The 144179-nt window shown below is 42.4% G+C and overlaps 2 protein-coding genes and 2 long non-coding RNA genes across 5 annotated transcripts in view; 2 read left to right on the plus strand and 2 right to left on the minus strand.

Annotated features, from left to right (window-relative positions):
• Positions 1 to 37501: 37501 nt before the first annotated feature.
• LOC117518358 lies at positions 37502 to 53438 on the minus strand. The gene is made up of 3 exons (XR_004562960.1): positions 52918 to 53438; positions 52826 to 52834; positions 37502 to 37513 (listed from the first exon to the last, which is right to left on the minus strand). It is a non-coding gene; the product is annotated as an uncharacterized LOC117518358 (long non-coding RNA).
• Positions 53439 to 55319: 1881 nt separating this feature from the next.
• On the plus strand, positions 55320 to 90084 carry fxr1 (fragile X mental retardation, autosomal homolog 1). 2 transcript variants are annotated; one of them, XM_034179467.1, is made up of 18 exons: positions 55320 to 55455; positions 63075 to 63127; positions 63459 to 63552; positions 63633 to 63704; positions 63882 to 64030; positions 64615 to 64708; positions 67152 to 67268; positions 67587 to 67757; positions 68749 to 68827; positions 69275 to 69384; positions 70500 to 70586; positions 76965 to 77187; positions 82123 to 82216; positions 82336 to 82448; positions 83103 to 83312; positions 83553 to 83630; positions 87634 to 87716; positions 88597 to 90084. In XM_034179467.1, exons 1-18 carry the CDS (start codon positions 55387 to 55389, stop codon positions 88762 to 88764), a joined length of 2064 nt encoding a protein of 687 aa, XP_034035358.1. In that variant the 5' UTR covers positions 55320 to 55386; the 3' UTR covers positions 88765 to 90084. The 2 variants fall into 2 exon arrangements, with proteins under 2 accessions (XP_034035358.1, XP_034035359.1); XM_034179468.1 differs by lacking the exon at positions 83553 to 83630 and having other exon boundaries at positions 55321 to 55455.
• A 331-nt stretch (positions 90085 to 90415) lies between these two features.
• Positions 90416 to 95819, minus strand: dnajc19 (DnaJ (Hsp40) homolog, subfamily C, member 19). The gene is made up of 6 exons (XM_034179469.1): positions 95714 to 95819; positions 93132 to 93183; positions 92764 to 92837; positions 92517 to 92596; positions 90952 to 91022; positions 90416 to 90514 (listed from the first exon to the last, which is right to left on the minus strand). Exons 1-6 carry the CDS (start codon positions 95714 to 95716, stop codon positions 90444 to 90446), a joined length of 351 nt encoding a protein of 116 aa, XP_034035360.1. The 5' UTR covers positions 95717 to 95819; the 3' UTR covers positions 90416 to 90443.
• Positions 95820 to 137255: 41436 nt separating this feature from the next.
• LOC117519471 overlaps positions 137256 to 144179 on the plus strand; it is a 20399-nt gene continuing 13475 nt past the window's right edge. Inside the window, exon 1 of the long non-coding RNA XR_004563294.1 lies at positions 137256 to 137394. This is a non-coding gene — a long non-coding RNA (uncharacterized LOC117519471). The remainder of the gene's footprint in view (positions 137395 to 144179) is intronic.

Raw genomic sequence — 144179 nt, forward strand, 5'->3', positions numbered from 1 at the left:
CTAAAAGTTCCCTGAAAAGCCTTCAGTTAATTCAAAATGCTGCAGCTAGAGTACTGACGGGGACTAGAAGGAGAGAGCATATCTCACCCATATTGGCCTCTCTTCATTGGCTTCCTGTTAATTCTAGAATAGAATTTAAAATTCTTCTTCTTACTTATAAGGTTTTGAATAATCAGGTCCCTTCTTATCTTAGGGACCTCATAGTACCATATCACCCCAATAGAGTGCTTCGCTCTCAGACTGCAGGCTTACTTGTAGTTCCTAGGGTTTGTAAGAGTAGAATGGGAGGCAGAGCCTTCAGCTTTCAGGCTCCTCTCCTGTGGAACCAGCTCCCAATTCGGATCAGGGAGACAGACACCCTCTCTACTTTTAAGATTAGGCTTAAAACTTTCCTTTTTGCTAAAGCTTATAGTTAGGGCTGGATCAGGTGACCCTGAACCATCCCTTAGTTATGCTGCTATAGACTTAGACTGCTGGGGGGTTCCCATGATGCACTGAGTGTTCCTTTCTCTTTTTGCTCTGTATGCACCACTCTGCATTTAATCATTAGTGATTGATCTCTGCTCCCCTCCACAGCATGTCTTTTTCCTGGTTCTCTCCCTCAGCCCCAACCAGTCCCAGCAGAAGACTGCCCCTCCCTAAGCCTGGTTCTGCTGGAGGTTTCTTCCTGTTAAAAGGGAGTTTTTCCTTCCCACTGTCGCTAAGTGCTTGCTCACAGGGGGTCGTTTTGACCTTTGGGGTTTTTACGTAATTATTGTATGGCCTTGCCTTACAATATAAAGCGCCTTGGGGCAACTGTTTGTTGTGATTTGGCGCTATATAAATAAAATTGAATTGAATTGAATTGAATCTGTGTGGATCAGTGGCGGTCATATGGTTTAGCAGCACGGCATTCTTTACAAATGACCTGTGTTTTTTTTAAAAACAGCCTAAGTATCTACAAACGCCTTATTTAAATGTTCTAGGTGCGTCAAAAATTTCCAGCCACTCGTGGACCTCCATGTTTGTTGTGGTAGAAATGTGCTTTCAGGCTTCCGTCCATGTTCAAAACAAAATGCGAAGCAGGGATGGTGCATTCAGTGTGCCTCGGAAAAAATCGATGCAAGCACGCAGTGAGCGATGCGATCACGATTTCACCTGTCAGCTAAATCGATGCACACTGAATGAATCAATACACTCACATCACGCACGTTTGTATCCAAATACCGATTTGTATCGATTAATCTCCACATGCCTAGTGTCCATACATTGTGTAATTTATCTTCTTTGAAAACATACGTTTATGTTCTTGTTGATTTTAAGCATTTCACTCTCCTGTTATAAGACAGTGATTGAAGCGCAGTGGTAAAGTTTCCATCGGTTCATCATAGCTTTTGTAAATTGCAGGTTTGAATCCCGTGAGTGGGATTTATTTTTTATTTAACCAGAGTTATTTAACCACAGGGTTCTGTATCGGGTCCCCTTTTATTTATTATTTATATCAACCCAGTGATTTTCACTAATTATACACCAATATCTCATCTATCAGTGTCCGGTTATTGTAGTAATTATTTATATACCCGACTGAACATAATAAGACATAATTAGAGCTCGCTGCTTCATTCATGTCATTTCATGACTGTACGACTGTGACCATGGGTCATATACAGAGACACAGAGGGATCATATTTGTATTGTCCGCTCGATAAGAGGGATTAAATACAGAGGTGTCAAATCCCGCTTCAGAAAGTAAAAGTCCAGCCACATATTTGTTCCATCTTCCTAATAAACCAGCTGATTGTAATTAGTTCAGCTCTTCAGGCAGGTGGATGAGCTATTTATTGAGATCACCTGTTTTAGGTGCACAGGTAGAAGCAACACATGGGAGGGTTTTTTACTTTCTGAAGCCAGATTTGACACCTCTGAATCTTAAATATTGGACACCGTGGTATTATTTTTTTATGGTGTGTAGTTTTTATTTTTGTTCAGCAGCTGCGTGATGTGGTTCCACACGTTCCAGCTGGTTTTTATTTTTATTTTTTTTTATCTCCATATAAGCGACGCGATGTGGTTCCACATGTTCCAGCTGTTTGTTTTTTTTTTAATCTTCACATAAGCGGCGTGATATGGTTTCACATGTTCCAGCTGTTTGTTTGTTTTTTTATCTCCATATAAGCGGCGCGATGTGGTTTCACATGTTCCAGCTGTTTGGTTTTTTTTAATCTCCATATAAGCGACAATGTGGTTCCACATGTTCCAGCTGTTTTTTTTTTTTAATCTTCTCATAAGCGATGCGATGTGGTTCCACATGTTCCAGCTGTTTGTTTTTTTTAATCTTAACATAAATGGGGAGATGTGGTTCCACATGTTCCAGTTTTTATCTCCATATAAGTGGCGCATTGTGTTTCCACATGTTCCAGCTGTTTTGTTTTTTTGTTTTTTTTTATCTTTACATAAGCAGCACGATGTGTTTCCACATGTTCCAGCTGCTCGCACTGTGTTCGTGCATGCACATAAGCGTGCACGAAACTTTCACAGCGGGATCGTTCACGCATGCCTGACCATGTGTCCCTCCCGATGTCGGCTCTATGATTTCGGGGTTCGCTTATTCAGGCTGTTTCGCCGTGATTCACCCTGATTCCTACTTATTGGTGCTATGTGTGAAGGGGCCCTTAGGTCTGTCAGATAGGAAGGCGCTAGTCCAAGAAGGATTTTGTATGTTAATAACAAAACCTTAAAATCTGACCTTGCGGGGAGAGAAAGCCAGTGCAGCCAAATGAACAAATTTCTAGAAAAGTTGGTAAAAATATTGCGTGAGGTCTTGAATGGGTGCCATGACACTGTGAAGCAGATCCACAAGAACAGGAAGAGACTTTTTTTGAACTGCAAACTTCATTCTTCTTATTAGCAACAGTTTTAGCAAAGTTTTGTGGATTTTATGTGGCGTAAAAGCCAGTTTGAAGGTGGAAGTAGGAAATTGCAAGGTCTTTTCAACAACTACTTCTATCCAACAATCACTACAAAGGGCTTCTCAACAAACCGTGTATTTTGGGTCTTGTTGGGGTATTGCACTCCAAGTGCCCCCTACTTAAAAACGTGTTTGTGTATGCCGAACATGCTGCAGGCATCAAACGGTTAAATCTGTCAAGCCAACATTGTGTCTTCAGGGTGATTTGTTCATTCCTTACACTTAATAAGTATATTTGTAAACTCTTATAATATATCATTTAGAAGCATGTGACATCACAATGTGCCATAGTAATTTAAACTTCAGCCTTCTAAACGCAAGAAATCCCATCATGCCGGAGGGCCCATTTTCACAGTACAGAAATATTCTTTACTGTTCGAACCATAAGCACTCTTTTTGACATAATTGCTGCCCTGAGAGTGCGTGAAATGGAGAATGAAGCTCATTTATTAGAGTCTTTGCTTCCCCCGAGGGGCCGTTTTCCTCGCAGGGAGTAGTCATTAGAAAACACGCACACAGCGGGAAGCCGAAGACAAAAAGCAAACAAGTCCGCACATCGCTAAGACTGTTCCGAGTCATTCCGCTCACCCTAATGGCGTAATGTTGTGCTTACTTTCTGTATGGCTGTGGTGTTTTCCTTTAACTTCAATTCACAAGAGCCGCACAGCGTTCTGCATTGTTTACATTCAACGTACAGTCCTGGACTGCTTTTTTTGTTTGTTTTTTTGTTTTTTAATTATCAGCAATGCACAAAGCTTTCGAAATTATTTCTGTCGTACTGTTTTGACAGTGCTATTGTCAGGAGGTGAACCCTCCCTCTGTCTTTCCCAGCAGCCAGGCACTTTTTAATTTCACACAAAGTCAGGATGTCACCTTCGAGTGTTCAATTCAGGACCAATTTACTTCCCCCCCAACCTAATGAGTTTTAGTTTGGATTTTTTTTTTTTTTTTTTGTGCACCACTCATTATTGAATCAGAGCAGTGAGTTCAGGTTGGTGAGAGAGCCATCAGCACATCCTTCAGCTCGCGTGGATAAAAAGGATGAAATGTTCTCCAAGTGTTCAAGGCTGCAGAGAGAGTGAGGAGGAATCTGTTGATTTGCTAATGGAGCAGAGGTGGCACACAACACAAAAACCATCCTCTGACTTCTTTTTCCTTTTTTTTTACACCTGCTCTACATCTCTCCCTCCTTCCCCATTTTGCCTTTTTCCCCTCCTCTTCTTTTTTTGTCCGTACATCGATAAATATTCTTTTCGCTGCTCATGACTGATATTTCACGAGCCCTCGGGGGGCTTTGAATTGTTGCATCTGTAGCTCCCACGAAGACGCGGAGGGCAGGCGCTTTGTGCACAAAATGTCCTCCCTTCAACACAATTACACCCAGATACAAAACACTACAGGAACACACGTGCATATTCCCACATGCACACCAATACGGAACACGTATAGATGTTCTCACAAAGCTTGAAAATTCCATTGCTCTTCTCCACACTCCCCCCCCCCCCCCCCACACACACACACACACACACACAACACCAAAATATAGAATTGGGTTAATTTAGTAAATACAGGGTCAAAGCTGCCACAACAGCAAGAGCTGAGCACAGGCGAAGTGTGTGAATGTGTGCACGGGCATGCACGTGCATGTGTGTTTGCAGAAACGCTGACTGTGTGAAGCAGAGTCCCGGCACCAGCAGCGACGGCGCGGCGGCAGGAGCAGCAGCAGCAGCAGCAGCAGCCACTCTCTCCAGAGATAGTGCTTCTTTCTCATTTGCTCTGGCCCTATTTTAATAATAGCTGTGCATAAGTAATTTATAAAAGGCCAGGCAGGCACACGGGCACGGGTGGGGGAAATTAAACTCATTTTATCTGCGAGCAGGTGGATTCCTATTTATCATTAACATGCATAGAATTTGCACAATGTTATATCTTGCTGCTGCCACTGATGGAACGTCACCCAAATAATGTTGGAGGAGGGTCTGTCTCCTTTTTTTTTTTCTTATGCTGGAGTGAAATTCGTAGATAAAAGTACTAGCATTTCCACACACATCCCCACCCCCCTCCATTTTTCTTGCAATTTTCTGCAAACGGAAACTAATTCTGGGAAGCTTCTTATTACAGTGCAGGGTCATTTACTTTGCATTAAAAGGGGGACAGGAGCAACATTCGGATTTCTACCAGATTTCCAGGAGATGCTTCAACATTCGCTCTTATATCATTAGTAACGACCCTCCTCCTTACTTAGCACAAGCCCTTTCCCTCTTTTAACTGGTATTAAACATTTCTACTCATTTTAAACTCCATAATAAATTAGAATATATTTACCTTTATGGTTTAGATCATATCAAAATATTGGAATATAAATACAGAATTTCCAACAAGCTGTTGAGGTTTCTAAATGCTGGATACTCATATTTTTAAAGTATATACTATGGTACTTAACATCAGGATTATTAGTATTATTATTATTATTATTAGACAAGAATTACTCATTTGAATTTGTTTTATGTTATTAATAATTTCATATTTAAACCATTTATACTCCAAGGAAATTCTCAAAAAATTGTATTCAGTACAATACTATATCTATCTAGATAGATAGATAGATAGATAGATAGATAGATAGATAGATAGATAGATAATTAGTAATAGTTGTTATTAAGCATTTTATCAATTTCACTAGCGCGTGCTTAGCCTACGCTCATGTGTCATACATCACACTGACAAAGTGAGGAACCTTGGGGTAATTTTTGATCCTACATTGTCCTTTGACCTCCACATTAGAAATATTACGAGGACTGCGAAATATAGCAAAGATTCATCCCATCCTGTCTTTGGCTGATGCTGAGACCCTGATCCATGCATTTATCTCCTCTAGATTGGACTACTGCAATGTTCTATTTTCTGGTTTACCGCAGTCCAGCATTAGGGCTCTCCAATTGGTTCAAAATGGTGCTGCCAGACTTTTGACACGAAGCAGAAAGTTTGACCACATTACACCCATTTTGGCATCTGTTCACTGGCTTCCTGTCACTGTGAGATCAGATTTTAAGGTTCTGCTACCAGCCTATAAAATTGTTCACTGACTGGCACCTCCCTACTTAGCTGACCTACTTAAACCTTACGTACCGGCCCAGGCTTTGCATTCTCAGGCTGCAGGTCTACTTTGTGTCCCTAGGGTGAATAAAAAGTCTGCAGGTCACAGAGCTTTCTCTTATCGTGCCTCTGTTCTGTGGAATGATCTCCCTGCATCAATAAAACAGACAGATTCTGTAGACACTTTCAAGTCCAGACTTAAGATGCACTCATTTTCCCTTTCATATGGCTAGCATACTGGCATAGTATGTTGCTGTCCTTTTTACTCTTTAAATTCATTTTATTAGGAAACGGAGCGGGCCGCGGCCTCAACTTTATCTAAATTCTGGGTCTTTTAGTGAAGCTTCGGGCTAGTGGTCAGCGATCACCTTAGTATTTCTTCTGTTTTTCTTGTTGTTTAATGCTGACAAATTATACTGTATTTCTTGTCTTTCTGATGCCTGATTCTGTTTTTTCTCTCTGTTTGAGGTGCGGCTTCATCCAGAGATGGGTGTGGTGTCTGGTTGTGAAACCCTCCTGTCCTGTGCACCGGCAAAATTTCCTGTATATTCATTTTGTGAATTGTTTTGTAATTTATATCTGTAGCGTGGCCCAAGCAGAGGGTCACCCCTTTGAGTCTGGTCTGCTTGAGGTTTCTTCCTCAGAGGGAGTTTTTCCTTACCACTGTCGCCTATGTGCTTGCTCTTTGCTCTTTGGCAACTTTGTTGTGATTTGGAACTATATAAAATGAAATAAATTGAAATTGAAAATTGTACACAGGAGGTGTGGCTTTAGGTTTGTGTGGTGGTGGTATTTGGTTTTATGTTTATGTTAGGATAATGAGTTGGGCTGCCAGTATGTAGATCTGAGTTTGAATCTTGGTCACACCACCTGTCTGTGCCCTTGGACAAAACACTTCAACTGTATTCTCAGTCCACCCAGCTGTAAAAGGGGACCAGTCTTTGCTGGGGAAGTAACCCATCCTGTAGATTGGGAGATGTAGACTCAATGTGCACTTCACTTCACAAAAACACAGCATCACTTCACACGGAAAAATGGTGTACTGTTTTGTTTTCAGCTTCAGTCACCAAAACAGTCGTGAAAAGTGCTGTTTTTTTCAGTTCCCCATGGAGAAGGGAAGACGAGGCAAATGGGAGCGGTCGTGTCAGTAAGTGTTAGCCTAGACACTTTGACAGAGTAGCTGCTTTCTCTCGCCTGCACAACCACCTCAACATGTTCGCACTCCGGGTCATAAACAAACTGCAACACATGTTCACTTTTCACTGCAACGTCAATTTTTCTGTGCATTTTCACTTTATTTGCTGTGTAATTTAGCCCAAAAACTGAAAGTGGCATGTTTCTGATGGGGACAGACGAGGGCTGTCTCCGGATGTAGGATTATTGTGTCATATGTGTCATATTTTAACCCTTTAGCACCTGCCCTCAAACAAGACTGCGCTGCCCAATTCAGGACTAAAATTGTGTGTACAGTACACACACAGACAGAAATATGCATCCACTTTATAAAGTGCACTGTTCTCCTTTAACATATGCAAAAGCCTAATTTCCACACACCCATCTCTTTCCACAAGTGGACATAGAACCTCAATGTAAAATGTCTTAATGTGTGAAAGCTGAACCTGCATCCACAGGGAACTCATGGAAAACACGAGTTCTTTAAAAAAACAGCACACAACAAGTGCAGTGTCGCTGAATGTGAACTTGATACAGTCATAGGAAATGTGGAGGGAAGGAAATCTGTTTTATATGTGGGTCTTGGTTCTGTAATAATCAAATGAGAAGCCACTGAAAAATAATAGCCGTCATAAACCAAGTGGCCGTGCGAGAAAGAGGCTTGTTGGGAAAGCCTCCAAGAGGTCCACAATAACTGTGAAGGAGGCTTCTGTGGCTGAGAGTGGAGAAACTGTGCAGAATGCTGATTTTGTCTGTTGCATTAACTGTTGATGTAAATGAAGTCCAGGGCATATTCAGTGACTCAGAAATGATCTTGTATGATTCTGTGACTTATGTAAAGAAAAGTGGCTGTAAAAGTGCTGATTTCTCGGCCTAGTCTCACGTTTTTTTATTTTGCATGTGTTAATGACTATGGTCCACCTGTTTTGCATGGAAACATTTGTTCTTAACAAAACAAGTACAACATAACCCATTAACTCTTTAAATATGCCCAACATTTACAATTAATTATTATTTATTCGGTCTACGAGGAGGCAACAGCGTCTCGGCTGCTGAAACAGCAGTCTGTCAAGAGCAGCATGTATCACTCAGGTTTCAAGCATGCAATACACGGACGCAATCAAAACCCACAGAATTACTCTTTGATCTTGATAAATATCATTGCATTTGTTAGTCACCTATTTGCAATGTTCACATCCCACAATTTTGTGCACTCAGGTGGACACACACCATACTGCATGCATGAAGGAAATCATGCTAAATAAGCAATATGCACTATTTTGCACCTTGGAAAGGTGTAATTCTAAGTAAATTGGCATGCACGTTTTGTAGGAGCTACGGTGTTTATACACGTCTTTACACATGCAAACTGAACCGAGCTTTCAGCAAATCAGGCCCTTTGTGCCAAATGAGTGATTACCTACGGAGAGTAAGATGAGATGTATCGCTTGTATTGTGAGGGAACATTAGCTATGAAATTTTGACCATATTGTACAATGTCAATGTTGGAGTAGTAAAAGTTGTCATTGGAGTAGTTGTGTTTGCTACTGGAGGACCTTTGTTGATATTTGAGCAGTTGTCATATTGGGAGTAGTTGCTGTTGTTACTGTGCATGATTCAGCACACAGGACCTAGTGTCAGAATCTTCCATGATGCACACCCAAATGTCCTCAGATCACTTAATGTTACAAACTGAATTGAACCTGGCTGCTTTGTGTGCAGTCTAACTGATAAAAACAAGTGCTTCATGTCTGTCTGGGACAAACCGAGGCGCCTGATGGAATGTTCTGTTATTGTTTATCACAATGACACAAACAAGTTCATCACAAAGTTTTGATATGACACATGCTGCTTGAACAAACAACGCAATCACATCACCCATTTACCACACCGATGCACCACTATTGTAGTCAATCACATAGTTCCACTGATACACAATGGCAGGGAAAAGACCGCCCACCTGAGGGCAGGTTGATTGCAGGAATAAAAACAGCTGAGCCTTTGATTGTAGTGGTACATGTGACGTTTTGCTTCTGGAAGACCCCAGCGCTGTCTTAGTTGACTCTTTTCACAGTGTAGACATCTACTAATACAATCTCTGTTTTTTGAAGTCCGTCTCCTGTCAGTTACTGAGTTTGTTCACCACATAAAACTACCAGGTGGTGTTCAGGCAGACAGAAAAACCCCAACATTACTGTGCATGTTCCAGCACACAGGACCTAGTATTTGCCTGGGTGGCTGCCATCCAGGACCTGGGGCGGTTTTGTGGTGTGGTGGGTATGGCGACACATTGACCTAAAGTGTTTGGAAACTATCTTAAAATATCTTGACTTTTGTTTCCTTTGTAACTCAAAATCCAAAAAGTCCCAGGAGAAACCAGAACCCAAACTTCTGGTCTCACTAGGTGTTCTGTCTCTGCTGCATTCACACCCACGCTGTGTTGCAGAACATCCAATGCTGTACGTGCGGAGGGGATCATGGGAGATGTGTCTGCGGGCAGGATTAGACTCGGTGTGACCAGTCATTCACACCAGTGTTTACCACGATGAGGAGTGAGATGATGATGTGTGTCTCTGTCTCCTTTTCTCTCCCCTGACAAATAACAGCATGGCAGCTCCTGACAGTCAGCCAAGCAGGCAGGCAGTCAGCCATTGTTTTCTAATGTGTTTCACTCTGCCAGCGCTGATCCTTGCTAAGGTACTTACCATGCCATTGTTGTCTAAGTATGCTATTTTCTGGCTGGGCACCTCCACTATAGAATACGAGGCTTTTTCCTTTCTGTCTCCCCCCCTCAAAGAAGAGGTTTGTTACAGTCACCATCATGCTAATCCCGGTGTGTGATATGTATACATGTCAACACAGAAGAAGAGGGAGAGAGAGGAGAGTCTTAAAGGACCTAAACCAACAGAGAACACAGACAGACAAGTCCCATTCAGTCTCCTACTGTCCTCCGTGACATCAAATTATTGTTTATCAAAGCACACTGAACCGTACAATAACGTAATAACGTATCGACGAATGGCGTTGTGAATGTCTATCGACCTTTCAGCTGCTGCAGTGGTTTATTATTAATATAAGCTCAGACTTCATTGTCATGTAGTGTTAATGTCATATTTAAAACTTGTAGAACGCTTGATGCCGCGATAATAATTACCCCTGCCAGCCAACAGAGGGCAACAGACCCTTATGGCATTTTAAGGACAGAATGGAACAAACAAAATGACATCTGGCCTTTTTATGTATATCAGAGCTGTGTGAGGTCATAAGGCAAAAAATATTACACATAAACAGAGTTAGCTGAAAGGTTGTGTTTTTTTTCCACTCTACGGTTTGTGATGTCATAAACCAAGAATGTTCAGAGTAAAAGTGCTCCCAATTCTGACTTTCTTACCACCATCTGTGTGATATAAGGGATCTTTTTCACCATTAGAGCTTCATGATGCCATAAGGCAGTGCTTCCCAGACTTTTTCTGCAGGATTGTTATTTTTATTTAAACTTTGTGCGTTTAAAACCACTTTTACAATTATTAAAAGTGATATGCATCATGTATGTTCATTTAAAAAATATATATGTTTATTTGTCACAAACTTGAACATGTTCTGCTAACAGTACTCAAGCATGATTACCATCAGCTTTGCACCTTTCAGAGTGGCCTTTTATTGTGGGCAGTCTAAGGCACACCTGTGCACTAATCATGGTGTCTACTCAGCATCTTGATATGGCACACCTGTGAGGTGGGATGGATTATCTCAGCAAAGGAGAAGTGCTCACTATCACAGATTTAGACTGGTTTGTGAACAATATTTGAGGGAAATGGTGATATTGTGTATGTGGAAAAAGTTTTAGATCTTTGAGTTCATCTCATACAAAACGGGAGCAAAACCAAAAGTGTTGCGTTTATATTTTTGTTGAGTGTATATAATATTTTATCAAAATATAATTAAATAATTTTAACTGTACCAGTTGCAATACTTCCTGTGCCATCTAAGGGAAGACACCTCCAGTTCCAAAACTCCACCTAATCCACAACTGTGTAACTTCAAATGGCAAAAAAATATTCATAATAGCAGTCATTCGGATATTTGTTTTTTTTTTGCAGTCACAGCTTTGTGATATCATAAGGCACGAATTTTAACAATAAAAGGAGTAGTTTCAGAGTATACTCACCATTAGGGTTTTGTGATATCATAAGGCAAGAATTTTAGCAATAAAACGAGTAATTTCAGCATATACTCACCATTAGGGCTTTGTGATAACATAAGGCAAGAATTTTAACAATAAAAGGAGTAATTTCAGAGTATACTCACCATTAGGGCTTTGTGATATCATAAGGCAAGAATTTTAGCACTAAAAGGAATAATTTTAGAGTATACTCACCATTGGGGCTTTGTGATATCATAAGGTAAGAATTTTAGCACTAAAAGAAGTAATTTCAGAGTATACTCACCATTGGGGCTTTGTGATAACATAAGGCAGGAATTTTAGCACTAAAAGGAGTAATTTCAGAGTATACTCACCATTAGGGTTTTGTGATAACATAAGGCAAGAATTTTAATGATAAAAGGAGTCATTTCAGAGTATACTCACCGTTAGAGCTTGTGATAACATAAGGCAAGAATTTTAATGATAAAAGGAGTCATTTCAGAGTATACTCACCGTTAGAGCTTGTGATAACATAAGGCAAGAATTTTAACGATAAAAGGAGTAATTTCAGAGTATACTCACAGTTAGAGCTTGTGATAACATAAGACAAGAATTTTAACAATAAAAGGAGTAATTTCGGAGTATACTCACCATTAGGGCTTTGTGATATCATAAGGCAGGGGTGGCCAAGTTCGGTCCTCGAGAGCCACCTTCCTGACACTCTTAGTTGTCTCCCTGCTCCAAGACACCTGAATCCAATGAAAGACTCGTTAGCAGACTTTTGATGAGCCTTTCATTGGATTCAGGTGTGTTGGAGCAGGGAGACAACTAAGACTGTCAAGAAGGTGGCTCTCGAGGACCGAACTTGGCCACCCCTGTCATAAGGCAAGAATTTTAACAATAAAAGGAGTAATTTCAGAGTATACTCACCATTAGCGCTTTGTGATATCATAAGGCAAGAATGTTATATAAAAAGGCGTCACAATTCAAATTTTTTTAATGGACTCACAGTTCACCCCCCCCAACACCAGAGATGAGTAACATCACAATGCAACCCAGTCTCACAGCGGTTTGTGGTGGCATTACGAAAAGTACATTAATCTATGGGTTCATGACGGGTGCACGAAAACGGATCACTTTTCTTGACAGGGGCACAATGTCAAACTGTGCCTTCTTTTTTTAAACCGGCGTGTGTAATGGTGTTAAAACAATAACAGAAAAACCTCTTTGAATATATATTTTGTCTCCTTGTTTCACTTAACCTTCGCTTGAGCTAATGGAGAGTCTGAAACCTTCTGTTTAAGTGTGCAGATTGCACTTACCCATTCTGACGGTGGGACAGAAAATCTGTAAGTGCATTAATAAGCCTAATATAGGAACATATTTGAACCCTGCTTGCCCAGTAAGTAGATTATAAACATTTATTAGAGCATGTTATCATAATATCCTGCACAGCATATTGCAAAACTTATGGGCCAGTTTTTTTCTCTCCGTGCAGGGTAAGATCATAGTTAATTCAGCAGCGTTATGGTAATGTAGAGGTTCCTATCGGTCCCAGCATCACACATACTAACAAGCTTAGGATAAGCCCAGCCAGGAATGGTATGAGGTTTGAATTTCTGGCACTCGCGCGGTCTCTGCAGCCAAATCTTGCTTCAGCAGAAACCAGAGGGGTGATTCCTCTGCTTAAAAAATTAGTGCTAGTGCATAGATTTTTTTGCAAGGAAAGGAGGTTTGGTAGCTTGCAAGGGAAAATGCACTGTATGTAAAAAAAAAATTAAATATATATTTTACAGCAAGCAAAAATCTTCTTGAGACGGCTAATCAGCCAGCAAGTCTGAAAAGCCTGTAATGTGCATTAAGAGATTTAATGCGCAGCGCAGAGGTAAAGCCTCGCAACATTGTTGACTCATTTAAAGATGCCAGCATCTCAACTTTGTGCACTGTTAACAAACCAACACATGTTCAGTTGGTGTACTCTGCACTTCTCCTGCCTCTGTAAATCGCGGTGTATCTGCCATAAGCATGTTAGGACCTGGGGCTCATCAGGACCATGTGATCCCAGGCAGCAGGGCTGCCACTGAGAGACAACATGCTAAATCCTGTTTGTGAGACGCAGCTGCATTGGCTCTTAGACTAATCTAACAACCCTCAACCTCCAACACTGGAGCGGCGCCTCCGTCGCTCTGCGGGGAGAGCCATGCCAGGTCAAACAGTTTAAGAGAACGGACTGGTTTTGAAAAGAAAATTTCAGAAGACGCTTGCATGCTGAACTCTTCTTTGCATTGGCAGCTCAGTCTCATGCTTTTTTTTCATGCTCCCATTACAAAATGAATCACATTTTTGTGACGCAGGGTTTTTTTTTGGTTTTTTTTTTGTGTGTGTGTGTGTGTTTTTGTTTTTAATTTGACTATTTCCAACATGCAGACCCACTTTGGATCCGCTGTGGCGACCCCGAGTGAAAACAAGGGAGTAGCTGAAGGGATTTACTTTTACTACTTCTAACCCTACACTCAAAAAATGGCTCATTGGATGAACTCAATTCAATTATGTGCAGGATTTCCATCTGATAAATATATGTAGCCCCAATTAAAAAAACATATCCATGCAAGATAACGTAACTTGATTTAGTTGAGACTACATATATTTATTAGAAATTCATACAAGTGTTTTTAAATTGAACTGAATAAGATTCAGCTTCAAATTTCTCAGCATTGTAACATGCAGAGGAGCCATAAACAAAGTTTCAACCCTATAATTTTTTTAAAAACCTTTATTACCTCCAGCAAAGAGGGTTTTTTCCCTTGCTTTCTTCTGTTTGTGGGTTAATTGGATTTTTAGCTGAGTTTTGTAAAAATTAATGTGCCAGTATTAATGTAGTGGTGGTGCACAGGTCAAGGAAGAAACTTTTATATTTTAGTGCAGATCTGGATCAAGGGAATGTATCAGGACAATTTTTAATCAGTTTTGTTATTATTGCAAGATGCACAATGAATTTTGCAGAGATAATTAACAACGCAGTCCCTTTGAAACAGTGTTAAATCAACTTTGATGGTATTAAATCAAGTTTATGTACAGAATGATAAAGTTCATTTAACAATGTTTTGAATGGGACTATATTGCAGTGTTTGTTGTGAAAGTGTAGGAACACGGACCCACAACAGGGGGCGTAAAAGAACGGGCAATGGATAAGCCAAACAGTAACAATTTAATGTTGTAAATTGTGCACAACGGAATACAGACAACAATCAGTTTGGGACTACAGTCAATTACACGTTGGGTGACGTGTGGGCAGGCTTGAGGATAGGAGACGCCCGTCCAGAACTGAGCCGGATCCCACACGGCCCTCACCGCCAACGGACCTGAAGAACACCGGAGCCGCCAAGTCCTGGGTCCCCAGGTGGTCACCGTCTTCAGCTGGCAGACCTGGTACTGCTGGCAGAGAATAGAAACAGCACAGGTGAGTGTGAGTACGCACACTCAGTAATCCCACAGTCTGTGTTCTTTTGGGAGGGAACACCTCCACCTCCAGTCACACACTCAGCTCCTGTCTAATCACTTATCTGGTTGGGGTGTGAAGCGAAGCCGTCGCTGATCACACCAAACGCCAATACCGCAGAATAAGGACACGGTCACAGGAAAACGGCTGCAAATGAGATCAGACTATTACACAAGGTTTTTAGATTCAGCTGAGAAGTTACCTCCAAGGTAGCTGATTTCTCAGCGGGGAGGTGGAGTTGCAGTCCGGCCTTTAAGGTGATGGTGTTGAGTAGTGGATGAGTGACAGCTGGTATGGATGATGAGTGACAGCTGTCACTCCCGGTCGCTCCGACGCCCTCTCGTGCTTGAAGCCCGCACTTCAAGCAGTGCTCCATCTTGTGGTGGTGGGCCAGCAGTACCTCCTCTTCAGCGGCCCACACAACAGTGTTAATATTACTCAGCAAAATGCACCATGTAAGGATTTTTTGAGCTAATTTTACTCACTGATCATCATGAAGAAAAAAAAATGCGGATTTTCCCCATGATTGCCATGTGTGTCATGTGTGCTTTAGCCAGATAACCACATGGTGGACAATAATTTATGTTTGAACAGGGTGGTCCATTAGTGTACAATAATAAATGTTTATGAGTTCATATTTTCATGAGTTGAAAGATGAATTGTTCCATTCAGCAAATGACCGAATGGAAAACATTCATTATTTGTTGTATATGACACCTAATATCGGCACCTTGTCAATTGATATTTGACTTAAAATTAGACAGATGAAACCATATTTATGTCTGCATTCCTCAGTCTAGTAAAAAAATAAATAAAAATCATGATAGGAACTTAGATGTCCCCAAGAACACTGCATAAGGTTCTAATAGGTTAATGGCATAATGGATTTAGCTTCCTCATATAATGGATTCATTTTTATGAAAAGTTAGAGTTGTTCAATGGAGTGAAACATATAGGAACAAAATGAACAGTAAATGGAACCAAATTACACAAAATATGTAAATCATACAATGGAATATTTTTTTCTATACAGTGGGACAGATAATCAGTGTCACATGACATACAATCAACCAATCAAATGGCAAGGATCTATTTAGGTGTTACATAAAGTAGGTTAAGAATTTGAATTTTGTTTACGGTAGGGGTCACCAACCCTGTTTCTGGAGCTCACCTCTCCTGTATGTTTTCTAGCTACCCCTGCTCCACCCACTGCTAATTAATTAAGTCAGGTGTGCTTAGCCATTCAAGAGCTACGAAATTAGATTTGGCTAATCAGCTGTGGTTGCAGCAGATAGAGGTGGAAAAGATGCAGGGCAGATGATCTCCAGGACAGGGTTCATGACTCCTGGTTCAGCATTATTAAATGAAAGGAGACTTTGGGGTCTTACTGGAGGCACCAGTGCCCTTGTAGTTTATCCAGGGAAGCAGATACTCACACAGTTCTATATTTGCAGCTGCCCAGTATGAACAGTCTAACCCGCTGGTCTCTGAGCAGCTCCACTGGAGCTGCTAGGAAAAAAGCATCTTGCTCATGGGCACATTAGTGGTTATAAAGAGAATGGAGTATGTGCTTTTTACCTACTTGATGGTAATCAGGGTAGGACAAGTGATATGCCATTGCCCCACCTTCCACACCCAGATTTTATTTGTCTCATTGGGGAATTGAACCTATGACTGTTTAGTTACAAGGCAGTAACTCATTGGGGCATTGAACCTATGACTGTTTAGTTACAAGGCAGTAACTCAAATGTTTTTCCACAACTAGAGATGGATTTGTGTTGTTGTAGAGGGTTGGTCTCGAGACTGCCTTATCACTTACTTGGTCTCGTCTTGGAATTGAAAGCAATTCTACTTGATCTTGACTCGGTACACATTAAATAAACATGTTAATTAAAAATTATATTTATGTGAGTTGGAGCTCAATATCTGTCTGAGAGACTTTTACATGTTGTTTTGGTATGATTTTTTGAGGGAAGGGCCTTTTAACATCATACAGTGTTCAGGTTGATCCAAGCTGAGCTTCTGAGCCCTTCTTGATGAAAAAAATGTCACTTTTGAATATTAAGAAGGATGATGTTAAGTCTACAAGGGTGATTGAGAAGTTCTGAGCCTGACACAGAAAAAGTAGGACCAAGTCTTTGGAGGAGGCAAGACTGAGTTCAGACCAAGACTGGAAATACACTCTAAAACATGCTGCTGTGTTTAGTTATGTCCACTTGCTACCTGTCTTTAACATAAAGAGCTCTTGCAAGTTTTGGATGTTGAACTCAACTTTACAACTCAACTCAGCTTGTAAAGTTGAGTTGAGTTGAGTTGAGCTCTTGATGTTAAAGAGAGGTAGCAAGTAGACATAAATAAACACAACAGCATGTTTTAGAGTGTAAGCCCAATTTTCAAGACCATGAATTTAGTTATGAGGGGCGACTGAGAAGTTCTGAGCCTGACCCAGAGAAAGCAGTCTTTTGCATTCTGAGAAACCAACATTTCGCAACAGAAAGTGAGTCAAAATTTCACACATTCTTGAGAAATGTTAGTTTCTGGGACTTGGTGTTGATGGTCTTGTCCCCATCCCTACTTATCGGCATCATGTTTTTCTGCATCTTTTCCTGTAATTGTGTTGGTTTGCATTGGGGTGTTTCGGTCGACCAAGGACTCTTCAACACTGAGCAGAAATTGGGGATTGAACCTACCATCCCTTTGGTGAATGAACTTCCTCACTTTTCCTCCGTCACTTTTGCAGCGTCTGTCTTTCTGTTTGGCCTCACTGCCTGTCACGCTGTCTGTCTTTTCTTTCTCTTGAAGCGTCACAGATTTGGCACTTGTAGCACAGCCTCGCGGAAAAATTAATTAATGCAAACTCCAAGTGCTATCGAAATTATACATTTGGAGCGTGTGCAGATAGAGAAAAAGAGAAAGAGAGATGTGAGGACGTTCTGGTCTCATTAAGAGAGCAGGCAGAGTGGAATTAGTCTGAATATAATGACAGGCCACACTATCTCATGTAAAAACAGCCCTGTTTTCCTCTCTCATTCATTGGCACGAGTAATTAGTTTTGGCCCTAAAACTGTCACCCTTTACTCTAGAAAAGGCAGATGTGATTTGAGGTGCAATTTAATCTTGCTTTAATGAAGAACTAATGGACGCATTGCAAATTACTTTTTTTTTTTTACTCCCCTCAACCCCCCACGTGTGATTGAACACAGGCTTGAGGGGGGGAGATAGAAAAAAAAATCTATTTCCTGCTTTTGAAAAGATCAAGAGTATCTTTGATAATGGTAAGAGCGTCACTGGCGGCTTCATCGCATCGAGCCAACAAGCTCTTTTAGCCGAATCACAATTCAGTGGAGAGGAGGCCATAATTAGTGACAAAGCAGCAAGAGCGCCGCGGGGCCCGGGTGAGCAGAAAGCCTCCCGGTGCTCCGGGCTCCTTGTTAGAAACCGACCCTGGAGGTGCCACGCAGGAACAATAGGGCCTGATAAATTACCCCCCGAAAAAAAAAAGATGTACCACTAATTTTCAATTACACCTATAATGCATTCCCGATTGGAGAGAGAAATTGGACACGCGAGGAGCAGAATAAACAGTCATGGGCCCGATGCAGAACCTTTCTTGTGTTTGTGGCTGCTTTCTAAGAGCCTGGAGTGTATTAGCAATAAATTACGTGCTGTTTAATACAGCAGCTCACTGGTGAGTATTGGCACCAAATTATATCTCGTCATTAGTTCGATTTTCATCCGAGGATAATCACCACCAAAAGAGACAAAATTACATTCTTATCTCATTTGCTGTAATTTTAAAAAATGATGTTTGGGGGTAAAAAAAAAAAAGGCTGTTTGTGCGGGAAAATGGCATGAATGTGTTTGCAGCTCTCCAGACCACTTAAGCGACACTGTTTCAAACTGGCATCACTAACAGATGATGTTGGAGGGAACATATCAAGGCCAAATAATAGTCCTTGAAACGGGTGAAAAGGGATGTGAGAAGTGAGGAGGGTCAGACATGTAGAACATGTGTATCCACGGGCGCGGGCACATGCATAGGAGCAAAGCCTAATGCGAGTGGGCTTAACTCATGCACACAGCCACAGCTACATATCTGATCACTGGGACCAGTAATTTTCTTTCCTTAAATAAGGAAGGAATTGGATAGGATGAATGAAATTTGGCCGTCACATTGCAGTGATGGTGCAGCAGGGAGATTATGTATTTCACATAATCGTTCATCATTTCCCAACCAGTGTTCGGGCTTAGCATAATGGAATTGGTAAACTGGTTTAAATCAGAACGTGAGGACAGACTGTGAAGGTCTGCAGCGATGTGTTCACAGCCAGCAGAATATTTTCACCGGCGGAGCTGCACACACGGTGCCTTTCTCATCACACTGTCAGTAAACATCAAAATAACAAAAAACTACCTCAGTGATGTTTACCCAGAATAATTCATCTGGATTAGTGTGTTGCATTTTTATTTTTTGTATTATTTATTTTTGCTAAAATTTCAAAGCATTTTAAAATTCAACTCTGGGGTCTGTTGTGTAAAATTAAAAGGAGACACTAAAATATAGATATTTCACTCTAAATAAAAAAAATGTAAAAAAAAAAAAAAATCCTGAGTCACATTTGTTTTGTGAACAGGTTTTAATTCATTTTTACAGCAAAAATATAGGAATGCATAACAAATACACATAGATAACATACACAAAATATCATACCTAGAACATATACATGTACAAATAATACCAAGGAGACCACGCCCACTCCAGACATACATATCCCTAACCCACTCCAGATCCAGACCACTATATCAGTTTAATTTAACATGTTTATTGGTGTAGAAATGTAATGCAGTAATAAGCACTAACTGAGTATTTTGACTTAACTGGGTTGAATATTTTTTATTAGTTGTGTTCATGTTAACTAATGTATTAATGTATACATTTGAATGATTTATACATATTAATTAATGAATTATTTTAGAAACTATGAAGCTACTAAACACCATTAATAAATAAACCCATTAGTTAAGTTTGAATTCACTGTTACTTAATGCTTATTGCTTATTTATACATAATCATGTATCCATTCTTTTATACTTTATAAAGCTGCTGAACACCAATAATAAATGATTACTAAGTATATTAGTTACCTGTTAATTCACTGTTAATCAATGCTTATTATGACATTAACTAACATGAACACCATTAATAAGTGATTGCTACACATACTAGAAAACTCTTAATTTACTGTTAGTTAATGCTTATCGATTATTTATGCATATTAATTTATGCATTCTTTTATCATTTATAATGATACCGAACACCATTAATAAGTGATTACTAAACACATTAGTTACCTGTTACTTCACTGTTAATGTTTATTACTGCATTAACTATCATGAACACCCAGAATGTATAATTGCTGACCACATTAATTACTTGTTAATTAACCATTAATGGTTATTACTGCATCAATTAACACACATACACACATTAAAATATGTTTACTTTTTTTCTGTTATCATTTAGCTACAAGATTGATGAAATCTGTGCATAACATTTTAATCGGGAGATATATGCCATCTGTATTATTGACACTTGTGTCTTGTTTTTCTAGTCTTATTGTCAAAAGAACACTCACAAAGTAGTGGATAAACTGTATTTTTGGATTGAGATGTTTTTAATGTTTTTTTTATAATGTTATGTTATTTATTTTCTTTTTTATTATTTTTTTATTTTTTTACCTCCGACATTTTCCATGAGTCACATTTTTAAAGTCACAGTACACTTTACTTTCAGATTTCCTCATAGAACAAAAGACTGACACAAAATTAGAACCATTGTCATGTTCAAGAGTTAACTTGAGGGTCTGCAGTTTCCATATCCTAAACATTCTGTAAGGTGTTTTTACATTGCTTTTTTTTAATGAAATATCTGAACATAATAGAATTCAGAGCCAATGTTAAAGACCTCAGGATTTATTAACAGTACACAGCTCACAGTTTGGTACATGTTTTGCACTTTTTCTGTTTCACTATTTATTGTTGCACCCCTATTGTGTATGTATTTTATATGGGCTTTTACCTACTACCACTACATTCATATATACATGCATATATACACACATACATACATACACACATACATGCATGCATGTGTCTGTATATATATATGTATGTATACATACATAATTGAAAACATATTATTTTGACAATGAGACTTAAGTGTTAAAAATGTATTATAGTTGTTTGTTTGTAAACAGTATGACAGGTTGTCATAATAAATCACGAATCATTTTCTCCACATTTCACTGTTTATCTTCATTCTGACTTAACAGGATGTGAAGCGTATGTGAGCCCAATAAGCTCAGCACCAAATACATCAAATTGTTCCTTTCAGTCTTAAAGTGGTGTTTAAAAACCTTAACCTAATCTTAGGTGGCAAACTCTTGGTAAATTAATTAAAATGTTCAGTGAAATAATAAAAAAATGATTTTGTTACAATATTAGCTTTATCATAAAAAGTAAACAATTGCATCAAAGGTGTAATAAAAAATAAAATAAAAGCATTAAAACAGAAACGTTACAACTTCTGTTTTAATGCTTTTATGCTGTTTTAGTGCAAACATTAAAGGTCCTTTAATGTTTGGCCACTAGGTGTCACAGTGGATGTTTGCAGAAAAGCTCAGCCACTGCCTGCTTTTTGAGAACAACACTGCAATAAAAAAAAAAAAAACCAAGACGCAATGGAACTAAACAACGAGACAAACTATTTTTTCATAGAAATATCACGGTGGTTTGTAACCACACATACCACCGGAGTCAGTGTGCTGCAGAAACTATCACCATCCTGTTCCACAGAAAGGGCTTTTCAGATCACTATTACGACTTTAAATGTGTAATGTGCCATTTAATGAATTAATTAAAGATAGCAGCATTGTGCTTCACACTCTCCACAGTGTAAGTGTGTATTCTTGGTGTGTTTATCTGTTACCATCAGTGGTTTAGTGCATTTACTTTAAGTGTCAGTGTTTTTATTTTAATTTGATTGGTATTTATCACTTTATGCAACATTTCCTGCTGTAATTTTAAAACCCAATTCAGTTTCTTACCCTCATTTTAAAAAATATTATTTTGGTACATGTCAGGACAATAGCTGTTTTATTTGTGTATATTTTCAAACAGTTGTATGTACTATCCCATTGCTGCAATTGGGGATATTTTCTCATTTTAAATAAATGTTGAATAAGTGCACATCTGAGGTGCTTCTGTTCTTCATTTATACTGTTATGCATTTCAGAAGGAAATATACGTTTTACATCACTACATGGATGTCAACAATGTACACTGAACAAAAATATAAACACAACACTTGTTTTTGCTGCCATTTTTCATGAGCTGAACTCAAAGATATAAAGCATTTTCTATATAAACAAAAGACCTATTTCTCTCAAATATTGTTCACAAATCTGTCTAAATCTATGTTAGTGAGAACTTCTCCTTTGCCGAGATAATCCATCCCACCTTACAGGCATGGCATATCATGACGCTGATTAGACAGCATGGTTATTGCCCAGGTGTGCCTTAGGCTGGCCACAATAAAAGGCCAGTTTGAAATGTTCAGTTTTATCACACAGCACAATGCCACAGATGTTGCAAGTTTTGAGGGAGCATGCAATTGGCATGCTGACTGTAGTAATGTCCATCAGTGCTGTTGCCCATGAATTGGATGCTCATTTCTCCACCATAAGCCGCCTGTTTCAGAGACTTTGGCAGTACAACCCACCGGCCTCAACTGCAGACCACGTGTTACTACACCAGCCCAGGACCTCCACATCTAGCATGTTCATCTCCAAGATCATTTGAGACCAGCCACCCGGACAGCTGCTGTAACAATTGGTTTGCAGAACCAAAGAATTTCTGTACAAACTGTCAGAAACTGTCTCAGGGAAGCTCATCTGCATGCTCGTCGTCCTCATCGGGGTCTCGACCTGACTGCAGTTCGTCCTTGTGACCAACTTGAGTGTGAAGATGCTCACATTCGTTGGCATCTGGCTGCTGATCAACTCTATGCCAAGGAGATATGTTGCACTGCATGAGGCATATGGTGGTCACAACAGATACTGACTGGTTTTCTGCTCCCCCCCTCCCCCACAGAGCAAAACTGAACATTTCAGAGTGACCTTTTACAGTGGCCAGCCTAAGGCACACCTGTGCAATAATCATGCTGTCTAATCGGTATCTTGATATGCAACACCTGTGAGGTGGGATGGATTATCTCGGAAAAGGAGAAGTGCTCACGAACACAGATTTTTGAACAATATTTGATAGAAATATGTGTATAGGACAGGGGTGGTGGTCAAGTGTTTAGTGCACTTGGTTTCAGTGCGGAAGGTTCACAGTTCAAACCCCACCCCTGCCACATTTCTCCATGTAATGTGGAGTTGCGTCAGGAAGGGCATTTGGTGTAAAACTTGTGCCAATTCAACATGCAGATCCACCTCTGATTTGCTGTGGTGATTCCGAGTGCAAACCAAAGGAGCAGCCGAGGGGACTTACTTGTAGGTCTTTTGTGTATAGGGAAAATGTTTTCTTCTTTGATTTCAACTCATGAAAAATGGGAGCAAAAACAAAAGTGTTGCATTTATATTTTCTTCAGTGTAGTTACCTAGTAGGTACTTTAAATGAGTGGTCAAATGACTTGAAACAGCTAGTATGTTGAGTAGGTGTGGGACAAACTCCTGATATCATTCTGTATGAGTGTTTGGGACCTTGTGTTGATATGCTTGCAGTCCATGTTTAAATTTTTGGATTTGGGGAACTGGCTTTGCTGAAGGGGGGTGGTGTCTGTGGAAAGATTAAAGGGCAACTTAGGATAAAGGGCAACCTAGTTTGCCCTTTAAAAACTAGGTTGATCTTTAACCTCTCCCCAGACCATCACTGAGTCATTAAGGGACCATTCACACTATGACTATGATGTGAAAAGGCTGATGCTGCCAGATGTAGCAGGTTCCCAAAAATCTCTGTGAAATGCTGCAGGAGGTTCGCTTCAGGGGTCCAAATTTCCTGTCTTCAATGCAGGTCGATGTAGCTCAGTGGAGGACAATAGGACGTAGTTCAACTTTTGCCATCAGAGGATGGGCGCATTGGGATGCGTTTGTGATGTCAGGTGTCATAGCGTATATAAAGTCAATGTAACTCTACGACTGCATCACTTGTCCACTTGTTACTGGTGTGTCATTAACACAGGTTCTCCATATTCCTAAACATTTCTACATATTTCTTTCCAAGGGATTCAGAGGAGGTGATGCATCCAGTCAAGCCTCCAATGGCCAGTGGTGGCTGGAGGAAGGGAACGTAGCCGTAATGGCGTGCTAGCAGAGGTGATGTAATGGTAGCAGAGCTCAACTCTAGCCAGAATTTTAGTGTGAAAGTTGAAGATTTTAAGGATGTTGAAAATTTTTCCATGAACACAACAAACATCAGGGTCGCCCGACAGAGGTCCACTTAGCTCCTGTGGAGTCTGGCGGACCTCAGCGCAAGTCTACATTAATTAGATCTTCACTCTCCATCAGCAAACTCCAGGCTAATTGTCAGAGTGTGAATGGACCATAACACAGTCTATTTCACTGGGATTCTCTGGGTCCATCTCCGACTCACTTTAAAGAGGTGTAGATGGACTTAGTTGTTTCCTTGGGTGTTTGCCATTCAGGAACCAAGCCGGTTCTGTGATATGAATGATAAGGCAATGCCACAGCACTAGCGCATGCTCCCAGACCTAAGCTGGTGTCTAAAGGGCCTTTCATATTGTGCGCGCCGTGTGCACAAGTTTCTACATCTACATCTGCAGAGTACGCATAGGGGTGGAGTTTTTTTTTTTTTTTTTTTTTTACCTCAGACTGTGTTTCTGTGCCCGAGGTGGAATGAGTCTGAAAGCAGTGGCGACACCAGAAAATTTTTGTTGGGGGAGCTGAAGGGGAGCTGGGGTGTTGTGTGGGCCGCCAGAAGAGGAGGTACTGCTGGCCCACCACCAGAGGGCGCCCTGTCTGAAGTGCGGGCTTCAGGCACGAGAGGGCGCTGCCACCTCCCAGGAGCGGCCGGGTTGACAGCTGTCACTCATCGGCTATGACAGCTGTCACCAATCATCTATGCCTCATCCCAAATAAGAGCAGGATGACACCTCCACCACTTCGCCGAGATATTGTTCTTCTAAGGAGGTAACACTCTCAGCCTGAGTATTCCTACGTTGATTTCAGTAGATACATTGTTGCAGCTGTCTTCCCGAAGGATCGGCGTAGGCTGCGACTGCTTCGCTCTGCTTTCCGCCAGATAAGTAATTAGACAGGTGCTGCACGAGCGTGTGATTAGAGGTGGAGGTGGAATAACCACCACCCTTGTTACGGGGTGTACACACACCCACACTTGACTGTTTTTGCTCTTCGCCAGCAGTACCAGATCCGACACGCGGAGACGGTGGCCACCTGGGGAACTCGGGACCTGGCGGCTCCAGTATCCTGGTTCGGTGGCAGAGGAAATCGTGTGGTTCCGGTTCTTCTCCAGACGGACGTCTCCTATCGTCGAGCCTGCCCACACGACACCTTTATCAATTGACTTTGTATTCATTCTATAATCTGCTGTGTGTAGTTGTGGCATTCACAACAGTAAAGTGTTCAAATTTAACTTCTTCTATTGTCCTTTCATTTGCGCCCCCTGTTGTGGGTCCGTGTCACTACACTTTCACAACAGGATATCTCGGCCAGCGCCATGGACTCCGAGGGGCGTCACCCAGCAGTTGAACGGCCAATGGGAGAGCAGGGTGCACAGGCGTCTGCAGGAGGCGTGATTGGTGAGTTGCAGCACATCCTCACTGCCTTTACGGCTCGGTTGGATCAGATGACCGAGCAAAACATCCTCCTGAACCGCAGGGTGGAGGCTCTCTCCGCACAGGTGGCAGCGAGCGCTCAGGGCGCTGCTGCAGCTCCTCCTCCTGCCGACCCTGTGCAGGATATAAATGTTCCAGTGGTCGTTCAACAACCCCTCCCACCATCCCCTGAAGCATACATAAGCCCCCCAGAGCCGTATGGAGGTTGTGTGGAGACGTGCGCGGACTTTCTTATGCAGTGTTCGCTCGTCCTTGCACAACGTCCCGTCATGTACGCGTCTGATGCTAGTAAAGTAGCTTATGTGATTAATCTGCTTCGAGGAGAGGCACGCGCTTGGGCTACGGCGCTTTGGGAGCAAAATTCACGGCTCCTTCATACGTACACTGGGTTTGTGAGGGGGTTTAAAACCGTGTTTGATCACCCTAACAGGGGAGAGACCGCTTCAACTGTGCTGCTGTCAATGAGACAGGGACGATGGAGCGCAGCCGCTTATGCAGTCGACTGGAATAACGCATTGGAATAACGCTACGCTCCGCGCCGCCTTCGTAAACGGACTGTTGTCGGTCCTGAAGGAGCACCTGGTGGCCAAGGACGAACCGCGGGAATTAGATGGGCTTATCGACCTCGTTATATGGTTAGACAATCGGTTGGAGGAACGCCGTCGGGAACGAGACGAGGGGCGTGGCCGGGCACGCACCGTCCCTCTTCCTTCCGGGTCCGAAAAAGGTCCGCCCTTCCCATGCTCCATGGCCTCTACGCCCCGTGTGGCTACAGCTCCCCCTGCTGACGAAGCTATGGACACGAGCAGGGCCACATTCAGACCACCGAATAGACAGAGGAGGCTTCCCCGCGGGGCGTGTTTTGTTTGCGGCTCAATTGAGCACCAATTGAGAGACTGCCCCGAATGGTTAAACACCAACGCCCGCCCCTAGAAACTGGGCTTAGGGTGGGCCAAGAAATTCACGTGGGACACACACATATTTCCACACAACTCCCAGTTACAATCCTTAGCGGGGATTTAACCCTTCAGGCCCCAGCACTGGTAGACACAGGGTCAGAAGGGAATCTGCTAGACAGCAGATGGGCCAGGGAGGTAGGGCTCCCTCTGGTGGCGCTTCCTTCGCCATTGCAGGTGCGAGCACTAGATGGCACCCTACTCCCTTTAATCACACACAGGACACTACCAGTAACTCTGGTGGTGTCAGGGAATCATCGGGAGGAGATAGAGTTTTTTGTGACTCCCTCTACCTCCCGTGTGATTCTGGGGTTCCCATGGATGTTAAAACACAATCCCCGGATTGATTGGCCGTCCGGGGTGGTGGTTCAGTGGAACGAGACCTGCCATCGGGTGTGTTTAGGATCCTCGGTCCCTCCCGGTTCCCAGGCTAAGGAACAGGTCAAAGTCCCTCCCAATCTGTCGGCGGTGCCGGTTGAGTACCATGATCTTGCTGACGTTTTCAGCAAGGATCTGGCACTCACCCTTCCCCCGCACCGTCCGTACGATTGTGCCATCGATTTGATTCCAGGCGCGGAGTTCCCGTCCAGCAGGCTGTACAACCTCTCACGACCTGAGCGCGAATCGATGGAGACCTACATCCGGGACTCCTTAGCTGCCGGGTTGATCCGGAACTCCACCTCCCCGATGGGAGCAGGTTTCTTTTTTGTGGGTAAGAAAGATGGCGGTCTTCGTCCATGCATTGATTATCGGGGGCTGAACGAGATCACGGTTCGCAACCGATACCCGTTGCCTTTGTTAGATTCGGTGTTCACCCCCCTGCATGGAGCTAAAATATTCACAAAGCTGGATCTTAGGAACGCATATCACCTAGTTCGGGTCCGGAAGGGAGACAAATGGAAGACGGCATTCAACACCCCGTTAGGTCATTTTGAGTACCTGGTCATGCCGTTCGGCCTCACTAACGCCCCCGCAACGTTCCAAGCTTTGGTAAATGACATCTTGCGGGACTTCCTGCACCGATTCGTCTTCGTATATCTGGATGATATACTCATTTTTTCTCTGGACCCTGAGACTCATGTACGGCATGTACGTCAGGTCCTGCAGCGGTTGTTGGAGAACCGGCTGTTTGTGAAGGGCGAGAAGTGTGAGTTTCACCGCACCTCTTTGTCCTTCCTGGGGTTCATAATCTCCTCCAACTCCGTCGCCCCGGATCCGGCCAAGGTCGCGGCGGTTAGAGACTGGCCCCAACCTACGAGCCGTAGGAAGCTGCAACAGTTCCTCGGCTTTGCAAATTTTTACAGGAGGTTCATCAAGGGGTATAGTCAGGTAGTTAGCCCCCTGACAGCCCTGACCTCCACAAAAGTCCCCTTCACCTGGTCGGATCGGTGCGAAGCCGCGTTTAGGGAGTTGAAACGCCGGTTTTCGACTGCACCAGTTCTGGTGCAGCCCGATCCCAGTCGCCAGTTTGTGGTTGAAGTGGACGCCTCTGACTCAGGGATAGGAGCATGCTATCCCAGAGCGGAGAGACCGATAAGGTCCTTCACCCGTGTGCCTATTTCTCCCGCAGGTTGACCCCAGCAGAACGGAACTATGACGTGGGCAATCGAAAACTCCTAGCGGTGAAAGAGGCTCTTGAGGAGTGGAGACATCTGTTGGAGGGAGCGTCAGTGCCATTCACGGTTTTTACTGACCACCGGAACCTGGAGTATATCAGGACCACCAGGCGGCTGAACCCCAGGCAAGCCCGCTGGTCACTGTTCTTCGGCCGTTTTGACTTCCGGATCACCTACCGCCCCGGGACCAAGAACCAGAGGTCGGATGCCTTGTCCCGGGTGCATGACAATGAAGTCAAAACCGAGCTGTCGGATCCACCGGAACCCATCGTACCGGAGTCCACTATCGTGGCCACCCTTACCTGGGACGTGGAGAAGACCGTCCGGGAGGCCCTGGCATGGAGCCCAGACCCCGGAACAGGGCCTAAGAACAGACTGTACGTCCCACCAGAGGCCAGGGCTGCCGTCCTGGACTTCTGTCACGGGTCCAAGCTCTCCTGCCACCCAGGGGTGCGTAGGACCGTGGCAGTGTTCCGGCAGCGCTTCTGGTGGGCCTCCCTGGAGGCTGACGTCCGGGCTTACATCCAGGCCTGCACCACCTGCGCCAGGGGCAAGGCGGACCACCAAAAGGCGCAGGGACTCCTTCAGCCGCTTCCTGTGCCTCATCTCCCCTGGTCCCACATTGGTCTGGATTTCGTCACGGCCTCCCGCCGTCCTGGGGGCACACCACCATCCTCACGATAGTGGACCAGTTCTCCAAGGCGGCCCACTTCGTGGCCCTCCCGAAGCTCCCGTCGGCCCAGGAGACAGCGGATCTCCTGGTCCACCATGTTGTACGTCTGCATGGGATGCCAACAGACATCGTCTCAGATCGTGGTCCCCAGTTTTCCTCGCAGGTTTGGAGAAGTTTCTGCCGAGAGCTGGGGGCCACCGTGAGTCTCTCGTCTGGGTATCACCCTCAGACCAACGGACAGGCAAAACGGGCTAATCAAGAGCTGGAGCAGGCCCTGCGCTGTACCACATCTGCACACCCGATGGCTTGGAGTGAACACCTGGCCTGGATCGAGTATGCGCATAACAGCCAAGTGTCCTCTGCCACCGGCCTCTCCCCGTTCGAGGTGTGTCAGGGGTACCAGCCCCCTTTGTTCCCTGTGGTGGAGGGAGAGGTCGGTGTGCCCTCGGTCCAGGCCCACCTGCGGAGATGCCGTCGGGTGTGGCGCACCGCCCGTTCGGCCTTGTTGAGGGCCCGGACGAGGGCAAAGACCCATGCAGACCGTCGACGGTCCCCGGCCTCCGCATATCGGCCCGGGCAGGAGGTGTGGCTATCCACAAGGGACATCCCCCTCCAGGTTGATTCCCCCAAACTTAAGGACCGGTACATTGGACGCTACAAGATCCTCAAGGTCCTCAGTCCCGCCGCAGTGAGGCTCCAACTTCCGGCCTAACTGCGGATCCATCCGGTATTCCATGTGTCAAGACTGAAACCACATCACACCTCACCCCTCTGTACACCCGGTCCGGCGCCGCCTCCTGCCCGTATCATCGACGGGGAGCCGGCTTGGACAGTGCGCCGGCTCCTGGACGTCCGCCGAATGGGCCGGGGTTTCCAGTATTTGGTGGACTGGGAGGGGTATGGACCCGAAGAACGCTCCTGGGTGAAGAGGAGCTTCATCCTGGACCCGGCCCTCCTGGCCGATTTTTACCATCGCCACCCGGACAAGCCTGGTCGGGCGCCAGGAGGCGCCCGTTGAGGGGGGGGGTCCTGTTGTGTGGGCCGCCAGAAGAGGAGATACTGCTGGCCCACCACCAGAGGGTGCCCTGTCTGAAGTGCGGGCTTCAGGCACGAGAGGGCGCTGCCACCTCCCAGGAGCGGCCGGGTTGACAGCTGTCACTCATCGGCTAAGACAGCTGTCACCAATCATCTACGCCTCATCCCAAATAAGAGCAGGACGACACCTCCACCACTTCACCGAGATATCGTTCTTCTAAGGAGGTAACACTCTCAGCCTGAGTATTCCTACGTTGATTTCAGTAGATACATTGTTGCAGCTGTCTTCCCGAAGGATCGGCGTAGGCTGCGACTGCTTCGCTCTGCTTTCCGCCAGATAAGTAATTAGACAGGAGCTGCACGAGCGTGTGATTAGAGGTGGAGGTGGAATAACCACCATCCTTGTTACGGGGTGTACACACACCCACACTTGACTGTTTTTGCTCTTCGCCAGCAGTACCAGATCCGACACGCGGAGAAGGTGGCCACCTGGGGAACTCGGGACCTGGCGGCTCCAGTATCCTCCTGGTTCGGTGGCGGAGGAAATCATGTGGTTCCGATTCTTCTCCAGACGGACGTCTCCTATCGTCGAGCCTGCCCACACGACACCTTTATCAATTGACTTTGTATTCATTCTATAATCTGCTGTGTGTAGTTGTGGCATTCACAACAGTAAAGTGTTCAAATTTAACTTCTTCTATTGTCCGTTCATTTGCGCCCCCTGTTGTGGGTCCGTGTCACTACACTTTCACAACATGGGGTAAAAGTTGGAGGGGCTCTACAAAATGTCATCAAAATGAACAATATATAGTAAATTGCTTTATAAATACCAAGGTATATGTTTTAGTCACCCATGCTCCTCTAAAATGTGGTATCAATGCACACACACATCACTTAGAATGATTGCAAGTTCAGTAAACTTGCACATAGGTATAAATAGGAAAACCTAAATTTTTGGAGTATGAAGTTAAATTTGTCTCATTAATACTTGCAAATGCACAGTTCAATTTTAAATTTCAATTTATTTTCATTTATATAGTGCCAAATCACAACAGAGTTGCCTCAAAGCGCTTCACACAAGTAAGGTCTAACCTTACCAACCCCCAGAGCAACAGTGGTAAGGAAAAACTCCCTCTGAGGAAGAAACCTCAAGCAGACCAGACTCAAAGGGGTGACCCTCTGCTTGGGCCATGCTACAAACATAACTTACAGAACAATTCACGGACGAATATACAAGAAATGCTATTGGCGCACAGGACAGGAGGGTCGCCAACACAAATACAATTCCCATCTCTGGATTGGAGCTGCACCTTAAACAGAGAGAAAAAACAGAATCAGGCATCAGAAAGACAAAAAATACTGTATAATTTGTCAGCATTAAACAACAAGAAAAACAGAAATATTAAGGTGATCGCCGGCCGCTAGCCCTAAACTTCACTAAAAGACCCAGAATTTAGGTAAAGTTGAGGCCGCAGCCCGCTCCAATTACTAATAAATGAATTAAAAGAGTAAAAAGCGTAAAACAAAACTGTACCAGTATGCTATCCATATGAAAGGGAAAATAAGTGCATCTTAAGTCTGGACTTGAAAATCTCCAAGGAATCTGACTGTTTTATTGACGCAGGGAGATCATTCCACAGAACAGGGGCATGATAAGAGAAAGCTCTGTGACCTGCAGACTTCTTATTCACCTTAGGGACACAACGTAGTCCTGCACCCTGAGAACGTAAAGCCCGGGCCGGTACGTAAGGTTTAATTAGGTCAGCTAGGTAGGGAGGTGCCAGTCCATGAATAATTTTATAGGTTAGTAGCAGAACCTTAAAATCTGATCTCACTGGGAGAGGAAGCCAGTTAAGGGATGCCAAAATGGGTGTAATGTGGTTGTACTTTCTGCTTCGTGTCAAAAGTCTGGCTGCAGCATTTTGAACCAATTGGAGACCCCTAATGCTAGACTGCGGTAAACCAGAAAATAGAACATTGCAGTAGTCCAATCTAGAAGAGATAAATGCATGGATCAGGGTCTCAGCATCAGCCATAGACAGGATGGGACGAATCTTCCCTATATTTCGCAGGTGGAAGAAAGCAGTCCTAGTTATATTTCTAATGTGGAGGCCAAAGGACAACGAAGGATCAAAAATTACCCCAAGGTTCCTCACTTTGTCAGTGTGATGTATGACACATGAGCCGAGGCTGAGCGTTAACTGGTCAAATTGATGCCGATGTCTCACTGGACCAAGAACCATCATTTGAGTCTTATCAGAGTTTAAAAGTAGGAAGTTTCTAGACCTCCAACTTCTCACTGCTGCAAGGCAATCTTCTAAGGATTTTATGTGAATGAGATTACCAGCAGTTATCGGCAAATATAACTGACTATCATCTGCATAGCAGTGAAAGGTAATCCCAAAATGCCACAATATGTGCCCAAGGGGTGCTATATAAAAGGAGAAAAGCAGGGGGCCTAAGACAGACCTCTGTGGAACCCAAATTTCATTTCACTAAGGTTAGAGGTCGTGTTACTGTACAAAACACAGAACGACTGGTCAAGTATGACGTCAGCCACACAAGGGCACTCCCAGTAATCCCAAAATGATTTTCCAGCCTATCAAGTAGAATATGATGATCCACTGTATCATATGCAGCACTAAGATCTAACAGCAACAGAACCGTAGTGGTGTCCGAATCCATTGTAAGCAGAAGATCATTCACCACTTTAGTGAGAGCCGTCTCTGTGGAATGATATTTTCTAAAAGCAGACTGCAGTGGCTCAAAGAGATTATTCTCAGTAAGATAGTCTACGAGCTGCCGTGACACCACTTTTTCCAGAATTTTAGAGAAAAATGATAGATTTGATATCGGCCGATAGTTTTTCAATACACTAGGGTCAAGATTAGGTTTCTTAAGTAATGGTTTAATCACTGCAGATTTGAAACATTTAGGAACAGATCCAGAAGTTAAAGAAAGATTAATAATTTCCAGCACAGTTGGCCCAAGAGTAGGCCACAGGTCCTTAAACAGTTTTGTTGTTTAGGATCAAATAAACAGGTTGTGCTTTTTGTTGACATTACGAGTTTTGTCAGCATGCCTAGTGAGATACTATCAAATTCTGTAAATCTAGGTAATGCCTCAGTAGTGGCGCCCACCTCAATAGCAGGGTGTAGTGGCTGGGTTAAGGCATGCTGGGATATGTTTAACCTGATGTCTTCTATTTTCTTCCCAAAGTAATCCAGGAAATCTTGTGCTGTAAAAGGAGAGTGAACTACAGGTGGTTGTCCATGCATAAGTGTTGTCACCGTGTCGAACACGAACTTTGAGTTATGCTTGTTTTTGTTGATCAAATCAGAGTAGTAAGTCTGCTTTGTAGCCAATAATGCATGCTTATAGTCTAAGATAGCATCACGCCACGCAAGGTGAAATACTTCTAATTTTGAACAACGCCATTTCCGTTCTAGACCTCTTGCTTTATGCTTGAGGTCATGCAGATAATCATTGAACCAAGGTGACTGTGATTTGGGGGAGCGCGGCTTTAACACAGGTGGTGCAATCATGTCGAGTGTAATTTTGAGCACTGAGTTTAAACTATCCACAGGTCTGTCTACTGACTGGGTATTTGTCAAATGTGAAGCTAAGACATCAGGCAGTCTAGCTTCGAGTTCAGTCTTAGTTGAGGAGTTGATGCATCGCCGTAATGATATATAAGGTTGTTGTTCCACTAAACACGGCAGCGAAACTGTGAACTTAATAAGTGAGTAATCAGACACCACTGATGTAAGAGGCATGATGTGAATATTCGTGACAGCAATACCACGTGCGAGAACCAGATCCAGGGTATTTTCACTAATATGCGTCGAATCCAGAATGCATTGCCGAAATCCTAATGCATCCACAATTTCCATAAATGATTTGCAGAGGGGATCAGAAGTCTTATTTATATGAATGTTAAAGTCACCAATGATCAGAATGTTATCTACACTAGTTGACAAGTTGGAGATGAACGCACCAAATTCATGTAAGAATTCATAATATGGGCCAGGAGGCCTATATACAGTGACAAAGTAATGCGACTGATTTTTATTCTTCTGACCTTGGCAATGTGTAATATCCTGACCAGAGCGGAGAATCAGATGCTCAAATGAGTTATATTTGTAACCCCCAACAGCTAATAAGCTAAACCTAGATTTATAAATAAGAGCAACACCCCCGCCTTGCTTCGCATCACGAGGGACGTGACTAAATGTATATGCTGGTGGGCAGGCCTCATTTAAGGGAAGGACAGCTGTAGGTTTAAGCCTGGTTTCACATAGCCCAATCATATCTAAGTGATGATCAATAATTAGATCATTGATCAACAGTGATTTTGAGGACAGTAATCTTATGTTAATGAGACCCAGTCTAAGGACCTCAGTGGGGTTGACAGTTGAACTGTTTGGGTTTAGGGGTGGTTCCAGAGTAGCATATATAAGATGCCTAGAAGTAGGCTTAGGTTTGAGACATTCCACGCGTTTTGTAGGTAGCAGACATGAAATCTTTGCTATTGCTGAGACAACCACTGGGCCATCCTCAATTTCAGCATCATCCAATATAGTAATGGGTATTAAGTTTGGAAAGCATATCCCTCTATGATTTTTATGGACATGACTACGGAAGCAGGCCACAGTCTCAACTTGTTGAAATTCCCTCCCTGGCAAACAAACTGCAGTATCATCATGGTGGATTTTCTGCACTAAATTCCCCACTAAGCTAATGGATTCCACACCCACATTTGTCATAAGCCTTGCAGGGTCTCTAATCACCTGCTCCATGGCCTGCTGTAGATTTCTAATGTTACCCTCCCTGTAGAGCTCTGTCTATGTTCGCAGACAAGATGTAGGGTGGAGGCCGTCCGGCATCAACAAGCCACGGCGACCCCAGAACGAAGGCCAGTTATCACTAAAACTAAAGCCTTGCTGTCTACAAAACTGCTCCAGCCACCTATTTAACGATGTCAGCCTGCTAAATGCCTCATCAGTACCCCGGGAGGGGAGGGGACCAGAGACTATTAATCGATGCCGACGCGTCTTTCTGGAAAGGTCACACGTCCTCTCTATGTCCATTTTTGTGACCTCTGAGTGCTTCATCCTGATATCATTGGTGCCAACATGAATAACTATGTGACTATATCTCATGTCATGTTCCTTCATCTGTCTTCCCTTCTGCAGTGTCAGCACCCTAAGATGAGACGCAGTGTCGGGAGCTCTGGCCCCAGGAATACATTTAACGTCAGCCGGCGTCTGTAACCTGACTTTGCGGGTGATAGAATCCCCTATCACTAAATTCCGGTGTTTCGGCCTGGAGACAGGAGTGGAAGTCACTTGTGGGCTCAGAGAATTCACATCAGGCAAATCTAAGGGGGGTGAGGGTGACAGGTTGATTTACAAATATCCTTTGATTTGCACACATGGTTTGTGATCCACAAACACAAATTTCTGATTTGTAACTTTGTGGGTTTTTACAAATAAATGTTTATTTGCAAAACTGAAAATTCTGTTTGTGAAGGGTGATTCAGCATTGGTGGATCACGGCACACACTTATTCATCACTTTGCTCAGTTACACGTTATTGAGACATTCTCAATGCAAAACTGCAGTTGAGATCGACAAATATGTCGGTCGCTATTCACATTATTGGCAGAATTATTGGAGGGGGGGTTGAGGGGAGGCTTGGCTCATTATTGGGTGGGCTTAAGCCCCCCCCCCCCCCCTTGGCGCTGCCACTGTCTGAAAGTCACTATGTTCATGAAGATTTGTGTTACCGATAAAATACAGGGTGGGCCAATAAAATGTTACCACTTTTTGATGTACACAAGTTTTTGAAATGAGAACTTATTTGAAAATTTTATTTACAGACTTGTAACAGAAGCATCAAATTAACATTTGATACCAAAGGTTTCCCACTTTGTCTCTTGTTTTCCGCACAGTTCAATAATTGATGACATGTTCAATCCACGCTCCTTTTTTGGATTACAGCTGCAACACGCACATTGAAGTTTGTGATGACATTGCCACACATCTCAAGAGGCATTCTCTGAATTTCCTGATGGATGTTGGTCTTCAGGGCCTCAATGGTCTGTGGGTTGTTGTAGTACACTCTCTAATTGTACGAATTTTAAAAAATGGTAACATTTTATTGGCCCGCCCTGTACTTAAATAAAATGCAAAGCACTCAGTCTGAGTCATAACCACACAATTGGGAGTGAAAAGCAGAAGGAGTGACAGATATCACCCTGCTGGGAGGAGTTTTTTTTCAGTGACTTCATCTGTTAAGCCGGGTGAAGGCGAAGCAGACACACTCAGTCCAAAAGTCTTAATTTTTGGACAAATACACGGACTCAGTTTGAGCAACCGAGCTTCTGCAAATTTGTCTGAGGTGCATAAGTAATCTGAAAATAAAATGTGATGTTAATGCACCACTGAACACTGAAGCCTTATCAGCTAACGTTAGCTTAGCCTTTAGCTGCATTTATGCTCAATCAATCATTCAGTCAAGCTGGCTGAATGTTTATTTGTAAATTGTTCAAGCTATTTTCATTTTTAACCAAATAAATCTGCACAATAGTTTTTTTAATTGTTACTACTCTTTAAATAACAAGATTATTTTACATATTGAGTAATCCAACCTAAAAGAAAATAGCATAGCACTGTTTCATGTTTCTTTATATTTTAATAAATATATTTCTTCACTTGTCCCACGTCAGGAACATTTTAACATTTGATGTGCAGAGAACCTTGTAAATCCAGATGCACTTCAAAACTTCCAGTGATGGAGCCGAACACCAAACCCTGAGCTCCAGAAGGAAGAAGAGAACATCTCTGCTCTTCAAAATGTGGGGAAAGTGCCTCCAAAAACTCTACCAAGAGGTCGAAGCTGCGGAGGAGACCTTCATCTGGTTAAATGTCCTGAGGGTTCAGCTCACCTGGCATCTGTGGAAATCTACACCTGCTACTAAGGTTCAAAATAAAACTAAGGTTTTTAAAAGAGCAACTATTTTATTATTTGAAAAAGCTGTTTCCTTTTATATTTTAACATTAAATGAATGAATCATTAAACATGTCCATGAAGTTAAAGCTCCGTCAATAAGACACTTGCACAGGTAGAAGAAGCCCCTCCCCTACTGTGCACAATTTCAAAGCATTCACAATCACTAGAATAGTCAAATTCATATTTTAGTAATTACTCTGTCCTTATTATAACATTAAAAACAATCACATAGTCAACAAGGATGTAACTGAATGTTGAAATGACTAAATTAAAAAATTATTTCATCATAACGTTTATGTCACATGACTACATGTGCTGACTAATAATCATCAAGAGTAAATCAAATGTGACCATAGAAAATATACTTTAATCTTTAACAAACACACTGCACTCATTGTTGAATCACCTCCTTTTCATGCTATTTTATTTGTCTAAAAATAAATGTCCACGGTTCATTATCATGTTAATCAAGAAATCATCTCATCTGAAACAACAGACAAGTTATTGTTTTAATTTACAGACATACATCAAAGATTTCTAAAGAACCCTTTTTTAAACTTTAAACTATGTTCTTTACATGTTTTTGAATGTAAGAAATGTTTTGAACTTCAAAATGTACAGTAATCAGAAATTAAGCTTGAGGGTAAAAAAAATCATTTGTTAGGATTTTCTTTAGAAAGCTGCTACATATAAATTACTGTTCTGACATTCCTCTGACACATTTCTGCACTTTGTTGTCTTCCATGTTTTGGTCTGGTTGCCTCTGTTGTGTGTTGGGGGGTGTGGCTGGACATTTTGGTGTTCTTTTCTTTTCTTTGCTCTCCAGGTGGCATGAAAACTGATTTGTCTGTGGAGAAGGTGCTGGCTTAAGAGTTCTTCACCCTCATCAACATCATGTGCAGCACCTGTGAATGGTGCTCACGTGCAGCCTTAAAGACTTTCAGCTGAAGCAGATAATTGGATGGCGTTCTGCATTTAAGTCATGTGTGATTCAAGCAGAACTGCCGGGAACTCGACCTTGTGATGTTCGTTTGTGAGACGCTGAGGACCGCGCCTGGGTTTGACACATCGAGCCCGTGAAGGAGGAAGGGTGAGGGACACATGCTGTCAGCACACATCAGAGGGGATTAAGTATTTGACTAATTGTTGATAGTAACTTGGTATTTTGTTACGCAGTATATTTGAATTGTGATGAGAATGGTGCAGCTTGCTTCTCACTGCTGTGGTGTGCGGACAAGTGATCCTCCACCTGTTGTGAGAAGCTGCTCATTTGCATAAAGCTTAAAATACAGACCTGAATGTGTTGCTGATAGTGTGTGTCTTTTGAAGGATATTAGTTGTAACTGCTGACTTACCTCACCCCTTCTATCCTTCGCAGAGAGTCGGTTTGTCGTGTCCACCTGGGGGGTGTTTGGCGGTAGTGGTGAGTCCAGGAGCGCCGGGCTTCGATCCTTTTGGGCGCTGGAGAGCGTGCCAGCCTTCACTCCACCAGAAGGACGCTATTTTCGTTTTTACACTTTATTATGCACCAGCGGGTGAAATAAAGAAATTGTTTTTGTTATTGGAACCGCTTTCTGGTTATTTTTAGCGCTGGGTTCCGTCTGACGCAGGTCCGCTCCTCAACCCGCGTCGACACATAACAGCCTCATTTCCGTTGGATGCATGAAACTACGTCATAGCGTGTAGTGGTGAAAATTGAATTGAGTAGAACTTTGAACACAGTGAGTTTGATATCAAGCGGCAGTGTACGCTTACAGCGGAGCATTGCGGAAGCTCCTTTTTGGGCGTCACACTGTGATGCAGCATTTGCTTAAAGCTTCTCATTGAAAATTGGTTTTAGAACGATGCGAACCGCATTTGTTTGCTCAATGTGAAAGGCCCATAACATGGAGACATCACATACTTTGTCTGATTTTGCCAACCACCTCACACCTGGCCACATTTGGTGCCAAATCCTCTAAAGTAGGCACACCGCTTGACACAAGCTGAGAAAAGTGGTTTTTCCAGAACCTGGTCAGACTTCCAACCACCTCGACCCAACCCATACTCAGTACTGGACAGCCCAGCACAAGGAGTTCATCACTCCAGATGAACTCCAATGTACACTCCATACTAGAGTGCCTTGATTGGAGAGTGGCATCAGCTCAGAACTTGGCGCCATTTTGGGTCTAACTGTGCTGAACTTGTGAATGGACCTTTTATGTTTTCAACATTTTTTAAAATCATTTAACCACATATAGCAACACATCCAGGTACAGTTGCTATCAAAATAAATATAAAAATAGTTAAGCTATCAAATTTACATAAATTTACAATTTATGATGATTTACTTAATTAATTTAAAGTCTGATTTATGCACCTGCAGCTCTGTAACTCCGTGTCATGCAGTGACATGCGTGACAGTTTTAAAGTTCTCCGTCTCTGAATTATGCTTTATTCTGGACTAATTTGAAAAAGCTTTTCTTTCTTTCAAAGATAAGCTGTACATTTTCCAAGTTTACTGACTTCGTACTGTAAATGTGATGCAAAGTTTTCTGATCCATTTATCAGGGTGCACGCTATATAATATGATGACAGACAAAGGATTAAAAGCAGAAAAGTGTCAGATCACTGCCTTTTATGTCTGATTTAACAGGTGCACATCAGGCTGCGGGTCCGAGTCTGAACACCGTTTGAAAAAACTAAACGGTCGGACTTAGAAATTATTCCTCTCCCAGGTTCCACAAATCGACGAGTGTCAGAGCTTTAATTTGTACATCTGCATGTCCAGACTGCTTGGGGTTTTTAATGGAAATACATTGTGATCGGACGGGACATTTTATCCGATGTGAGCGAAAAATCCGTCAAACAAAATCCATTATGTATGGTGTTCATTACATGGAAAACAATACAAAAACTTTTTTGTCCGGTGACTGCGAATATCTGGTCTATATAGCTCCATCCAGAGATGGGAATTATATTTGTGCTGGAAACCCTCCTGTCCTGTTCAACAACGGCATTTCCTGTATGTTCATTTTGTGAATTGTTTCTGTGAATTGTTCTGTAATTTATGTCTGTCGCATGGCCCAAGCAGAGGGTCACCCCTTTGAGCCTGGTCTGCTTGAGGTTTCTTCCTCAGAGGGAGTTCTTCCTTACCACTGTTGCTCTGGGGGTTAGTAAGGTTAGATCTTACTTGTGTGAAGCACCTTGAGGCAACTCTTGTGATTTGGCGCTATATAAATGAAAATAAATTGAAATTGAAAATTATATGAGCTTTAGGTGAGTTTTACTGAACATGGACGGAACAATAAATTTACCTACCTCGCAAAGGTTTGATGATGATGTCGGCTTCCATCCCACACGGCTGACTTTATTTTCCCAAATTTTTCTTCTGTTTGGATCTGAAGGGAATCTGTACATCTTTAAGCCCTTGCTGTAACAATTTGTACATCCAAATGCACAGCCTCGATTCACCCTGATTAAATAAAATATTTAATCAGGGTGAATCGAGGCTGTGCACAAAAACCACTGGAGACAGAGACTGCATTTCCACCCCCAGTTCAGAAATTCCTAAATCATCTGGAGATCTTCAGATAAGTCTGGAGACGTCCCCCGATGGTCCAACACTGCTTCGCAGAGGAAAAACAAAGCTGTGATTCAGAGTTCTTCAAAGGGAAGCCCTCGCCTTTTTATCAGTGAATTTTTGGTCATTATGAATTACATGACATTATAATTGCTTCACGTCAGAATCTGAGCTTCTCCAGGCCAGGAGAACCCAAACTTTTATGATCAAGCAAAGACATAACCTCTCCTCATTCGGGAGGAACCTTCCTCCCTCCATGATAACACGTGGTCATAAACTTTGTCTGGACAATCAGCTTTTATCTTGAGGTTTAAAGCAAAAGAAAAGACCTTTGGTTTGAAATAAAAATTTAGATCAGTATTTCTTTTATTTATATCTAAAGACTTATAATGTTTGTTTGTATTGATTAATCAAAGTGCTTTGCATGTAATCATTCCAATTTATTGATATGTGCTCCTTGCAACTAATGTGTGTAAGTGAATCCTTTTGCATTATCTAAAATGTTGATGTTGAAGTATTCTGTTTATTCAAAGGAGTGTTTAAGTGACGATGAATGATGTGTCCATTTGAAAGTCTTAGCATAATAGTATTTCAAATTAATTAATGTGTTTAAATAGTTGAATCATTTGAGTCTGCTCTGAGGACATGAAGTTTTCTGTGAGATTACACACCCTAAATGGGTGGAGTTTGGTGACGTCAGTTCCCCTTTAAGACGTTAGGACAGAGCCTCGCTCATCCCTTCTTCTAACCCCTCTCTTCTCTGCCAGCAACTCTTTCTTCTCTCTCTTCCTTAATGCTTAATTTTTATTTTTGGGCCCAGGCCCCATTGCTAAGCTAAGCTAAGCTACCACATGACATTCATTCATTCATTCTTTCCTTTTGACAAAGTTTTAACCTGACGCTTTAAGGTGCGTCTAGTCTTTTTGAATTCTTGAGAGAACTTCTGAGCTGAGCTTTTCAAATTAAGAGCGAATTTACCGAAAAGGGACTTTTCCTTTTCAATATAATCTTTCAACGCTCTTAAAGTTTTACTTTTTTCTAAATTCACAAAGACTTTAATTTGGCTCCAACAACTTTTTTTTTAAAAAAAGCTACCAGACACCATTTTCAACAAACACCTTCTAGCTCTGGGTTCCTGCAAGCTGACAACAGAGCTGATTTCAGGCAAGCAACTAACCGCCGGCAAAGCCAGCTGACCCAAGCCCTGGGATCACTCGGGGACACCTCTGAGTTAACCCCTCCGACCCAGGTGAGCTCATGCTGCCCAGAGCATGGACATCCACAACAGACAGATCGGACCGTCCAAACAGCTCTTCAACAGCAGCTAAGTGACCCAGTCAACGGTTCCACAAAAAAGGGTTTGTTGTCAATGGATACAGGTGGCTCCTTTCTTTAAACATATTCATGCTTGTTTAATATTTTTTTTCATAATCGGGTTCAAAATTCATCACTAAATTCCAATCAGATTTATTTACTTAAAGTTTTAAGCTTTATCTCTTCCTTCCAACGTCTCATGAGTGAGTAAGAAGATTGTTTCCATGAATTAACTTATTTTCAATCACTGTCTATAAAATGCCTGTAAAATGTTCATTTCTTGTATAAATTGTAAATAAATTGTAAATATTTCTGCTGTGGTCGTTTTGTGCTCAGAAGGAAACTCTTGGTCAACCGTATCATGAGAATTCAGATTTCAGATCAGAGATTGATTAAATTAAATCTAGACGGATTAATTCAATTGAGACTGATAAATTAATGTTTAAATTATAGTACCTATGCTATAAAAAAGAATAGGTGGTGCCCCAATTACTGATTAAATAATAAGCATTAAACCCTAAATTAATTATTTTGGTGACCCATTATATTGGGCCTTGTTGTGTGGGCCGCTGAAGAGGAGGTACTGCTGGCCCACCACCACCAGATGGCACCCTGCTTGAAGTGCGGGCTTCAAGCACAGAGGGCGTCATAGCAACCGGGAGTGACAGCTGTCACTCATCCACATCACCACCACCTTAAAGGCCGGACTGCAACTCCACCTCCCTGCCGAGAAATCAGCTACCTTGGAGGTAATATTCTCTGCTGTATTTAACGCTGACTAATAGTCTGAACTTCTTTGCAGCTGTTTTCCTGTGGTGTTGCCTTATCTGTGGGATTGGCGTTTGGTGTGATCAGCGACGGCTTCACTTCACACCCCAACCAGATAAGTGGTTAGACAGGAGCTGCACGAGTGTGTGACTGGAGGTGGAGGTGCTCCCTCCCAAAAGAACACAGACTGGGATTACTGAGTGTGCGTACTCACACTCACCTGTGCTGTTTCTGTTCTCTGCCAGCAGTGCCAGGTCTGACAGCTGGAGACGGTGACCACCTGCGGACTCAGGACTTGGCGGCTCCGGTGTTCTTCAGATCCGTTGGCGGTGAGGGCCGTGTGGGATCCGGCTCGGTTCTGGACGGGCGTCTCCTATCCTCAAGCCTGCCCACACGTCACCCAACGTGTAATTGACTAGTTCCAAACTTGTTGTTGTCTGTATTCCGTTGTGCACAATTTACAACATTAAATTGTTACTGTTTGGCTTATCCATTGCCCGTTCTTTTACGCCCCCTGTTGTGGGTCCGTGTTCCTACACTTTCACAACAGGCCTAGTCCAATCTAATTCAATTTGGGAGTTTAATTACTTATTCACTATAAATTTCTACATCTAATGGTTCCCCGGTGTAAGCTGATCGCGTGTTATTCCATAAATAAATGCTACATTTTTGGTGCTCCGTGTGAGCGCGATTCAGTTAAGATTATTTTAACAAATATCTGTTATACATCTATTGATGCTCCCATGTGGAGGCATAAAGATTTAAATAAAACATTACAACAGCAACCCGTCATTTTCAGCAAATAAATAAATGGATTTACATGCAGACACATTAACAGCCAACTCTATTTTTGCCCCAAGATGGCGTCACGTGTCCATGACCTATGTTTTCGACTCGTCATGTTGCCACTCTAATAAAGGCACTCTACTCCGTACTACACCCACGGTAGGTCTCGGTAACTCTTCATGCTCAGCATAAAAATTGCTTCCTGAGTCATGTTGACCCTGCACCGAGCCCAGCACGGTTGAAGGTGAGGTGGCCAGGAGTCCAACTACACTTTGGAAAATTTTGAACATATTCAAAAGCAATACTAGTTTAAGTGACTTTTCCAGAATTGTGCAAAACTACTGCGCAACGTCACTGTGGCGTTGGTCAGAGGACAGCTAAGAAAGTTTCATTCCAGGAAAACAGCAGGCCTGGACAAGGTGTGGCCCCAACTATTGAAGACCTGCACAGTTGAACTGGGAGAACTGTTGCAATGTATCTTCAACCTTAGCCTACAGCTAGTAGTCCGGCGGCTAAGGGACAAATTTTAGGGGAATCATGTACTTTTATACAAAAGCGCCAAAACTTTATCAGAGGTACTTTATAGTGTCCTGAAGTATATAAGATTGGGAGACATTGAATCCATAAACGTCTACACTCTAAAAACTTGGGTTTAAGAGAATAACCATTTTCAGCCTACAGCATATAATTCATGACAAACTCTTATCCAAATGTCTTTTTAAGTTCATAATATAAACTTGAAGGTTATGAAAAATGTATTAAGGCTAAGTAGGGATGCTTCGAATGTACTTCAGTGTGCTTACACGCTTAGAAAAAGCGTTAATCTAGGGAAAGTGACTAAATATTGTCTAACTCATTGTGAATATCAATATACCTATGTAATATAGCTGTTTGCGAGCATAGGGCAAAGGAAAGATGCTACTCATGCACTCTAACATATTTACAATCTAAAATAACAGTGTTTGAATGGAAAGAAATGCTTTTTTTATTAATTACAAGAAATCAAGTTTGTTTTTATGGCCATAACCATTATTATTATTACTGTTGTTGTTGTTGTTGTTATCATTATTATTTTATGTTATTTTATGGTATTAAGACGATTATCACCATATTTTTTAACTGAAAACATTGTAAATACCTGGTTGGCAAACTTCCTAGATATGCACAAATGTTTCATGAATATTTTTAATGAACTACTCTACAGCTTTCATGCTAGGAAGATCACAGTGACCTAATTTTATGTCTCAGAGGTAGGGGCCTGTTAAAGATCCCTACAGGCCTGAAATGAGTCCTGTACCTCTTTTTTGAAACATACCACCCTGCTAATGTATAAGGATGTATGACACCGCACGACGTACGATACATCAATCAATTTCAATCAATTTTATTTATATAGCGCCAAATCACAACAAACAGTTGCCCCAAGGCGCCTTATATTGTAAGGCAAGGCCATACAATAATTACGGAAAAACCCCAATGGTCAAAATGATCCCCTGTGAGCAAGCACTTGGCAGCAGTGGGAAGGAAAAACTCCCTTTTAACAGGAAGAAACCTCCAGCAGAACCAGGCTCAGGGAGGGGCAGTCTTCTGCTGGGACTGGTTGGGGCTGAGGGAGAACCAGGAAAAAGACATGCTGTGGAGGGGAGCAGAGATCAATCACTAATGATTAAATGCAGAGTGGTGCATACAGAGCAAAAAGAGAAATAAACACTCAGTGCATCATGGGAACCCCCCAGCAGTCTAAGTCTATAGCAGCATAACTAAGGGATGGCTCAGGGTCACCTGATCCAGCCCTAACTATAAGCTTTAGCAAAAAGGAAAGTTTTAAGCCTAATCTTAAAAGTAGAGAGGGTGTCTGTCTCCCTGATCTGAATTGGGAGCTGGTTCCACAGGAGAGGAGCCTGAAAGCTACTCTTACAAACCCTAGGAACTACAAGTAAGTCTGCAGTCTGAGAGCGAAGCACTCTATTGGGGTGATATGGTACTAAGAGGTCCCTAAGATGAGATGGGACCTGATTATTCAAAACCTTATAAGTAAGAAGAATAATTTTAAATTCTATTCTAGAATTAACAGGAAGCCAATGAAGAGAGGCCAATATGGGTGAGATATGCTCTCTCCTTCTAGTCCCTGCCAGCACTCTAGCTGCAGCATTTTGAATTAACTGAAGGCTTTTCAGGGAACTTTTAGGACAACCTGATAATAATGAAGTACAATAGTCCAGCCTAGAGGAAATAAATGCATGAATTAGTTTTTCAGCATCACTCTGAGACAAGACCTTTCTAATTTTAGAGATATTGCGCAAATGCAAAAAAGCAGTCCTACATATTTGTTTAATATGCGCATTGAATGACATATCCTGATCAAAAATGACTCCAAGATTTCTCACAGTATTACTAGAGGTCAGGGTAATGCCATCCAGAGTAAGGATCTGGTTAGACACCATGTTTCTAAGATTTGTGGGGCCAAGTACAATAACTTCAAGTACAATAACTTCAGTTTTATCTGAGTTTAAAAGCAGGAAATTAGAGGTCATCCATGTCTTTATGTCTGTAAGACAATCCTGCAGTTTAACTAATTGGTGTGTGTCCTCTGGCTTCATGGATAGATAAAGCTGGGTATCATCTGTGTAACAATGAAAATTTAAGCAATGCCGTCTAATAATACTGCCTAAGGGAAACATGTATAAAGTGAATAAAATTGGTCCTAGCACAGAACCTTGTGGAACTCCATAATTAACCTTAGTCTGTGAAGAAGATTCCCCCATTTACATGAACGAATTGTAATCTATTAGATAAATATGATTCAAACCACCGCAGCGCAGTGCCTTTAATACCTATGGCATGCTCTAATCTCTGTAATAAAATTTTATGGTCAACAGTATCAAAAGCAGCACTGAGGTCTAACAGAATTAGCACAGAGATGAGTCCACTGTCTGAGGCCATAAGAAGATCATTTGTAACCTTCACTAATGCTGTTTCTGTACTATGATGAATTCTAAAACCTGACTGAAACTCTTCAAATAGACCATTCCTCTGCAGATGATCAGTTAGCTGTTTTACAACTACCCTTTCAAGAATTTTTGAGAGAAAAGGAAGGTTGGAGATTGGCCTATAATTAACTAAGATAGCTGGGTCAAGTGATGGCTTTTTAAGTAATGGTTTAATTACTGCCACCTTAAAAGCCTGTGGTACATAGCCAACTAATAAAGATAGATTGATCATATTTAAGATCGAAGCATTAAATAATGGTAGGGCTTCCTTGAGCAGCCTGGTAGGAATGGGGTCTAATAGACATGTTGATGGTTTTGGAGGAAGTAACTAATGAAAATAACTCAGAACAATCGGAGAGAAAGAGTCTAACCAAATACCGGCATCACTGAAAGCAGCCAAAGATAACGATACGTCTTTGGGATAGTTATGAGTAATTTTTTCTCTAATAGTTAAAATTTTATTAGCAAAGAAAGTCATGAAGTCATTACTAGTTAAAGTTAAAGGAATACTCGGCTCAATAGAGCTCTGACTCTTTGTCAGCCTGGCTACAGTGCTGAAAAGAAACCTGGGGTTGTTCTTATTTTCTTCAATTAGTGATGAGTAGTAAGATGTCCTAGCTTTACGGAGGGCTTTTTTTATAGAGCAACACACTCTTTTTCCAGGCTAAGTGAAGATCTTCTAAATTAGTGAGACGCCATTTCCTCTCCAACTTACGGGTTATCTGCTTTAAGCTGCGAGTTTGTGAGTTATACCACGGAGTCAGGCACTTCTGATTTAAAGCTCTCTTTTTCAGAGGAGTGTCAGATCCCGTTTTTTTTTAGATACACGGCACACGCTCACCCTCCGATGAGTGTGTTTGTGTACAAAACCAGCTCTCCATCTCTGGGGTCCGACCTTCGTGTCTCCACGGGTATTACCCGGCAGGGCTGCACAAAGGCTGTTCAAGCTGGTGGCGAGGAGATTCGTCTAGCCGCTCACTGCCTCCATCCGGACGTCCACCCCGCTGAAGCTGATCTCGCACCCCGGTCGAATAGCCTTCTCTGGAACCAGGATACGAACCGGCCACGCCCATTAACGGCAGCTCTCCTCTTATGGATCAAGGCTCTTGGAATGTTGCTAGATTTTGAATTTAGTGACTCGTACAGCGAGTCCCCAGGATGTGTTATTTTCATTAAAAAAACAGACTAACCTTTTAGAGCACTTTTTGATGTTGTACACCCAATAAACTTTAACTTTTACACCTTAAGAAGCATCAATAATCCAATGTCCGAGCCTTGACACTTTAACTGCATGCTTGGAAATTTATTGCAGGTTTTGCAAGTGCCGACAACATAATCAAAATAGGTTATATGATGATAATTTCACCACAGTAATTCAAGTATAATTAGAATAATGATTGGCAGAGATTTTTGTTTTTGATTCAATAATACTGTCTGATCTTACTTTGACTGGGACTGGATTGACTTCTTAACAATTTTTCTAGGAGTAAGGGAAGGAGGTTTTTGAGGTTAAAGTCCCCAGCTCGATGAACTTGATTTCCTCTTCATCAGCTATTAGTCGTTATCTGAAAACGATCCTTGTGTGATGTTGTAATCCTTCAGGAAGTTAATCCACATAAGAATTTATTCCATCTTCAATCAACCAAAAGTTGATCTAATCCATTCTGGTATGCTGTGATGTTCCTTGAGAGAGAAAACGTTGAACATTCCCCACTCAGACTTAAGGCCAGTGATTATTCTCCAATGATCTGCTACTCCGTGACTGGACTGCCTGAGTGGGAGTTGAAAACTCTCTCAAACGATCTTTATGGCTCCAGTCCTCTCACTCCACGATTCCAATTGCTGCTCACAAGATGGTCAAGTCTTGTGATTTCCTTGTAGCAGGGGAGAAGTGGCAACAGCACCTCTCCCTGGAAGAATAACCCCGTTTCCTGGTGTTTCACAGTTTATATATGTGCTTGACTCTTGTTGTCTTCAGATGATCTTGGTTACCATGGGGACGGTGTCGACTCAAAACCTCCTCCCTTCTCCTTCCCTTACTGGAAATCTTCTGCAGTTCCTTACCAGTAACTTATTGCTCAAGTTCCTCTTTTCTGTTAACACTTCAGCTTTTCTGAGAATTCATTCTTTTAAATCATTTCTTTAGAATCACATCAATCATATTCAATCATTTCATTACAACTCTGTTTCACATAAAAACAATTCATATGATCATATACAAACATTTTCATTCCTTATTATTCATTTCATATTTTACCAACATCTTAATCATTTGATCAGTTGTTTAACATCAGCTTTTCTTGCCCTGCTTGCGACATCTTCTTCCTCTTTTTCTCTGACTCTGCACTCTTTATGAAAAACAACTTCTTCACTTCCTCTTTTCCTCTGACTCTGCACTCTTTATGAAAAACAACTCATATAATCATTCATTTCACTTATTTGTAACATACTTTTTCTAATCAACTCTTAATTTTAACACATTAATACTTCATTTAATCATACTTGTCATGTTAGAATCATTTTTAGACATTACTTTTAACACATTAATACTTCATTTAATCATACTTGTCATGTTAGAATCATTTTTAGACATTACTTTTAACACATTAATACTTCATTTGATCATACTTGTCATGTTAGAATCATTCTTAGACATATTCCATCGTCTTCACCACTGAGTTCATTCCGTGGGCCTCCCCATTTGTAATGGAAAAGTCCGGTATGACCTCACTTACACCTGTAAGGTACCAAACACTGTGCAGTTTAATCCAACAGCATGTATATTAATCCCATGGCACGTATTATATTCCAAGATGAAAACAAGCTGAAAGCAAGCTTAAAGTCATCTTTCCTGACAGGAGCTACAGCATCCAAAGTTGTCTTCAATGAGGATGTAAAACTATTGACGAGATACTCTATCTCACTTACAGAGTTTAGGTAGCTACTCTGGACTGTGTTGGTATATGGCATTAGAGAACATAAGAAGGAATCATATCCTTAAACCTAGTTACAGTGCTTTCTGAAAGACTTCTAGTGTAATGAAACTTATTCCCCACTGCTGGGTAGTCCATCAGAGTAAATGTTATTAAGAAATGATCAGACAGAAGGGAGTTTTCAGGGAATACTGTTAAGTCTTCAATTTCCATACCATAAGTCAGAACAAGATCTAAGCTATGATTAAAGTGGTGGGTGGACTCATTTACACCCACCACTTTAATGGGTGACAGACACCCTCTCTACTTTTAAGATTAGGCTTAAAACTTTCCTTTTTTGCTAAATCTTATAGTTAGGGCTGGATCAGGTGACCCTGAACCATCCCTTAGTTATGCTGCTATAGACTTAGACTGCTGGGGGGTTCCCATGATGCACTGAGTGTTTCTTTCTCTTTTTGCTCTGTATGCACCACTCCGCATTTAATCATTAGTGATTGATCTCTGCTCCCCTCCACAGCATGTCTTTTTCCTGGTTCTCTCCCTCAGCCCCAACCAGTCCCAGCAGAAGACTGCCCCTCCCTGAGCCTAGTTCTGCTGGAGGTTTCTTCCTGTTAAAAGGGAGTTTTTCCTTCCCACTGTCGCCAAGTGCTTGCTCACAGGGGGTTGTTTTGACCGTTTGGGTTTTTACGTAATTATTGTATGGCCTTGCCTTACAATATAAAGCGCCTTGGGACAACTGTTTGTTGTGATTTGGCGCTATATAAATAAAATTGATTGATTGATTGATTGATTGATTTACATTTTGAGCAAAGCCAATTGAGTCTAATAATAGATTAAATGCAGTGTTGAGGCTGTCATTCTCAGCATCTCTGTGGATGTTAAAATCGCCCACTATAATTATCTGAGCTAAGCACTAAGTCAGACAAAAGGTCTGAAAATTCACAGAGAAACTCACAGTAACGAGCAGGTGGACGATAGATAATAACAAATAAAACTGGTTTTTGGGACTTCCAATTTGGATGGACAAGACTAAGAGTCAAGCTTTCAAATGAATTAAAGCTCTGTCTGGGTTTTTGATTAATTAATAAGCTGGAGTGGAAGATTGCTGCTAATCCTCCGCCTCGGCCTGTTCTACGAGCATTCTGGCAGTTAGTGTGACTCGGGGGTGTTGACTCATTTAAACTAACATATTCATCCTGCTGTAACCAGGTTTCTGTAAGGCAGAATAAATCAATATGTTGATCAATTATTATATCATTTACTAACAGGGACTTAGAAGACAGAGACCTAATGTTTAATAGACCACATTTAACTGTTTTAGTTTGTGGTGCAGTTGAAGGTGCTATATTATTTTTTCTTTTTGAATTTTTATGCTTAAATAGATTTTTGCTGGTTATTGGTGGTCTGGGAGCAGGCACCTTCTCTACGGGGATGGGGTAATGAGGGGATGGCAAGGGGAGAGAAGCTGCAGAGAGGTGTGTAAGACTACAACTCTGTTTCCTGGTCCCAACCCTGGATAGTCACGGTTTGGAGGATTTAAGAAAATTGTCCAGATTTCTAGAAATGAGAGCTGCTCCATCCAAAGTGGGATGGATGCCGTCTCTCCTAACAAGACCAGGTTTTCCCCAGAAGCTTTGCCAATTATCTATGAAGCCCACCTCATTTTTTGGACACCACTCAGACAGCCAGCAATTCAAGGAGAACATGCGGCTAAACATGTCACTCCCGGTCCGATTGGGGAGGGGCCCAGAGAAAACTACAGAGTCTGACATTGTTTTTGCAAGGTTACACACTGATTCAATGTTAATTTTAGTGACCTCCGATTGGCGTAACCGGGTGTCATTACTGCCGACGTGAATTACAATCTTACCAAATTTACGCTTAGCCTTAGCCAGCAGTTTCAAATTTCCTTCAATGTCGCCTGCTCTGGCCCCCGGAAGACAATTGACTATGGTTGCTGGTGTCGCTAACTTCACATTTCTCAAAACAGAGTCGCCAATAACCAGAGTTTGATCCTCGGCGGGTGTGTCGTCGAACGGTTAGAAATGTGAATAGGTTGGCGGTGTACACGGGGCTTCTGTTTAGTGCTACGCTTCCTCCTCATAGTCACCCAGTCGGCCTGCTTTCCCGGCTGCTCGGGATCTGCCAGAGGGAAACTAACGGCGGCTAAGCTACCTTGGTCCGCACCAACTACAGGGGCCTGGCTACCTGTAGAATTTTCCACGGTGCGGAGCCGAGTCTCCAATTCGCCCAGCCTGGCCTCCAAAGCTACGAATAAGCTACACTTATTACAAGTACCATTACTGCTAAAGGAGGCCGAGGAATAACTAAACATTTCACACCCAGAGCAGAAAAGTGCGGGAGAGACAGGAGAAGCCGCCATGCTAAATCGGCTAAGAGCTAGTAGCTGCGCTAAGCTAGCGGATTCCTAAAAACACACAAAGTGAATAATGTGTAAATAATTTAGAGGTGATTCAGCAGAGGGAGTGCTTTAGTTAAGGCACGTGAAGATTACACTGTGAAACAAATCGTTATCTAGTTAACTAGATCAATCTAACTGCGCAGATTAAACAGCTAACAGATACAGCAAAACACCGCTGTGCTCCGGAACAGGAAGTGATACAATACCGCAGTGAGAGCCAACCACCAGTAGAGGACATGATCACATAAGCTCAATATAGCTTTGCACTAGTTGCAGTAGCCACTCTCTACAGCTTAACAATGTCCAATCTTGATCACTGGTCCCCTACATAATGACCATATGATCGTATTGTCATATGAATAGCAAAATATATACTGTATTATAACCATGCAAACACCCTTTTAAAAAAGCAGGATACAGGGCTAAAATCAAATGTCTCCCGCTTTGACATGACTTAATATAACCTAATGAGTCCCTGGACAAAGTTTGGCGCATTTGTAAAAAAGTGTACGATTCTAACTTAACTGCTGGACTATAGGGAGAGTGCCCACCCTCTGGAAGACATCATACATTTTTCCAGTTCCTAAGAAGAACTGGCCCAGCGAGCTGAATGACTGCCGACTAGTGGCATTCACTTCCTCATCTTCCTCAAACCCCAGGTGCAACATGTCCAGGACTGTCAGCAGTTTGCATACTGGGCAGGTGTCAAGGATGCCATCCTCTACCTGCTACACCGAGTCCACTTGAACCTGGATAAGGGAAGCAGCATAGTGAGGATTCTCTTCCTGGACTTCTCTAGCGCCTTCAACACCATCCAGCCCCTGTGCTTCAGGACAAAGTGAACAGGATGTGAGTGGACCCCTGCTTGGTCACTTGGATCTCCAGCTACCTCACCGATAGGCCACAGTATATCCGGCTGAGGGACACCATGTCTCACTATGTGATCATCAGCATCGGAGCACCCCAGGGCACAGTACTGGCCCCTCTTCTCTTCACTGTGTACACCTCAGACTTCTGCTACAACCCTGAGCTGTCCCCCCCAGAGGTTCGCAGATGATACAGCCATTGTCGGATGTATCAGGGACGACAGAGAGGAGGAGTACAGGAGCCTACTGAGGGACTTTGCTGTCTAGTGCCACACAAACCATCTACACCTCAACACCTTGAAGACAAAGGAGCTGGTCATTGACTTTGGGAAGTCCAGACCAAGTCCACAACCAGTTCTGATCGAAGGAGTTGAGGTGGAGGCTGTGGATTCCTACAAGTACATCGGGCTGTGGCTGGACAGCAAATTGGATTGGACATCCCACACAACCACCTGTAGGAAGGGACAAAGTAGACTGTACTTCCTGAGGAGGCTGCGGTCCTTTAACATCTGCGGGAAACTCCTGTGGATTTTCTACCAGTCTGTGGTAGTCAGCGTCCTCTTTTACACTGTGGTGTGCTGGTGGGGGGCAGCACATCCAGGCTGGACAAACTGATCAGGCGGGCTGGCTCCGTGGTTGGCATAAAGCTGGACTCTCTAAAGACAGTGGCAGAGAAGACCACACTGGACATACTACTGGACATTATGGATGATGTCTGTCACCTTCTGCACACCGTCATCAGCAACCAGAGGAGCCTGTTCAGCCACAGACTGCTCCTTCCGAAGTGCAGGACCAACAGACTGAAAAACTCCTTTGTCCCTCAGGCCATCAGACTGTACAACTCCTCACTCAGGGGGAGGGGGAGTAACAGGAAGACAGAGGATGGGAAGGAGAGGAGCAGTAGTAGCCACTAAGACAGTAGCCAGTAGTGAGCAGTATTTCTGGTATTTATCTTTGTATTTACGTTTTGCAGACTGTTTTTTACTTTTACTTTTGATACACTGTGTGCTTCTTATCCTGTGTCCTGCTATCCAATGCTGCTGGAACCTCAATTTCCCTGAGGGAGTCTTCCCAAGGGATCAATAAAGTTCTGTCTGATCTAATCTAATCTCTAATTTATACTTGGTAAAAGCATTACACATAGGGACCTGATAAGCCTACTGAGTTTGGGATCAAAAGGTCAGTGTTACTGGAGTTACTTTGTAAAAGTGTAAGCACAATAACTTGTTTCCTAATTGCCAGATTGTCACTAAACTTAGTAAGTTCAGGCACGGAGACCCCAAGAAGTGGGTCAAAAGGTCAAAATCACTGAATTGCACTTTGTGAAAGCCTTCTGCAGAAAAGCATCACTTGCCAATGGTAAACTCTTCAACGTGTGCCCAGGCCGCTGTTTTCGTGGCCATTTTGTTTGTTTCTCTCATAGGAATTTTTTGTTGTTATTTCTCTCTTGTAGAATAATTTTGTTTGTTTTTCTTTTTTTGGTTTTCTTATGGCCATGGTGCTTGTGTGTTTGCATCATGGAGCATTTTGTTTTTTTTTTTTTGTTTTCTCATGGCCATTTTGTTTGTGTATTTGTGTCATGGAACATTTTGTTTGTTTTTTTGGTTTTCTTATGGCCATGTTGTTTGTGTGTTTGTGTCATGGAGTGTTTTTTGTTTTTGTTTTCTCATGGCTATGTTTGTGTCATAGATAGCTTTTTTCACATGGCCATGTTGTTTGTTTGTGTCATAGAGCATTTTTTTTTCTCATGGCATGATTTAATGTATTTGTGTCATCAAGTATTTTTGTTGTTGTTTGTTTTCTCATGGCCATGTTGTTTGTGTGTTTGTGTCATGGAGCATTTTGTTTGTTTGTTTTTTTCTCATGGCCATGTTGTGTGTTTGCCTTATGGGGCATTTTGTTTGTTTTTTTGGTTTTCTTATGGCCATGTTGTTTCTGTCATAGATCGTTTTGTTTTTCTCATGGCCATGTTGTTTGTGTGTTTGTGTCATAGTGTTTTTGTTTGTTTTCATGGCTATGTTATTTGTGTCACAGATCTTTTTTTTTTCCTCATGACCATGTTGTTTATGTGTTTGTCATTGAGTGTTTTTGTTGTTTGTTTTCTCATGGCCATGTTGTTTGTCAGAGTGTTTTTTTTTTTCTCATGGCCATTTGTGTCATGGAGTTATTTGTTTTCTCATGGCCATGTTGCTTGTGTGTTTGTTTCATGGAGAATTTTTTTTCTCATGGCCATGTTGTTTGTGTCATGGAATGTTTTGTTTGTTTTTTTCATGACCATATTTGTGTGTTTATGTCGTGGAGTGTTTTGTTTTGTTTTCTCATGGCCACATTTGTCATGTTTGTGTCATGGAATATTATGTTTGCTTTTCTCATAACCATATTTGTGTTTATGTCGTGGAGTGTTTTGTTTTCTCATAGCCACATTAGTCATGTTTGTGTCATGGAATATTTTGTTTGCTTTTCTCATAACCATATTTGTGTTTATGTCGTGGCGTGTTTTGTTTTCTCATGGCCACATTAGTCATGTTGTTTGTGTGTTTGTGTCATGGAGTTGTTTGTTTCTCTCATATGGCTTTTTTACCATTTGTTTTTCACAGGAGCATTTTGTTTGCTTGTTTCATAAAGCTAATATTTTTGGCTTCTTTCTTCCTCTCTTAGAGCTGTTGCCGTGTTATCTTCTGCTCACGATGCTAATCAGAGCACCTGTTGTCCCAGCATGCTTTGCGTGTCCAATATGGAGGACCTGGCGGTGGAGGTTCGTGGTTCCAACGGGGCTTATTACGAGGTAAATACCGTCATATTACACACCGTCAGACACCACAATATACGATACGATCCACCGTGTCAGCAGACATTCGACGCGGGACGACAATTTTTTCCCCTTTAATTTTAAAGCGCACGCGCTTGCTTGTTATTAGCATATGCTAGCTGTAGTAGCCTAGGTGAACGCTAGCTGTCTGATCTGACCGAGCGAACGCTTCGTCATTTGGTATCAACATTAATATTTACGGCGAAGGGAGCTTTATGTCGGCGATAAGCGTCTCCGTTATAAGACGTAAACGCGTTTTTGTCCTTTCGCTCGGTGGTAAATTCTTTGTGCTAGCGCGCTAGTTGTTGACATCGGAGTAAATTAAGGGTTAAACACAGCTGAGTAGAACTGGAGATAAATAATAAGCATATTACAACTTTCGCTAGTATTTGACAGATCATGTGGTTTTTGGCTGGTGGTGATGTTGATTTTTAGGAAGGGTGTAGGCACTACACGGTTGTCTATTATTTGATACTTTATTATGTCTGAGATATTGCCGAAGTGTGTGTGTGTGTGCGTGCGAGACAGACACACACACAGCTGTTGCTTGTCAATCCCGACCAGTTGGTATGTCAGGAGTGTCACCACACACACTTTGTTTACAGCTATTTCAAGACCTGCTGGCTCCCCTTTCCTCAGCACTCTGCTTTGTGTATGTTTCGTTTCCTACTCTGTTTTCGGCACTACTTCATGATTTAATCTGTTTTCTGTTTGTCCCTGTTGAATCTGATTTGCTGTGTTTGTTGACGGCTGTTGTACTGTACACACTCTGATGAATATGAATACTGTATTTGGGAATTGGCTTTTTGTTTCTTTTGTTGTTGTTGTTGTTGTTGTTTTTTTTGCGGTCTACCACAGTCTGTTGGACATAATATTTGGAGTGTCCGGCTTTTCCGACCTGAAAATGAGGCTCTCATAAATCATGCCAATCCGCTTCTTTTTTGGGGGGTGTGGTCAGTGCACACAGTCTGAGTCATAACCACAAAATTAGGAGCAAAAAAAACAGAAAAGCAAGAAAAAATAAATGCCTACCCTTACTCTCCTGCTTCCAGCATTTTTGCCATTGTAAGTTAATTTTCCTCCTGACAATACACTTGCCCTCTGCTTTGGAAAGATTGATACTGATGTCTATGTTTTCATTTGTCACTGCTTTTTTGACCAACCTATCCACCTTCTCATTTGTTGGGATACCTATATGCCCTGGAACCTCCATCAATGTTATCTCAACCCCTTTCATTGCCACATCCCTAATCGCCTAAAGAATGTCGTAAATGAGGTCTTGCTGACTCCTGGATGAACCTGTCCCAATACTATTGACAGCTGACAAAATCAATTAATTATTTGTATGTGTGTGTTAGGGCTGAACGATTAATCGCATTTACGATAATATCGCGATATCATAGAACAAGATTTCCTAATCGCAAAGGACGCGATTTGAAACGTGATCTCGTAACGCACGAGATTTGAGTGCAAGCTGAGCAAAGAAAGCAGCCACAACGTGTAGTTAGCAGTAGCACTGCGCTAACCTGTTGTACAATGGCTTCAGGCTCGACAGAAGCGGACACAGCTCAAATTTTGGAACCAAAGAGGGGCAGCACGTCAGTTGTGTGGAATTATTTTGCCTTTAAAAATGAAGATGCAGCGCAGCGTCAGGTATTGTGCAGAACCTGCCTTGCTACAGTTGCTACCTCACGAGGCAACACCATGTTGAGATCAGTAAGCGTTATTTGTTTTATACCTGTAATTGTGTTTATTTATAGATTGTTATAAATCTATAAGGTTCAGTGTTTAAAGTTCAGTGTTTAAAAAGAGTACACCTACATAGGCTTACATAAAACTAAAGTTGAACAAGTAAAGTCAGTTTGTTTGCATTGTTGTTGTGTTAATAGTTTTACATCCTCATTGAAGACAACTTTGGATGCTGTAGCTCCTCTGAAAAAGAGAGCTTTAAATCAGAAGTGTCTGACTCCGTGGTATAACTCACAAACTCGTAGCTTAAAGCAGATAACCCGTAAGTTGGAGAGGAAATGGCGTCTCACTAATTTAGAAGATCTTCACTTAGCCTGGAAAAAGAGTTTGTTGCTCTATAAGAAAGCCCTCCGTGAAGCTAGGACATCTTTCTACTCATCACTAATTGAAGAAAATAAGAACAACCCCAGGTTTCTTTTCAGCACTGTAGCCAGGCTGACAAAGAGTCAGAGCTCTATTGAGCTGAGTATTCCATTAACTTTAACTAGTGATGACTTCATGACTTTCTTTGCTAACAAAATTTTGACTATTAGAGAAAAAATTACTCATAACCATCCCAAAGATGTATCGTTATCTTTGGCTGCTTTCAGTGATGCCGGTATTTGGTTAGACTCTTTCTCTCCGATTGTTCTGTCTGAGTTATTTTCATTAGTTACTTCATCCAAACCATCAACATGCTTATTAGACCCCATTCCTGCCAGGCTGCTCAAGGAAGTCCTACCATTATTTAATGCTTCAATCTTAAATATGATCAATCTATCTTTGTTAGTTGGTTATGTACCACAGGCCTTTAAGGTGGCAGTAATTGAACCATTACTTAAAAAGCCATCACTTGACCCAGCTATCTTAGCTAATTATAGGCCAATCTCCAACCTTCCTTTTCTCTCAAAGATTCTTGAGAGGGTAGTTGTAAAACAGCTAACTGATCACCTGCAGAGGAATGGTCTATTTGAAGAGTTTCAGTCAGGTTTTAGAATTCATCATAGTACAGAAACAGCATTAGTGAAGGTTACAAATGATCTTCTTATGGCTTCGGACAGTGGACTTATCTCTGTGCTTGTTCTGTTGGACCTCAGTGCTGCTTTTGATACTGTTGACCATAAAATTTTATTACAGAGATTAGAGCATGTCATAGGTATTAAAGGCACTGCGCTGCGGTGGTTTGAGTCATATTTGTCTAATAGATTACAGTTTGTTCATGTAAATGGGGAATCTTCTTCACAGACTAAAGTTAATTATGGAGTTCCACAAGGTTCTGTGCTAGGACCAATTTTATTCACTTTATACATGCTTCCCTTGGGCAGTATTATTAGACGGTATTGCTTAAATTTTCATTGTTACGCAGATGATACCCAGCTTTATCTATCCATGAAGCCAGAGGATACACACCAATTAGCTAAACTGCAGGATTGTCTTACAGACATAAAGACATGGATGACCTCTAATTTCCTGCTTTTAAACTCAGATAAAACTGAAGTTATTGTACTTGGCCCCACAAATCTTAGAAGCATGGTGTCTAACCAGATCGTTACTCTGGATGGCATTTCCCTGATCTCTAGTAATACTGTGAGAAATCTTGGAGTTATTTTTGATCAGGATATGTCATTCAATGCGCATATTAAACAAATATGTAGGACTGCCTTTTTGCATTTACGCAATATCTCTAAAATCAGAAAGGTCTTGTCTCAGAGTGATGCTGAAAAACTAATTCATGCATTTATTTCCTCTAGGCTGGACTATTGTAATTCATTATTATCAGGTTGTCCTAAAAGTTCCCTAAAAAGCCTTCAGTTGGTTCAGAATGCTGCAGCTAGAGTACTGACGGGGACTAGCAGGAGAGAGCATATCTCACCCGTGTTGGCCTCTCTTCATTGGCTTCCTGTTAATTCTAGAATAGAATTTAAAATTCTTCTTCTTACTTATAAGGTTTTGAATAATCAGGTCCCATCCTATCTTAGGGACCTCGTAGTACCATATTACCCCATTAGAGCGCTTCGCTCTCAGACTGCGGGCTTACTTGTAGTTCCTAGGGTTTGTAAGAGTAGAATGGGAGGCAGAGCCTTCAGCTTTCAGGCTCCTCTCCTGTGGAACCAGCTCCCAATTCAGATCAGGGAGACAGATACCCTCTCTACTTTTAAGATTAGGCTTAAAACTTTCCTTTTCGCTAAGGCTTATAGTTAGGGCTGGATCGGGTGACCCTGGACCATCCCTTGGTTATGTTGCTTTAGACGTAGACTGTGGGGGGGTTCCCATGATGCACTGTTTCTTTCTTTTTTTGCTCCGTATGCATCACTCTGCATTTAATCATTGGTGATCGATCTCTGCCCCCCTTCTCGGCATGTCTTTTTCCTGGTTCTTTCCCTCAGCCCCAACCAGTCTCAGCAGAAGACTGCCCCTCCCTGAGCCTGGTTCTGCTGGAGGTTTCTTCCTGTTAAAAGGGAGTTTTTCCTTCCCACTGTGGCCAAGTGCTTGCTCATAGGGGGTCGTTTTGACCGTTGGGGTTTTTCATGGTTATTGTATGGCCTTGCCTTGCAATATGGAGCGCCTTGGGGCAACTGTTTGTTGTGATTTGGCGCTATATAAGAAAAAAGTTGATTGATTGATTGATTGTGTTGCATTGTGTTGTTTGCACTTTAAAAAAATATATTGTTTATTATGAAACGGATTCATTAATTCTGTTGTGTGTGTGCGCGTGTGTGGTTTTTTAATGCATAAGAAGGGGAAACATAATCGCATATTAAATCGCAATCGCAATATTGAGGAGAAAAATCGCAATTAGATTATTTTCCAAAATCATTCAGCCCTAGTGTGTGTGTGTCAGGGGGGTCACCATGTCATGGCAGGTGTGATGTACATTTTCCTGCTTTTTTGTCCTTTTAAAGCACTGAGGTGTAATTAATTTTGTAATTCCTCCCTCTGGCATTAATCCACACAATAGTTACCCCCCCCCGTCGCCGCCTTACTGTATCTCATCAGTACTTCTTTTCTACTTCTCAAATGTACAGTAGCTGCTCAAATGCGCATTAGCTCTTCCACTCCGAATGCACATTAAATCTTTGGTATGTGCAGTATTATCAACACTACAACCCCTGGCAATAATTATGGAATCACCGGCCTCTGAGGATGTTCATTCAGTTGTTTAATTTTGTAGAAAAAAAGCAGATCACAGACATGACACAAAACTAAAGTCATTTCAAAAGGCAACTTTTTGGCTTTAAGAAACACTATAAGAAATCAGGAAAAAATAATTGTGGCAGTCAGTAACGGTTACTTTTTTAGACCAAGCAGAGGGAAAAAAATATGGACTCACTCAATTCTGAGGAATAAATTATGGAATCACCCTGTAAATTTTCATCCCCAAAACTAACACCTACATGAAATCAGATCTGCTCATTAGTCTGCATCTAAAAAGGAGTGATCACACCTTGGAGAGCTGTTGCACCAAGTGGACTGACATGAATCATGGCTGCAACACGAGAGATGTCAATTGAAACAAAGGAGAGGATTATCAAACTCTTAAAAGAGGGTAAATCATCATGCAATGTTGCAAAAGATGTTGGTTGTTCACAGTCAGCTGTGTCTAAACTCTGGACCAAATACAAACAACATGGGAAGGTTGTTAAAGGCAAACATACTGGTAGACCAAGGAAGACATCATGAGGAACGAATGGGAGGAAACTGGAGTCAATGTCTGTGACCGAACTGTAAGGAACCGCCTAAAGGAAATGGGATTTACATACAGAAAAGCTAAATGAAAGCCATCATTAACACCTAAACAGAAAAAAACAAGGTTACAATGGGCTAAGGAAAAGCAATCGTGGACTGTGGATGACTGGATGAAAGTCATATTCAGTGATGAATCTCGAATCTGCATTGGGCAAGGTGATGATGCTGGAACTTTTGTTTGGTGCCGTTCCAATGAGATTTATAAAGATGACTGCCTGAAGAGAACATGTAAATTTCCACAGTCATTGATGATATGGGGCTGCATGTCAGGTAAAGGCACTGGGGAGATGGCTGTCATTACATCATCAATAAATGCACAAGTTTACGTTGATATTTTGGACACTTTCTTATCCCATCAATTGAAAGGTTTATTTTTTTTTTTAACCCCTATTGTTAAATATGGGGGGGGAATACACAATCACAATACTGTACCGATTATCAAGGTCTTTGGCCAGAGTGAAATGAATAAGGAGAATTGGTTCAGTTTAATGTTAGAACACTAACACATTCAAGAGTTAAATGGCTGTAGAATGGAAGACTATGGGGAAAGCTAAAAACTTGGTAAACCACTTCTTATTACCATGGAATAGATAAAAATATCATTAGGAATATCTGGTGGCAGATTCCTGGGTGGGTACACATGCATGGTTACCTCAGTAAATGTTAAATTTTTAAATTTTCCTTTCTTCCCCTTTAACAATGGCATTCTCCATGAAGTCCATATGAGTTGGTTGTCAGTCAGCTCACACACACGCAGACATTATGAGTACATATCATTTGAAGAAAGTCATGTTAACAAGCATTACAGTATCTCCTGTCATCATTATCACTGCACAACAGCAAACGGCAGGATATAATAAGGATTATTAACCGAGCAGGTGAGGTTAATAATTTGTTTATATATATATATATATATATATATATATATATATAAAAACACACACAAATTTACGTATTAGGGATGTGAATCTTACAACAACTCACGATTCAATTCGATTCCAGTTCTTGGGGTGACTATTCGATTCAGAATCGATTTTCGATTGAAAGACCTCTGAGAAATAGTTATAGTACTTAAAAAATGTTTATGTTTAAGAAAATGCAGCTTTACAAGGTTAATCAAGTTAATCAATTTACATCTTTAGAATCACTTGATTAACCTTGTAAAGCTGCATTTTCTTAAAGATGTAATTTCACTTATCCGCTTTGCTCGTTCAGAGATGGGTGGCAGTTTAGTGAAGTGATGGAGTGTGCGCTGGACAGTAGTCGGCAGAGACCGCTGCTCCACTCCTTTTAGCTCCGGGTGATGCCGTAGCATGTGGTCTTGAAGATTTGAAGTGTTTCAGAAGTACTTGACTTTAATTTTGCAGATTTTGCACACTGCATAAGTCATGTCAAGCTCCTTCTTACGCAACAAATAATAAAATCCAAAATGGGCCCAAACATTTGCCTTCAGCAAAGATGGTGCTGGCTGAATTAGCTCTTCGCCCGCCATGCTAAGCTGCAGCTCACGAATGTTTAAAGCACGCCGGACCCTCCCCTCGCAAGTAAGCAAGAAAACGTTTAAAAAAAAATGCTTTTTAAAAATCGATTCTTGAACATTTTGGATCGATTCAGAATCTTAATAAATAAGAATCGCGATTCAGACGTGAATTGATTTTTTCCGGCACCCCTATTACGTATCGCCCAAATTTGAAAGCTGCTGATCATTTTGGGGTCATAGTCGGACCTGTTCGCTTCACTTCCATGAAGAACTTAACAGATGATCTGGTCGTTAGCTGTAAGCCTTCAGTCTGTGTTTAGATATTTGTGGAGTATGGTCATGTCCAACTTGGTTTTTCTAATTGTGTTTTTAGCTTTCTAGTTTATAATGAATGTGATACGTGATCTGGACCATGGTAACCGGTCAGATATGGGAAAATATCAGACCAGAAATCAACCAATCAGAGCATGCATAGCGTAACAGCCAAATAATAATGTGGGGTATCTGTCAATAACAAGCCCTGATCCTATCCTGAGCCACCTACTTGAATTCTCACTGAAGCAGGTGGTTCAGGTTTATAATGTAGTTTGGTTGTTGTTGTATTGCTGAGTTTCACATCGTCTGTGTTTCTGTGCTGCAGGGCTTTATCAAAGATGTCCACGACAATTCTCTCACCATTGCCTTTGAGAACAAGTGAGTGGCTATTTTTAGAAGTTTCAGTTTAACATCATGTATAACTGCTGGTAAACATCTTAACTGAGAAAACAGTGTTTCAGTCTTTAGACTTTCAGAGTCCACCATCTTAAAAAATGTATATATAATAGCCTATATGCATTTTCTGAATGAGTCTGAAAGACTCAATAAAAGGAAGATTTAGGAGTAATATTCCTAAATCTCTTTTTATTTTTAGTCTCAAAGTGAATTATTCATTTAATAAAATCCAAAATGTCGTTTGTAGACCTTTTGCTTGTTTTTGACTGGTGTCGTATTTCTTCTTCAGTATTCATAATTTTAATCTTTTCAGCTGGCAGCCAGAACGCCAGGTGCCCTACAGTGACGTCAGGATGCCGCCTCCCGCTGACATAAAGAAGGAGATTGGAGAGGGTGAGGAGGTGGAGGTGAGGAGGAGACGAGCAGTTTTCTTTTTCATTCTTTATTTTCCTTCTTTTTTGACCTCCTGTCTTTCTCACTCGTTCAGATTTTGTCCAGGGCCAATGAACAGGAGCCTTGTGGGTGGTGGCTGGCTAAAGTCCGCATGATAAAAGGAGATGTGAGTTTTGTTCTTGGAACATGGTTTTATTATTTTGATGTCATATTTTCGCACTCTTCCTACAAAGTTTCCGTTCATATGAATTTTTTTTTGTTGTTATCACAAGTACTTGGTAAGTCACACCAAAACTTTGATGTTAAAGAAGATTACTCACGAATCCACATTCTCTCTCTTCAGTTTTTTGTGATTGAGTATGCAGCCTGTGATGCCACCTACAATGAAATAGTGACGTTTGAGCGTCTGCGCGCAGTCAACACAAACAAAACACTCACCAAGTCCTCCCTTCACAAGTGCACCGTCCCTGTTCCTCAGGATCTACAAGAAGCGTATGTACAATAAACAGTCCTGCACCTGCACTTATTAAACCTTATGTGCTCTGTCGTACCCTGCGCTCGCAGTATGCAGGCTTGCCAGGGTTTTAAAAAAAGTTGTCAGGCTTTAGAGCCTTTGCCTACATTTCAGAACTGTTTGCCTGTTGACATTTGAAAATCAACTTTGCTTGAATCTTTTATAAGGCAAATCTTACTACCTATTTATATTTTAACTTGAAATAAAAAGTTTTTGTTAGTATTATTACAACACAGTTACACAACCTTTATTTTAAGGGAACAAATCTGAAATAGATTGAAATTATTTGTCCAAGTTTGCAATAACAGAGTACGTCTGTTTTGGTGTCATTTGTTGGTCTACCTCTTTTCTTTAAAATGTCTTTTTTAGGTTTTTTGTTTATGCTTTGGTTTGCCTGAACTTAAAAAAAAAAAAAAAACATATTTCTGTTGCTTGCTTTTTAGCCAGTATTATTTCCTTTATCAGTGTAGGTACGCTGAGACTCTATGTAAATTTCATGTATATAGGGACTGTACATTTTAGGATTCGCTGACCTTTAATCTTGTTTGTTTTTAAATTACAGGTGCCAGAATGAGCATGCCCATAAGGACTTTAAGAAAGCTGTGGGGGCCTGTCACGTCTCATACTGTCCTGAGACCAGCCAGCTCATCGTAGTGGTAACGGTTCTTCTGTCTTCTGTTGCAGTACTAAAATTTAAATAGAAATGATGACGTCCTCCAGTGTCACTCAGATATATTCATTGTTTTGGTAGACCCAGAAAGCACACTGATCTACAGTATTGTGTTTTTTTTTAATAGAAAATATATCCACCATAATCTTGGATAAGAGTTATTGTTGTTGTTGTTGTTATAACAACCCACCCTGACAAAATCGTCAGAGGTTCAGGACGTTTGGTTGGGGGTTGTCATAATTTTAAGACTAGCGTTTTGTTCCAGTGTTTCTGAGCTCCCTTTTTACTTCTGTATTTGACAGTTTCCACACTGAATTCTTATGTCACTTCATATTATTATTTTATTACCTCTGCCAATAAAGTTGAAGGATGTTATGTTTTTGCCCCTGTTTGTTTGTTTGTCTGTTTGTGAACAGTCCACAATTTTTCATATATTATTATGAAATTTTTACTGAAGGTTCATATCCTGATAGGCAAGAACTGATTAAATTTTCAAGGTCAAATTGGAAAAATCCCTATCTTTAATATTGAACAAATTTTCAAAAATTCATAACTCTGTCAAACAAGATCACATTTCTGTCATCTTTGAGGGCATTATGTAGGATGGTATCCTTTATTGACTGACAAAGTTTGATCCGGTGCTGATCCAGGTTACAAATTTTGTGGCCATTTAAATTTAACATTGAAAACCCCACTTAATGTATATTTTCCATTATGTCTTAATCAAACGTGCTCCAGTAACTTTCATATTTGATCCGGTGTTCTGTCGAGATGAGGTTCCTCGCATAACTGCACATGCGTGCACTGAAAAAATTACTTGACGAAGTTCGCTTATTTTGATGGGCAAGTAAATGTATAAATTGTTCATCAGAATGTAGTAATGTATAAAATGTACTCACTATAAAACGATAAGTATTTTTAACCTGGAGTTAGCTTATTTCGACAGGCAAAATATACATATAAATACATTTATGCTCCTAACGTAAAATACAGAAAATATTTACTTACTAGGCTATAAATAAATAAATCTTGCATGAATACTTCTCGGTGGTGGGTAGAGGAAAAAACAAAAACATAAAAACAAAACGCACATGCGCAGTTGCATGTCGAGCGAGTTACATCATCTCCACGTGCAGTTGCGCGAGGCACCTCATCTCAATAGGTGACGTCTTCAAGTCCGGGGTAGAATGATGTGCGCATGCGCAGTAGCGCGACGCACCTCATCTCGACATTCACCTCATCTCGACGGGACACCGGATCTGATTCAGATTGTGGATTTTGTGGGCAATTGAATTTAATATTGAAAAGCCCATTTGGTGTACATTTTGCATTATATCTCAGTCAAAAGTGTCACAGTCACTCTCATTTCTCTGTTATGGATTTACCTACACCACCAAAATTGGATGGAGGTTCCAATTTTATGCTTGTTTGTCTATCTTCCAGTTATCATTCAGAAACCAAGTGCCAAAAAGCAATGATAACTTGTGCATAGTAGGGATAACCAATGTTCTCTGAAAATTATCTGAAAAATAATTCAGACACTGAAAAACTTGAAAAAACAAAACCTGACAACACCACACAAAAACTTTGATTCAAGTGCATGAACTAAATATATACTCCTGACATTTCATCACATCTATTTTAGCTTATGAAAAACTACTTCTGACTGGAATTTGACCTTGTAGATTTTTTTCCAAGGTAAAAATCTGTGGAATTGTAAACTAGTATTGGTGGAGGTTTGTGCTGTATGAGCGTGGTGTTCTACTTATACTTAAAAACCACTTCAGGAACCTGGATTGCTAATTTGATCAATTTTTGTTGGCAGCACGGTGTTGCAGCTGGTTACTGCACTTATTTACAAAACAGAAAGTTTCTGCTTCAGGACCACCTTTGCCCATCCTCCAAACCATCTGGAGTTACACCAGGAAGGGCATCAGGTGTAAAAGTTGTGCCAAACCAACATGTCAATCCAGGTCAAATCCGCTGTGGTGACCCAGTACAAAAACAAATCTATTTTTTTTTTTCATTTTTTTTTTTTTTTAAGGAAGAAACCAAAAAAAATTGTCACCTTTACATAAATGAGTCACATTTCTCTGGGACAGTGTTGTATATTTTTCCTGTGTTGATTGAACAAAGTAAGTTCTAAATAGTAGCTGTAGCTTTCATGTACAAGAGCTTAAACGCTTTGATCTCTTCTGTATTCAAAAAACATGTTTAAGTGATGAGTCCTGCTGACCTAGCACAGCTGTGTAGTACACAGAACATTTGATAATAAGTTACAGTATGGCAGGTCAGGACTTTGAGAAATCTGTTCTAGTGGCAATGAAGTGTTTTTTTTAAGTGTAAAATGGCTGATTAAGTGGAGGGGGGGTTTTATTTGTGTGTTGTAACAGGTAAACCATGTTAATATTTGTTTTGTGTTTGTGTAGTCCACCAATGAGACAACTGTGAAGCGTGTGTCTCTGCTGAGTGACATGCATCTGCGCGGTCTCAGGACCAAGTTGCTGCTGATGTCGCGCAACCAGGAAGCTACAAAACACCTGGAGGTCAGTCAGCAGCAAACAAACCCTCACATTTTCAGTTTAGAAAAGTATAAGAAGCACATGGATGTCAATATTTTACTTCCATTTGTGGCATTGGTATTTTTTTTTAATAGTTTTACACAAATGGTACCTGTACAGTACGAAAGCTCATTTTTTTAGGAGATGCTGTGGGTGAGGTTGCCTCACTTTGTCACTGTACCATTTGCTTAATTCTTTATTTTCGGTAGCGATTTAGACAGTAGATAGTTTTGATCTCTTGTTCAGTTGAGGTAAAGTGATGTCTCAGGTGACTGTGAAATTAATGACCATGTTTTTGGGTAGAGCTCCAGGCAGATGGTGTCTTGCTTCCAAGAGGAGTTTATGGTCAGACCGGACCTGATGGGTCTGGCAATTGGCAGCCACGGCAGCAACATCCAGCAAGCACGCAAAGTCCCAGGAGTGACTGCCATTGAGCTGGAGGAAGAGACCGGAACCTTCAGGATATATGGGGAGGTGGGAGTGTTGGACAATTGTAAAATAATAAAAAGGATATATTGAGAGAAAAGCTATAATATGGACAATATCTGGACAGATTAGCAGATATGTTTATTTTAGTGAAATCAGATCAAAAGCTTCAGATTTACTTTGCTCTTCTCAGAGTGAAAAGAAATCTCCACAACAAAATATAAATTATGTGGGGGGAAATGGTACTGGTTGTGGTACTGATAATGGTTTCTATCCATTGTTTTTAAAAAGTTTTTTTTTTTTTTTTTTAAAGCAGAACTTTTTGGGATTGTCAGTGATACTCAAAATATTCTACATCTATCCTGACTTGTCTGAAGCCACCTGTAAAAAAATTTACAAAGTTATATTAAAGGATATTTGCACATTATTACTTGCATTTATTATTGTGTATTTTCCAAATTTATACACACACACACACACCAGTAGCACATGCAGTAGTGCGTGTTTGCCCATCATCAAAATAACTTTTTCTGATTTGGACCACCCTTGGTGGAATGATTGAGTGTCAGCAAAGCAAAAAATTATTTGGTTAAAAAAAACAGCTAGAAGTTGATGTTACAGGGCAAGGTCAAAGTTTGACTTCATGCTTATCTACAGAGGACATTTAATTGCTGTTTTGGTGATATTGGTTAAAGATTAAACACTACTATGAAGTCATATATCACTATTCTGGTTCCATTTTTGGAATGTCAAGACCGCACAACCAGACTGTATGATATCACACAATGGGTCTTGTCATTAACATGTTCTTGAGATTTGTTTTTACTTTTCATTCAAATTCTTATTTTCAGTTGATTTGACCAAATGTGGGTTTCGTTCATTCTTTATTTTTTTAATATTAGATCATTATATTTTGAGGCTAACTGTTGATTTCATCATGTGATCTTTCTTCTGTTCATGCGGAATTGTTAACATTCTCTGTGGATTACTGGGTGTGTTAGCAGTCTAAAAGGATTACTCACAAAGTGTTGTCTTCCAGACAGCAGAGGCAGTGAAAAAGGCCAGGAATTATCTGGAGTTCCTGGAGGATTCTGTCCAGGTTCCCAGGAACCTTGTGGGTACGTAGACACAAAAAGCCTCCTTTACATGTGCACTTTGTGCCACTACTGTTGAAGTGCAGACACAGTGATAGTAGCGTCACCTCAAATCTAGGTCTTATTGCAACAGTGGCTCAATAAAGTGCTGTGCAGCACAAGACACCAGATCATTAAATTATCAAATTATAAATAGATGAAAGGCAAACCCAAAATCTTAAAAAATGAAGGCAGAGTTGGGGAATAAAGTCTGCATGTTTGAACAGTGATGTGAAAAAGATCCACATTTGAAAGTGACTCTAACTACAAGAACATGTGGCTTACACCTGAATAAAAGGTGCAGGACTACTGATGATGTGCTACTGTAGATGTCAGCAGTAATAATAGTGAACTCACATGATAGGTGTGTATGTTCAGTACACTGGAAGGTGGCTGTTGACAGACTTTTCCCTGCTTGTTATCTGTCTGCAGGTAAAGTGATCGGGAAGAATGGTAAAGTCATCCAGGAGATTGTGGACAAGTCCGGTGTGGTGAGAGTAAGAATAGAAGGAGACAATGACACCAAGCAGCCCCGACAGGAGGCAAGTGCCCACTGCTTTGTTTTTACTACCATTATTAAAGTATTTCCAAAGGTAAGAGATCTTTTTCAGATTAAAAATAACTTTTACACAAGCTAACTTCATGATGTGATGCATGTCACGATATCTTATTACATGCTTGTTCACTGTAATTTTGGAAGCTTAACATTAAAGAAATAAATTATTCTGGAGTACGCAGTGCATCCAGAAAGTATTCACAGCGCGAAGCTAAGCAGTGCAGTGTCTGGCTAGTACTTGGATGGGAGACCTCTTTGGAACACCAGCAGCTGTGTGTGTTTCTCCAGGTAAAACTGGAGTTGCGTCAGGAAGGGCATCTGGCGTAAAACTTGTGCCAAATACCTATGCGGATTTGGCTGTATCCGCTGTCGTGACCCCTGAACAATAACGGGAGCAGCTGAACTGACAACAACAGCTTCCGTCTGGCCATTCAGGCCTGATTGGTGGAATCAGCTCATGAAGGTTTTTTTTTTTTTTTTTTTTTTTTGATTTGGTATCAGAAAAATCGAACCTAAGTGACCAAATAAGTGTGGTGGCAGCAGACCAATAGAGTGTCATGGCTGCTGCTGCTTCACCACACAGCTGCCCTGCATGTTTTAAAACTAACGCTCTCCTTTGCTTTTTCTGATTGGGATATGCCTACTCTTCATTGTATATTGTTTGATTTTTAGAAACGTTTCATTATTTTTGCAGCATGTTTGCTTGAAAAAGAACTTTGCACATTCACAAATGGGAAATGATTTCTAAACTGCTACATTGTAGAAAACGGAGCTGCAGGCATTCAGCAAATAATATCAATCCCAAAACAGAATTCCAGGTTTATCTAGCATTGGAGGTAGTACAGTATTTGTTGTCTGAGTACTGTCCTAGTTTTGTTTGCTGCTCCATTGATTTGTTGTGTGAATGGCAGATTATTTATAAAGTGATCCATAACATGCACATAAGTATTTCTAACAGTTGGAGCTCATGAAGCTAATTGGTTATAAAATGATGCTCTGGTATTGATCCTTTGCTCCACTTCACTGTGTTGTCCTACTTGTGTCACTATACGTGCGCTGTGAGTCGCTAACGTCTGGTGTGTGTTTTCTTTATTGGCACAGGGGATGGTTCCATTCACCTTCGTCGGTACCAAGGAGAGTATTGGGAATGTGCAGGTCTTGCTCGAGTACCACATCTCTTACCTCAAAGTAAGAACACGTGCGTGTGTGTGTGTGCGCGCGTACACACGCGTGCATGCGCATATGTGCATGCGCATACGTGCATGCAGACCAAATTGACAGGCTCTTCTCTTTTTTTTGTTGCATGGTTATTTATTTTTGTCAATCCTTTGCTTCTCCGTGGAAGCATTGCTCCAGTCTGCATCCACTTCATTGCTGCCTTTTAGTGCACCTTCTGGACACCTGGTGAGATTGATTTAGTTGCCAGCATGAATCGGCACAACAGGCCTACTTCAGTGAAGTCTGTAAAGCCAGGGTTTAAAGTTCTCCGTCACTATGACGGATTTCGGCAGTGACAGCGGGCTTCACCTGTGTGGGGAATGTGGACAAGGCGATCCTGATTTATTAGTTTTATTTTCATTGTCTATGAGGATGTCAACAAAGGTCTCAACCTTTGTTGACATCCTCACTGCTCCAGGATATCATCAGATGTGTAAGTTTTCAGCGAAAATCCAATTTTTGCATCTATCACATGGATTGCGCTGCGGCTGCACCACGAATGACTGCCTTTGGGTAGTATCTCACTGGCCTGCGACAGATCGGTATGCGGTTCGCCTCATCCCCTCCCCTTTGTCACGGGTTGCTTGATTTTTGAATAGACCAAAAAATTTGCTGTGATGAAGTCGCTTGCCAAATCATCAGGCAGGCACCTCGTTACGCCTCACCATGTAGTCTCTGCGACTCAGAACATACACAGCTTGACAACTTGTGAGGGGTTGACACACACTTCTTTTTATATGATCAGAGAGGAACAGCGCTTTTGGAAGCGACTGAACAGTCCAGTAGTCTCCAGCCACCCCACTCTGCAGCTGGCCGGCACCCACCCAACGTGCACAAAATGGACTGCATTTATATAGCTCTTTTCCATCTGCATTGGATGCTCAAAGCGCTTTACAAATAATGCCTCACATTCACCCTGATGTGAGGTTGCTGCCATACAAGGCGCTCACTATACACCGGGAGCAATAAGCGCCAGCGGGCTGGACGCATGAGCTGCTTGAACCAGATTCATTTTATTTTTCGGAAGAAAGAAGTGAAAATTAAGTTTGATGCTGCTGGTCAGCAGCCACCCGGCATGCACAGTGTGCTGGACGGACGATGTCATAACTTTGGCTTCATTCTTTCATGAGCCGAGTCCAAAATATGGCCTGGTTGGGTATTGCGAAGACTTGGCGTCTGTCCATCCATCTGACTGTCCTCAGCACAAGTACCTTTCTATTACTGCCACGGTCTTCAAATTCACAGGGACCATTCTTGGGCCGCAGACCTTGGACAAGTTCAAAGATGGTGAACCTTGACTCATTTTAACAGGTCAAAAGGTCACATTCTGTTTCATATTTTTATGCACATATGGCTGAAGGTATTTTAGCATTGCAGTATGTTGTTATTTTTTATCGGAGTGCTTCCAAAGGATCACAGTACCCATGCATCCTGTCGTGCCATCTAATGGAACTCAGGTTTATGTGCAGCCCGACTGTGAACGCACAGTCCGACTGCAGATGCATGTTGGACCTGTCGTGCCCAGCCACAGAGGAGCGCACGAACCGGATTTTCTCTTTTTACTTATTTATTTTTCTGAGGACTGCAGTCTAATGCTGCTGGCACCAGGGTTAGTGGACTTCACGTATGTGCAGAACGTGGACAATGCAATCCAGATTTGGTTTTATTTTTATGGTCTATGACGACAAAAGGATTTCTATATAAAGGTAGATGGTGAACAGCTTATGATTTGGCCATTTAAAAAAAAAAATGAATGGACATTTAAGTAGCCAAAGCATGTCAGTAAGACCTTGTAAGTGCTGCTAAAATGTAAATATATCCCTGCTTCATGTCTGTGCTCTGCATGTTTATATGTTGAAATTTTCTAATCCAGTGAATCATATAGTAGTTAATATTAATGACATACACATTCAAGTGTGATTGCGTTAATTTTACAAGGAACTTGGGTCCCAACAAGGCACCTAGTGGCCGAGCATCCTTTACCAGGAGAAACATGCCCATATCATGATGCTTGCAGCACCATGCTTAAATTAGCTTCACACAGGTGTCTTCTAACTGTCACAGCACTTACAGGTAACTCCAGGCTGTCTTTGATCATCCTGGAGCTGATCAGTGGGTGAGCCTTTGCCATTCTGGTTATTCTTCTATCCATTTTGATGGTTGTTTTCCGTTTTCTTCCGCGCGTTTTTTTTTTTTTTTTTTGTCCATTTTAAAGCATTGGAGATCAATGTAGATGAACAGCCTATAATGTTTTCCCCTCTCCAATCAACTTTTTAATCAAAATACGCTGTTCTTCTGAACAATGTCTTGAACGTCCCATTTTCCTCAGGCTTTCAAAGAGAAAAGCATGTTCAACAGGTGCTGGCTTCATCCTTAAATAGGGGACACCTGATTCACACCTGTTTGTTCCACAAAATTGACAAACTCACTGACTGAATGCCACACTACTATTATTGTGAACATCCCCTTTCTACTTTTTTTTACTACAACCCCTGGCAAAAATTATGGAATCACCGGCTCGGAGGATGTTCATTCAGTGTTTAATTTTGTAGAAAAAAGCAGATCACAGACATGACACAAAACTAAAATCATTTCAAATGGCAACTTTCTGGCTTTAAGAAACACTATAAGAAATCAGGAAAAAAATTGTGGCAGTCAGTAACGGTTACTTTTTTAGACCAAGCAGAGGGAAAAAAAATATGGAATCACTCAATTCTGAGGAAAAAATTATGGAATCATGAAAAACAAAAGAACGCTCCAACACATCACTAGTATTTTGTTGCACCACCTCTGGCTTTTATAACAGCTTGCAGTCTCTGAGGCATGGACTTAATGAGTGACAAAGAGTACTCTTCATCAATCTGGCTCCAACTTTCTCTTATTGCTGTTGCCAGATCAGCTTTGCAGGTTGGAGCCTTGTCATGGACCAATTTCTTCAACTTCCACCAAAGATTGTCAATTGGATTAAGATCCGGACTATTTGCAGGCCATGACATTCACCCTATGTATCTTTTTGCAAGGAATGTTTTCACAGTTTTTGCTCTATGGCAAGATGCATTATCATCTTGAAAAATGATTTCATCATCCCCAAACATCCTTTCAATTGATGGGATAAGAAAAGTGTCCAAAATATCAACGTAAACTTGTGCATTTATTGATGATGTAATGAGAGCCAGCTCCCCAGTGCCTTTACCTGACATGCAGCCCCATATCATCAATGACTGTGGAAATTTACATGTTCTCTTCAGGCAGTCATCTTTATAAATCTCATTGGAACGGCACCAAACAAAAGTTCCAGCATCATCACCTTGCCCAATGCAGATTCGAGATTCATCACTGAATATGACTTTCATCCAGTCATCCACAGTCCACGATTGCTTTTCCTTAGCCCATTGTAACCTTGTTTTTTTCTGTTTAGGTGTTAATGATGGCTTTCGTTTAGCTTTTCTGTATGTAAATCCCATTTCCTTTAGGCGGTTTCTTACAGTTCGGTCACAGACGTTGACTCCAGTTTCCTCCCATTCGTTCCTCATTTGTTTTGTTGTGCATTTTTGATTTTTGAGACATATTGCTTTAAGTTTTCTGTCTTGACGCTTTGATGTCTTCCTTGTCTACCAGTATGTTTGCCTTTAACAACCTTCCATGTTGTTTGTATTTGGTCCAGAGTTTAGACACAGCTGACTGTGAACAACCACATCTTTTGCAACATTGCGTGATGATTTACCCTCTTTTAAGAGTTTGATAATCCTCTCCTTTGTTTCAATTGGACATCTCTCGTGTTGGAGTCATGATTCATGTCAGTCCCACTTGATGCAACAGCTCTCCAAGGTGTGATCACTCCTTTTTAGATGCAGACTAACGAGCAGATCTGATTTGATGCAGGTGTTAGTTTTGGGGATGAAAATTTACAGGGTGATTCCATAATTTATTCCTCAGAATTGAGTGAGTCCATTTTTTTTTTCCCTCTGCTTGGTCTAAAAAGTACCGTTTTTTTTTTCTGATTTCATTATAGTGTTTTCTTCAAGCCAGAAAGTTGCCATTGAAATGACTTTAGTTTTGTGTCAGTCTGTGATCTGCTTTTTTTTTCTACAAATTAAACCTGAATGAACATCCTATGAGGCCAGTGATTCCATAATTTTATTGCGGGTTGTAATAGCCCATTTCAGTAGCCTTAAGAATGCTTGGTCTTGTTGGATTTTGAGATCTATTGAATCTACTGGTACCTTGTTTCCCATGTAACAATAAGAAATATACTCAAAACCTGGATTAATCTTTTTAGTCACATAGCACTACTATTATTCTGAACACTGCTGTATAACTCATAATCCAGAAAAGGACAGTTGTGTGTATAGATGGAGTACGGTGCTATATGGCCTAAAAGTTCACAGGGTGGGGAAACGAGTTGTGCTTATAAATTTTGGAATCAGTCAGAAACAGGTTATGGACGTTGTTCACCGGTGATATAATGTAGAGAGTACATTAGTGCTGAAAAAATCCCAACTGAGGGACGGCCCAAAAACTCCTAGGCTGAGAGAAGATGAAGTATGAATATGAATACCAATTTTGGAATTGATTGGGGAAAAAGTATTCTAAAGTTATAGTGTTAAAAGAAAAATGTGAGTGGTGGAAGCAGGCACAGACAGGGCGCAGTTCCTTACCCCTCATCCTGGCGGATGGATGACAAAAAATGTGGTTTGTTTTATCTCAGTGGAATTAGACCTTAAGATAAAATCTAATTTTGGTTGGCTTATTTATTTTTTCTTCCATGAACTCCATACCGGTATTGGTGTGCAAAATACTAACAAAGACACGCTCATCATAATTACAAGTCTGTTTTTCATGTGACAGTATTCTTAAAAAAGGTGCAGTTGGCTTTCAGCATTTATAGGTTTCTGTAGATTTAGCTTTCATGATAACTTTCAATATCCAACATTGACCCCTTCTAAAACAATATCACATAAAACACACCAAAGCATAGTTCACAAAGTAAATCACTTCACTAGTATTTCATGGATAGACTGCGGTTAAAGGGTCCCCCCTCCCCGTTATATCCAAAATGACAGTTTCAGATTACTTTCTTCAAATGTTTGAAAAGCGTTCACCTTTCTAAACAGTTTGTTTTGAAAGGTAAATAGAGTAAATCTGTTATGACCACCTGTTCCTAAAGTATAACACCAACCGTCTATCTGTAACATGAAAATGGACAGCATGGTAGCTTAGCGATGAGCATCCTTAACCCCCAGCAAGAAGGTTCTGTCAGGAAAGGAATCCAGCACAAAACCTGTCAAATCAAGATGCAGATCCACTGTGGCAAGCAAATGAGGGAAGCCAAAAGAAGCCCGGCATCTGTTCAGAACTTTTTTGTTCTTCACTGTATCATGAGTGGCACCCTAGAAATGTAGTTGTCTTTTTTATGTCATTATTTTAACTTCAAATTCCAGTTACAGTACTTTCTGGAGTATAAATTACAGGTGTTTTTCTTTTTTACTAGTTTGGGAGGCCCTGTGACTTAAGCTCCGGTGCAACTTGTATATCGAAAAAAAACGTGCATTATTAACAACAAGAATTATAATAACAGTTTATATAGGCTTTTCCCAGGAATCAAAGCACTAAACAAAAGTAAGCAAAAAAGTAATAAAATGAATGTCAATAATAAAAAAAACTCCACTATAATAATGCACAAAAATCCCAAATTAAAGAGTTGATAATACAGAAAAAAAATGTGCAATTTCTGCATGTTTTTTATTGTGATCTTTCACAGTGTTTAACAAAATAGATCATCTGCAGAAACTTTTAAAATCACTCATCAATCATAATTTGTGTTAATCAGGTGGTAACGTTAGGCAAAACATTTCAGTCAGCTGCAGTGACTTTGAAAGCCGTAGGATTCAGTTTCATTCTACTACTGCACTTTAATCAAAGCTGTTGCTGTTTGCAGTGTGTGTTTTGCTTTGTACATATTTTGCATTGTGTATGTGTGCGTCCTGTGCTATTTGCATGTTTTGTGTGCTTTCGGTGCTTTGTGTGTGTGTCTGTTTTGCACTGTGTGTGGAGGACATGAAAGAGCTTCTTATGGCGAGCCGGCAGCTAGAGGAAGAGCTGAGGCAGGTTGTGGATTATGCACAGGGAAGCAGCCTAGCAAGACTCAGAATAAGCAGCACAAGGCAAATGGGATGTCGCATAGATGTGTGTATCATGAGTATGCTGCACGTCGTGCATCAAGGAAAGAAAGAAAGAAAAATCTCAGACTAGTTTCAAGTTCAGCTATGACTTGTTTTTTTTTTATCCTGCTTTTTGTTCCATGTCATTATTTGTTCTTCCTTGCCCTCGTTTCTTCTTGCCGGGTAGGAGGTTGAGCAGCTCCGCCTGGAGCGGATGCAGATTGATGAACAGTTGCGTCAGCTCACCCAGGGTCACCGACCAGCCGACAGGGAGAGAGAGCGGCAAGAAAGAGGAGGAGGGCACAATACAGACAATAGCAGCAACACGTCCTCATCCTCCTTCCATGGCAGTCGCTCTTACAACAGCCGGGGCCGAGGACACAGAGGCCACGGCTACAGCACCGGCTATGGTGGGTACCTGACATTTACAAGTAACATCCAGGGTCCATAGTCACAAAGAATCTCAGAGAGCTCCCAACTTAACCAAAAAATTCCTAACAAGGAATCTTAGCCTAAAAGTGATCTAGGACGTTTCTGAGAGCAACTCTATGCAAGTAGTAGACAGAAACCTTTATCTTTGTGAGGAGGTGGGGTTGACAGTGTTGCAAGGTCCTCTTAGAGCTGTGATTGGTTGTCACAAAAAGGGAAAGAGGAAAAAAACAAATGCACTCCTAGTTATGAGTGGACAGAAAAATCAACCAATCATATAACCTGAACTGTATTAAATGTGTAATTGTGAAGATAATTTAAAGGATGCCTTGAGACGGCTTTTGTTGTGATTTGGCGCATTTTAAATCAAAATCAAATCAATTTTATTTATATAGCGCCAAATCACAACAAACAGTTGCCCCAAGGCGCTTCATATTGTAAGGCAAAGCCATACAATAATTACGGAAAAACCCCAACTGTCAAAACTACCCCCTGTGAGCAAGCACTTGGCGACAGTGGGAAGGAAATCTCCCTTTTAACAGGAAACCTCCAGCAGAACCAGGCTCAGGGAGGGGCAGTCTTCTGCTGGGACTGGTTGGGGCTGAGGGAGAGAACCAGGAAAAAGACATGCTATGGAGGGGAGCAGAGATCAATCACTAATGATTAAATGCAGAGTGGTGCATACAGAGCAAAAAGAGAAAGAAACACTCAGTGCATCATGGGAACCCCCCAGCAGTCTAAGTCTATAGCAGCATAACTAAGGGATGGTTCAGGGGTCACCTGATCCAGCCCTAACTATATGCTTTAGCAAAAAGGAAAGTTTTAAGCCTAATCTTAAAAGTAGAGAGGGTGTCTGTCTCCCTGACCCGAATTGGGAGCTGGTTCCAGAGGAGAGGAGCCTGAAAGCTGAAGGCTCTGCCTCCCATTCTACTCTTACAAACTCTAGGAACTACAAGTAAGCCTGCAGTCTGAGAGCGAAGCGCTCTATTGGGGTGATATGGTACTATGAGGTCCCTAAGATAAGATGGGACCTGATTATTCAAAACCTTATAAGTAAGAAGAAGAATTTTAAATTCTATTCTAGAATTAACAGGAAGCCAATGAAGAGAGGCCAATATGGGTGAGATATGCTCTCTCCTTCTAGTCCCTGTCAGTACTCTAGCTGCAGCATTTTGAATTAACTGAAGGCTTTTCAGGGAACTTTTAGGACAACCTGATAATAATGAAGTACAATAGTCCAGCCTAGAGGAAATAAATGCATGAATTAGTTTTTCAGCATCACTCTGAGACAAGACCTTTCTAATTTTAGAGATATTGCGCAAATGCAAAAAAGCAGTCCTACATATTTGTTTAATATGCGCATTGAATGACATATCCTGATCAAAAATGACTCCAAGATTTCTCACAGTATTACTAGAGGTCAGGGTAATGCCATTTTAAGATGATTAAATTGAAAATTGAACCTTACCAGGCCCCAGAGCAAGCACACAGGTGACAGTGGTAAGGAAAACCTCCCTCTGATGACTTCAGGAAGAAACCTCAAGCAGACCAGACTCAAAGGGGTGACCCTCTGCTTGGGCCATGCTACCGACACAATTGACAAAACAGTGTTGTTGGTATGGGATCAAATAAGCAGGTTGTGCTTTTTGTAGAGGTTATGAGTTTTGTCAGCATGGCTAGTGAGATACTATCAAATTCTTTAAATCTCGGTAATACTTAAGTAATGGCACCCACCTCAATAGCAGGGTGTAGTGGCTGGGTTAAAGCATGCTGGGATATTATTATATTAATTTATATAATTTTTAATTTATATATTATGTTAATATTATATTATATTATTATATTTAACCTAATGTTGTCTAGTTTCTTCTCGAAATAATCCAAGAACTCTTGTGCTCTAAAAGGAGAGTGACTTACAGGTGGTTAAGTCTGTGTATAAGTGTTGCCATTGTGTTGAACAAGAACTTTGAGTTATGCTTGTTTTTGTTGATCATATCGGAGTAATAAGTCTGCTTTGTAGCCAGTAGTCCATGCTTATAGTCTTAAGATAGCATCACACCATGAGAGGTGGAATACTTCTAATTTTGACCTACGCCATTTCTGTTCTAGACTTCTAGCCTTATGCTTGAGGTCACGCAAGTTATCATTGAGCCAAGGTGACTGTGTGTCCAGAAAACATCTTACTCTGCAGTTCTCGGCGTGTCATGTACAGTAGTGTTCAGAATAATAGTAGTGCTATGTGACTAAAAAGACTAATCCAGGTTTTGAGTATATTTCTTATTGTTACATGGGAAACAAGGTACCAGTAGATTCAGTAGATTCTCACAAATCCAACAAGACCAAGCTTTCATGATATGCATACTCTTAAGGCTATGAAATTGGGCTATTAGTAAAAAAAAAAAAAAAAAACAGTAGAAAAGGGGGTGTTCACAATAATAGTAGTGTGGCATTCAGTCAGTGAGTTTCAGTTTTGTGGAACAAACAGGTGTGAATCAGGTGTCCCCTATTTAAGGATGAAGCCAGCACCTGTTGAACATGCTTTTCTCTTTGAAAGCCTGAGGAAAATGGGACGTTCAAGACATTGTTCAGAAGAACAGCGTAGTTTGATTAAAAAGTTGATTGGAGAGGGGAAAACCTATACGCAGGTGCAAAAAATTATAGGCTGTTCATCTACAATGATCTCCAATGCTTTAAAATGGACAAAAAAACAGAGATGCGTGGAAGAAAACAGAAAACAACCATCAAAATGGATAGAAGAATAACCAGAATGGCAAAGGCTCACCCATTGATCGGCTCCAGGATGATCAAAGACAGTCTGGAGTTACCTGTAAGTGCTGTGACAGTTAGAAGATGCCTGTGTGAAGCTAATTTATTTGCAAGAATCCCCCGCAAAGTCCCTCTGTTAAATAAAAGAAAAGGTTACAATTTGCCAAAGAACACATCAACTGGCCTAAAGAGAAATGGAGGAATATTTTGTGGACTGATGAGAGTAAAAGGATACTCTTACTAGTTGTATCCTGATGAAAGGATTGCTAAAAAAGCAGTTTGAACATAATAGTTTTGAGTTTGTAGCATCAACAGCAGATGCTACTATTATTGTGAACACCCCCTTTTCTACTTTTTTTTTTTTTTACTAATAGCCCAATTTCATAGCCTTAAGAGTGTGCATATCATGAATGCTTGGTCTTATTGGATTTGTGAGAATCTACTGAATCTACTGGTACCTTGTTTCCCATGTAACAATAAGAAATATACTCAAAACCTGGATTAATCTTTTTAGTCACATAGCACTACTATTATTCTGAACACTACTGTACATATTAGGAAAACAAAAGCATCCTGATGGCTGACAGAGCAAAGCGAATGCGGTTATGTCCAATAACGAAGCTTCGGAGCCTTTATTTGAAAGTGATGGCTAGGATTTACAGAGGAGATGACACACTTCACCCCAAAACTCTTAACTTTTTCAGAATCTGTTGGATTTTGGAACCTAAAGTGTGGTGATGCTGCTGTTTGTGTCACAGGATGCTGGTTTACTGCTGCTGTGAACATGATGGACTGTCTCCACCACGCTGTTTTTACAGAGTGCCTGGACACGCAGATGTATTTTTTTAGATTGGAAAAAAGTCAGAATACATTATTTTTAGGAGATAACATGCCACAATCGTGACAGAACTTGAGCTGAAGACAGCACTGTTGTCTGACATTATTTTCTGGCTGCGATGTCACACGGGAAGCATGCGTGAGGACTTATTTTGGACCTGGACATGTTGTCCAGCTGGCGATCGTGTGCATGATGCGTGTGTGGGGGCTTCATTGATGGTGTGGACTTTACATTTGGTTACATTAGTTTTGTTTTAAATATGTTTTACTTAGAGAGTCTGTGGGAATTTGAACCTTCGTGTGTGCGTGCAGCACGGTGTTTTAATCCGCAAATGTCAGCGGTTTATTGCTGCCCAGATGTGATCACATCTGGGCATTTCACGTCATTTCTGCATCTGTTTTGCACATTTCTTTATCTTTCAGTTCTCAGTATTCCAAGAAAGACTGACCAAGGTTGACCCGTTGTCTCATTCACTCACCCGTTCCTTTCCTCTTACTCCGACAGCGATTTAGCCCCCCCCCCCTTTCTTCTTTGCTTTTCTGCTGGCTCTGCCGTGACTATGAACATGTAAGAAATAAAGCCTTTGTTGGCTTGTTTTAGCCGCTAGCTCACCGGTGCCTTGACAGGGGGGTGTGTCTGTGTTGATGTAGTGGTGCAAAGCACTTTGTGTTTTTCATGAGACCTGAGACTTTCATTCAAAGGGTCAGCATCCCTGAAGTTGCAAGGCTGGTTTCCTACTACAAGATGCTTGATGGGTGGGAGGAGCCCCCATTCTCCCCAAAACAAGTCTTTTAGCAATTACTATTTAGCGATCATTAAATTTAGACTCGAGGTGATTATTAATGTTGTCGATGGACTGAGGAGAAGTCAAGTTATAGTAAATGATTGTCTTCTAACCACTGACCAAAACCAGTCCTCACTCCATCCTCTTAATGCTTGTAATTACTTCTGTTCCAAATTTAATTTCTCTTGCTCCGTGGTGTGGTTTAAACTTTTTCAGTCTCAACACTTCATTTAATTTTTTTGAATTTCCGCTGAAGACCCTGCCCCTCCAACGTCATCCCCTCATTGGGACGCAGTGTAAATGTTGCTGAAAGGATGTCCAAAAACACTTACAAGTCTCTTTTTTTTCCAGCTTTATTTTCTGTGCAGATGTTGTTCCCACATATTCTTGATATGATTTATTGCCCTAAAATGATTCATTCTTTCTCAGTGGAGCCATTCAAGTCATGTAGTGAAAATATTGTGCAGCCTCGTCATGCACAAGCTGTGTGGTTGTGTGTTTGTTTACAAGTCTGCTTGGTTTTAACAGGCACCAACTCAGAGCAGTCCAACGCCTCTGAGACAGATTCAGAGCGCAGGGACGAGCTCAGTGACTGGTCTCTGGCTGGAGAGGACAATGACAGGCGAGTTGTGTAATTTGATATATTTACAGTGTGCTGTTGATGCTAATTGTGTTCATGTCAAACATTTAGTCTGCTTAAGTGTGAGAATGTAATTGACGACTATACTGGCTGACATACAGGGAGAGGGAAAGAGGTCCACGCCCACCGAGGGACAGCCGCAGGAGACCAGGACCCACCAGAGGACGAGGAGGACGGGGCAGAGGAGCCAGAGGAGGATACACCACCAGTTCTGGTAAAAGTCTCTACTGTTGGTCTTGAGTGACACAGACCCGTGTCTTGTGTTGGCATTTTTGTGGAACCACAAAACACATAACAGGCTTCATGCTTCACCCAAACATTTTTTGTTTAACAGAAGCTGAAGCAAGTGCTCATTTCAGCAACCAGCAGGGAAACTTCATGTACTGACCAACTGTTCAAAGAATGTACCCATCTTCGATAATTACTGGCCCAGTGCCCGGTCAGCAAAAATATCACTTTTGTTGATGCACATGAACCAAGAAATAACAGTTAAAAATGGATCACAGTGAAGAGAAACTTGTCAGATAATATCTTTTTAAATTTAGGCTGTGGGTATTGTGACAGGACTGACTTTAGCACTTTAAGTTCTAATGTCAACCCTCAAATCAAACTTCTTTCTAATCTGAAATGCGCTTTCAGAAAAAAAAAAGTATATTTAACAAGAACATGAAAACTTAATGATTCTTTCAGGAACTGAATCTGAGACTTAGGATCCATAGACACTACTGACTCACTGAATCCCGTCACCATAACCACAACAGAACTGCTGTTTTCCAATCTGGTGATGATTTTATGAGCTTACCCGGAAGATGCCTCTAGTGACTTCTATTGCAATGATTTAGCCGTGACAATAACGCTAACTCTACAGCAGGGCCTCGGGACCATGAGGACAACAATGCCTACGGCTCTCTGGAGACGAACACTGAAACAGACCAGACAGCTGACACGGATGCCAGTGAGTCCGCTACGCCTGCTAACCGCCGCCGAAGATCGCGGCGTCGCAGAACGGATGAGGACACGACCCTGATGGATGGCATGAGTGAATCGGATAATGCTTCAATGAGCGAAAATGGAATAGGTAGGAAAGATTCAGTGCTCACAGTGAAACCAAAGACAAGAGCAGCACACGTGCACGCACACTGTAAAGCTAGAGGTTTTTGTGTTGCCTCGGTAAGGAAAGCATCATGTTGACGGTGTTGTTCACTCTGAGCGGAAGTGCTTTATCTCTGTTCCTGTACAAACAAAAGCAGTGCAGATCAAACTCTGGCATTTGGTTTAAGTCCCCATCCTTTTCTTTGTGACATCACAAAACCCCTAGATGACCCAGAAGCTAAACCTCAGCGTCGTAACCGTAGTCGACGTCGTCGCATTCGCCCACCTGAGGAGAGGCAGCCAGGTAACCATGGTGACTGCTGGTGTTGTCCCCATGTCAGTGCTACTAATATCTTAAACATACAACGCACAGTTTGGGTTTGTGCCACCAACTGCACATATAAATGTTTTGGCATCAGTTTAACTGTCTGACAGCTGAGTGCCATCAGAAAACTAGCCTAAACCAGTTTGGCGTGCAAACAAAGTCTGCATCTGTGTTGTTTTTGTTGTTCTTTAACTTGCACTATCCCTTCACTAATAACAAACCTTTAGGTTGTTTGTTTTCACATTGTTGTTTACACCAATGATGGAGTCATTTCGTGTCATAGGAAATGTGACCCATGCTAACTTTTCTGTCCTGCTGTGCCAGTTTTTTGTAGAGGGTCCTTTAACAAATGGCCATTCTACAACTATCTGCTTGTTAAGTGTGATGTAACGCATCATGTGATTTTCAGCTTCCGGCTCCAAACAAAAAAAAGGCGCGCTTTCATTAACATTGAGAACTGCATTGAGACGCTCTGATCAGGCTGCACTTAAACCGTTGCACAAGCACAACAGCATTGACATCGCAACATAAAACTCTCTGTATATTGTGCCAAAAACTCTCCTGGATATATTAACTGGGTTTTTAGACGTTGTTATTGCATTTGTTTTATGTACGAGTAAAAATGCCAGAAGCTCAGGTCGTTTCTCCGTTATTTTCAGTGGGAGTTGCTGCGAGCTGCGATCGTTTCCTGTTCATGTCGTTTGGGGGGAAAGTGAAGTTTGCACTTTAACGTCCTGCTTATTGTAATAAATAATTTTTTATTAACAAATAGACGTATATTTTACCTGTGCATAATAAAATATATAAAGTGAAAGGAAAAAAGTTTTATCAAGTGTTCTTACCTTAGAAACAGACGAATGCGGTTAACGGAGGTGGAGGCGGAGAACAGCGTGAGCGAGGTTTGCGCATACTGTAAACACAAACTAAACTTAAACTGTAGATCCTTAAAAGGATCATACATACGTAAATTTAATTGTAAATCTGCAGGTCTTTGGACCCAGAAACATTTATCACGTGATGCGTTACGTCAGAGTTTAATAACCGGATAATTTGGGAAGGCAGTGAAAGTATTTCAGACTTGGCATGTCTTGTCTGATCTGCAGACTCTGTTTTCTTCTGTCACACATTCAGAACTGGAGCCTGACCCATATATCAGAATTTCACAAAGGAATGTGTTTTTTGGCATTATGAAAATTTGTATTTTAAATAAACAACACTGAAAAACACTTTAGCTGTTGGAAACTATCATTGCATAGTTTGCCTAGCAGAGGGAACTCCAGTGCCATTGTTTAGTGTTGTGAAACATGGCTGGGACCCCCATCATGCCTTGGTCAAATTAACTCCAAGGGACAGGTCACTATGGTCATGATGCCGCCAGCTAGGCAGGGCTAAAATAGAAGAGAAGTCCATTTCATGTGATTGCTGAGTGGCGCGACACTCAGCATGGTATATTGGTTGCTTGTTTTAACTGTAAAACGCCAATCCTTAAATAACCCTCTTTTTTATGTATAATATTGGCACCGTATGTTTTATTTCAACTCCCCAATGTTTGTATCGGCCCTCAAAGCCCTATCCATCAGGCTCTAATGCTAACCTAAATCAACAATAATCAGTCACAGGATATTGACATTATTACACATTATTTCAGAATTCATGTACATATGCTCCAAAGCATATCCATGTAAGCCATTGGCACTTAGTGCTTGCAGATTTACTGGCCCCTGCAAGATAGTTTGGAATAAACGCAAAGCATCATGAAGGAGAAATTTCTCTGTTTTATGCTTAAATCTGCACTTTTGAGAGTGCAACACACAATTTATAGTGCATCCAGAAAGTATTCACAGTGCTGCACTTTTTCCACTTTTTTTTGTTGTTGTTACAGCTGTATTCAAAAATGGGTGAAACTCATTTTTTCCTCAAAATTCTACACACAACACTCCATGACAATGTGAAAAAAGTTAATGTTTTGAGTTTTTTGCAAAAAAAAAAACAAACAAAAAAAAATATATATATATATATATATATAACTAAGAAATCACATGTACACAAGTATTCACAGCTTTTTCCATGGAGCTCAAAATTGAGCTCAGGTGCATCCTGTTTCCACTGATTATGTTTGATGTTTCTACAGCTTAATTGGAGTCCATCTGGTGTAAATTCAGTTGATTGGACATGATTTGGAAAGACACATCCCTGTCTACAAATAACAGGCCCGCAACAACTCACCGGATCCAAGGAAGTCTGCAGATTTCATCATGGGGAGGAGGGGGGTGGTGTTAGTGTTGTAGTCTGTGATGATCACTGAGTTTTTAAAATGCCTATCGCAAAGTGTTCCTTTTTTACAACATCGTGCAAGTTTTATAAATCCGGACACTGATCTGTATAACAGATACAGATCAGTGTCCGCGGATCCGCCTAACTCCGCAGAGAAAAATGCCTCACTCAAAGCGTGGCTGTTATGACAGTTGTAGTAAAGCGGACTGGTTGGTTGCTATGGCGACGCTGTGTGCCTGCTTCAAGATGCTGAAGTTAAAAGGACATGTCTGTGTCACGGAGCGACATCGGACAGAGGGAAGATGGCGAAAAACACTGTTTGAAAAAAATTTAATAAGGACAAGAATCCGTGGAATTGTCGCTGGATTGAATTTAACACATCCGAAAGCTAAAAGAAACTGGAAAAGCAAACTGCATCTTGTGCCATCAGGAAACATGGGAAGATTTTTTTTGTCTCTGGAAAATAAACGTGCTGTTCAAACAGGATTTCATATAAGATTATGGGACTTTTTAAAATGAATGTAGACTTTCTTTCATTGGAAAAAAGACATTGTGGCTTTGAATGGATTTACACAAGAATTTGAGACTTTTTTTTTACTATAAGGTATGTTATTGATATGTCACCATGATTTTCAAAATATTCTACAAGCTTTAGCTGTGGTTTTTGAAATGCTTCAAGTCTTTTCAGTCTTCATGAATTTCATGTAGTTAAATTGTTCTGAGTTGATGCATAATTTGGTTTAGAATTAAAAGGAGAATCATTCCACGTCCTACTTCAGTAACATATTCTGGTTTTTTTTTTCGACATTATCAGTGACAGTTCAAATGAAAGGTTGAATCTAGGATCATTTAAAAATGTACTTCTTTTGAGATTTTTTTTTTCCAGGAGATGCTGAAAATGTATCATTAGATACAAAATGAATGTGGTTTGAGGCCTACGGGCCCTAGATCCTGGCTCCAGGGGGGCTGTGCCCCCAGACCCCCTGCAAATTTTCCTCGGATTTCACAATTTTTATTTCACAGCCCTGATATAACGTCCCACAGTTGACAGTGCATGTCAGAGCACAAACCAAGCATGAAGTCAAAGGAATTGCCTCTAGATGTCCAAGACAGGATTGTCACAAGGCACAAATCTGGGGAAGGGTATAGAAACATTTCTGCTGCTTTGAAGGTCCCAGTGAGCATAGTGGCCTCCATCATCTATAAGTGGAAGAAGTGCAGCGTCACCAGGACTCTTCCTTGAGCTGACTCTGTGAATGTCCTTGAGTGGCCCAGCCAGAGCTCAGACCTGAATCTGATTGAACATCTCTGGAGAGATCTGAAAATGTCTGTGCACAGACACTCCCCATCGAACCTGGTGGAGCTTCAGAGGTGCTGCAAAGAGGAATGTGCAAAACTGTCCAATGATAGGTGCACCAAGCTTGTGACATCATATTCAAGAAGACTTGAGGCTGTAATTGCTGCCAAAGATACATCAAAGTATTTAGCAAAGGGTGTGAATACTTATATACGTTTGATTTATTAGTTTTCTTTTTAATAAATTTGCAAAAAAAAAAAAAAAAAAAAAAAAGGACTTTCATGTTGTCATTATGGGGTGTTGTGAGTAGAATGTTGAGGGGGGGAAAAAATGAATTTACTCCATTTAGGAAGTCTTCCCATGCTGATAAACTGTTGATACATGGTTTTATTTTCTGTGGCGTCTCTGCAGTGACCGTGGCTGACTACATTTCCAGGGCAGAGTCTCAGAGTCGCCAGATGACCAACAAAGACATCGGGAAAAACAAGGACATGGTCAGTCCATAAAACACGCTGACAACTTCCTTCCTTCTACACAACCTGTTTGTAAATCCTCTTTGGACTCTTGTTCATCAGCACTGTGAGCTCAATCTTTTTTGGGAGAGCTACATTGGTTTGCACTAGTTTTAATATGTCACTAAAATGCTGCTGTACTGTCCGACTGATTTCATGTGGTTTATTCAGCTAGTGCAGCTTCTAGATAGAGATGAGCCTGATCAGATACTGTGGCAGTCTGTGGTACGATATTGACATCACTCACTCATCTGATAGACAGGCAGTGTTATTCTGCTTAACGATCAATTCCATTCCAGATCTAGCAACTGCAGAGCTTTCATCCAGGTGTTCCTGCTAGCAACAAACAAGAGGGCACCAGGAAACCGACTCTCGATGATGGTTTTCAGAAACATGATAAACTTCCAGTGGAAAATGCAAAGGGGGCAGCAAAACCAGCAGCTTCGCAGAAGCAAACTGTTATGTTTGTTGTTTCGCTCTAGAGTTAGAAAAGTTGCTCAACTTCATTTTACTTGATGACAAACCAGTACCTGTAGTGGGTAATGTCACATTTTACAGTCCAGGTACTCGCTTTTATCATCTGTGTCAATGTCAGAATGGGATCAGAACTGAATTCTGCTTGTAGCGTGCACACTGGATTAAAAAAAAAAGCGTGCACATGTGAAAAGTGATGTCTTGACAGCAGAAAGTGTTTTTAAATTATTTGGCAGAGCTGCTTGAAAACAAAGCAGTCCACAAAATAGATTTTGTGTTACAGGGTGTTTTTTTTTTTTTTGTGGGGGGGGGGGGGGGGGGGGTGTCCTTGAACCTTCCTGCAGTTGACCGGTTTTCATGGTATCTTTATTTGGTGGCCTGTCTTCAGGATCAGGTGGACACCATCGCTGAACACAGCCCCCAGTCTCCTCCAGTGTCACCCAACCGCTCCAGTGGCAAAGTCGCCGAGTACGAGGACGACGGTGCCTCCAAACCACCCAAAGCCTCCCACACAGAAGAGTCTACTCCGCAAGCTGTTGTTAATGGACTTTCGTAGTCCCTCCCCTAAAAAGGAAATGGTTTCATCTATTTGTTGGTGATTGAAGCTCCACCTCTTGCCATTTAAAACACAAGCACTGTTCCTTTTATGACACAAATATTTGAAACCTGGTCCCGTACGTACTCTTTGGTCTGCACCTTAGCGCCGCCTTCTCACAATCACACGCACTGCCCGACTTAAAATTACAACTTGTCTTTTTTTTTATTTAAACAATAGATCTTCCTATATGAGCTTGCCAAAGACAAACAGATGAAATTGTATCTTCAGTGTTGTACTTTTCAGTCTGCTCGCCTGTCAGTTAGACCACTCAAGCCCATGCTGTAGTATTGATGCTGTCATTTTCAGGATTTCACAAAAACATCAGCTCGGACTCAAAGAAAGACGGTTTTTTTGTTTTTTTTTTGTCTTTGATGTTCTGTGTCAGCAGTACCGTAGTGCCAATGGGTTTGTGGGAAACCAGAGTATGTTTGACGTATGCGTCATCAGCTGTTGTGCCTTGAGAGTGGATTGAACATGTTTTCTGAAAACCTTTTCGCTTGTCTGTGTGTCGCCTGCTACAGTGGAAGCACACGTGCTAAATCTTCCCCAGTGGCGCTGGAGCAAACGCCGAGGTTTCTGAAGAAAATCTTTTTATATCAGGTGTGTGTTTTCTTGTCAGTTATGTATTTGTTGAGGTTAGTTGCTTTCTGTTTCTCAATATGCAAAACCACTTTGGACATAAGAGGAAATACGACGGTGTGTCCAGGAAAGATGAGAGGAGTCCTTTTCTTTGCACTGAGACCATTTTGCTGTTACGCAGAATTGTAATTAATTATGGAAACTGGTTTGTTAACCATTTTGAGATGGACAGAAATGTAATGATAGGTTTCTCTGGAAATATCTCAACCATCGAAACACTGGGCCGGTGTATGTTGGATTTTTTTTTAAACTTCGATGGCAAAAATCCTTTGTGATCATTTGGATGTTTCAGGAAAACTGAGCCCACATAAGGATGTCATGGTTCTTCCTCAGCCTGACTGGAAACTGGTCCTGACTGTTCCACTAAAGAGATTTATTTGGTTTATTTATTTAATGATTTGTACAGTATTTAAAAAAAAAAAAAAGAAAACCACACAAAAAAGAACATTTTCTTGACACTAAATTTTCTTAAGCGAAATGAAAATTTGGACTACTGAGTTGTGAAATCCCAAATTTTTTTTGTTGGGTCAAGTAAACAGTTTTTGTTTTTTAAGGATTGTTCTGGTTGGTTGATGTGCAATATGTTTTGTATGCAAGTAGTTCTTAAATAAAACTGATCTGTGTAGATCTAAATCACAACTGTATCCACCTCGTTGAATATGTATTTTTTTTTTTTTATTTCAGAGTAAAAGTTTCCAAAAATACAGAGTGTAATCAGAGGGTCGCACTAATGTACACGAGTTATTCATTACATGCTGTCATTTAGAAATCAGAGGGGTCAAAATGGACAAAAGTCGCAGTTCAAATGAAATTTAAATATCTGAGACTCCTGTGGCAATGAGAACCTTTAGCAATTATTCCTGAGAAATTAAAAATAATACAGTATATACAGTACATGCTAATGAATAGTCAACTTAATATGTACATTTATTTCTGACTGGGTCTTTAATCATAGCGACAGCGTGTATGAAGGTCAGCAGTGTAAATCATCAGCACCTCTATTTCTTTGATTGGCTGTCCATCAGATCCTTTGCTTCATTTATCTTGGCTGCGAGATACGGAGATCCACCTGCCGGGTCACACAAACCATTTCTGTTAATCCAGTTGTGGAGCCATCTAAAAGATTATTACACACCCACACAGGCAAATAACTGGCAAAAAATACAAAATGGGGTGTAACTATTACATCATGTGTCCTTGGCAGACATTTCAAAAATGAACATGTGCATATTACAGTTCTGCACAGTGTTATTTTCACTCCTGAACTTCAGGTTCAAAACTAGAAAGGTTCAGAAATAAATGCAAATGAGCCAATTACGTATCACCAGAATAATTCTTAATAAAATGTCAAGTACCGAAACAAATGTTTTTGAAAAAAAAAACAAAAAAACGGGGGTGCATAAACACTTGGACAACAATTATATATTAAAAAAAACCCTCTTATCATTTAAAGACTGTTCAACTACCAATGTTAACATAAAAGTAAAGAGTAAAGCTTTGACTTGCCTCTGTCTGGATGGTTAAGGATCATCAGTTTTCTGTGCGCTTCTCTGATCTTATTCTTGTTGGCTGTGGGACTGCAAGAGAGGAAAACATGTTAACAGCAGGATGCACCTGTGTGGGAGACTAATTCTGGCTCATCACTGCCTCATTTTGTTTCCAGTCATTCACTTTGTATGTTGATGAAGGAAAATAACAATGACCCATGCTGCATCGGGTAACGATGTGGGTCTGTTGGACAGTTGACGCAGCTGAACACAACTGAACATCGCTCATCCAAACCAAAGCTGTTGGACTTTGGTGAAACTCAGCTTGTGGTGTTAAATGCAGGGCTGTGAAATGGAGATTGTGAAATCCGAGGAAAATTCGCAGGGGGTATGGCCCCCCCCGAGGAGCCAGGGTCTAGGGCCTTGTGGGGCCCCAGAAACCAAGTAAAATTTTCATCTACTGATACATTTTCAACATCTGGAAGAACAAATCTCAAAATTAGTGCATATTTAAAATGGTCCTAGATTCAACCTTTCATTTGAACCGTCAATGATCATGTTGAAATAACAGAATATGATGTGGAAGTAGGACCTGGAATGATTTTCCTTTTAATTGTAAACCAAATTATGCATTAACTCAGAACAATTAAACTACATGAAATTCATGAAGACTGAAAAGACTGTTAAAGTATTTCAAAAACCACAGCTAAAGCTTGTAGAATATTTTAAAAATCAGGGTAAAATATCAATAAATTACCTTCTAGTAAAAAGCCACACATTCTTGTGTAAATTCCTGTAAAGCCACAATGTCTTTTTTTTCCCATGAAAAAAGTCTACATTAATAAAAACTAATTTACATTCTTGTGTAAATTCATGTAGCCTAAATTCATTCAAAGCCACAATGTCTTTTTTTCAGTGAAAGAAAGTCTAGATTAATGAAAGAAAAAAAAGGCACATAATCTTTTCTGAAATCCTGTTTGAACAGCACAATGTTTATTTTCCAGAGAGAGAAAAAAATTCTTACCAGTTCGCTTTTCCTGTTCATCTTTCAGGTGTGTTCACAAAGCCAGCAACAACTCCATGGATTCTTGTCCTTATCAGACTTTTTCCAAACCGTCTTTCTCGCCATCTTCGCTCTGATGTCGCTCTGTGACACAGAAATGCTGCAAAATTCTTCTTTTAAAAACTTGAAAGTTCTAAAACTTTGTGATGTCCACATGCTACGTTTAGCTAAGCTTCGCACAGGAGCCACACAGCGTCGCCGCAGCAACCAACCAGTCCCGCTTTACGACAACTGTCGTAACAGCCAGGTTTTGAGTGGCATTTATTCTCCTTGAAACTCTGCAGTTCCGAGAAAACTGATTTGTATCTGTAACACACAGATCAGTGTCTGCGGACTTATAAAACTTGCATGATGTTGTAAAAAAAAAAAAAAAAAACGCTTTGCGATAAACATTTTTAAAACTCAGCAACGATCACGATTAAAGAGTACAACACTAACATCCCCCGCCCCCCTCCCCATGATGAAATCCGCGGATCCGCGGAGTTTTTACAGCCCTGTAAATGGAGACAAAATCCACCCACCTGACACCTAAAACCAAAGCAGCTTCTCTCTTGGTCATCTTTGGTTCAAATCCACCTTTATAATACCCTCCTCCAAAAGTCTGAAACAATACAGACAGCAAAATGTTTGCAGGTGTAAAAAGACTGAAGTCCACCTGCCTGCACGAACACAACCCTGACTGCTGACTGAAACCACAAGCTGGAACACTTCAAAAGCCAAATCTGTGATGTGGACTGATGGAGAGTGGGTGCATGTCTTCCTTCTTACCGTCTTGGGGAAGCTCTGAAGGGCCTGTTTCATCTGAGGCTCCATCTGCTTCATGGCCTGCATGACATAACGACCTGAGACAAATGGAGCAGTTCAACCAGATGAAGAGTCAACACACTCACAAAACTGCTGCTTTGCTAGGAGTACAGAAAACTGCCAATTTTTAAAAATCCACTATAACCTAGATATTCAAAGTTGCAGAAAATAATCACCCACTTCTACAGGTTCCAGCCAGTAGGTCATGTTCATCACAGTATATTCTCATTTACAGTACAAACCTGGGTTTTGCTGCTCTCAACACATGATACTCACTCATGAAAGGTGTAAAGGTAGTCCCTGGTGGTTAATAAGTTAGTTGAATTCCTCACCTGCAAATCCAGCTGCTGCCAACGCTAGTCCCGCTGCCACTATGGATCCGGCCTAATACAGCAGCAAGGGAAAAGTGTGGTAAACATCTCAATGAGATACACGGTGTCTTTACAAAAGGACTGACAGATCTTGATCAGTATCTGGGCAAAACTGCAACAAACTAAGATGGTAATGACCCCCCCCCCCCACCAAAAAAAGCAATACACACATGGGGTATGGTTAGCTGCATTTATACACCCAACCCTTCCACATATCTGATACTGTCTACAATACATTATAGTCATTTTGCCAATGTTTATCTAATCCATTTTAAAAATGTTGACACCAGGGGCCTGTTGCACAAAAGCAGGTCTCAGGCATCCAGGATAAATGACTGAGCTGAGTTCAATGAATCCAAAACAGAAGTGTCCAGGCTTAATTGGTTGCACAAATACCAAGCCAGGATGACCAGACAGAAATTCATCAAGCCAGGTGAAACCAATCCTGGATCAGTACCCGCATGTGGCTTCCTCAAATAGACCCCGCTATCAATCACAGATCCGCTGATTCACTATGGCAACTAGAGCAATGTACTTTTCCCGTTGGCGACAGAAATCATAATGGAGGCTTATGAGGAAGTAAAGGAACAAATCAAAAAGAAAGGCAGTAAACAGTAATAGAACGACAGAAAATGTGGCGAAGTATTGCAGTATGCGTACGTAGTGCACAAATACACACTGCTCCGCTGAAACCATACCAATTACAATCCAAATATTTCATTAACATCTCTGAAAACATAGCTGTACTCTGAATATGAATCAGTTTAATTGTACGTGAAATTGGGTAACTCCAACCCATACTTGACAAACTCAACATTGTCTGTCCACAGAGTCCAACCTCCTTCTGTCTAATGCTGCGTTTACACATAACGACGACAAGTCACGAATGCCATGAAGTACACATTCTTGGCCGCTGATCACGAATGTGATTATTCGGGGCAGAGGCGTCAGGTGTCCTCAGGAACTGCTGCAACCTGTTACCACACGTTACGATTAATGGCACGTGTTGCTGGAGAATTATCAGGAACCATTACGAACGGTCAAGAATAATGTTCCACGTTGTTGCGCGCTATTGTGCGTAACAGCGCATCATTAAGTTCTGTCACATTGTGGAAGAGGTGAATTGTCTCCACACACACACCCATATTCATCCAACCGAATTCAGATCGCTCCAGTTTTTCAGAAGAACTTTGTGACTGCATGCGTAGTTGGGCTCTGTGCCATGGAGTGGTGCAGAGAGGAGGAGGAGGACAGAGCCAGATGTGTGGCTTCATGCGGGTCTCATCTCGCGCATTTTCCCAAACATCAGGCACATGCAGCAGGTGGAACACCTGCAGGAACGTGCTGAAGAGCACTGAAATTAGACTTTTAACCGACTTGGTGTCACCAATCAAACTGAATGCGGTGCAGCAGGGTTTAATTGTGCGCACGCTTCTTCCTCCGCCAGATTGGAGGAGGTGCAGAGATGTCGGGCAGCACGTGAGTCTCCTCTCGCTCCTCTGGTTGCTCAGACTCGTTCTCCCGCTCATCGGTTACAACAGCAGGTGGAACACCTGCAGGAGTGTCCTGAGGAGCTTCAGCAGGAACTGTGGAACGACATTTGGAGCCGAGTTTAATTGTGCGCACGTGACAAAAAACTGATTCGTTTGTGGCGCGCAGTGAAATGTGACACCACATTACAAGTCGTGTCAAAATTTGACAGTTTCCGTGTCACTTCGTAATAACGCGTGACAGTTTGGGCTCCAAGAACCATCACAGGAACCACTACGAACGTTGTCATGTTCTATTAAGGATCACTACTCATCAAGACGGATCAATACGCTCAGTGGCGACCTCCACGACATGAGACGAAATGAGAGTGGTGTGTGACGTTCGTGGAAGATTTTTTGACAGGCAAAAACATGCTCAACGAATATCAAGAATATCACGCACCAACACGCACTATTAAGAAACCTATTCAGATGCGTTAAGTCACGTTAAGAATGTCAGGAATGTGTCACGAATGACAGAAAAATGACATTCGTAACGCATCTTGGTTATGTGTAAACACACCTTAAGGACTTATACAAACAATCAAGAACTAAAACGGAAGAAAAAAATAAATAAGGGCTGGGTATTTATTTGATAGAAATATATGCCAATATTCCACATAATTTATTGCAATTTTTTTTTGGCTTGACATAACAGCCCCCAAAACACACTACTACCAATCTTATTATTTTTTAAATTCATAATCAGTATGTGCGGATAAAAGGACCAAAGTCCAAGAAACTTCAGTCCAGGTACGAGTTCACACGAAGGCGTTTGGGCTTTTTGTTTAATCCTCAACATAACTGGTGAAAGGTCTTATTTAATAAACAATAAGATGAAAAACTGGGTCGGTGTAAAAAGCATTAAAAAAAAGGTTAAACTAAACGTTAGTTAGCTTAGCTAGCTAAAGCTAAGTTAGCCACTTCGCCTTAATATAAGCGAAATAACAAACGGCCCCCAGAATCATATTCAGAATCATAATCATATTCAGAGCCAGTAAAAATTAAACTCACCATGTCGCTGCGTTATGTTTCGTATTCGTTAAACAGCAAAGTCATAACTTTTGACTCGACATTTTCAGCAACACAGCCTTCTCAATTTTTGCCAGAAATAACAACGAACTGTCGTAAAAACAATCGAGCCAGCGCTGGCCACGCCCCCGTCCAGTCAGGAGGAAATGGTGGGTTGGCGTTCCTACTGGACACGAGCCTCGAGTGTCCTCGGTCCCACTGTGAAGGGGTTTGCCAGGAGAGATCTTGGTATGAGGATGTTTCAAAAGAAATGAATCCCAGCTAAAACCTCCACAAAGCGCCTAGGCACCAGGGCGTATGAAGAAAGTAGTGGTGATACTTCTCCCAGTGCTGCAGGGAGACATCTCTTCTGTAGCAGCACTCAGCTGGGTCATCCACCAGATCAGCGGTGTCATCCACCAGATAGTTCTGATCCTGGACCCCAGCAACAACACCATCAATGGGCTAAAATAATCCAGTGAAACTGCATCATTGTAAATTGGTCCATTGGGAGAAGAAAAAGATCTCTCACTGCTTCGCTTACTCAGACTTGAGAAGTGGGGCAGGAGATCAAAGGCAGTATTTGAGGAGAGGAAAGGTCACCATCTTGAAGAGAGCCCTCGGATACAAAGCCAGTAATGTTAAGGGTGCAGCTTTAGACCCCGGGTCTGGGGCCCACTGCACTCTAGTAGAAGGAAATTCAAGGCAAATGAAAAAAAAAGAGGAAATGCTATTTATAGTTTTACATAAACAGATTAAACTGTATCATACACAAGAAAAATAAGAAGAAAATAATAAATTATAATGTCACTGATCAATTACTGCATAACATACTGTTGTTGCAAGCTGTTTGACAAATTCATTTATTTTCTGCCGCGTATGTGGGTCCAGGTTGCGGTGGCAGTAGACCAAGCAGCTCATCCCAAACTTCCCTATCCTTGGCCAAATCCGCCAACTTTTCCTGGGGGTTACTTAGGTGTTCCCAGACCAGCTGGGAAATATAATCCTTCCAGCATGTACTGATCGTCCCTGGTGCCTCTGTGACGGAGGCCAGCAGGAGTCCCTGTGCATATGGTAGTCAGTAAGTAAACCTCACTCCCCAGTGCCAGAAGAGGCTCTGGCCACAGACACCAGGGCCCATGGGTTTTAGCCTCCTGGTTAGAGCGCCTGCCTCCCATGCTGAAGCTTGCGTGTTCAGTGTTCAAACTCCGAGTGATGCGAGAAACATGTAAACAATACAGAAGTTAAACTTCCTCCCAGTTGGATGTGCCTGGAAGACCGAACTTGGAAGGTGACCAGGGGGCATCCTCACCAGATGCCCAAACTACCTCAGCCGGCTCCTTTAGATTGGAAGAAGCAGTGGCTCTACTCTGAGTCCCTCTTGGAAATTCCTTCACTTTATGCTTTTCAGGAAATAATGATATGATCAGTACAGTAACGTATGTGATGAGAAATTTAAGGAAATATTCCCCCTTATCCCCCCCCCCCCCCCCCCCCACACCCATATTTTAACATTATGCCAGGAAGAAGCAGCGCTTAGAATGCATTGGATGCACACTCCATATGGCTGAGTAATTACTAAGCATAAGAGATAGTGCAAATATTAGTATCCTGTATTGTTTTCACATGTGTATCTGTGGACAAGATAAATCAAAGATTTTGCTTAGATACATATATAGAGGTGATTAGATTTTGGAGTAGTTTGGTCAAAGTTCAAGGAAAACTTGGTTGGAAAACACACTTTTTTGGTATATCTCAACAACCAAGAAGCCAACATGGATCAAGCTTGGTGGGACTATTACTTGGACTCATACCTCGAGGTGATTCGATTTTGGAGTACTTTGGTCAAAGATCAAGGAAAACATGGTCCAAAAACCACCAGTTTTCTTGTGCTGGTCAACAAAATATTTGTGATTGATCTATATGTATGACTTCAAAATGAAGTCATGATGATGTCATACACTGTCATAAAACACCATTACAGACACGTGTACTATATTTACTTGTAGGTTTATATTGTGGTGTGTAGAGCGGGCAGTGTGTGCATCAGCCCCGCTGCTTGCATGCATTCAAACCAGTAATTTGTATCACTTTTTACCAAACTGGACCAAGTGGAGAAGCTTGAAGCTTCTCCACTATGGAAACCACCTGGACAACTGAGAGCCTACACAGAAACAAACTGGACCAACTTTAACTTTTGACCTCTGTACAAACTGAAATGGACCTTTTTACCATTTTTGCTCCATAACTCCATTCAGTCCAGCCCAGATGATACTTTTTGGAATCTTTAAGATCAGGCAAACAATGTGGTCTACATTTCACTGCGATTGGAGCATTTTTAAAATTGTGACCCCTACTGGGCTATAGCTACTACCGTGTGATGGCTATCATTATGTTTTTGTAGGCCATGGTATGCTGAGGCTGGATTGTTGTTTGGGTACCTTAAGTGGTACCGAAAACCTGTTTGCCTGTGGGTTAGTTAGTTGAGCTTCTTTGCAAGACAATTGGTTGTTTTTCTAACTTAATTTACTAAATTCAGGCTGCTGCCTACTTACTGATTTAATTAATTAACTTTGTTGAAATTTGGGTGTTGATTAGCTGTGTGCTGACAACACCATATTGCACAGGAAGTGTCTTTCTCGTTGAAGACGTGTAATTCTTCAACGAGAAAGACACTGCGTGTTACAGACATAACTCATAGATTGTATTGCTCGTACAGTCCTGTATAGGCCCTGCAGCCCCACTGTGCCGGGGCTTATCCCCGGATTCTGCAGCAGGAATTAGATGAGAGTCTATGACTCACCCTGGAGGGGGTGCCAGTCTGATGCCCAGCTGGGTGGACTGAGACAGTGCAGATGAAATGTGTGTAACATGTGCCTGGGAATTGAACCCAGGTCTGCATAGTGGTAGCCCACCTCCTTATCCCACTGAGTAACCCGCTTGGACAAGAGTGAGAACAAATCAGAGACCTCATTCTGTCAGTTTTATCTCAGTTCTTGGATAATGCATGCGTAAATACTGGCAGACCTCCTTAAAACAGACAAATTGGATGAATGTAACAGGCGCTTGTGCCTGAACTAACTTGAACAGCTGGTTAAACCTTTAACTTTCTGGAGTAAATTTGCAATCTGGGCATGCTGATCTGGGGCATTGCCCTAATGTCCTCATGAAGGAAATCCCAATTTTTATGGCTTTCCTGAGCGTTTGATCTGGTAGCCTCCTATGACTACCTCAGTAAGCTGACGTACTACTGAGCTGGGGCATTGTCCTAATGAAAGAACACCCACTTTATTGGCTTTCCTCTGTATTTGGTCTTAATAGTGTTGTGAAGCAACAGCTCAGGAAACTGACATAGTGCTCCTCATTGATGTTTTCAGCCTTTAGAATGCAGTTCACAAACATATTGATTAGCCTTTGCATTGTAAGTCATGAAACAAACGGTCTTCTTTGGAGGGGGTGAGGATCTGTAGTTCCACTACATGGATTGACTTGCTGTCAAAGTGATGGATACAACACTCATTATTTACTTGCTGTTTATTTGGCAAGAATGACATATAGAACATTACCACAAACAAGCACCGTGTTAGTTCAGGCAGGACACAAAGTGTATCCAACAGCTCAAAACATCAATACCGATCAACTGGTAGCACATGAGCCAGTGATGGACCTCATTAGTCAGTCAATCAACCAATCAACACCGATCAACTAGTAGAACATGAGCCAATGATGGACCTCATTAGTCAGTCAATCAATCAATCAATCAACACCGATCTACTGATAGCACATGAGCCAGTGATGGACCTCATTAGTCAGTCAATCAATCAACACTGATCAAGTGGTAGAACATGAGCCAATGATGGACCTCATTAGTCAATCAATCAACACCGACCAACTGGTAGCACATGAGTAAATGATGGACCTCATTAGTCAATCAATCAACACCGATCAACTGGTAGAACATGAGTAAATGATGGACCTCATTAGTCAATCAATCAATCAACACCGATCAACTGGTAGAACATGAGCCAATGATGGACCTCATTAGTCAATCAGTCAATCAACACCGATCAACTGGTAGAACATGAGCCAATGATGGACCTCATTAGTCAGTCAATCAATCAACACTGATCAAGTGGTAGAACATGAGCCAAAATGAGCCAATGATGGACCTCATTAGTCAATCAATCAACACCGACCAACTGGTAGCACATGAGTAAATGATGGACCTCATTAGTCAATTAATCAATCAACACCAATCAACTGGTAGAACATGAGCCAATGATGGACCTCATTAGTCAATCAATCAATCAACACTGATCAACTGGTAGAACATGAGCCAATGATGGACCTCATTAGTCAATCAATCAACACCGACCAACTGGTAGCACATGAGTAAATGATGGACCTCATTAGTCAATTAATCAATCAACACCAATCAACTGGTAGAACATGAGCCAATGATGGACCTCATTAGTCAATCAATCAACACTGATCAACTGGTAGAACATGAGCCAATGATGGACCTCATTAGTCAATCAATCAACACCGACCAACTGGTAGCACATGAGTAAATGATGGACCTCATTAGTCAATCAATCAACACCAATCAACTGGTAGAACATGAGTAAATGATGGACCTCATTAGTCAATTAATCAATCAACACCGATCAACTGGTAGAACATGAGCCAATGATGGACCTCATTAGTCAATCAGTCAATCAACACCGATCAACTGGTAGAACATGAGCCAATGATGGACCTCATTAGTCAGTCAATCAATCAACACTGATCAAGTGGTAGAACATGAGCCAAAATGAGCCAATGATGGACCTCATTAGTCAATCAATCAACACCGACCAACTGGTAGCACATGAGTAAATGATGGACCTCATTAGTTTATATTTATTATTAGAATAAGTTTCATTACACTAGAAGTCTTTCAGAAAGCGCTGTAACTAGGTTTAAGGATATGATTCCTTCTTTAATGTTCTCTAATGCCATATACCAACACAGTGCAGAGTAGCTACCTAAACTCTGTAAGTGAGATAGAGTATCTCGTCAATAGTTTTACATCCTCATTGAAGACAACTTTGGATGCTGTAGCTCCTCTAAAAAAGAGAGCTTTAAATCAGAAGTGCCTGACTCCGTGGTATAACTCACAAACTCGTAGCTTAAAGCAGATAACCCGTAAGTTGGAGAGGAAATGGCGTCTCACTAATTTAGAAGATCTTCACTTAGCCTGGAAAAAGAGTCTGTTGCTCTATAAAAAAGCCCTCCGTAAAGCTAGGACATCTTTCTACTCATCACTAATTGAAGAAAATAAGAACAACCCCAGGTTTCTTTTCAGCACTGTAGCCAGGCTGACAAAGTCAGAGCTCTATTGAGCTGAGTATTCCATTAACTTTAACTAGTAATGACTTCATGACTTTCTTTGCTAACAAAATTTTAACTATTACAGAAAAAATTACTCATAACCATCCCAAAGACGTATCGTTATCTTTGGCTGCTTTCAGTGATGCCGGTATTTGGTTAGACTCTTTCTCTCCGATTGTTCTGTCTGAGTTATTTTCATTAGTTACTTCATCCAAACCATCAACATGTTTATTAGACCCCATTCCTACCAGGCTGCTCAAGGAAGCCCTACCATTATTTAATGCTTCAATCTTAAATATGATCAATCTATCTTTGTTAATTGGCTATGTACCACAGGCTTTTAAGGTGGCAGTAATTAAACCATTACTTAAAAAGCCATCACTTGACCCAGCTATCTTAGCTAATTATAGGCCAATCTCCAACCTTCCTTTTCTCTCAAAAATTCTTGAAAGGGTAGTTGTAAAACAGCTAACTGATCATCTGCAGAGGAATGGTCTATTTGAAGAGTTTCAGTCAGGTTTTAGAATTCATCATAGTACAGAAACAGCATTAGTGAAGGTTACAAATGATCTTCTTATGGCCTCGGACAGTGGACTCATCTCTGTGCTTGTTCTGTTAGACCTCAGTGCTGCTTTTGATACTGTTGACCATAAAATTTTATTACAGAGATTAGAGCATGCCATAGGTATTAAAGGCACTGCGCTGCGGTGGTTTGAATCATATTTGTCTAATAGATTACAATTTGTTCATGTAAATGGGGAATCTTCTTCACAGACTAAAGTTAATTATGGAGTTCCACAAGGTTCTGTGCTAGGACCAATTTTATTCACTTTATACATGCTTCCCTTAGGCAGTATTATTAGACGGTATTGCTTAAATTTTCATTGTTACGCAGATGATACCCAGCTTTATCTATCCATGAAGCCAGAGGACACACACCAATTAGCTAAACTGCAGGATTGTCTTACAGACATAAAGACATGGATGACCTCTAATTTCCTGCTTTTAAACTCAGATAAAACTGAAGTTATTGTACTTGGCCCCACAAATCTTAGAAACATGGTGTCTAACCAGATCCTTACTGTGGATGGCATTACCCTGACCTCTAGTAATACTGTGAGAAATCTTGGAGTCATTTTGATCAGGATATGTCATTCAAAGCGCATATTAAACAAATATGTAGGACTGCTTTTTTGCATTTACGCAATATCTCTAAAATCAGAAAGGTCTTGTCTCAGAGTGATGCTGAAAAACTAATTCATGCATTTATTTCCTCTAGGCTGGACTATTGTAATTCATTATTATCAGGTTGTCCTAAAAGTTCCCTGAAAAGCCTTCAGTTAATTCAAAATGCTGCAGCTAGAGTACTGACGGGGACTAGAAGGAGAGAGCATATCTCACCCATATTGGCCTCTCTTCATTGGCTTCCTGTAATTCTAGAATAGAATTTAAAATTCTTTTTCTTACTTATAAGGTTTTGAATAATCAGGTCCCATCTTATCTTAGGGACCTCGTAGTACCATATCACCCCAATAGAGCGCTTCGCTCTCAGACTGCAGGCTTACTTGTAGTTCCTAGGGTTTGTAAGAGTAGAATGGGAGGCAGAGCCTTCAGCTTTCAGGCTCCTCTCCTGTGGAACCAGCTCCCAATTCAGATCAGGGAGACAGACACCCTCTCTACTTTTAAGATTAGGCTTAAAACTTTCCTTTTGCTAAAGCTTATAGTTAGGGCTGGATCAGGTGACCCTGAACCATCCCTTAGTTATGCTGCTATAGACGTAGACTGCTGGGGGGTTCCCATGATGCACTGTTTCTTTCTCTTTTTGCTCTGTATGCACCACTCTGCATTTAATCATTAGTGATCGATCTCTGCTCCCCTCCACAGCATGTCTTTTTCCTGGTTCTCTCCCTCAGCCCCAACCAGTCCCAGCAGAAGACTGCCCCTCCCTGAGCCTGGTTCTGCTGGAGGTTTCTTCCTGTTAAAAGGGAGTTTTTCCTTCCCACTGTAGCCAAGTGCTTGCTCACAGGGGGTCGTTTTGACCGTTGGGGTTTTACATAATTATTGTATGGCCTTGCCTTACAATATAAAGCGCCTTGGGGCAACTGTTTGTTGTGATTTGGCGCTATATAAAAAAATTGATTGATTGATTGATTAGTCAATTAATCAATCAACACCAATCAACTGGTAGAACATGAGCCAATGATGGACCTCATTAGTCAATCAATCAATCAACACCGATCAACTGGTAGAACATGAGCCAATGATGGACCTCATTAGTCAGTCAATCAATCAACACTGATCAACTGGTAGAACATGAGTCAATGATGGACCTCATTAGTCAGTCAATCAATCAACACTGATCAACTGGTAGAACATGAGCCAATGATGGACCTCATTAGTCAGTCAATCAATCAACACTGATCAACTGGTAGAACATGAGCCAATGATGGACCTCATTAGTCAGTCAATCAATCAACACCGATCAACTGGTAGAACATGAGCCAATGATGGACCTCATTAGTCAGTCAATCAATCAACACCGATCAACTGGTAGAACATGAGCCAAAGATAGACCTCATTAGTCAATCAATCAATCTTTATTCAAAATAAAAAGTTTCCATGAGGAACAAAAGAAGATAAATCTTGTAACATTGTCCCTTATAGCATATATTCATAATAATGTTCATCCACCATTTCATCCCCAACACCATCACCTCATCAGTTACCAAACATCAAATATGCATCAACAATGACCTGTCTGTCTTACATTTCAACAATTCCATTCACTTTACTTCCAATTTACTGTATTCCCTCATAATTTTGTCCTTATACATCTTTTTCAACTTATAAACATTTGTATAACACTCGATTTCATCGTTCAGAGCATTCCAAAGCTTAACACAAATGTCCTTTCTGTTCAGTACAATAACTGAAGTACTCAGAGCTCTGCTCTTACTTCAGCCACACATTGACTTTTGTGTTCCACCTGAGACTTGATTTCTGCTGGTAAAGATTTCTATGAGTGTACTTTTTTACTCTAAAGGATAATTGAAAAATACTTGTTTTGCAGACTGGGAGGCCACAGTCCTGACAAGTTACTCCTCTTGTTGTAGTCCTAGTGAAGAAGAAGATCACCATATTACAATGGGTTGAAACAATAACCAGTGCAGTAACATTTTGTACATTGTCAGATGGACACAGTGGGATTTTGTTTTCACAAAATCTTTTAATTTTGAGCAGGTTATGTCGTACAATTACAGGAATGCAAGCAGAAAAAAGAGGACAAGCAAGATGGATATATCTGTTTTCCTCAGCAGGTGTCTTAACCCACACACCTTATTTCATGTATTGTTCACAACGCCTTGATTGTTAAAGAAGTTAAAGATAAGCTCACAGCTGAACAAAACTGCCACAAGTCTGACTATGGGAGAAAATGTTTGATGAGGGGGGAAAAATCACATAAGAGAATTTCTTTGTAAACAAAACTGTTGTTTAAATTAATTAAATTGTTGTATTTTAAATTACCTGAGGTGTAATGGCCAGTGCAATTTATTTCTGTCCTAGGATCAGTTTCTTCCGTTATCACTCCCTTCTGTCATGCTCTTTTGCCTCACTAAATGCTATATAGAAGAGAGTTGGATGACATGACGAAGAGGAGAAAGACAGATGTACTGTGTGTACAAGAGACCAAGTGGAAGGGAAGTAACGCCAGGAGTATCAGAGGTGGTTTCAAACTGTTGTATTATGGTGTGGATGGGAGGAGAAATGGTGTTTAGGTCATTCTAAAGGATGAGTATGTTGGAGGTTAAGCAAGTGTCTGACAGGGTGATGAGCGTGAAGTGGGAAACTGAAAGGGTGATGATGAATGTCATGAATGTCACATGGAAGCTGAAGGAGGAAGACAGTCCTGTAACATTCAGGGAGGAGATAAGACAGGCACTGGATGGGAGTAAATTGATTCTGGATAACTCGAGAAGTACTGCGTATGTGGTGAGGGAGACAGCTGTCTATTTCTGTCCTAGGATCCATTTATTCAGCTATCACTCCCTCCTTTCCAGCTCCTTTGCCTCGCTAAGTAAGTCCTATGTACAGTAGGCCCCGAGGCCAACTGGGGCTGGTGCTTATCTCTGGATTCTATAGCATCAAGCAGTTGAGAGTCTACAACTCTTCATGCCAGTCTGACTCAGGTTATGTCCCCAACCAAGGCTGGTAACCATTTACAGCTGGGTGGACTGAGACAGTGTAGATTAAGATGCTTTGTCGGAGGCACAGACAGGTATCATTAGTGGGATTCGAAGTTAGGTCAACCTATTGGCAGGCTAGCTCCTTGTGTGTATGTAATTGGCTGTGAGATGATTCCTTCATAGCCACCATTCTGAAATGACAGTTATCAATCCACTTAAGATCTCTGAGGCCAGATGAGTATTTGTTGATGATACATAGAAGACTATGTCATCTGCATAACATTGGAGCTGAATGTTCCAGTTGCTTCCGTTACATGATGAACTTGACACCTTATTAATCAGATGTGAGATGAGCTGTGTAAAAGTTTATACAGAATTGTTGTTGTCGTGGCTGTCCCTTGGTGTCGAGGATGATCGTCTCTTGATCGATTCCTGGACAGGATGGTGAATGTGAAAATGACTGAAAAGTCTTGAACCCGGTTTCCCAGTTTATCTTCCCCACTGGATATCTTCTCCCCCGGGGGAAGTTGTCCTAAGATATCTTATCCTCCACCCTGGTTATCTTCCCCACCCCCCACCACCCCCCACTCCCTGCATAGCAAGTCTGCTGCAGTATTATCACACATTTCATCCTACCCAGATTTAAACATGACTGACAGAGTGGACTGGTTGTAGGCCATTTGATAGAAAACCTATTACCATCTTGAACAAATATTTGCTTGTGGACACACAAAGGTTGGTTATAGAAGCAAGATCCTCCATTCTAAAGTGACGGGGGAAGATATACTGTTACACCAGTCTTGGCATACACTGTTTCTGACAGATGCTTAGTGGTGGGCACAGCTAATCAAAAAGTTATCTTTGATAACCATTAATCCGATAACTGAAAAGTTATCTTTTATGACGCAAAACCGATAAACTGCTAAAAAATGTAACTTTATTACAGATAACCGATAACTTTTAGTACTGATTCGGATGCGGCCACATCAGATTACACTGTCGGCTGCTGATAAACCAGTTTCACTTTAAGCGTTGCAGGGGCTGCTGGGTAAATTCAAGGATCACAAACACAAAGAACACATGAAAAATCCATCCATCCATTTTCTTCCGCTTATCCGAGGTCGGTCGCGGGGGCAGCAGCTCAAGCAAAGCCGCCTAGGCCTCCTGATCTGCACACACCTCCCCCAGCTCCTCCAGGGGAACTCCAAGGCGTTCCCAAGCCAGCTGAGAGACGTAGTCCCTCCAGTGTGTCCTGGTTCTTCCCCGGGGCCTCCCCCCGATGGGATGTGCCCGGAACACCTCTCCAGCGAGCCATCCAGGGGCATCCGGAAAAGATGTCCGAGCCACCTCAGCTGGCTCCTTTCGACGTGGAGGAGCAGCGGCTTGACTCGGAGCTCCTCCCAAGTGACTGAGCTCTCACCCTCTCTCTAAGGGAGCGCCCAGCCACCCTGCGGAGGAAACTCATCTCGGCCACTTGTACTCGCGATCTTGTTCTTTCGGTCATGAGCCAAATCTCATGACCATAGATGACGGTCGGAACGTAGATTGATTGGTAAATCGAGAGCTTTGCCCCCCTGCTCAGCTCTCTCTTCACCACGATTGTCCGATACAGTGACCGCATCACTGCAGACGCTGCACTGATCCATCTGTCGATCTCACACTCCATCCGTCCCTCACTTGTGAACAAGACCCCGAGATACTTAAACTCCTCCACTTGAGGCAAGGACACCCCACCGACCTGAAAAGGGCAAGGCACCTTTTTCCAGTTGAGAACCATGGCCTCAGATTTGGAGGTGCTGATCCTCATCCCGGACACTTCACACTCGGCTGCAAACCGCCCCAGTACACACTGAAGGTCCTGGTTTGATGAAGCCAACAGGACCACATCATCCGCAAATGGCAGAGATGAGATTCTGTGGTTCCCAAACCGGACCCCCTCTACACCCTGGCTGCACCTAGAAATTCTGTCCATAAAGGTGATGAACAGAACCGGTGACAAAGGGCAGCCCTGGCGGAGGCCAACGTGCACTGGAAACAGGTTTCACTTACTACCAGCAATGCAAACCAAGCGCCTGCTGTGGTCGTACAGGGACTGGATAGTCCTGAGCAAAGGACCCCGGACCCCATACTCCCGGAGCACCCCCCATAGGGTGCCTCGAGGGACACGGTCAAAGGCCTTCTCCAAATCCACAAAGCACATGTGGACTGGATGGGCGAACTCCCATGAACCCTGGAGCACCCGATGGAGTGTGTAGAGCTGGTCCAGTGTGCTGCGACCAGGACAAAAACCACACTGCTCCTCCTGAATCCGAGGTTCGACTATTGGTTGAATTCTCCTCTCCAGTACTCTGGAATAGACCTTATCGGGGAGTCTGAGGAGTGTGAACCCCCTGTAGTTGGAACACACCCTCCGGTCCCCCTTCTTCCACCACCCCGGTCAGCCAATCCAGAGGCACTGTCCACGACTGCCACGCGATGTTGCAGAGACATGTCAGCCAGGACAGTCCCACAACATCCAGAGACTTAAGGTACTCAGGACGGATTTCATCCACCCCAGGAGCCTTGCCACCAAGGAGCTTTCTGACCACCTCGGTGACTTCGGCCTGGGTGATGGATGAGTCCTCTGCTTCCTCTTCGGAAGAGGTGACGATGGGATTGAGGAGATCCTTGAAGTTTTCCTTCCACCACCTGACAACATCCCCAGTCAGGGTCAACAGCTGCCCACCCGCACTATAGACAGTGTGGTTTGCCAGAATTTCTTCGAGGCCGACCGATAGTCCTTCACCATGGCCTTCCCGAACTCCTCCCAGACCCGAGTTTTTGCTTCTGCAACCGCACAGGCTGCAGCACACTTGGTCTGCCGGTACCTGTCAGCTGCCTCCGGGGTTCCACTTACCAGCAAAGACAAGTAGGACTTCTTCACCTTGACGGCATCCCTTACTTCCGGTGTCCACCACCAGGTTCGGGGATTGCCGCTGCGACAGGCAACAGAGACCTTGCGACTACAGCTATAGGTGGCTGCATCGACAATGGAGGTAGAGAACATGGTCCACTTGGACTCCATATCTCCAACCTCCCCCGGGATCTGGGAGAAGCTCTCCCAGAGGTGGGAGTTGAAGACCTCGCTGACAGAGGATTCCGCCAGTCATTCCCAGCAGACCCTCACGATACGTTTGGGCCTTAAAGGTCTGACCGGCTTCCTCCCCTCCCAGCGGATCCAACTCACCACCAGGTGGTGATCGGTCAACAGCTCAGCCCCTCTCTTTACCCGATTGTCCGTGACACGTGGCCGAAGGTCAGATGATATGGTCTGTGTGGTACTTCTACTGTTATTGAGCCTGTTCCCAGCATTTGGTCTTCATTTAGGGCTGTGACACTTGCTGATATTTTGGCATTGGTGAGTAAGATGAAACCTTCCTCTTGCGCATCAGACATCCTTCCCTACAGGCTCTTTATTAAAGTATTTGAGGTAATTGGTCCGTGTGTTAATAGAATGGTAAATCTTTCTTTGTCCACCGGTGTATTTCCCAGTGCTTTCAAGCATGCCATAGTGTTGCCTCTACTGAAAAAAACAGGTTTAAATCAAATGGCGCTAAGTAGTTTTAGACCTATTTCTAAGCTCCCATTCCTGTCTAAGATCCTCAAGAGGGTGGTTTCAGACCAACTGACACTCTTCCTGGATCAGAATAACATTCATGACAGGTTTCAGTCCGGTTTTCGTAGACAACACTCTACGGAAACGGCTCTTTTGAAAGTGTCCAGCAACATTATGATGTCTGCTGATGCTGGGAAATCCACCGTGTTGGTTCTTTTGGATTTGTCCTCTGCCTTTGATACTGTTGACCACCAGGTCCTGCTGAATAGATTGAGGGATCATGTCGGACTGTCGGGGTCAGTTCTTCGGTGGTTTTTCTCATATCCGTCCGGGCGTAGCTTTAGCGTTTTTGCTAACCAGATAAGGTCAGAGTCTGCGGACCTGTTATGCGGAGTCCCTCAGGGTTCTGTATTGGGCCCCATTTTGTTTTTATTGTACTTGATCCCTTTAGGTAGGATCATTCAAAGATTTACTGATGTCTCTTACCAGTTATTTGCGGATGACATCCAGCTTTACTGCTCCTTTAAGCCATCTGAGATTAAGAGGCTTGATTCCCTCCTCCATTCTTTGGCGGAAATAAAACAATGGCTAACGAATAACTTTCTTCAGCTCAATGCAGAAAAACCAGAGACATTGGTTATTGCCCCTGATGCCCATATTCCCGATATTCAGCAGTACTTGGGAGACCTGGGCCAGTCTGCTAAATCATGTCTTCGAAACTTGGGTGTCATCTTTGACAAGGACATGTCTTTGGTACAGCATTGTAAACAGCTGATGAGGAATTGCTTCTTTCAATTAAGAAACATCTCTAAGCTCAGGAAAATGGTGTCTCGAAATGATTTAGAGCTTATTATTCATGCTTTTGTGTCAACACGTTTAGACTATTGCAACAGTTTGTTTTCATGTCTAAACAAGAAGGAGTTGCGTCGACTGCAGTTAGTACAGAACTCTGCAGTGAGAATTCTGACACAAGCTAACAGGAGGACTCATATTTCCCCAATTTTAAAGGAGCTTCATTGGCTGCCAGTGTCCTTCAGGATCAATTTTAAAATTTTGGTTTTAACCTTTAGAGCTCTACATGGCCAGGCGCCTCCCTATATCTGTGACCTCATCCAGCCTTATGCCCCTGCCAGGGCTTTGAGGTCTGTGGACCAAAATTTGTTGATGGTTCCTCGCACCCGTTTTGCAACCAGAGGAGAGCGATCCTTCCAGGATGTTGCGCCCAGGCTTTGGAATGGTCTCCCGCTCTCTCTGCGCTCACTGGACTCTGTCGTCACTTTTAAAAGCCAACTTAAGACCTTCTTTTTTACACAAGCTTTTGCTTAGCTTTTGGGCTGCTTTGCTATCCTATGTTATGTTTTTAAATGTCTCGGCCATTGTCTGATGTATTGTGTGGTGTACTGTGCTTTTATGTTGTGAAGCACCGTGTGGCTCTTGTCTGTGAAAGGTGCTATATAAATAAAATTTACTTACTTACTATGATATGACTACAAAGTCGATCATCAACCTCTGGCTCAGGGTGTCCTGGTGCCACGTGCACTTATGGACACCCTAGCACAGAAGTCCAACAACTGAACACCACTTGGGTTCAGATCGGGGAGGCTGTGCTTCCCAATCACCCCCCTCCAGGTCTCGCTGTCGCCACCCACGTGGGCGTTGAAGTCCCCCAGGAGAACAATGGAGTCCACTTTTCTGGTGTTGCACATAAAAAATGAATAAATAAAAAAATAAAACCCCAAACACTGTCATCATCTTTCAAAAGCAGTGAAACACAGTATTAGAAGTCACAGTTTATCTCGGTATTAGATACACCGTCATTTACGAACTAAAAGCTGCTGCTTTTTGCACACGCTTTGAACCCTGTGGCTTAGACAACCAACATACATCCGTTAATGCATTGATTGGCAGAGTAAAAGATATGTATTAAATATAAATTACCTGTTAATTTCAGTGGGATTCATCTGAAGAAATAATCCACATAAAGCGTACTTTAAAAAAAAATCCAAAACAGTGTCAAAACAGTGAAGAAAAGTCCCTCCCTCTGTACACAGCTGCACCGTGAGAGCTCCTCTCCCCCACTGAGTCTTGGCGATTAAATTATACCGTCAGCCACAAAGAAATAAAATAATGTTAAAATTAGTCCATTTTGTTTTTGTGTCAAGCAGACAATAACACTCACTGTAACGTCCAAAGTGAACCTGAACTACACTACCCACAACGCTCCCTGCATCGACTGGCCAATCACGTTTTGCGCTTAATGATGATGTCATCAGCAAGCGACAGGCAGCCGGTCTGCCACAAACACACAACAGACAGACTAAAATGTTTGATTTTAGGGTTTACAAACATTTTTGACCGTTAAACTTTGCTCACTTTACCAGAAAAAAATGTTACCAGAGCTAAATTTATCGGAAGATAATTGGTCCGATCATGGTTTTAAAACTTATCTGAAAAGCTAATCTGCTAGCAAAAACATTAGCTTTGATAATTATTGGTTCTGGGATTAGCTGAACTGTGCTCACCACTGCAGATGCTGCTCATTTTTGCTGCAGGAAGCTTCTGTGGGTCAGGATCTTGCTCTTTCTCCTCTGTGTTGTTCAGTCACATTTTTTCAGCTGGTTTGTTCCCTTTTGTGTTCTTCCCAAGTCTTCGAGTCGATGGAGCAGTTCTTGAGGTTGTGCAGGACGCTGATGTTGGTACGCCAGTCTTCACACCTGATACGGAGAATACTCTTCAGGCAATGTTGATGGAATCACTCAAGAGTCTAAAGTCATCAAACATGACAACAATTGAAGAAGTCCTAATAATGTGTTGTGTTGCACTAATATATGAAGGCTATTAAATATTTCACAGAATCTTATATAGAAAAGTACCCTACTGTTTAATGTCTTCATCGTGTCATTGTGTTTTGCATGATGTTGAAAGGACACCTCAGACAAAGACAGATGTCTTGCCCGAGATATTGACTACACAGCTTCAACATTTTTTAGTGGTCTGGCTCTTGATGAAAATGTGGACAGACTGTGGATACAAGACTCCACCTGTATCCATGTCACATTTAATGTTGAGCATAAAGAATCACAAGATTTTATTTATCTCGAAAGAAATTACTTGTGTTACACCTGCACAGATAAACAGATACACAAGCCAACATTCATTCTGGGGCTTATCCTAGCACTCATAGTGCGTGAGGTGGGAAACACCCTGGACAGGACAGCAGTCTACCACAGGGACACGTGGACAGATAAACACATTCACACACCTACAGTCAATTGAGAGTCACAAATTCACCTGACCTGCATGTCTTTGGAAGTGGGAGGAAGCCGGAGACCCAGAGGGAACCCACAGGAACACAGGGAGCAAACTCCACACAGGAGTTCTTGCCCATATGTGCAGCAGTACACGTTATTACTGCATATCTGAGTAGTATAAAAGGAGTACTGATGAGATACAATAAGGCAGCGACAGTAAGGAGTGGGTGATCATCCACTAATAGAGCGATCACATCAGCATAAATGTCTTTGGGAGGTAAATGTTTCTTCTCCATGTACTTCATGTACTTCATGTACTGCAATTGCAAATGTTTTACACTTTTGCAAATACAAGCTCCAGCAGTGGAAGATGGTAATTGTGGCAATCCTGTGGAAAGCTCTTCAACCTGAGAGCCAAGAAGAAAATCACCACCACTTCACTCCTGGACTTACAGTGTGATGACAGCAGCAGTGTATCATCCTTTATTGATGAAGAGCTTTAAAAAATCCTTGAAACCTTCGACAAAGCTTACACCAAGCTTGTCCTTCACATCAACCTGAAGAAGACACAGTTCCTGTATCAGCCTCCACCCAACATGGTCAAGCCAAGGCTTCCTGCTGTGGAACTGCATGGGCAGGACCTGGAGAACGTGGCCCACTTTGTATACCTGGGCAGCTCCAGGAGTGGAAGATGGTCATACTGACCAATAGAAAGGATTCTCCAGATGACCATCTGCATGAGTCACTGAGGTGCCACACCCTCCAAAAAGGTAAGGCTCTTCAGTGGTCTTGTCTTTTACAGCGATGAGGCTCCAAATGGTTGTTCTCTATGATCTTCAACACACAGTGGAAGGCAACTGCAGAGTTACACCCACAGAGTTTCACGAGGTGGTGATGGTCCGGTTGTCTGCCTGGATGGTTGCCTTACAGGACCCAAGGCAGTTCTGTAGTTTGGTGAATGGATGCTTTCAGACCTGACCCAAATTGCTTCTTCATAGACATCCTTCCAGGTGACCCCCGTAACACACCCCAGCAAAACTATGTGTTGCTATAATGTCGCACAACTGATGGCACATTAAGTGTCGGACAACACCAAGAACATCTACAGAGTGCATTTTAAAACAGAAACTACTAGGTTTTTCCAAGCATTGGACTGAAACAAGCCAGCAGCTCCACACAATGGGACAGTGAAGGGCATAATTATTGCCCCTATCATTTGCATAATTACAATGCTTTTTTAAAAAATGCATGGGCAGTATAGACATTATAAATTGTTGTCTGTCCTCAGTTGAAGTTAAATGGAGGAGAGCCTGTTCTGCTCACCGAGCAGCAGGGCTCAGGTGAGAGGTCCCAATCAGCCGGCCTCACAGGCTGCGCCTTCAATAGGATTTAAGAAGCCAACTGTGTGGAGAAATGAGATGTTTTTTTTGCCACCCAAATCATATGGAATTACAGTGCTGGTTGCACATGGGGGGGAGTCGGTGGCATGCACAAAAGCCCACAGGAAGCAGCTATTTCTGTGTGTTTTATTAACCCAACCAAGCAATTTAATTCTTTTGTTCAAGCAAGTTCTACTTCATTGATTAACAAAAGCGGGGATATAATTTTTTCAGCCCCTTTTGAAAAGCCTGAAATGTCAAGCCTTTTAAAGGAGATTATTCTGCCTGTGTGTGATGAATAGAGCCCCGAGTAACCTTTTGTCTACAATTAAATATTCCAGCATAAATATAAAAGAAAATCAGAGATGGGGAAGATTGAGTCAGGAGAGACTGGAGAGGTAGATCCTCTGCCCGATAGCAGCAACAGCCTGGCTCTAATTAGATATGCCAGGCGGGCTGCGAGCAGTCACTTTCTGCAGCACGCCAAGAGAGGAGGCAGCCTGAGAGAGGACGCCGGAAACCTATCTGCCCATCCAACGCCTTCCTCTGGGCTTCCAGCAGGTATTTCAGGAGACTTTGTTTGGTTTTTGTTTTCCGCCGTTGTTTGTTTTCCTCTGCATCTTTCCACCCGAGAGGAGAGTCTAAAAGGCAATGCCTTCTGGGAGCTGCATAAATAGATGGAGCTGCATATTATTATTATTTTAAAAAGTTAGAAGATTGTTTCTGATTCTGATTAAGAATGACAATGAAACCCTGTAGGGATGGAGACTGAAGGGAGTGTGAGGAACATGGAGTGAGATTTGTAAGTTGGACTTTTTGCACTGATGTGGCACTTTGTTGGAAAATGAGCTGGTTTCAACACTTATTTGATTATTTAATTAAAGTTTTCACCAGCAGCTGTTGTCAGTTGGGTTCCGAGTGTTGTGTTCAGAATTTGAATTTGGTGTGCTAGCGTCTTGGGTGTCACAGACTCTGCTATCATTTTATATATATATATATATATATATATATATATATATATATATGACTCCTTTCAGAGTTCAGAGAGACTTTTTGACAACAAGTGCTTTAGTCACATTCTGAGAGAATTCTTTGCATTCCAAAGCTGGTCTATGGTGTTTTAATTTATGTGCTGATTTAATCAATTTAGTGGTTATTATAGATAACGAACTAAACCATTTAAATTTCTTCTTCTCCGCTTCATACATTCCAGCACTGTTTATTTTTCAGTTTTGATCATTTGCATGACAATAATGTTTTGTTGTTTTTTTATGTTAAAGTAAAGAAAATTCAAAGTTAGAAATAACTTTTTTATAAGGATGAAGTTTTTATTGTCTGCAATTGTCTACATACTTCAACAAAGTATTTTATATAATTTTTACAGTAAAACTACATGGGGACAGTAACATTCTTGTTGTTTCTCACTTAAATTATTTTTAATTTACTCCAAAGTTTGTAATTTATACTGTACTAATACAAAGCAAGGTCAGGACCTAAATATTTGACCAGGTCTGCTCCTAGAAACAGATTTTCTTTTAACACTATAACTTTAGAATACTTTTTCCCCAATCAATTCCAAAATTGGTATTCATATTCATACTTCATCTTCTCTCAGCCTAGGAGTTTTTGGGCCGTCCCTCAGTTGGGATTTTTTCAGCACTAATGTACTCTCTACATTATATCACCGGTGAACAATGTCCATAACCTGTTTCTGACTGATTCCAAAATTTATAAGCACAACTCGTTTCCCCACCCTGTGAACTTTTAGGCCATATAGCACCGTACTCCATCTATACACACAACTTTCCTTTTCTGGATTATGAGTTATACAGTAGTGTTCAGAATAATAGTAGTGCTATGTGACTAAAAAGATTAATCCAGGTTTTGAGTATATTTCTTATTGTTACATGGGAAACAAGGTACCAGTAGATTCAGTAGATTCTCACAAATCCAACAAGACCAAGCATTCATGATATGCACACTCTTAAGGCTATGAAATTGGGCTATTAGTAAAAAAAAAAGTAGAAAAGGGGGTGTTCACAATAATAGTAGTGTGGCATTCAGTCAGTGAGTTTGTCAATTTTTTGGAACAAACAGGTGTGAATCAGGTGTCCCCTATTTAAGGATGAAGCCAGCACCTGTTGAACATGCTTTTCTCTTTGAAAGCCTGAGGAAAATGGGACGTTCAAGACATTGTTCAGAAGAACAGCGTAGTTTGATTAAAACGTTGATTGGAGAGGGGAAAACTTATACGCAGGTGCAAGAAATTATAGGCTGTTCATCTACAATGATCTCCAATGCTTTAAAATGGACAAAAAAACCAGAGTCGAGTGGAAGAAAATGGAAAACAACCATCAAAATGGATAGAAGAATAACCAGAATGGCAAAGGCTCACCCATTGATCAGCTCCAGGATGATCAAAGACAGTCTGGAGTTCACGGATTCAAAGAAGTTTATTGTCATATGCACATAGGAACATGTTCCCTGCACATTGAAATGTGTTTACTGCATTTTACCCATCCTAATTGCCAGTTAGGAGCAGAGGTCGCCTTTTTGGCGCCCGGGGACCAGCTCCAGATGTATATCCCTGCCCTAGGTCACGAGCAGGGCTGAGCAAACCTTGATCGGCCTCATGACACACTTAATCAACAACACACATAAGCCGGTCCGGTACATGAACACACATAAAAGCACACACAAGGAAAGAATTGGGAAAAGAAAAACCTCCTTTGCTGCTGCGTTGAACTCCCGCAGCACCACTGGATAGCAAAAAAAAACAAAAAACCCATAGCACAGAAAAAGAGTCATAACAAAAACAAAAAAACACAACAGATGACAGACAACAGCCGAGACTTGGATATGTCCAGTGTCCAGACAGACAGCCCGGAAAGGCCGCCCTTGAGGCGCCATCAGGCCTTATCTGTCCATCCTGGGGGGTGGAGATCCCAGTCCTGAATCAGTCCACCAGAGTCTCAAGGTCCGACAGTCAACATCTCAGGACTGGGAAGGGAGGGAGGCAGGGGGAGACAAGGAGGCGGGGGAGACGAGGAGCGAGGCTATCAGGAGTGTTCTTCGGGGGGGGGAGGATTTTATCCCAGCAACCTTGAACGACAGCTGGTGTTTGGAAACCAAATAGATATCCAGATTAACAGACGCTTGGCAGATTCCACAGTCTGAAACTTCAGAGTTACTCCCAATACATCTGAATTGAGGACAGATGTGTTCTTACAGATGATCAAAGCAGTTTTCCAGTGCAGCCATTCTCTCCGAGATGGATTCCAACGTGCGTTTGTCACCCGCCAACTGAGCTGACACTGCCCTTCCAATCGAATCAATCATGTGGGGCAACCTGGACGGGCCAAATAATGCTGCCTCCACCTTCTTAATTTTCCGGTAAACCAGTGCTGTGGCCGCTCCACACAGCAGAAACCCGGTCACCACAGCTCCAAATAAGTAAATAAGTGTACAGGCACATGACTTGCCACCTCTGCCAGCTGTCCATCACGTAACCCGCCACATGTGTCCCGGCAGGACAGGTCAGGTCCTCCGCTCCCGAGTGCCTTGTGGAAAAAATAGTATCAATTGCATTCAGAGACCACTTGATCAGATCCATTTTGCCGTTTTCCAGAGGAGCAGGGCTGGCAGCCTCACAGACAAAACACGCTACAGTAGCAGGAAAGAGGAGGAGAGAAAAATGCGACCGTCCCGACCGAGAGCAAGAAGGCAAAAAAAAAAAAGTGCTGTAAGTGCTGTGATAGAAGACGCCTGTGTGAAGCTAATTTATTTGCAAGAATCCCCCGCAAAGTCCCTCTGTTAAATAAAAGACATGTGCAGAAGAATTCCTCCGCACGTCTGTCTCAATGTGCCGAAAAAATGCTGATGTCCACGTCTTTTCACAATTCCTGTGCTAGTCAGACGACGTCCTGGATAAAACACAGCGTCCAGTTTGGAAATGAACGGCACATTCCACTGTTACAGGAGTTTTTGTCATGGAAAGAGGAGCGGAGGCTTCGCGTGTTGCGGCGATGCCGCATGGCGCATAGCAACGTCGTGATGAAGCCTCACGGGACATGTTCTGGCATGTCCAGGCATATCCACAATTTCTCGGATAATCACTCGATGGAAAAACCACCGACAGCTGTCTGAACGCCATCTCAAAGCCATCCTGTGAGACCAAAACGGAGGTGTTCCTTTGTCTCGCTCCATCAGCAAATCGGTCGTGACACGCGAAGCCTCCGCTCCGCTTTCCATGACAAAATCTCTTGTTAAAAGTGAAATCTGCTGGAAAATGGTTGATGTCCAGCTCTTGTGCTAACCAGAGAAAGTGCACACGACGGTCCAGCTCCACAGAGCCATCTGTTTAGAAATGATCCGGTGGTTTGTGGCTCTCGATGGTGGCACGGAGCGTGGCGCGCCGAACATCTTTAATGCCGTCCTTAAAGCTGTAGTAACAGTCATTCTCTGTGAAGCCTGTAAAATTTTCACGGTAAGCCAGATAAATTTTTCGAATGGTTTCCAGCTGCCAGTCTCTAACAGTTTCTGAAAAAATTCTGATGGAAAAAAAGCCCAAATCATTCCGCCATTTCCTGACAATGAAAATCCGCAGAGGGGCTGGACCACTCCTCACTCAAAGCCTGCTCACAGGTGAATGACGCAACCGACAGGCGTGGAAAAACTCACGCATGCGCACAAGGGTTCAAGCTTGTCTGACGCAATCACACGTGATTCAAATCCATATGATTTTTGAAAAAAATAAGGTCGGATACTTTTCTAATAGACCTCGTATACTCAAAACCTGGATTAATCTTTTTAGTCACATAGCACTACTATTATTCTGAACACTACTGTAAGTGTTCCAGTGGGATTTAGTGTTAGCATGTGGTGAAACGTATGCAGCCATTAGAATTACTGCTTTGAATTCTGTTGCTTGAAAGAAGGTACTACAGTTCAGTTAGGAGCTGCAGATCTGAGCAGCAACATCTCACAACCTTCATGGCCCTGCCTGCACCGTAACAGAGGCACAGACCAGCTCCTTTGCTCTTCCAGGAGTCTCTTGTTCGGTCCGCTGTGAACACTGAGCATCTGGCCAAGTCACTATCAGTTTCAGGGATGTTGTCATTTAGCCAGGACTCTGCGGTGACTATTACACAATAAGGCAAAGTCCATTTAATGGACAAGGGGCCTGATGTTGGTGAGGAACAGGCTCGGAGGCAAATGGCTTTCAGTCTCTAACATAGTTTGGCTCGCTTGCCCTGCCTCTGCTTTCTCTTCTTTCACCGTTGACACTGCCTGGCTGTCAGGATGATAGTTCCACTGAACTCCAGGGTCTGATGGATCTCTACTGGAGTGAACATTGCATCCAATCAGAATGTTTTCCAGTGATTGCTGACATGTAGTTGTGGTCGATCATATGCTGTCACAGTTACTAGTTCACCTCCCCCAACTGTGGGGGATGGTCTAGTGGTTACGGTGTTGGGCTTGAGTCCAGAAGATCATGGGTTCAAATCCCCGCCTGACTGGAAAATCACTAAGGGCTCTTGGGCAAGGCCTTTAATCCCCTATTGCTCCCGGTGTGTAGTGAGCGCCTTGTATGGCAGCACCCTGACATCGGGGTGAATGTGAGGCATTATTGTAAAGCGCTTTGAGCATCAGATACAGATGGAAAAGCGCTATATAAATGCAGTCCATTTACCATTTACTATTCATCTGGTCATAAACACTTTATACAGAGAAACGAGACAGATCCAAGCACATGCTGCCATTTTAGCACCAAGCCATAAACCTAATTTTAAGCCTTAACACAAGTGTTAATCCTGAAGACAGTCTTTGGGTTCGCTGGTCCTCACAAGTGCAGTTTGCACTCAGACAGTATTAACACACACATATATGTACGTAAATCTAATGCCACTTCTATTCCGGCAGCTTGTGGCCTCCTGCAGGACTTTATCAACGCTCTGGATGGTGTGATTGGAGGAGACGGCAGTAATGACTGGAGGTCATGGGGTTATGAACCTGTTAAGATTAGTCATTTCTGCTGCGGCTGATGATATCTGGTAACAGCACATGAACTGTTATTTTATCAGTTTAAGCGTAGTTGTGGTTTAGGAAAGGTGACCTTAAAAAAATATCTGTCTTTTAAAAGGTAGAACTAATACATAAAACAAGCTGTGGTTTGTTTATCAGTGCTGGATCACACTGGCACCAGCTTAAATATGACGATCCAACCACATTTCCCCAGGTCCTGTTAGGCTACCCCACAGTGTTCCAGGAACCAATGGGCTATATAACATCTAGCTCCGCCCTGGACGTGCCCTCACAGTTGGATGATACAGGAAAATCTTCAAAGAGATGTAACCAGGAAGAATCTTAATCAGATGTGGTAGCCACCTCACTTGACTCCTTTCTGTGAAAAATCAGTGAGAGTTGGAAAATAAATACAATTTTAAGTTGAGTTCTTTCCCACTTGCATCCCATTTACATGATCAGAGCCACTCCCACATTACTACTCAATTGATTATCTTCATCATGAACAATGCCAATGGAGCTCAGGGCCTACTGCTATCATTGTGGTAGTCATTCAGGGGTGACGGTGATTATCTCTCAGGGTTTTCCCCAGACATTTTTAGTATAGCGGTGCTGTTGGCAACTATCACCCAAAGCGGCACACAGCTGTTCCACTCGGGGTCCCATCCGACCTTGTGTCCTGAAGTCCTAAGATAAAAATTAAAATCTTTTAGTACTGTTTCTAAAATGTTTGTGTATCATATAACTGTATACATGTTATGAATGTGCAATAAACTTATTTGAAAGAAAAAATGTACAAAAAGACAATTAAAATGTGGGAGATTCCACACTTTTTTTTTTTTTTTTTTTTTACACATTTCTGCTGCATAAGATTCTATTTGAAAAGTCTGAATTCCCAAGTCACAATATCACCAGGATTGGGGCATTCACTTGAAAGTGTGAAAATCTCACCTTGTCCTTGTGATTCAGAGTTTGATACCCCCTCTATATTTGTCCAAAAAAAAAAAACACACAAAAGGTCCAGCTTTCTCTCTCGAAAAAAATGTTAGTGCTAATGACAAATTTGCAATGTAAGAAATAACTAAATTTAATACTGAAACCAATTTACACAGACTAAAAAGAACTTGTGCCTTTGTTCTTGCAAGAAGGAAAAATGGAATGGAAAAATAACCCACATAATTATCCTTAGATCAACAACAAAAAAGCCACAAACAAGGACATGTTGCACATTATATTATTTAATGTCCCGGTTAGCAACACATCAAAGTATTAATTAATAAAATTCCTTAAAACTAATTATTCCTCTTGCTCTGCAAGTCAGCAGGTGCATTTCCGGAAAATGTCTTACTCAGCATTTCAAGGTGTGTGATGTCCAATTTAAGAAAAGCAGAAACATCCCGATGGCTGTCAGAGTGAAACAAACGCAGCTATGACTGACCACGAAGCTTCTGAGCTTTCATTCGAAAGTGATGGCTCAGCTTTACATAGAATATACAGAGAGGAGACGACACTTCACACCAAAACTGTTAAGTTTTTCAGAGCCTGTTGGATTTTGGAGCCTAACGTGTACTGACACTGCTGTTTGTGTAGCAGGACAATATTTTACTCCCGCCATGAACGCAGAATGTCAACATGACATTGTTTTTGCAGGCTGCCTGAACATACAGATTTCTTACATTGGAAAAAAAATCAGAATACGTAATTTTCAGGAGATAATGGACTTTCTATCTAATGTGCTAGAATCGTGAGAGAACTTTGAGGAGCGCCATGAGACCAGTTGGTGAGTGTGCGTAATCCATGCATGGGGACTTCTTTGGTGGAGTGGACGTTACATATTTAATCTTGGAAATCATTCTGCGAGTGGGTGAGTGACCTGTTCAGTTTTTTTTTCCTTTTGTACTTGGTCTTCTCAGTGGGGCCAGTCAGCATTATTTTACATTGAGAGAGTCTGTCTTGATGTGTGTGAGTCTGTTCTGTAATGGAATAGCATGCACCGCACTCATGATCCATGCATGCGGACCTCTCCGCTGTTTTTCAGGCTGCCTGATCGCACAAATGTTATTTTAGATTTTTCACAGTTATATCAATGACAACACTTATAAGCCTGCACAAAGCTGAGCCTCTAGCATACTCTTTATAACAGGCTGTGTTCATGATGAATGTACGCTCTTAGTCTTGTCACAGTGGAAAGTGACTGCAGCTTTTACCGTGACTGCATCAAAAGGGATATGAGCTGTATTTTGTAAACAGAAGAGATAAAAAAGGCGGAGGTATTGCTTTGTACACAAAAACACAGCCGACATGTACAACTATAGAAGAAATGACAATTATAGATGATGTCATAGAAATTGTAACAGTGGAAATTGTACATGAAACAAGAATATTCTAATAAGATGTGTATACAGAGCACCACACTCTTGTGTTGTGAAATTTACAGATAAAATAGAATTATTCCATTAAATAAAAAACAAAACGCTTTTTATGTGTGGAGACTTTAACATTAATATAGAAAGCTCCAGTTGCCAAAGAACAAGTGATTTTGTGAATTCAATGTATAGTTTGGGTTTATTCCCCTTGATAACTGACAGGACCGAGCAGAGGGGAGACACAGAAAGAGGCTGGACACAAATGCAGGCTCACCACAGGATGTATGGGTAAAGGATGGTTTAATTCAGACCTGGGTTCAGTAACAGGAAGGCAGTCCACGGAGCAAAAGTACCAGGCAGGGACAAGACAGAGGACGTGGTCAAAAACAAGCAGGGTCAGTACACGAGCAAACAGAGTTGTCAGGGCTGAGGCAAAAGGCAGGATCCGGTACACAGAGCAGAGTCAAAAAACACGGCTTGGCAAAACAGGACTGAAACAAAGTGCTGGTGAGTGAATGAATCAACAAACGAGGAGGGAGGAAGTGAACTGAAGCAGTTTAAATAACAGGTGTTAAGATAATGAGGTGCACGTGGAGGAGGAAGGGCCTGGAAGGGGGCGTGGTCAGGTGACAACTAAGAGGCAAAAGAGATGCAGAAAGGTGGTGACAAATGGGCAAGTAAATGACAGATGAATGGGGCGTGGCCAACAGTGATGACAAAGTGCAGGTGTGGGACATGAGTGATCAGAAAGAGACTGTGATAACAATGAAACTGGACTTGACAACTAAAGATCATACAAAGAAAACATGAGCACAAATCTAAACTTGATCAGGACTGAAAAGCATACCAGAACATGATAAACAGAATCATGGGAAATAACACATTGTGACAAAACCAAGTGGAACAGACAGACAAAACTATAAGAAAAACAGAAACTAAGTGATAACAAAACCTGGAATAACAGTACTACATAATAGAAATGAGAACAGCAAAAACAACAGGCAAACAATAACCAAATGATAAACCATGAAAACACAGACCAATAGAACAAAACTAGAATGGAACTGGAACATGGCTGAAGAATAAAAGTAACAGAAGAATGTGCCAAAGCAAAAATAGAACATAGAATAAACACATGATGAAAAAGGCAATTAATAAAACAAGGCTGGGGCAAAAGGAACAGAACTAAATAAAGAGGAAAAATAAGGGCTGAAGCCTGGAACTGGGCGGGGCATGACAATAACAAAACCAACCAGAATTACATCGCAAAGTGCAACTGTAATTGACAATATATTCACAAATAGAACAGATGAAATTATTAAGAATGGGATCTTGATGACAGATCTTAGTGATCATTTACCAGTTTTTTCAATATTTAAATACAAAAATTGGTACAAGAAAAAAACTGTTGTAAATTTTAAAAGAGATAAGTCAGTAAAAGCCTTAGAGGCATTAAATTATGACCTTAAAAATCAAAATTGGGAAGAAGTTTATGTCGGCGACGTTAACGTAGCATATAATTCATTTATGAAAATACTGATGAAATCATAATAAAAACTGTAAATTAATAAAAATTAGTAAGAAAAGAGTAAATAAACCATGGCTGACTAAGGGAATAAAAAATGCTTGCGTAAAGAAAAACTATTTATATAGGTGCTTTTTAAAAATGCAAACAAAGGAAACAGAACACAGATACAAAAAATATAAAAATAAACTATTGACAATAATTAGGAAACAAAAAAAAAAGATTATAGTGAACAATTAAATAAGAGTAAAGATAATATAACATGGGGAATTATAAATAGTGTGATTAAAAGTGATGGAGCGAAATCTGTTGGGATGGTGTCGTAGCACGGACCCACAACAGGGGGCGCAAATGAACGGACAATAAGTAAGCCAAAAGGTAACAATTTAATGTTGTGATATTACACAACGAAACGTGTCTTAATGTTCACAGTCAATAAACACCAGGTGACGTGTGGGCAGGCTCGAAGATAGAAGACGCCCGACGAGAGAGAAGCCGCGTCCCACACGGCCTCCACCACCAACGGCCTGAAGAACACCGGAGCCGCCAAGTCCCGAGTCCCCAGGTGGCCTCTGTCTTCGGCTGTCGACCCTGGTACTGCTGGTAGAAAACAGAAAGATGATGTGTGAGTGTGAGTCCGCACACTCAGTAATTAACAGTCCAGACACCGTTCGGAGGGAGCACCTCCACCTCCAAATCACACACACTCGTGCAGCTCCTGATCAACCACTTATCTGGGATGGGGTGCGAGGTGAAGCCGTCACTGTCACACCAAACGCCAATCCTCCAGACAAGGAAAGCACCAGGAAAACGGCTGCAACAGAAGTTCAGATTACTATTCAACGTATAAGTCAGCAGAGAAAATTACCTTAGTACTGGTAGTCGATTTCTCGGCGGGGAGGTGGAGTTGCAGTCCGGCTTATATGGTGGTGTAGATGAGTGACAGCTGGAGTAATGAGTGACAGCTGTCACCTCCTCTGGGTCTGGCGCCCTCTCGTGCTTGGAGCCCGCACTCCAAGCAGGGCGCCCTCTGGTGGTAGTGGGCCAGCAGTACCTCCTCTTCAGCGGCCCACACAACAGGACCCCCCCTCAACGGGCGCCTCCTGGCGCCCGACCAGGCTTGTCCGGGTGTCGTCTGTAGAAATCGGCCAGGAGGGCCGGGTCCAGGATGAAGCTCCTCTTCACCCAGGAGCGTTCCTCAGGTCCATACCCCTCCCAGTCCACCAGATATTGGAACCCCCGGCCCTTACGACGGACGTCCAGGAGCCTGCGGACCGTCCAAGCAGGCTCCCCGTCGATGAGCCGGGCAGGAGGCGGCGTAGGGCCAGGTGCACAGAGGGGCGAGGTGTGGTGTGGCTTGATACGGGACACGTGGAAAACAGGGTGGACCCGCAGTGAAGCTGGGAGTCGGAGCTTCACTGCGGCCGGGTTGATGATCTTGAGGATGGGGAACGGGCCGATGTATCTGTCCTTTAATTTGGGTGAGTCCACACAGAGGGGGATGTCCTTTGTTGACAGCCACACCTCCTGCCCGGGCTGGTATGTGGGGGCCGGGGAACGTCGGCGGTCCGCATGGGTTTTGGCCCTCGTCCGGGCCTTTAATAGGGCAGAGCGGGCGGTCCGCCACACCCGGCGGCACCTCCTGAGGTGGGCCTGGACCGAGGGCACACCGACCTCTCCCTCCACCAGCGGGAACAATGGGGGCTGGAACCCCAAACATGCCTCAAAAGGGGAGAGGCCGGTAGCAGACGAGATTTGGCTGTTATGGGCATACTCGATCCAGGCCAGATGGTGACTCCAGGCCGCCGGGTGCGCGGAGGTGACGCAGCGAAGGGCCTGTTCCAACTCCTGGTTAGCCCGCTCTGCCTGGCCGTTGGTCTGGGGGTGGTACCCGGACGAGAGACTCACGGTGGCCCCCAGCTCCTTACAGAAACTCTTCCACACCTGTGAAGAGAACTGGGGACCATGATCTGAAACGATGTCCGATGGTATCCCATGCAGCCGCATGACGTGGTGGACCAGGAGGTCTGCCGTCTCCTGGGCCGTCGGGAACTTCGGGAGGGCCACGAAGTGGGCCGCCTTGGAGAACCGGTCCACTATCGTGAGAATAATGGTGTTGCCCTGGGACGGCGGGAGGCCCGTGATGAAGTCCAGGCCGATGTGAGACCAGGGGCGATGAGGCACTGGCAGGGGTTGGAGGAGTCCCGTCGTCCTCCGATGGTCTGCCTTGCCCCTGGCGCAGATGGTACAGGCCTGGACGTAGTCCCGGACGTCGGTTTCCAGGGACGCCCACCAGAAGCGCTGCTGGACTACTGCCACGGTCCTACGCACTCCGGGATGACAGGAGAGCTTGGACCCGTGACAGAAGTCCAATACGGCAGCTCTTGCCTCTGGTGGGACGTACAGTCTGTTCTTGGGGCCAGTCCCCGGGTCCGGGCTCCTTGTCAGGGCCTCCCGGACGGTCTTCTCCACGTCCCAGGTGAGGGTGGCCACGACAGTGGACTCGGGGATGATGGTCTCGGTGGGGTTCGACAGCCCCGCTTTGGCTTCTTCTTCGTGCACCCGGGACAATGCATCTGGTTTTTGGTTCTTGGTCCCGGGGTGATACGTGATCTGGAAGTCAAAGCGCCCGAAGAACAGAGACCAGCGGGCTTGCCTGGGGTTCAGCCGCTTGGCGGTCCGGATGTACTCCAGGTTCCGATGGTCTGTGAAAACCGTGAAGGGCAACGATGCCCCCTCCAGCAGGTGTCTCCACTCTTCAAGAGCCTCCTTCACCGCAAGAAGTTCCCGATTGCCGACGTCATAGTTCCGTTCAGCTGGGGTCAACCTGCGGGAATAAAAGGCACAAGGATGGAGAACTTTATCAGCCTCCACGCTCTGGGACAGCACGGCTCCTATCCCTGAGTCAGAGGCGTCCACTTCTACTATGTACTGGCGATCAGGATCAGGCTGCACCAGAACTGGTGCAGTCGAGAACCGGCGTTTCAACTCCTGGAACGCGGCTTTGCACCGATCCGACCAGGCGAAGGGGACCTTGGTGGAGGTCAGGGCAGTCAGGGGGCTAACTACCTGACTGTAACCTTTAATGAACCTCCTGTAGAAATTTGCAAAGCCTAGGAACTGCTGTAGTTTCCTGCGGCTTATCGGTTGGGGCCAATCTCTCACCGCCGCAACCTTAGCCGGATCAGGGGCGACGGAGTTGGAGGAGATGATGAACCCCAGGAAGGACAAAGAAGTGCGGTGGAACTCGCACTTCTCGCCCTTCACAAACAGCCGGTTCTCCAACAACCGCTGTAGGACCTGACGTACATGTTGGACATGGGTCTCAGGGTCCGGGGAAAAGATGAGTATATCGTCCAGATACACGAAGACGAACAGATGCAGGAAGTCCCGCAAGACGTCATTTACCAAAGCTTGGAACGTCGCGGGGGCGTTAGTGAGGCCGAACGGCATGACCAGGTACTCAAAATGACCTAACGGGGTGTTGAATGCCGTCTTCCATTCGTCTCCCTTCCGGACCCGAACCAGGTGGTACGCGTTTCTAAGATCCAATTTTGTGAAAATTTGGGCTCCATGCAGGGGCGTGAACACTGAATCCAACAGAGGTAACGGGTATCGGTTGCGAACCGTGATCTCGTTCAGCCCTCTGTAATCAATGCATGGACGGAGTCCGCCGTCTTTCTTGCCCACAAAAAAGAAACCAGCACCCATCGGGGAGGTGGAGTTCCGGATCAGCCCGGCAGCTAAGGAGTCCCGGATGTAGGTCTCCATTGATTCGCGTTCCGGACGTGAGAGGTTGTACAACCTACTGGACGGGTACTCAACGCCCGGGACCAAATCGATGGCACAATCATACGGTCGGTGCGGGGGAAGAGTGAGTGCCAGATCTTTGCTGAAAACGTCAGCAAGATCGTGGTACTCCTTTGGCACCGCCGATAGATTGGGGGGAACTTTGACCTCCTCATTAGCCGTAGTGCCGGGAGGAACCGAGGATCCTAAGCACTCCCGGTGGCAGGTTTCGCTCCACTGCGTCACAACCCCAGATGGCCAATCAATCCGGGGATTGTGCTTTACCATCCATGGAAAGCCCAAAATCACTCGGGAGGTAGAAGGTGTTACATGGAACACTATCTCCTCCCTGTGATTCCCAGACACAACCAAAGTCACTGGTTGTGTCTGATGTGTGATTAATGGAAGCAGGGTGCCATCTAGTGCTCGCACCTGCAATGGTGCCGGCAGAGCCACCAGAGGGAGCCCTACTTCCTTTACCCATCTGCTGTCCAGCAGATTCCCTTCAGACCCTGTGTCTATCAGTGCTGGGGCATGAAGGGTTAAATCCCCACAAAGGATTGTTACTGGGATTCGTGCAGATTTGCGGGGTTTTCCCGCGTGCGTGTTATGACCCACCCTTAGCCCAGTTTCTAAGGACGGGCGTTGTAGTTTGACCGTTTTAGGGCAGTCCTTCTGCATGTGCTCGCAAGAGCCGCAGACAAAACACTCCCCGCGGGCCAGCCTCCTTTGTCTGATTTTTGATCTTAATTTGGCCCTGCTCGTGTCCCTAGCCTCCTCAGCAGGGGGAGCCGTAGCCACACGGAGCTCTCTGACAGTGAAGCGTGGGGACGACGCCACCTTGTTGGAACCGGAAGGGGGAGGGACGGCTCGTGCCCGGTCACGTCCCCCGGCCTGCTCCCGACGATGCTCATTTAAACGGTTGTCTAAACGTATAACCAAATCGATCAGCACGTCAAATTCCCGCGGTTCCTCCTTGGCCAGTAGGTGCTCCTTAAGGACCGGGGACAGTCCATTTACAAAGGCGGCGCGGAGCGCAACGTTATTCCAGCCGGACCTCGCTGCCGCGATGCGGAAGTCGACTGCATACTCGGCTGCGCTACGGCGCCCCTGTCTCATCGACAGCAGCACGTTCGAAGCGGTCTCGCCTCTGTTGGGATGATCAAACACTTGTTTGAATTCCCGTACGAAGCCAGAATAAGACGTTAGGAGCCGTGAATTCTGCTCCCAAAGCGCCGTAGCCCATGCGCGTGCCTTTCCTCGAAGCAAATTAATAACATAAGCCACCCGGCTAGCGTCTGATGCGTACATGACGGGGCGCTGTGAAAAGACGAGCGAACACTGCATGAGGAAGTCCGCGCACGTCTCGACACAGCCCCCGTACGGTTCCGGAGGGCTTATGTATGCTTCAGGGGACGGTGGGGGGGTTCGTTGAACCACCAGTGGAACGTCTAATACGGGCCCAGGACCAGCCAGAGGAGTGGCTGCAGCAGCGCCCTGATCGCGCGCTTCCACCCTGGCGGTGAGAGCCTCCACCCTCCGATTAAGGAGGACACTCTGCTCGGTCACAAATACTAACCGGGCCTTGAAGGCGGTTAAGATCTGCTGCAGCTCACTCAACCCGCCTCCCGCTGACGCCTGCGCTCCTGGCTCTTCCATTGGCCGTTCAAGCTGGAGTTGACGCCCCTCGGAGTCCATGACGATGGCCGAGAAATCCTGTTGGGATGGTGTCGTAGCACGGACCCACAACAGGGGGCGCAAATGAACGGACAATAAGTAAGCCAAAAGGTAACAATTTAATGTTGTGATATTACACAACGAAACGTGTCTTAATGTTCACAGTCAATAAACACCAGGTGACGTGTGGGCAGGCTCGAAGATAGAAGACGCCCGACGAGAGAGAAGCCGCGTCCCACACGGCCTCCACCACCAACGGCCTGAAGAACACCGGAGCCGCCAAGTCCCGAGTCCCCAGGTGGCCTCTGTCTTCGGCTGTCGACCCTGGTACTGCTGGCAGAAAACAGAAAGATGATGTGTGAGTGTGAGTCCGCACACTCAGTAATGAACAGTCCAGACACCGTTCGGAGGGAGCACCTCCACCTCCAAATCACACACACTCGTGCAGCTCCTGATCAACCACTTATCTGGGACGGGGTGCGAGGTGAAGCCGTCACTGTCACACCAAACGCCAATCCTCCAGACAAGGAAAGCACCAGGAAAACGGCTGCAACAGAAGTTCAGATTACTATTCAACGTATAAGTCAGCAGAGAAAATTACCTTAGTACTGGTAGTCGATTTCTCGGCGGGGAGGTGGAGTTGCAGTCCGGCTTATATGGTGGTGTAGATGAGTGACAGCTGGAGTAATGAGTGACAGCTGTCACCTCCTCTGGGTCTGGCGCCCTCTCGTGCTTGGAGCCCGCACTCCAAGCAGGGCGCCATCTGGTGGTAGTGGGCCAGCAGTACCTCCTCTTCAGCGGCCCACACAACAGAAATCAACTTTTCCAAATTACTTTGTCAAGAAAAATAAAGAGATATATGACATAAAAGAAGTTGCAAAAGAGTTTAATGGTTATTTTTCAAATGTGGGATCAAGTCTGGTGGGAAATAAACTAATAGTAGAAGATAAATTAAATATACTTGTAAATACGGTCAATAGTATTTTCCTTGACAATGTGGAAAAAGATGAAATAAGAAATATTGTAAAAAACTGTGTAAGCAAAAGATCAACTGACTATGAAGATTTAGACACGATGACTGTAAAAAGTATAATAGAAACTGTTATTGAACCATTCACTTACATTTGTAATCTGTCTCTGTCAACAGGAATTTTCCCAGACGAAATGAAAATTGCCAGGTAATCCCATTATATAAAAATGGAGACAAACATAATTTTTCAAATTACAGGCCAGTGTCATTGCTTCCACAGTTTTCTAAAATTATGGAAAAAGTTTTTGTGACAAGGTTGGACAAATTCATTGAGAAACATCATATTTTAAATAATGCTCAGTATGGATTCAGAACAAAACATTCGACAGCTATGGCAATTATGGAATTAACAGAGAAAATATCAACAACAATAGATAATAAGGATTATTTTGTAAGTATTTTTATCGACCTGAAAAAAGCTTTTGATGTTATCGACCACTCAAGATTGCTTCACAAGTTACAACAATATGGAATTAGAGGTGTTGCACATCAGTGGGTAAAAAGCTACTTAGAAAATAGAAAACAGTTTGTTCAGATAAATAATACTAAATCAGAATTGTGTAACATTATTTATGGTGTACCACAAGGGTCGGTACTTGGATCTGTTTATTTTGTATATCAATGACTTTGTGAATGTATCTAAAGTACTTGGCAGCATATTATTTGCTGATGATACAACATTATTTTACTCTGGATCAGATATACAGGAAGTAGTACAAGTGATAAATACAGAGTTGGAAAAAGTTAAACATTGGTTTGATATAAACAGATTGTCACTAAGCATCCAGCAGCATACACGCTGCTGTCATAGGCAATTGCCTGTAAAGTTTTTTGGCAAGTTATAACTTTTCTAAACAGCGTAGTTTGTAATGAAAGCCACGTACATTTGTGCGGCTCTTTTGGCGCCATGTTTGTTTCTGTGGACACAGCAGTAAGCTCCTCCTACCCCTCCAAACGGAGTGTGCATCCAGATTCACTCCATTTGGAGGGGTTTGTAGCCCTCTGCCTACCTCTCTGCCTCGCTCCAAAAAGAGAATTGTCTCTCGTGCCTGCGCAAAACAGAGGGGAAGGGGTAAGGGGAAGGCTGAGGGGTAGAATTGAGATTCAGCCTTGGAAATGTTATGATTTTAGTGCAACATTTCCTTTTATAACATAGAAGAATGGAAATAATGCAGGCTGCTAAACAGCACCAAAATCTCAAAGAATGAATAGCTTCTGATCTAGTCAATCCTGTAGCAGACGGCATCGATTGGGTAGGTGGTGCACTGTCCTCGGCCTCCGTGACGCTCAGCACTGGTGTACACCCCCTCCCTGGATGGACTGGTGATCGCAGTGCCCTGCACGATGGGATGTTTTTCTGGCTGCTCCTCCTCAGCTACACAGGCTGTGGTCATCGCCAAAATAAAAAAAAAAATACAGACATCATCCTCTGATCAGTGGGCTTCGTGCAACGCTTGTGTTTTGTCATGGTTTGTGTCATCTGGATGTAAACAGGATAAAATAAAGAGCTGAATTGTTTATGTGCAATTTCCCAGCAAAAATGGGTTTTAGCACAGTCAGATTCCCACCAAGTCTCGCACTAAAACATCACGAGATTACGCCACAGTAGAGGGGTGTTGCGGTGGCAGTACAATGGCATGGCACCATTATTCCATTGTCTGGGGAGAACCTGGACTCTTGATTAATTTCCAGATGGGATGGTGGTCATGGAGAAAATCTACATCCATGGTCAATCTAGAGACACCTGTGCGTGGGTTTGTTTAACATGGGGATGTTATTGCATGCTGTTAAACACACAGTCCTTGACCGATCCTTAGCCTGCTCTGCTGGCTGGGAAATCCCAAGATGACTGGGGTCTAAGGACCTACTGCAGCCTTTATTAACGTTCAGTTATTGGGTTACAAGCTGTCTCGTGTTCAGGGTTTCTGTTGGGCCTTCATGGTTACCATAGCAGCCACGAGACACACAAAGTCCCCATCGTATTTCACCCCAACATGCAATCCCCTACTTAATCCATTACCCAGGTGTCATGGCTCAGAGGAGGGGTTGGATTTTGACATCCTCAGACCCTATATAGGACATCTGGATCAAGCACTAATGTGCTCATTAATAACACTGGCAGATGTGTGTGTGTGTGTGTTGGGGGGGGGGTTGCTGCTACATACATAGTCTGCAATCATTATAGTAATATATCCGAGTGAGAGTGATAAGGTATTTGAAGTAAAAGCCATTTTACAAAGAATCATAAGTGATCTACATTTGCACTAAGAACAAGTCAGCAGATTGCACGTGTTTCGTGAATCCATTGGAGAGTACTTATCATCACTTATTTGATCCGGTTCATGATTTGATCATATCTCTGGAGTCTTTGTTCTGCTGTATTAGGAACCATTTTAATAGTTACATTTCTCTATGACATTTTTAACTCTGAATTGTTTACTTCATTATTATAGTTCCTACTGCAATCTCTTCACTGCGCTTCTATTCTGAATCATCTGTTTCTGGTGACTTCACGGGCGCTCAGCCTTCCGGTTGCACTCACCGATTGAGTCATTGCACTCTTTAACCATTTAAAACTTCTCACTCCAATCCCAGATCGTTTAGCTTCTATGTCTGTTTCTCACGTTCCTTCTCCATGGTTTTTCCGTTGCCAAGCCACACTGCCACCCTGTGTTCCTGGAGCCTAGCCTGCTGATTATTGAACAGTCTACCTGTATGTTTGATGGCTGTGTTTTGACCCTTTGCCTGTTCATCTGGTTTATCTGATTGCTGCTGCCCTCACGGACACTGTTGCCTCTTTGACTGTCTACCTGTGCAACGAACCTCCACCTGTGTCCACGACTATCTCACCAGGCTGTTCCCATATGTATGCTGTTATTGAGCGGACTGTCTTTCCTTTGTGTTTTGACTGCCTTAGTTCCCTCAGCAACTAATAAAGATTATTTGAAGTTTTCGTCAGTGTGGTTCTCTGCTAAGGGGTTTTCAGCTGTACTAAAACTCTTACATTATGACAATTTTTCCCCCTCTTGCTTTTACAAGAGAAAATAAGTTGTCAAAGTTATGCCATGTAACTGTGGTCAGTGAGGGAAAAAAAATTGCTGAGGGAGGCATTTCATTGTTCAAAGTATTTTTAAAGCTTTTATTTGACAGTGCAGATAAACATGTAGCAAAGCAAGAATCAAACATGTGACGCTGCAGGCTGCATCTTATAGCACACAGAGGGCTTGTACGTCATTGGCACAGCCAAATAAATAAATAAAAGGAACAACTGTTTGAAAGTAGTGATCAACCCACAATACACACAATCTTTGTTGCTCGTGCTTGCAGACAAGCAGAAGGCCATGTTGGCCGGTGGTCAAGCGTGCAGTCATATAGACCGACTGACTTCTGCAGAGTCAGAGCACACGTATAAATCTGTCATAATGCTGATTTTTTACTTTTCCTAAAGAGGACTGCCAGCATGGCAAAACGGAAACAAGAATTATTCAATCAAACAGCCCTCCGTCCATATCCAGATTTGACTCCAGCCGCATAAAGCTGGCCACATAATCCTTTTATCAAGACTTCCTATGGAATACTCTTATTGGAAATACCCAGCCAGAGAAATAATATTAAGGTCATTTCTATTGCTAGTTTATTTCCTCGGGAAAAAAAAAGAAGAAGCCTGCTTTCCATTTTTATCTTGAGACAATAATTGGTTCAGGTTTGCGGATGTAGATGTTGAGTAAGTGCTGATTATGAATGTTCTGTGACCACTGGAGGAATCTCTGCCCTCATCAGTAATAACAGACTCATATTGTACTCACTTAAAAAATAAATAAAATGGCGACACCTCTTAGACAAGCACATTCGTACCACTCCGCGGTGAACCTCGGCTGCTCGGGCTCCACGGAAAATGTGATGTGGAGGTGGTGAGGACAACATGCTAATATCTCCAAAGTGGGAGATACAGAAGCCGTGACAGGCGCTGTTCTGTGCTGTCAGCGTTTTACGGGTTTATATCGCTGCTTCCTGAAGCTGCGGGTGCACAGGTTTGTGTCCAGCCCAGCGCTTTGTTGTATTACAATATATACTGTGTATGTGCATGTGTGCACTTATTTTTACCACTAAATGGGGTTTCATGAGACGCCTGTTTCCCACAGATATCAGTTTCAATTTGAGTAAAGGAATACTGGGCATTCACAATACACTTAAATATATAATGAGGTTTTAAGAAAGTTGGTCGCAAATATATCCTGGACATGACATTAAATTGTATCCAGGAATATAGGGGGTCCAGCGTTTTTGGGATGTTGATGTGACACCTGATCACTCTAAAACACCTCACAAAACTCAATACCAGGAAAAAAAAAGCTCTTTTCTTTCTGCAGTCCTTGGGAGTAACTCTACCACTGCCTTCCATTGAATGTTGGCCTACTTGAAGATCAGGTTAAGCTCCTTCTGTGATGAATGCTTCCATGGACTGGACATTAGGTAAGGTTGTGGAGTCCAACAACATGGATGCCTATCTGTGATGAAAAGTTCACTTGCCTTGATTCTGTGGATGATGGCTACAATCTTTGTGAAATCATTGTACACCCTGATTGCATCACTTGAGAAGGTGAGTGAGGAATTAGAACATTTGGGTTTGTGAGTGTCCTGGATCAAGTTCCATGTTTTCAATCATCAGTCAGTGTATGAGGCCAAGATGCCAAAGAAGACCTTATGGGGTTATGCGGTTGCCTGACAGAGGTGTTTTGTGACATTGGTAACTTTTTCACAGAGAATAGAAGTCCAAGTTTGCAGGATCTGGATGTTTCAAGTCTCAACAATATGGTTGTGAGATTTAGTTTGTAACCAGTGACCTAAGGTGATTATTGGATGTCTTTGGTACTAGGTCTTGCTGGATAATCCTTGGGTACAGTTGGAGTGACCTTGTGTTAAGGGAGCAGCTACTTAAGGAGACTCAACCAAGACATAATACTTGCATTGTGAGGCAACATCAGATGTGACAACATTGCCATGTGACATGTTTCCCTGAGCATGATCTAGTGCAGTGGTTCCCAACCAGGGGATCCCTGAGCACCAGGATTGTGAACCACTGATGTAGTGAACAAGTACCTCTGTGCTGTGGGTCCATTATTTGGAAAAATATCCAAAGAATTACCCATGTATCATCTAGGTACCATAGACAGATGACTCCTTCTAGGAGGTGCAGATGGACCTGTTGTCTGCCTGGGTGGTCACCAGTCAGGAGCCACAGTGGTTCTATAGTGCAGTGAATGTGGTGATGCATGATATGTTCCCAGACTGACATGGTTTAGATTCCACGTGCATTAAATTTCTTACTTCATCTTCCAAATCATTAGAGTGTGAAAAAAATGCCTTAATGCAGTTTATCTTTGAGAAGTTTTGAGATCACTGTCTGTGGGAAAAGAAATTGTATGGATTATTCATCCATCTACTTAGCATCTTTTGTTTTATGGCGAAGTCTTGGTGAAAGCAAATTAAGTAAAGTAGCTCAGTTGATCCTCTCTCCAGCCACAGCCAATATTTCCTCATGGGATCTCTTTAGCTGTTCCCAGGCAACACCGGAACCCTCAAGTGGGTTATTGGTCACATTTGGTTATGCCCAGAAAAACACAAGATGGGTCATCCATCCTAATAAGATACCTGAGTTGCACATTTAGCCAATTTCTAAGCGAAGTTCAACTTTGAAACTGTTCTGGATGTAAGAACTCCTCTTGTGGTCCCCAGAACTGAGTCGTGGCACCTGGTGAAGGAAACCTATTTTGGCCACTGGTATCGGTATTCTTTTAGCAGGCACCTGAAGTCTGTGATAAAATTTTCCACCTTCTGAATGGAACACCTTAAGTGTTCTTTTAATGCAGGCATCGCCTCAAACTGCCTGTCGGTCTCTGACATTTTCGACATATACTTGAACTTCTTCACTTGGGGCAATAACGTTGTGTCAAAGTGGAATGAGTAACGTACTGGTGTCAGTAGGAATACCATGGCATCAGATCTGGATGGGCTGTCTTCTGTACCTGTCTTCTTCCCAATCACTTGCAAACATCTCCCTTGTGCACTTCAGGTTGCATTATGAAGAAGGTATCGGAAGCCGATTATCTACAAGAGAGCAGGTAGATCAGCTGGTTGGAAGTAGGATGACCAATATGTAGACATGGGTTTGATTCCTGTCATGATACCAACCCCTATCCCTTAAGAAGACATGTCGACTTTCACCCAGTTCACACCAGGGACAAGCACTGGCCTGGTGTTCTCAGGACCTCTATAAAACCTACTTCTTTTTCATAACAGACCATCTCCACACCTGGAGAATCTGGCCATGAAAATCACAAACAGAACCGACAAAGTATATTTCTATCAGAATTAAACACCCACTGACAGCATGCTTGACTTTCTGCTCAGATATTTAGGGACTGGATGGCTCATAGCAATGGTACTGCAGCATTATGCCCAAGACAGACGCCCAAGACAGACAGAGGCTCTCCAAGTTCACGAAAAGCTTGTAGACTGAAGGGGCTAACTCCCATGACTCCTCCAGGGGTAAAAGACCGCCTACACTGTTCTGCTGCATAGATATACGTAACCATATTGTTTGTTTCTCTTGAATCTGAGGTTTGTTGCTTGGTCATATTCCTCATTAGACAACTTGGATGTTGGTTTTTCCATGATTCAGTCTTTCTTGTGCCTCATTATCCCATGTTTGTGTGGGATCAAAGATGGCAATGTTCTCAAATATTCAAGTTTTGGGTTCAGTGTCATGCGTAACAACATTTTAATACTCTACTAAGAGACTGAACTAACCTGCAAACTGAGCTGTAGTCTCCTACTCCAGCCTATGACTGGTATTTATATTCATAGTTCTCTTATCGGGGCAGCACGGTGGCTTAATGGTTAGCACTGTTGGCTCACAGCAAGAAGGTCATGGGTTCAATTCCCGCCTGTGGACTTTGCGTGTTCTCCCTGTGTTTGCGTGGGTCGGATGTGCTCTGGCTTCCTCCCACATCCAAAGACACGCAGGTTAGGTGGATTGGACACTTCAAATTGTGTGCGGGTGTGAATGTGTTTGTTTGTCAACATGTGGCCCTCCAACAGACTGGTGTCCTGTCCATGGGTGTACCCCGCCTCATGCTCTATGACTGCTGGGATAGGCTCCAGTCCCCCGCCACCCTTAATTGGAGTAAGCAGTTGAAGACGAGTGTGTGTGTGTGTGTTCTCTTATCATTGCATCTGAAGATCAGTAGTACAAAATCTTAAACACCAAACTGATCTTGGGATCAGCACCAAGGTGGGCAGGATTAACAACAGATACTTCCAGGATTATTTTTAAACAACTTTATTTAGATTGGATTAGATAGAACTTTATTAATCCTTGGGAAGAATCCCTCAGGGAAGTTGAGGTTCCAGCAGCATTGTATAGCAGCACACAGGATAAGAAGCACACAGAGTATCAAAAGTGAAAGTCAAAAAGAAAAACAATTTGCAGTACAAATACACAATATAAATACCAGCCATACTGATCAATACTGGTTTACCGGCTATTACTGTTCCTCTCATTCCCGACCTCTGTCTTCTTGTTACTCCTCCTCCCCCTGAGTTTTGAGTTAATGTCAGAAAATCATCTGTGAACCTGCAGTTTTGTCTGCAGCACAACTTAACAAGAGATTCAGAATTGGTGAAAAGAATTTCTTGAAATTCATCCTGTTGTTATGGATCATTGACCTCTGTGATACACATTGCTTTAGTGCACTTATGGACACAGTGTGTGACCTGGCCTCTGCCTGGTGTGTAGACCCTGGAATTAACTGACTTTTGTCCATTAGTCTATCTGACACGGAAAGGCCTTACCAGGCCTTGGACCATCGTATGATGATGCGGTATTGGGATAAGATGTTGTAGTTCACTCTGCACTGACGACTGAGAAAGTGTTTGTGTGGGCGATATAGAGAAATGCATTCGAGCCAGAGAGCTGTATGTTCGTCTGCAGACCTGTAATTATCCTCCTGTGGAGTGCAGAGTGAGTGGTCCATTGTGGAAGCAGGATTATAGCCTGTGAGACATCAGAAGTCTCTGCGCTTTGTCTTTTCCAGTGTGCTGCGTGCTGTATGTGCACAATGTGTATCTCCTTTCATGTGATTCTGTTCATTTGAATGAATATTCTGCTTTGGTGTCTTGGAATGTGGCCTGTGGAGGCTCAGGGCAGGTGCTTATTAATATGACAACACACTCGCAAACACTTTCTGCTGCAATCAAGCATCTCATTTAAAATGTTTTGATTAAGGTGGACGACGCAGAGAGCGTGAGATGGAGAGACAAGGAGAAGGGCTTTTTTTCTTTCTCCTCTGAGTTGGCCGTGTCAGTCGTGCAAGAGCGTTACCAAACCAATAATTTTGTCAAGTTCTTCTTTTAGCGGCGTGCGGCTGAAGCGTCTTTGGATTGCCACGTGTATAAAGACAGCCCGTATAAAGCCATTCACAGCGCTGAATGAACATGCCATCTGTGGGGCTTTCTTATTTCCTCTTCTCTTTTCTTCCCCTCCTTTTTCAAGCCTTGTAATCAAATTTGAGCAAAATCAAATGGCGGCAGGATAGGAGAGTGTGAGGGTGGGGGGGGGGGGGGGGGGTTCAATGAAAGTACCTTTTGTTGGTCTGAAACGAGCAAGTAATTTACAAAATGCCCTCCCTTTGTGCAGGGGGCTAAGGAAAGAAAGAAATCAGTAGCTTTTAGAAGCTAGGCCTTGCGCTGCGACGGGCAAGATAATGAAAGCCGTCTTGTGTTTGTGGGCTAGAGAGCATCTCAAAGGCAGACCGGGCCCCGGCTCAGGGTTAGCTCAGCGCCGAGGAAAAAAGAAAAAGACTACAACACTCTCCTCTGTGTATGTGCGTGAATGTGTTTGTGTGTTTGGCAAAGAGCGGCAAAAACAGGACGGCTGTGCCCGGCTACACTTGGCAGAGACACTCCGAGGAACAGACAGAGTTGTCTATGCTGAAGAGAGAAGACGGGCGATGAAGGAACGGTTTCTCGGGCGTGGAACGCTGCTGGGGCTCTTACCTGTTGTCCTGTTTCAGGTGCGCCTGCTCAGTCCTTGGTAAGGAGGCGCGACGTTTTCACGGAGGAGTTTGGAGGAGTGGGAAACTCCTGCGGGGGCTCTTTGTGCGATGGGATTACGATCAGCAGGAGGAAGATTTTGTGAAATTGTCTTTCAGCCCCTTCTGTTCTTCCACGCGGAACACTCAGAGTGGGGGATCCGCTTGACTGTTGGCGTGCACATGGTGCTGGATTATCAACCCCACGGCACCTGAGACGCACCTGTTCAAACTGCTGCTGTGGACTCCTGAAGGTCAGAGGGTTTTTTTTTTTTAAGCTCCTGAATGATTTTTTTTGCCTGCACGGTTACAAATACGAACGGCATCTCATGGCACATCTTGTCAGCTGACGGGTCGAACCTGCAGCCATAGTTACGTCAGTTGCTGTGCTATGTGCACATGTCAGCTGTCTGTGTGTCTGGCCTACAGATTAGTTCCTGGTCTGAACAGACTAATATGCCTGACGTCTCCGCCTGCAGAGTGGTGAGTGAACCACAGCACGCGTGCACTCGCTGCTCCTCATCACCTGATGTCATATAAATTAAATTAACGTGGGTCCCTGCAGGCTTTAGACAATGATTCTGTTTTAATTATCTTGATGCTTCTCTTAGTGCTGACAACTGGAACTTTAGTGTAACAAAAAGCGCGCTCTTCATATCTGCACTTTTATTGGTTGTTTTGTTGTTGAATTCAGTCTTTCATACCTTCGGGTTCATTACCGGTTTTTATCCCCTGTGGTCAGGAGGAGGTGGGAATTGTTTCAGATTATTACATACTTGATCCGGCATTGGTGACTGTGGTTTAGATGCTGTTGTGGATTGTTTGATCACTGTAAAGCTGCTGGTTCAATACCTGTATAGTCCTGCTTATATGTCCAAACATGTTTTGTAAAGTGCTACAAAAAATTCAGGCTTTTATTGGAAAAAAGAAAAAAAAAGATATTTAATGTAGTCAAACTCAGTGATGACATGATTCTGGGTGTCATGGTGCAGACTTGTGATAAATGTTATTCAGGAACTTCCCAAATAGAAATAGAATTCAGAATCTGCCATGTTCTTTTGTGGTTAATATTATAAGTCTCTATATTCAAAATAACACTGCACCACAGAATGCTGGAGCAGAAAACAAATGCTAAAATAAATAAATAAATAAATTAAAATAATTATAATTATAATAATAATAATGGTATCACTGGTGTAAGGGTACTTCAAATAATTAATGCATTAACTAACAGTGAATTAAGCCTTAGTTGTGTTTAGTAATCATGTATTAACATATTAATTTATGTATTGTTCAATCATTTGTAAAGATCCAGAACACCATCCATGAATGATTACTGAACAGTTAGTTAACATTATCAAAGCATTAACTAATGTCAGTTAATGCACCATTATCGTAAAGTGTTACCATAGTAACCTTACTGATGTGTAAAGTATTAGATGGAACACTCCCAACCCCCCCCCCCCAACCCCCCCCCAAAACAATCCTTGCTCCTCTGTTGGTTTATTTTTTTCACCTTTTATAAACACTGATTGGACACAGAAATGATTCAGACATGAGATTGTCCTAATCAGAGAAATCGTGAAATCGATGTTTGCTATCATGTTAAAACTTCAGTGCCACTTTTTGACATTTTAGTTGAAAAACTCATTTCCATTTCCAGAAGCCTAATTTATCCAATTCTAATGCAAAATGCACTCTTCAGGTGCTTGCATTCCTCTTCAGGTTGTGGAAAAGGATTCATATCGAAAAATATTAACTGATGTACAAGTAGGTAGCATTAGGTTGAAGCTGCTTAAGTACCATATGGTATGTCTTGAAGAAGGTTGTTCTTGATCTGGCCAACTGTTGTGAAGAGCTGTTTTTTTTTAATAATAATAATAATAAAAAAAATAATAACTTGTAACTCGCCAAGTTAAAGGATCACTTAATGATGATGAACTAATCATGGAGTGGAATAGCTTTGATGTACCAGATCAATCGAAAAAGCAACTTTTGTTTTGTCTGTGTAAAATGGGATATTACAAAAACAAAAGGCCGTTTACATTCACATCACTGATGACGTACCCAACGCGGTAACCTATGGGATTTGCCATAGACTGTAGGCCGTTGATGCAGAGCGTTTCCATTTTGAGGTACATAAACAACAACACTAAGCATGTATAGAAAATGAATAGATGGATGGATGGATGAACAACATTGCGCAGTGTCAGAGGAAGTGTAACAAGCATGCTATAAAATTCAAATAACTGGAGCTCTTGGTGAAACTTGATTAGATTATATCAGACAGAACTTTATTAATCCCTTGGGAAGATGTCCATAGTGAAATTGAGGTTCCAGCAGCATTGTATAGCAGCACGCAGGGTAAGAAACACTCAGATTATCAAGAGTAAAACCACAAAACAATTTGCAAAATGTAAATATAAATACCATAAATACTGCTTGCTCCTGCCTGTTACTGTTCCTCTCCTTTATGACCTCTGTCTTCCTGTTACTCCTCCTCCCCATGAGTGAGGAGTTGTACAGTCTGATGGTCTGCGCGACAAAGGAGTTTTTCAGACTGTTGGTCCTGCAGTTGGGAAGGAGCAGTCTGTGGCTGAAGAGTCTCCTCTGGTTGCTGATGACAGTGTGCAGAGGGTGACTGGCATCATCCTGCATTAATGGTAAATGTCCATCAGGTGGAGCTATTGCTCAATTTTAAGAACCTTGAGCATAAGCTGCTGTGGGGCACCACTAATGATGACCAACCTGTTGTTCATATTAGCAGATAGCCACATGGTGGTGGAAGTTGACGGTTAGTACATTCATTTATTTCTGGTCATATCTATCCCTGGCTTACGATGGGAGCTCACCATAATGGTGGTATGACATTGTGACAGTGTTGTTGCACACTTGTTGTTCGTGCCTTACAATGGCTGCCACCCCATGGCAGCTGAAGCAGGAACTACCATAATTTGCGGATGTGTAGACACCCATGTAGATGTGTCTGCCACCTGCTGAACACTGACACCTGCAGGATGGTTCAGTGCTATGTACCCATATCAAATTGTAAATTTCATATTTAAAGGTTATAGCCAGTGCAGTGGGCTGTACGTGCACTAGCACATACAGTGTTGACCTAACTGAACTGTCACGGGAATGTTTGTGACTGAATTTCAGTGAATTCTAATGACATTTTTCATAATCCACATATTTGAGAAGCTCTTCCCAAGAAGTCAAAATATTTGCTTGGCTGTTACTTTTATTGCTCATGATTTCACTTTCAATTTTCAATTTATTTTCATTTATATAGTGCCAAATCACAACAAAGTTGCCTCAAGGCACTTCACATAAGTAAGGTCTAAACTTACTAACCCCGAGAGCAAGCACACAGGCAACAGTGGTAAGAAAAAAACTCCCTCCCTGATTTGAGGAAGAAACCTCAAGCAGACCAGACTCAAAGGGATGACCTCTGCTTGGGCCATGCTACCGACACAATAGACAATACAGGAAATTATACAAGAACTTTTGAGAGATTTTGGGAGTCCATGCTGGTGCACAAGACGGGAGGCCTGCAGAAGAAAACACCCTAAGCTTCACTAAAAGACTCAGACTTTCGATAAAGTTGAGGCCACGGCCCACTCTGTTTACTCATAAAATGAATTTAAAAGGGTACAAAGCATAGTAACATACTATACCAGTATGCTAGCCATACGAAAGAGAAAATAAGTGCATCTTAAGTCTGGACTTGAAAGTCTCTACAGAATCTGACTTATTGATTGGGGCACGATAAGAGAAAGCTCTGTGACCCGCAGATTTTTTTATTCACCCTAGGGACAGAAAGTAGACCTGCACCCTGAGAACGCAAAGCCCGTACGTAGGTTTAAGTATGTCAGCTAAGTAGGGAGCTGCCAGTCCATGAACAATTTTATAGGTTAGTAACAGAACCTTAAAATATGATCTCACAGGGACAGGAACCCAGTGAAGAGATGCCAAAATGGGTGTAATGTGGTCAAACTTTGTGCTTCCTGTCAAAAGTCTGACAGCAGCATTTTGAACCAATTGGAGAGCCCTAATACTGGACTGCGGTAAACCAGAAAATAGAACATTGCAGTAGTCTAATCTAGAAGAAACAAATGCATGAATCAGGGTCTCAGCACCAGGACGGAATGAATCTTCGCTATATTTCGCAGGTGGAAGAAAGCAGTCCTCGTAATATCTCTAATGTGGAGGACAAAGGACAACATAGGATCAAAAATTACACCAAAGTTCCTCACTTTGTCAGTGTGACACACAAACCTAGACTAAGCATTAGCTGGTCAAATTGATGCCGATGTCTCACTGGACCAAGAACCATCATTTCAGTATTATCACAGTTTAAAAGTAGGAGGTTGCTTGACATCCAGCTTTTCACTGATGCAAGGCAATCTTATAAGGATTTTATGTAGATGAGATTACCGGCAGTTATCATCATGTATAACTGAGTATCATCAGCATAGCAGTGAAAGGTAATCCCAGAACGTTGCAATATGTGCCCAAGGGGTGCTATATAAAGGGAGAAAAGTAGGGGGCCTAAGGCGGACCCCTGTGGAACCCCAAATTTCATTTCACTAAGGTTAGAAGTAGTGTTATTGTACAAAACACAGTGAGAATGACTGGTCAGGTATGACTTCAACCATGCAAGGGCACTCCCAGTAATCCTAAAATGATTCTCCAGCCTATCAAGTAGAATATGATGATCCACAGTATCAAACGCAGCACTGAGATCTAACAGCACTAGAGCTGTAGTGGTGTCCGAATCCATTACAAGCAGAAGATCATTCACCACTCTAGTGAGAGCCGTCTCTGTGGAATGACATTTTGTAAAAGCAGACTGCAGTGGCTTGAAAAGATTATTCTCAGTAAGGTGGTCCACCAACTGCTGTGAAACCACGTTATCCAGAATTTTAGAGCCAAATGAGGCTAATGAGAGATTAATAATTTCCAGCACAGTTGGTCCAAGAATGGGCCACAGGTCCTTAAACAGTTTTGTTGGTATCGAATCAAATAAGCAGGTTGTGCTCTTTGTAGACATTACGAGTTTCGTCAGCATACCTAATGAGATACTATCAAATTTTGTAAATCTAGGTAAAACCTCAGTAATGGCACGCACCTCAGTAGCAGGGTGTAGTGGCTGGGTTAAGGCATGCAGGAATATGTTTAACC

The sequence above is a fragment of the Thalassophryne amazonica genome, chromosome 10 (genome assembly GCF_902500255.1).
Source record: "Thalassophryne amazonica chromosome 10, fThaAma1.1, whole genome shotgun sequence".
NCBI classification, from domain to species: Eukaryota; Metazoa; Chordata; class Actinopteri; order Batrachoidiformes; family Batrachoididae; genus Thalassophryne; species Thalassophryne amazonica.

Bases quoted from the DNA above. Each gene is read 5' to 3' on its own strand.
- fxr1 (XM_034179467.1), top strand. From the start codon at position 55,387: ATGCTTTGCGTGTCCAATATGGAGGACCTGGCGGTGGAGGTTCGTGGT. The intron at 69,385-70,499 runs GCAAGTGCCCAC...TTATTGGCACAG, and splicing joins CCAAGCAGCCCCGACAGGAG to GGGATGGTTCCATTCACCTT. The intron at 87,717-88,596 runs GTCAGTCCATAA...GCCTGTCTTCAG, and splicing joins TCGGGAAAAACAAGGACATG to GATCAGGTGGACACCATCGC.
- dnajc19 (XM_034179469.1), bottom strand. The intron at 92,838-93,131 runs GTGAGGAATTCA...CATTTGTCTCAG, and splicing joins GGCAGCAGCTGGATTTGCAG to GTCGTTATGTCATGCAGGCC. The intron at 92,597-92,763 runs GTAAGAAGGAAG...GTATTGTTTCAG, and splicing joins TTCAGAGCTTCCCCAAGACG to ACTTTTGGAGGAGGGTATTA.